Source organism: Vicugna pacos, unplaced genomic scaffold, assembly GCF_048564905.1.
Source record: "Vicugna pacos unplaced genomic scaffold, VicPac4 scaffold_19, whole genome shotgun sequence".
NCBI lineage: Eukaryota > Metazoa > Chordata > Mammalia > Artiodactyla > Camelidae > Vicugna > Vicugna pacos.
The window spans coordinates 35,953,283-36,097,461 of NW_027328740.1; the positions used below are offsets into that span (position 1 = coordinate 35,953,283).

Consider the following 144,179-nt stretch of genomic DNA (forward strand, 5'->3'; position numbering starts at 1 on the left):
GGTGGAAGCAACCCAGCCTTGGAAATTGGCATGCCATCAATTTCTCGATTTCTCCAAAATTCCCTGATTTCCCCTTTCCATCTGAGCCTTTATCCCTGAGACTCACATCACATTCTTTTCCTTTCATTCATCTTGCTTTCACATTCATACATATGTTCTACTATGAAATTACTTTTCCAAATTTTGAATCAGTACATATATATCATGTAAAATGCTCAAATATGTATTATTTCCACTAAGATGCTAATTCTACCTTAGAACATTTCTGCACTTCTGTATTTATGTGAATAAAGCGAATAGTATTTCTACAAGCCTCATAGTTAAACACTGTTAGTTTGGGGCTATTATGTAACATGAAATAATGGTACATCAACATAGTCGTTTTTCATTTATTTTTATGTAACACCGAGATGAGGTTTTTGCCCTGAAGACTGGTTTTATTGAAGTTTTACCTACGTTACGGACAGTCAGTTTATGTGAAAGCCCTCATTTCTCCCCTTTTTGATATATGCTCCATTTGGCTATATATAACATATAACTTGGCATGAAACAAAATTCCCAAATCATTCACATAATACAATTAATATGTTTAATTATATTTTTTAAATGTTAAAAAGAAAAAGAAAACAGATTCCTCTACCTATTAGGCACTTCTGTGGCAATATGTAACACACCCCTTAACCATGACATTGAAGAACTGAGCTGATACCAGCCCCTTTCCACCTGCTCAGCCCCACCTTTTCCCATCCCCTTTCCCATCCGGAGAGGACATCCCTCCCATTGTCCAGGCCCAGATGTTGGAACCATGTCCTTTCTCTCTCTTTCTTTTACACTCACAGACAGCAAATCCAGCTTGTTAGAAAATTCTGGATATTCTGTCTTAATTAAATACCTGCTCTCTGCTCCCCGCCCTCCTAAGAGCCACCTTCAGCCTTTCCTGGATACCAATAGCCTTCTGTTTCCATCTTTGCTTTCCTACAATCTCTCATCCACACAGAGTCAGAGGGAGCCTGTAAAAACATACATTGGGGGTGGTGGGTGTTGCTCAGTGGTAGGGCGCATGCTTAGCATGCTTGAGATCCTGGGTTCAATCACCAGCACATTCATTAAAATAAATAAATTACTTCCCCCCAAAAAACACAAACACAAAAGCATAAGTTGGACTACATCACCCCTCCCCTCAAAACTCACTAAACGGGTCACCATGTCATTAGGAGCCAAAGTCGTCACAAAGGCCTCAGGACCCGGCGTGCTCTGCCTCTCTGCCCACACTCTCCCCCTCACTCTGGGGGCCTCTGGCTCCGGCTCTTCCTTCTTCCTCCGGATCTATTCTGCTTCAAGTTCATTACTCCGTGAGATCTGCCAGGATTGCCTTATTCTCTCCTGCCTGCCTCCCACCCCACCGCCATCACCCGAGTTTGCTCATATCACTCTTTTTTAAAAATTTTTCCAAACTCTTGCTACCCCAACATGCTGCCTGTTTCCTCTGCTAAAATTCTGAGCCCCCAGTGATGGGGAGTCATGTCTATTTTGTTGACTGATAAAGCTCGAGAGCCTTGGGAACGGTCTAGTTAGGAGATTCCCGTATGTAGTAGGAGCTTATACACATTTGCTGAATGAATGTAGATGCCCTGGTCCAATCCGATGGAGCACTTCTGTGACGTGCTCAAAGAATAACTCACCACCTGAGAGGGGGTGACAACTTCCCTGCTGATTAAAGGCAAGAACTTTTTGCTTTATGCTGTTAACCTTAGGCGGGGAGACTGGGGGATCTTCATATATATTTTTAAATTTGGTTCACTCTGCAGTTGGTCTTTGGTCTCTGTATAATTTTGAGAAACTCTTTATAAGTGATCATTCTTTGATCAGATTGAACAGGTTCCAGGGGGAAGGACCAAGCCTGTCCCATCAGCCATCCTATGTGTCTTGTCCTGGGACCCAGTGGATGCTCAGCATGTAAGTGAACCGACAGGAGTGAGTGAAGAGATGGGAGCATCTCATTATTGTGGCGGATCTCTGTCCAATGCCTTGAGATTTGGGGAAGGGTTTACGAGTGCAGAAGGGAGAGGTCAGGTCCTCTGTGCTTTTCCTGAGTGCCCTGGCCTTACCCATTCCCCCAGCCCCCTCTGGGCAGCCAAGCCAAGGAGCTGGGCCACCAGGGGTTGTGCTGATCAATAATCCACCTTCACCCCAATTCCGGGGGTAGGTACACATGGTTGTAGACACTGGAGTCAGGTCCTTGGAGGAATTCCTCACCGAACTATGTTTTGGACCTTTTATTTTTCTCTAGAACCTCCAGCTGAAGATTGTCTTAGACACATGAAAGTTGAGGACACCTTCTGTCCCCTCGCAACCCAGGTGGGCCTGGGAGTCTGCTTTTTCTATAGCCGATGGGCTCGTGTTGATTTGGGCATCCCTGTGCCTGAATTCCTGCAGTACACTCGGTGGTAAGGATGGGGGTGCCTGGCAGGGAGGGAAGCGGGTTGGGAGACTGTACAGCTGGGCTGATGTTAACCTGGGGTGAGCGGGAGCTTGCTGATGCATGGCATCTCGGGGCAGGGAACTCTCCACACTCAAGAGGGGTTCCCACTCCCGCAGGGTCCCTTTGATCAGGGTGCTGGGCTGTCAGGGGACCACAGGGGTCCCAGTGAGGATTAGGGTGCCTTCAGGTAATGGGAAGTGTGGGGTCCAGTGGCAATTGAATTAACTGTGCACCCAAACCCAGCCCCCACCTCTTTCAGCCTGTTTCCTAATCTGCAAAACTGGAATGTTATTAAACATCTCGCGGGGTCATTGATGGGCTGGGACAGACTACACAGTCAGGAGCTGGAATTCTTCTGTCCCCTGATTGTTTGCCTTCTTTCTGACTATTTGCTCTCACAAGCTCAGTCTCTCTGTCTCTCGCTCTTTCACTTCTAAGTTTCTCTCATGCTCTGGTTTCATTTGATTTCCAACCACCGCCCCTCCCCTCCGCCAAACTCCAGATGAGTGAACTTGATTTCTATGTGTCAGTTCCAAATTCCCAGGAAAGATGCTCTGTCACCCTCTGGATCTTCTGTCCAACCCATGAGTTGTGGCCAGATGAGCGAGTCCCTCTGGGACCAGCAGAGTGTCTCTGCCCAGCCCCCAGCCACCACTGTGGGAGCACATAGCTCTCCGTGGAGGAAGTACTGGCTGTGACCTTGTGTCACTAAGTGTGAATTTATGTCTTCTCTTGAACCACCTTCATCCTCCTAAACAAAGATGAAAATTAAACACTCCCGGGATTTGTGTCATGGAACACTCAGGGTGGGGGCTAATGGGGCTGGAATTTCTGCTGTATTTAAGGGGCTACAGTGAATCCCCAACGAGAGCCTGCAAAGGGAACAGCACCAGCCCCACCCGGCACTTAGGGCGCTGAGTCTGCGTGACGTTGAGCCAGGCTTCTGACCACAGCTCAGGGGTCTGGTCTGACCAATTAGCCTTTGAAACCAACCAGCTTTGGATTCCTCAATCCCACCCTGAGGTTTTACCTGAACCATCAGCTTCTGTATCTCTGAAGACAGATGCTGAGGACCCTTCACGTAAGCCGTTCGCACAGCCCTGTTCAGGCCTTTGTGCTGCACGGTCTGCCCGGCGAGCTGACCGAGGTTGGTATTTTACTGATGTTAGAAGTAGTCTGGTTTCCCGATGTACTGTTTCACTGAACAAGCAACAGAAGCCACTTCTCGCTGATAAAAGCAGAAAAGGGACATAATGAAAAGATACTGGGAGGGTGTGTGGAGTGGCCAGGACCGGAGCCAACCCAGGAGCTGTAGGAGGTGTTAGGGAGCCCCAGGCACCAGGCTGGGAGGGGTGCTACCGGGCCCCCTGCCACCCCAGAAGGGACCCCCCTCCACCCGACCCTCCACCTCACTCACTGCAGGTTCATGTCCCGGCAGGGCCAGGTCACACTGAAGCCACCAGCACACACCTCAGTTGGGGAGCTGGCCCCGTCTGAGCTGCGGGCGTGCCTGGTGTGGGGAGAGGCCCAGTTAGAGGAAGGCAGTTCCCCTACTGTTCCGAGTTAAGGTGCAAGTCAGTGCCCATCACTCAGGAGAGCCAGGCTGGACGGACCTCATTGTGGTGACTAGGCTGTCTGAGTTCACTTATTACTTTCTACGTTTGAAGGCCCTGGAGGGAGAAAAAGTGAAGGTTCTAGTACTTATTTTGTGTTTCCCACGTACCAGGTGTGGTAAACAAGCCACTTCAGACAAGGCCCGGAGCAACCACGTAAATAGGCCACGGAGCAAGTCGTGCAGTCAGGCCTCTGTGGTCCCGAAACCCGTGTCCCCATCGGCTCCATAGTTACCAGTGGAAACTAGGGGGATTTATGGGACTGTGTGCTCCTGTGAGGGCTGGGATATGTGTGTTTAAGTCCACATCTTCAGAAACTCGGCTAGAACCACAGCCACTGATTGCACGGTGGCAGAGGAAGGGAGGATTCCAGCCTCTGGTCCAGCTCGTGTGGAGCTCAGAAGTTCTTCCTCCTGTCCTGAAAATAACACCAGATCTGAGGGAGCTGCAAACCCACTGCTCTTCTTAGATCCCAGAAGACTGAGAGGGAAAGCTGCTCCCAACTCAGAGAGGTTGCAAAGGGAACAGCGGGCAGGCTTGGAGAGTCACAGCTCCCAAGGCAGAACCTGCTTTTGTAAGAACCCTGGGGGCAGGCAGATTTAACAGGTCCCTGAGGCCAGCAGGAGGCTCAGTGTGGGGAAATCAGAGTGTGACAAGTCCAGGGGGCCAGTCAGAGGGGCCCCATGCTCTTTTTCATGTATTTTACATCCAGGACCATGTCCTGTTCTCAGAATGAAGGTCAGAGGATAACTCCTCATGCTTCCTGCCTGGAGAGGAGAAAATAACTGTATTGAAATACACCCAGAACATTCTGTTTCATTGGGGGAAGTTGTTTTTTGTTTGTTTTTTTAATGAGAAATTATTTTACCAGAGCCTAACCAACCTGGGAGAAGGGAAATCCCTTCTGTGTCACCCAAATTGGGGTGGGGGGAAAGAGACACACTTGTGGAGGTCACAGCTCAGGGCACAGGCTCAATGAGAACTTATCACAGGACTGCAGATGCCCTGCTCTGTCCTGCTCCCCCAACACCTTACCTCCATGTCAGTAGGGCCCGTGTGTAATAACAGGAATAATACTAACAGAAGTAAATGTCTCAGGAGTGTCTAGGGAAAACCCAAAGACAGCGGGGAGATGAAAACAAGGACACACAGGCTGTTTTAGCCTCTCACACCAATAGCTGTAGCAAACTACACACAGCCCAGCCCCAGTAGATAAACAGACAACCTCACAGAAGAAATTATTTATTTTGGTTCTCTTACCCAGTGCATTCCATGGTGCATCCTCGCCTAGAATTGAGTGGAAGCAAGTCCATCTCAGAAGGGACATAACTGAAGAGGGATGGCTTCCCAGACTCTGAGGGGCAGAGAGAGCACCAGCCTGGGTTAGAGAAAGGTGAGGGGTGGGGTAGGGTGTGGGCTGCCTTCTTCCCCATATAAGGAACCTTCCTGAGGCCAGCACAGTAGGAGGGAGGGCCATGGGGTGGAAGCAGCCAGACTTCATCCTGAGAACTGTTGGGATGCCTCAAAGGGACCATTCAGGTGCCCAAACTGGGCCCTGATTGAGGGAGCCAGTCGGTCTGACTCAGAGCCCAGGACTGAGGTGGGCTCACAGCAGGCCGGTATTACTTGGCCGGATCCATTTCACTTCTCCGAAGCCCTGTGTAAAACATGAAGCGTGGACGGCCTGGTGAGCACAGCTCTGCCCTCAAGACCGGTTTCAACTCCTCTCTTCCCAGAGAACAGCATCTCTGAACCCGTCCTGGGTGACCTCACAGAGATCACCCTAGTGGCCCAGGCTAGTGACCGGGAACATGTACCTTCCTGCAGGCAACCCCTGACGTCCACTGATGCATCATATACTGGCAAAGAGTGAGTCACTGTGCATTGGTCTAACAGCAGAGACTCTGCCAAAGGCCCAAGAGGTGGTGTGTGGGACATGCAGGGGTGCAGGAGTGTAAGCAGTGCAAAAGTGTAACTGGTGACAGGGGTGCAGGGGCTGTGGAGGGCGCAGGCATTTCAGGGGATGTGGGGGTGGAGGGATGCAGAATTGCAGAGAGTAGCAGGGGTGCAGAGGTGCAGGGAGTGTAGGGATGCAGGGAGGTGCTCAGGGACCTGGCCAGGATAAGAAGGCAAGTGCACATCCTTGCAGTCAGCCTGACCCCGGTGGGCTATTGCAATGCTTTTGGGCGGCGGCTGCTGCGGTGGCGGTTGGGAGGCTCCCCGGGCAAGCCGATCGATTTCTTCTCTTCCCTGCAGCCTGGCCTGGGGTGGGGCTTGGCCACCGGAGATTCGCCAGATGTTGCACTCCAGGTAACCTTGCTCCTGGGAGGTGGGGCGGTTAGGTCAGAGGGCGGTGGCAGCGGCAGAGGGGCGGAGCGGGCCTACCCCTGGCGAACGGGTGGAATAGCTGCCTTGTCCTTGCTGCTGGGCCTGGGAGCGGCCTCTTCTTCCCCAGGTCGCCGGACACTCCTGTCCCACTCAGCTTGCTGAGTGCGGAGTAGGGGCGGGGCCGTTAAGGTGCGGGACCCACGGGGGGAGGGAGGCTGCCGCGGGGGAGCCGATCAATTCGCTCCGCTCTCCCCGGAGGCGGAGCCAGGGGCGGCTTCTGCTGCCCTAGAGGCGGGACGCGGGTCTCCAGATGAGCTTGCTCCTGGGAGGCGGCGGCGGAGGCAGCAGGGGCAGGGGATGTGTTCCAGGGAGTTGCTCCATTTCTTCTCTCCCCCACGGCCTGGCTTGGGGGCGACGTCTGCCGCCGGAGATTTGCCTGAGGTCCGACTCCAGGTGAGCTTGCTCCTGGGAGATGGGTGCGGTGCGGTCAGGGGGCTGGTAAGGTGGTGGCTGCAGGCATAGGGAGGCTGCCCCGGAGGAGATTGTGGATTAGCTCCATGTCTGCACCGCGTGGCCTGAAGGCGGCCTCTGCTGCTCCAGGTCCCGGGACACCCCTGTCCCACTTTGCCTGCTGGGGGCGGGAGGCAGGGTAGTCAGGGTACAGGGGTGGCGGTGGTCGGGGGCCTGCAGCGGGGGAGCGGCCCATTTGCTCCCATCTTCCCCGCGTCTTGTCCTGGGCGCGGTCGCTGTTGCCCTGTGTTACGAGACGCGTGTATCCTAGTCGGCCTGACCCCGGGAGTTGGACTTGGTACTTTGGGGGTGGTGGCAGCAGCGGCAGGTTTTCCCATGGAACTTGTCCATTTGCTCCCACTTCCCCCCATGGTTTGCCCTGGGGGCGGTCCCTGTTGTCCCAAGTTCGTCGGACGTCCTTCTCCAGGTCAGCCTGCTCCCTAGAGAAGGCCACTGTGAGGTCATGGGCAAGAGTGGTGGCTGCTGCGGGGGTAGGGGCTGCCTTGGGGAGCTGGTGGATTGGCTCCCGTCTCCCCGATGGCCTGGTGTGGGAGTGGCCTCTCCTGCCCCAGGTCACCAGACTCACGTGTCCTACTCAGCCTGCTGGGGGAGGGGCGCCCTGGGCGGTGCCTTTAAGGTGCGGGGGTGGCGATGGCGGGGGTAGAAGACCTGCAGCGCGGAGCCTGTCAATTTGCTCTCCTTTTCCCCGCGAACAATCCTGGGGGCGTCCTCTGCTGCCCAAGAAGCCGGATGCCCGTCTCCAGGTCAGCTTGCTCCTGGGAGACGGGCCCGATGCGGTCAAGGGGCAGAGGCAGTTGCGATGGCTGGCTGCCCCGCCTAATGGGGCCACTTCTTCTCCTCTCCCCTGACCTGGCCTGGGGACGTCCTCTCTGGCGCAAGATTCGCCTGACACCCCACACCTGGTCTGATTGCTCCTGGAAGGTGGGCGCGGTGAGATCAGGAGGTGGAGAGGACAGGGGCTGCCCCTGGAGAGCTGGAGGATAAGCTCCAATCTCTCTGCAGGCCTGACGTGGGGGCGGCCTCTGCTGCCCCTCGTTCCCAGGTCATACTTCTTCGGGTCATATTTCCCCGGGGTTGCGGTAGGGTGCGGGGGCGTCGGGGTGTTGGCGGGGGTATGGAGCCTGTCACTCGGGAGCTGGGGGTTTAGCGCCCATCTTTTCCGCAGATTGGCCTGTGGGCAGCCTCTGTTGCTCCAGATCGCAAAGCAATTTCCCTGACAGCTTAGCCACCAGAGGTGGGCAGGATGGGCTGAGAGGGCTGAGGCAGCCGCCAAGGCAGCGACGGAGGGGGCTGTCCCTGGCCAGCTGGTCAATTTGTTCCCATCTCAACCTTTGCTGCCGCAGTTTCGCAGAACGCCCTTCTCCAGTTTATTCTTCTCCAGGGAGGTGGGCGCAGTGCATGCAGCCCGAGGTCTGGGCTCTCCCTTGGGAGGGGCAGAACTCTCTTGTTCTCCTTTGTCTTTATTCTTCAGCGAAGTGGTTACTGGACGCAATTCTTAATTCTGAGAAAGTGTAGCCTGTGTTATGGAAGAGCTGCTGGACAGTGAGGTTTCTGGGTGGATTTTCACATCAGCTGATGCCCCAGGCCGGCAGGAAAGCTATTACTCAGAGCTTCTTAGTCTGGGGTTGGGGATGGCCCCGCCATCCTCGCCATGCTTTTTAAAAATGTGTTACTCCCCTCTTTTTCCTAGGTGACATTTTAGGTTATTGGGTCTCAGATTGCTGGCACACTCATCCCTGTTCTCAGACATCTTTTAAACTTGGGTGAAGTGATAAGTAGGGGAAGATGATTTACTGAAAGGTAAGAATACTTAAATTCGCATTAAAGCTACATTCTGTCAATCTTTCTAAAATGATTTTCCTCTGATTCTAAATCCACGACCTAGTGAATGTTGTACTCCTGTGTAAAATCATTGATCTTCACATCACATTTGTTGAGTGGTCAACGAGATTTGTTAATTAGATTATTCCTGAAAGGAAAAGTTCAGGCTTTTCAGAATTCCTTGTCTGATGTCACCCAGGCAGTCACAGTAGAAGGCAGAGCTGATATAAAAATCCCTCAGCTGCCTGAACTGCAAAGCTTCTGGGATTACTGATCCCTGAAATGCAGGTGACTCTTGATGATAATCTGGGGGATGGTTTAAATGATCAGATTCTTCCAGTCCTATAAATGGGTTCCGTAGCCCCAGCCCCGGGAGAACTGGACATAAGGGCCATATCGTGTGTGGTGGGATGGGAAGGCAAGGTGTAAGAGCTGGAATCACTGAGATTCCACACTCGCTAAACACAGACTCCAGAGCCTAATTGTTGTCAGGTTCTGTTCTGGATTTGAGAGTGTGTTCATACATGATTCTTGCCCTTCTGGAGTCACTGCCTGGGTGGAAGTAACCTTTACATAGATCTGTGGAGGATGACATTTAAGTAGATGGGCTGTTATGGTTCTCAATGTGCCCAGGCTTGCTCTTCCAGGCACTCGTGGGACTAACGCGAGTCATGTTATTCACTCATTCACTGATTTATTACCCTTGAATTGATCACTCGTCCCACAGTAAGTGAAACAAGGTAACAGGAAGCTGAGTTTTGTCCCCTCTCCTATCACTGATTGTTTTTCAGTCGGGCGCCCTGCGTATGCATTGTGAAACGGTGGTATTTCGTGCCCAATGGGGCAGCACTGTCAGTTCTGAGAATCAGGGGAGACACATGGGTAGGACAGCACCCTGACACACATGGCACCCCCCATCCCGTGAGACAGAATTGTCGATGCTCAGGTGACCCGATGTAGACTGCGGTGCTAAACCTGAGCATGTTTAGTTATCCTGGTGGCTATGAAAATACAGACTACCAGTCGCTACCTCTGGAGACTCTGAGGGTGTGCACCCCAGGATTCTGCATTTTAAGAAGCACTTTAACGAATCCTGATGAAGAGATCTGAGTGTCCCACGGAGAAACACTGGTGTGCGAGGCACCAATATTGAGGATTCTCAGGGAACGATGTCTTTTTAGGATGGTCCATGGGCCCTCACTTTAGACTTTTGCCTTGAGTTTAATTGTATGTGTTCAGAAGTGATGTCTTTCAATTCCAGTGCATGTCAGCATGCTCTGTGCAGGGATTTACTCTCAGTAGATGGCAAAAACTATGATTCTTCAGGTCACCGAGCTACACTGTGAACGATATTTTATTTTGGTTTTCTTTGTAGCAATGCAGAGTCTCCCGAGAAGAGATTTAGACTCAACAGCTTTGTGTCAGACTTTGGAAGACCGCTGCTGCCCAAGGTGTTCTCTGGCAGTGCAATGATGAATCTAGGTCCCTCTTTCACTGCTACATCAATGAAGTGGACCACTTGGACAAGGCCAAAGCTGGTATCCCTACCATAGCCCTTTACAGTGTTATTCGGCTCCAGGAAGCCATCAGATGCAGCAGGTGGCCAGAGGAGGAGCCGAACAGACTCATGAAATGTGACATCCCCAACTTTATCAACACGGACCAGAACTCTGCCTTTGTGGAAGATGATTTCCTGATTTTGTAACTACCGATTGTTCTAGAAAATAAGCCAGTTGCCCAGAACTCACACAAAGACTTGAATTGAGAAACGTGCTTTCTCAGGTATCTTTCTGAAGATGTGAAGTCTGTCTTTGTATGGAAGGAAGTCCCCTTTCACAAAACTGAATGTGTTTGTGTCTGAGAGAGGGAAATGGAGACAGAAAGACGAAGAAGCAGAAGAGAGCCCCCTCAGAAGAGATCTAGTTAAGGTGAGTTTTTGTGCCTTTAAAAAACATTTGGGGTTTTAGGGGGAACAAAGTATTTACACTGTCTTATTCTCCTCATTGGAAACCTTGGCCCCGTCGTCAGAGTCAGCGGCCTTGAACGGGGGTTGCACGCTGCGTTTCATCTGGCACTGCGACTTCCACGCTCTGCCTTTAGCACGTTGCTTTGCCTGTCAGGGTTGCCACCCTTTTAACTGTAAGGTGAGGAGTCTGGAGTAGATGACCCACCCCAGCTCTGCTGTTTTGCAAATTTCTGATTTCGTATTCGGATGAGTCTGGGATACACCCAGAGCAGTATAAACCAGGCCCTACCTCCTGCCTATTGCTGGGGCATCCCTCAGGTCTGTGCCTTCTACTCAACCCTTTACTGAGCCCAGCTTTTGTCAGGAGCCCAAGTGCCTACCGGGATGGCAGGGGACTTGTCTTTCGTGGTCACGGTGGCCAAGAATTCTATTGGTGTGCTGAAACAACTCTTCTGAGATCCTCCACCCACCCCTGCTCAAACCTAATGACAGCACTACGGTTCCTTTCCTAGGAGGAGGATCAATCCATGGTGCATTTTATGACAATCCTGTCCCCAGGGATGCACGGAAGTTTATCAGCTGAGTGAGGGGAGGTGCCTCTGTGTCCCTGTATCTCTGTCTGCTGACAGTTTGCTGCCACCGGCTACTGAACAAGAAAAGTGCTATTCACCATGTTGTGTGTTTTCCAAATGTGTAGGTGATGGTCTTGTGGCTCGTGCGTGGGCTTTGATTTGGGATGGTGAAGGGCTTATAAATACCTCATCAACATGTATTCGAGGTGGCCTGGTGCCACACAGATTTGATTCATGAAGGCATCAAGCCTGCACACTGGTTTGGAAACAACTTGGTTTTGATCATTCACACTGCGTGCATGACTCGCTGCTAATCTCTGGGTGGTTTTTTCATTTCAGATTTATTCACCCCATGTCTTGCTTAAGCTGAAAAATACATTTATTTCACCAGAATATTCTCTGATTCTTTGTTTACACACATCCAGTTTTTTTAATTCCTTTAAAAATGATTCTGTGTTTATAATGCCTCCTAATTTCTATCATCTCTATGTTGCCAGTGGCCTGAGACATCCACCAGATTTGATGCCGGAACAGTTCCACCAAAAGAAATCCCTTTGCCATAATATCTTTTGAGGAAAATATTATTCTTTAAGGCTCTAACAGTAAATCGTAGAAGAAAGCATGGAACATTTCTTGTAGTTAATACATGTTCATGCGAAAAGAAATGATATTTTCATTAAACAATGTTGATTTTAATAACTTTTACAAATGTGAACATTATTATTCATAATTTAAGTAACCATATAAAACCACAGTTATTTATTATGAAGATTGAAAACTATTGACATGGTCTCTTAATTAGAAGTAGCTTTATTAGAAGACTGAAGGGTATTTAAAAGATGGAAAAATACCCATGATGACACCATCATTTTTATTAACTAAATATCAAGAACTGTGCAGGGATAAGATTTAACCCTCTGCAAACTGCCAAGTTAGCATGAGGTAGTTTGTGGATGCTGCCAGAGGACAGGACACTCCCCCAGGATCAGAGACAAAGGACTCCCTGCCAGCACAGCAGGCAGCCTGTGGTTCAAGTTCATATTGGTTCCTGAGTTCCTTTCCTATTGCTGTTGTAACAAAGGACCACAGACTCAGTGGCTTAAAGCAATACACATTCATCTTCTCACTGTTCTAGGGTGCAGTAGTGCAAAGTCAATGTCAGTGGTCTAAAACCAACGAGTGGCCAAGGCTAAGTTCCACACCTAGGCTCTTGGGAGGGATTCATCATCCTACCTTTCCCAGCTTGCAGAGGTGCTCACACTCCTTGGCCCAGGGCCCTGTGTCACTGTGACCTCTGCTGCCACTTTACATCTCTGTCTCTGACTATATAGATATAGAGGAAGAGTCTTCTACATCTGGTATGGACCCTTTTTCCTACATGGACATTGTATCCTTATTTATGTGCAGATGAAAACCCCTTCCCTCCAGGGTGCGGTGGCATCAGCTCACAAGATGACCACTCTGGGCTTTAAGTGTCCTCTTTGTATTGTCATCAGGGAACTTCTCTTTCCATAGTTAGCTCTGTGTTACTTTGTTGTTATATTTTACCCAGAATTACTGAAAGTTTTACTTAAAAGGGATCCTAATTAGCTCTGTTTACCTGTTTCCAGAGCTGAAAGCTTCAGTTCTAGAGTATCAGTTTGATTTTTCCTAAAAATACATTCCAGTATATTTCTCTGGTGAAAGTCTCTACCCTGTTATCTATTCTCCCATCATTTCCTTATTTTCTTGAATATATTGAAAGTATTTTATAGCCTTTATTGGTAACTCTGATGCCTACATCACCTGGGGTTTGCATCCTTTGTCTAATGCTCCTTATTCTCATGTTATCTGTCATATAGTCTGGACATGTTGCATGTCTAGAAATTCTTTATTACATGGCAGACATTGCAAATGAAAAATCCATGTTATCTTCTGTGAGAGCTTTTCTACCTTCCCGTTAGGCAGACAGTGTGAGGGACTGATCATGTCACTCCAATCAGGCGCTGAGGTGGATAAGGACTAAAGTGCCTTTTTTCTTAAAACAGCTTTGAGGTATACTTGGCAAAATAATTTTCACACGTTTAAAGTGTACAGCTTAATATGTTTTGACGTAAGAATATCCCCAAGGAACCATGACCACACTCAAGACAGTGAACATACCCATCACCCACAAAGCTTCTCTCCTGACTTTTGTTGTCCCTCCCTCCCTCCCCGTCTCTTCCCCTGGGAACCATTGATCTGCTTTCTATCACAACATATTGGTTTGCATTTTCAAGATCCTTATATGAATGGATTCATGCAGTATCTACTCTATGTTGTCTGACTTCTTTCATTCAGTGTAATTATTTTGAGAATCATCTGTGTTGCTGTATTAATAGCTTATTTGTCTTATAGTAGAATATTGTTTAGTGCTGAGTTTTTACTGAAGAGTTTATTGTGAGCAGTGTTTGTATAGACCATCATTTCTTTCTGCATTTACTTCTTGATGGATGCATGGGTTATTTACAACTTGTGCTATTATAAATAAAATAGCAGTGAATATTTGGTTATAAGTCTTTGTATGGACATATGCTTTTCCTTTCTAAAGCACCAGATGAGGAATGTCTGGATTATATGGTACATAGGTGTTTACCTTTTTAAAAGAATCTGTTAAAGACTTTTCCAAAATGGTTGTACTATTGTAAATTCCTCGTGGTGTGTATCAGTTCTGGTTGCTCTACTTCCTTGCCAGCACCTTGTAAGGACAGTCTTTCTAACTGTATTCATTCTAGTATGTATGTGAACTAGTATCTCACTGTGGTTTTTAAAAGTATTTCTCTAATCATTAATGACACCTTTAATCAGCATCTTTTCATATGCTTATTATCCATCTGGATATCTTTACTGAAGTGTATTTTCTGGCCTCATTCATTCAGGTGTTTGAATTATTATTGAATTTTGAGACCTCTTTATTCTGGATCAGATACAAAGAGAGACCATTATCAGATATATGATCTGCAAATAGCTTCTGTCTATGGCTTGTCTTTTCATTTGCTTAGCAGTGTTTAGAAGAGCATTGAAGAGTCTTCATGTTCATAAAGTTCACTCTATCAGTTTCTTTTTAAAATAGATGATACTTTTGGTGTCATAGCAAAGAAAAATTTGCCAAACCCAAGGCCATAAAGCTTAAGCCTATGCTTGTTCTCCTAGCTGTTTTATAGTTTTAGATTTCCTATTAAGATCTATGATCCATTTTGAGGTAAATTTTGTATATTTTGTGAGGTGTGAATCAAAGTTCATTTTTTTTTTTTTGCGTATCACTATCTAATTGTTCCAGCACTACATGCTGAAAAGATCCTTTCTCCACAGCATCCTTTTTGAGAATCAATTGTCTGTATAAGTCTTGGTTTAGTTCTGAACATTCTATTGTGTTCCATTATTCTATTTTCCTGTTTTACACCAACACCATAATTTCTGATTACTGTAGCTTTATAAAAAAAAAGTTTGAAAATCAGATAGTGCAAGTCTTCCAACATTGTTTTTCTTGTTCAAAGTTGTTTTGGATTTTTGGGATCCTTTGAATTTTTATATGAATTATAGAATAAGTTTTTAAATTTCTTACATCCTGTTCTGCCAAAATTCCACCCATGTCTTTGGCCGTCTCCAGAGCCACATTTTCTGAAGAAGTCTCTCTAGATCCCAGGTGAAAGGAATTTCTCTTTCGTCTGTGCTCAAATCACATTTGATATTATTTGATTCCATTTAATCATATTTGCCTGTATGTACTTGTCTGATCTTTCCAGCCATTTAGTAAATCTCAAAAGATTAGGAATCTTGACTTGCTTCCCTCTGTGTGCTGAGAAACTAGTTCTATGCTTTGCAGGAGTGAGCCCTGCAGTAAGAGGTATCTGCAGCACACATCTAGCTCATTGCTTGAATATTGTCAAGGAATTCTGCAGATTTAGAATTGTTTATTGATTGTTGTCTCCAAGACGGCTCAGTCTTTTTTATTTCTATTGCTACTGCTGCAGTTTCAAAGAACAATGGGCTAGTTATTTTGCAAATATCAAATCATACTCTAATTGTGTTGTCACGCAAATTATGTGCTGCTGTGTCTTAACAACCTGCTTAGTGTTCACAGGCTCCTTCACTCATGGAAAATTTGGGAGAATGTCATATCCTTAGAGATAGCAATGCTGTCTTTGGCGACCTGAGCAGCAGTATCTGAATTCACTCCTGCTATTTTTCCAGTGTCCCCTCTAGACCTCCTCCAGCCCTCCATGGGGGGCCCTGCAGTTCTGCCCTAGAAAAGCCTGTTGCTTCTCAGGAAGACATCCCTATGAAACATAATCATGTCCTTCTTGTGGGGACATTCAGTCCAGAGACCTGAAAGCAGGGGAAAATGTTCAGCCTGCTTTTGGTAGAACCTAAATTCTTCCATACTTGTTAGAAGCAATTTCAATGAGGAAACTGTTTTGGCATCTAACAAATCAGCATAAATGACTGATGAGGAAGATCAGCTTCCCCATCCCACTCAGTCGTCATGTTGATGTGACACACACATTGGCAAACATTTTCCCCTGTGAGCAACGTAAAGTTCAAGACGTTATGAATGGCTTTTTATTTTTATTTCTTAGTCTTTCCACATTCACTGTGTCTCGTGAGATTATATGAATCCTGCTTATTTTCAGCCCAACACTAAACTTTTTAAAAGGATCACGTGTTTAAAAGGCTAGTGGACAATTTTTTAGAAGACAGAAATCCTTAGATTTTGGTCCCAGAGTTGAATCTTGGTTAGTGGTGAATGAAAATTCCCGTTAAAATTTTAAATTCAGTGATATAAAGTCTTAAAAATAGTTAAATATTAGTCAATTTCATTAAACACTATAAGAGTTATTTACCTTTAAGCCTGTTTCTGGGGCAATTTTGCAATGATTCCCTCCCTTTATCGATTCCCTCTTTATCAGAATCCTTGAGAGGCCCCTGTCATCATTGTCAGTATCATCATTATCATCATGGAACTGATTCTTCTGGAAGATTCTAGGAAAATAAAGAGATGGACGGGATTATGTGTAGGTCAGTGTGTGCATGTACAATAAGAACAGCTGTCAGGCATTTGATGCAAGATACCCATTTCATTTAGGGGAGAATGTGGTCATGAAATCCTGATGTGGTGAATGAAGGAAGCGGTGGGAACAGGATAGTCAATGCAAAGGAGGAGGAAGTGAGTGAGTTGGAGAGCATAGATCCTTGGTTAGTTGATCAGCACATTGGTAAGAATGAGGGGAGTGTGATGGCAGAATCATGTCCCTCCCCGGCCACAGGGTAGCCACCTGTGACATGTTACTGTACATGGCAAAAGGGATGACAGATATTTTAGGATTAAAAATCTTAGAGGATTTCTGTCTCCTAAATTGTCTATTAGTTAGCCTTTAAACCCATGATACATTATTATAGATTAGTGCAGGGGCACAAATAAAAAGGATTCATATAATCTCACCAGACAAACTGAATGTAGAAAGGATAAGGAAGAAAAACAAAAAGTCACTTATAAGTGCCTTGAACCATAAATTGCTCATGAGGAAATGTTACACAAGGTGAATGTCACAGCCACATACATACTGCCTGAGTGGGATGGGACAAGGGGATCCTGAGATGAGACAATAGGGTGAGTAGTCTGGATTGTCCAGGTGGGCTGAATGTAATCACAGGGGTCCTTAAAATGGAGGATATTTCCCAGCTGAGTTTAAAATCAGAGGGAGGTGTAGCGATGGAGCAATGTTCAGAAAGGCTGCTGACCATGAAAATGGAGGAAGTTGAGGGGCACAAGCTAAGGAAGGTGGGTGACCTCTGTAAACTGGAAAAAAAAAAAAGGAAACATTCTCTTCTAGACCCTCTAGAAGGAAGGAACCCTGCTGGTATCTTGAATTTATCCCAATGAGAACTGTGTTGGATCTCTGACATCCACAGCCATAAGCTGATAAGTCTGTGCTGGTTTAAGCTATTAAGCTTATGGGAATTTGTTACAGTGGTAATAGGAAAATAACATAGTGAGCGGTAGTGTAAGGGATTAAAGGTCTAGGATGGGGTGTGGAGAGAATTCTGACATTTACACCTAAAAAACAACCAGGTGAAGTGGGAAGGTGTTTTAAGGAAGACCTACCTGGCAGGGCTGTCAAGCAGACTGGAGTGAGCGAATCCTTGGAGTTAGAGGAATCAATTAAACCTCTACAAGGAAAATAAGAAATACAATGTAGCAGGGCTTCAGTGTTAGTAGATGTAGGAATGGAAATGGGCAGAGAGATATAAACATTATTTTGAAATTAGCTACAGGTTTGATGACTGCATGTTTGGGAGAGTTAGCCGATGTGTGGACTGAATGCATCCCCTCAAAATCCATATGTCGAAACCTCATCTCCCAGGTTGATGATATAAGGATGCGGGGCCTTTGGGAGGTGATTAGTAGGATAAAATGAGGTCATGAGAGTATTGCCCTCATGAATGGTATTAGTGTTCTTATACAGGGCCCCAAAGTGCTTGCTTCTCTCTCCTCTCTGGGCCATGAAGATAGTGGGAAGACAGCCATCTTCGAGCTGGCAATCCTCTCCCAGATACATTGACCTTGAAAGCCTCAGCCTCCAAACCATAAGGAATATGCTGGTTGTTTAAGCCACCCGACACATGGTAATTTGTTACAGAATCCCAGACTGACGAAGACAGTGGAGAATGCCACTGCGTTTGGCACTGATTGCCTGGAGAATGCTGAAACCCAGGGAAGTGGGCAGCACAGACGTTTACTCATTTAATCCTGCCAACACTGTAGGGGATAGAGTCTACATTTTCCTCGCTATTTAAAAGGTAAGGAAAAAGAGGCACAAATAATAACAATGACAATGACAACAACAACAACAACAGCAACAATAATTTGTCCAAGATTCACACAGAACTCCCTGGAGGGAGAGTGAGAATTAATACTTATGCAGGCTGGCCCCAGAGCCCCTGCTCATAACTACTAAGTCAGATCACCTTGCTTATTTAGATCAGTTTTTTTTCAACTGTGATATGAGTGTACTGTGTCCAGTAACTTATAATTTCAAAATACCTCACTGTAAGGGAAACATTAGTTGCAGGCATTACAACCCACAGAAAGCTAGACATACAAAAATAACTTGTTAGGGCAAGATAACCAATAATGTTTTTAAATATTATACCTGCTGACCCTTTGCAATAAAGTGTTTATTTATAATTCTGTCTGGCTACAGAATAACATCATAATCCTGCATGTGGCTGGTGGCTCCCGTGTTGGACAGCACGGGTCTAGAGAATTTAAATGACTTGCCCAGCCTTGCCCAGGAAGCTCGTGGTGGGATCAGAGCTATAGTCTGGGACTGTTCCTTCCTATCCAACAATTCCCTCATGGAAGTTTAGAAGCTTCTCCTTTGGTGCCCAGCTGTCTATCCGTACTTATGACATCTTGTCAGGTGCCCCGGCCTGCTCCTGAACATCAGCCAGAACCCACTTCTGCTCTTTTTTGGCCAGGTAATACCTTCTAGCAACTTCCATTGCCTTCTTGGCATCAGTTTTTACATGGAAGGGTAGTGGCTAGAGAAGGAAATGTGTCCACATGACAGGTTTTTCATAAATATAGTAGGAGTGGTCAAGAGAAGAAAACCTCAGGAATACGAGTGGAAGCAGGTCATTTAATATACCAAATGCGTACTTTCAATGTATGTTTGTGTTTCCGAGTCCACGCTTGTTCTACTCGTGCATTATAGGCCAACACATCAGGAGACAAGGATTTGGGGCAAGAAATAGCGGCTTTAATTTGTAAAGCCAGCGGAGAAGATGGTAGACCAATGTCCTGGAGAACCATCATCCCAAGTCAGAATTCAGGCTCTTCTTATATTAAAAAGGGGAAGCGGGAATGCTTGGTTGTTGCAAACTTGGTGTATGAATTCTTTGTTGTTAGAATCCTTTGTTTTTGCAGCTCTTCACCTGGGTCAGATCCGTGTAAACCTCCAACAAGCAAATGTTATTTTCTATTCTGTATCTTGTTATCTTTATACGAATGGAAAAGTGATAATATCCTTCAAAGTCAGAGCCTTGAGAATAGGGTCTCCTGTATATTTCAGGATCTAGGCAACATTGTTTCACAAAAGGTGCAGAAACAGCAAGACTAAGCCTAGGAAACAGGGCACATGTTTAAAGTCAAAGGAACAGATCTAATATGGAGTCAGATTTGTTCTTTCCTATTTCAGTAGTGCCATGGAGAAGGCACTGTGGGCAGCTTTCTGTAGGGTCCTGGAGGCTTTCTCTCTCAGCCTCTGTGCGCCTCTATTGAAAACCCGTCATCGCTATCTGGCCTGCTGGAAAACCAGTCCGCCTGTTTTGCCCTGAAGTTGTGTTCTGTTTATAACTCATCTCTACTCCTTGGAAAACAACTCAATAAAACTCAGTTGGTTTCCCACCAGCCCTGAGCAGGGGTGAGGGATAGCATGTTATTATTTTATTAAAAAAATATATAAAAGAGTTTTAAAACAGCACTGGGCACATAGGAGAGAGACAATCAATGCTTCCTGGCTTAAATCGAAAATGATGACTCAGTGAGTCTATGGCTGCTGTATTTGCTGAGCTAGTTACTCCTTTGCTCCATTACACATTTATTTTAACTGAAAAAGAAATATATGCATATGGTTAAAAAAATTCAAACAGAGCAAAAAATACTCAAGTGAAAGAAGTTTTCCCTCATCCTCTGTTCTTACATGCCTCCCTGGAGATGCCAATGTTTACAATCCTTTGTGTGCTTTTCCAGATATGCTATGCAAGTTCCCACCAATGTATGTAAATTCCTTTAAAGTTTTACTTATTTTTAACTTTAAGGGATTTAAATCCTCAAGTGGCTTCTGCCACAGTAATAGAAAAGAAGAAATCTGACTCCATATTAGATCTGTTCCTTTGACTTTAACCCTGTGCTCTGTCTCCTAGGCTTCTTCTTGCTTGTAAAACAATGTTGCCTAGAGCCTAAAATATACAGGAGAGCCTATTCTGAAGGCTCTGACCTTTAAGGGTATTTAACACTTTTCCAATCATATAAAGATAACACGTTGCAGAATAGAAAATAACGTTTGTTTTGTTGGAGGTTTACAGGGATCTGACCCAGGGAGATAGCTGCAAGAACAAAGGATTCTAACAAGAAGGAATTCCTACACCAAGAAGTTTGCAAAAACCAAGCACATAGGAAAGCAGCCTGAATTCTGACTTGAGGAGATGGTTTTCCAGGACATTAGTTTGCCATCTAGGTCTACAGAAACTTGCTATTCCATGCCCCAACACTTGGTCTCCCAACTTACTGGCCTGTCCTGCACTGAGGAGAATGAATTTGGACTCAATAACACTTCTACCTACCTAGCAAGTTGGACACTGGGACTGAGGGCAGCTCTCCCACACACAGGGGCCTACGGTGAGCCCTTGATTATTCCCCGAGGTTGGGGTGTGGTTTACCCAGGAGGGATGGGGACTCTACACCAACACTCAGGCAGTCTGCTCCTTCTGGGGCTCTGACATTTTACCTCCCGCTCCCTGCCAGCCCAACATTTGGGACAGTGGAGCTAAGGCAGAGATCATGCCTGCCTGTTTCCCAGCGTGTAAAAGGGGAATATGTACTCTTCCCAAGGTAGTTCTGAGAAACAACACCTGCGGGTGCTTGGTTCCCTGAGCAACAGTAAACCTAGCTCCTTGTGGGGGCAACGGGTATGATACCCGTAGGGTTTCTGCAGAGACCTTAGCTGGAGGGCTGGGCCAGGGACGTAAAATATGAGCTGTGGGCAATGACGGGTAAGAGAAGGGTGTATAGGCAGGACTGCTGCCTCCTTCGGGGTGCCACAAGAGGTAAAACGCTTTCTCCCCATCTCTGTTACTCCCCTCCCAATTCCAGATAACTGCCTTCCCTCTGCTCCTCCTGTCCATGTGTCTCCCTCCACTTTTCCCCGCCTCCCCTCCTCCTCCCCTATTCTCCCTCCCTCGGTTCCCCTTCTCTCTCAGGACCCAGAGCGGATCGCTGGCCCTCCTGCGCATGCGCAGTTGCTGCCAGCTGGACCGCGGGTTGGAAGCTCCAGCTCCGAGCTGGGGATCGGCCCCAATGGCTTCTCAGCTCTGTCGCCCTGTAGGCCTTTGGCTACTGCCTGGGGCCGGGGCCTCTGGCTGTGGAAGTGCAAGGTGAGGGGATATCGGGAAAGGGGTGAGGCGGCTGCGGGAGGGCGGTCGGCGTGTCACAGCCCCCCAGGGCGCCAGTCAGCGTGTGTTCAGCTGGATTGCTTGGGCCAGACCCCTCTGCCCGCGCCACCTGCCCCGGCGCACCGGCCACAGCTGCCCAGGGCCAGGTGTGCCCCTGCCGCCTCTTGACCCAGCCGGGCTCCCCTCAGTCCGCGGCTGGCATCCGCTTCCCCTCTCCCGCCCGCGAGTCCTCCCCTCCCGGGCTTCCTCTCCTAGGCCGCCGACCCGTCCCCACCACTGGGCGGGCTGTGTCCCGGGCGGGCGGGGTCTGCACACCCGGACGGGGCGGGCGGCTTGGGCTGGGGCTGGGGCTGGCCTCCGAGCGGGGCTGCAGCCCGCGTCCCCCACCCCGCTCTCCCTGCCCCGCGACCCCGGGGCTGCCTTCCTCTCCCTTTCCCGATCCCTGAGGTCCAGATTAGCGGCGTGGGCGCTGCTCCCCAGGCTGAGAGCCCGCGGCTGTAACTCCCAGCTTCTCCTGGTGGAGTCGGGAAAAGGGAGCGGCAGTGCTGAGGGAGCTTCTGTCTCCTTGATCAGGATTTCTGCCCCAGATAAGTACCTTGAACACTTTCAGGTGTTATGATGGCGGTGCTTGTTGATGTCACATGTTTTTATACTGAGAGGGATTACAGTGGTGAAAGCAGGGCTTGGTTCAGTTAAAAATGAGCTGAAGGCATGAGGCTGTCTCATCCTCCATCATTCACTCTCCCAGGGTGAAACGTGAGACCGTCGATCTTAAAAAGATACTTATAGTCCGTAACTAGTCCAGCCCAGCTACTGTGTGTTAACAGGAACAGCACAACCTGAGGCGTTGGAGACCCAGGGACATTGCACTCCTAAAGAGCTCCTGGCAAAATCTGGTTTGTTTTGTTTTTTTTTGTTTGTTTGTTTTACTTAAATTGTGGGACAGACTAGTAGTATAGAGGGAAAAATAATTGGCAAGAAGGATTTTTTCATATAACAGCTTTATTGTGATATTGTTCACACACCATGAAGTCCACCCACTTGAATGTTACAATTCAGCAGCTTTTAGCATATTCACATTTGTGCAACCATTATTATTCCAGAACGTTTTCATCACATCAGAAAGACCAGTTGAAATGCATGACCTATCCACCCCTTCCCAGTGGTGGTTCTAAAGAAGTTTCTTGGCTGTTCCTGACCATAAATTAACTTGTTACATTCCATGAAATATCTGGGAGGAATTCTAATCAGAATTGCAATGAATCTGTCTATCAAAGCAGGAAGAATTAATGTCTTTATGGCATAAACTTCTTCTACACATGAATATATCTGGGACCCTATCTTTTCATCTGTCCAGAGCCAGGCCTATGGGAAATCCTCATTAATTCTTGGGTTTGTGAATGATGAGATTCAATACATCATTAGATGGAACTGTAGCCTTTCACTGAAGAGAAAAGTAACCTCGTAGAAGCCAAGTGATTCTCTGATGGTTAGAATGAGAGACCGCCAGTGCTGGAGTATTCGAGTGGACTTGGTGCTTGCAGAGTTCTCCATCACCTACAGCTAAGGGGATTACCGTGTTCTTTTACTTTCTTTTTTATGGCGTTGCTTTTATTTTTACTTATTATATAAAATTATTTTTTATTGAAGTGTTGTAAATTTACCATGTTAGCTTCAGATGTACAGCAGAGATTCAGTTATAAGCTTATGCATATGTATATAAATGTTTTTCAGATTGTTTCTAGTACAACTCATTACAAGAAATTGAAAATAGTACCCTGTGCTATATAGTAGGTCCTTGTCATTTAGTTTATATTTATTAATGTGTATCTGTTAATCCTCCCTTTCCTGCCTGCTAACAACAGTTTGCTTTCTATGTCCATGAGTCTATTTCTAGCAGCACCGTTTTTGCTAGCAATATATGCTGGTTGGCTCTTTTCTGTTTCAGTAGTTCCATCTTATGTGTGGGCGTTTTTCTTCTGGTGGGCCTGTGTGTGGTTTGCACACGTGATAATAGAGATCTGTATTTGGGAGAACTCCAGGCCTCGTGTAGTCCCTCGTATGGAGCGCCCACTGAACTGATGCTTGAACTTGGAAAAAAACAGTAAATGTTGGAATTTCCACTATGGTTGAGACTTCCAGGTTTCTATAACCTCTTTAGCCCACCTAAATTTTGGCTGCACCCAATACTGGATAATTTGGTGGAACTTCATGGTATGGTGGTGTAGAGACAGGGCCTTGTATGCTTCTTCTCTTTCCTTTTTCTAACAATCATTTTCCTGGGCCTTCCAGGTACTCCCCCAGAAGGGCCCAGGGCTGGCTTGGTGCTGCACTGAGGCAATATTTGTTAATAAGTCCCTTTCCTCATCTCTTCTGAGCCTCCATTTCCTTCTCTACACAATGAGGGCTTAGACTAGATAAGTGCTTTTCAGTTTCTTTTAAAGCCATATTTCCTTTGAGAAACAGAAAATTCAAATCTCTCCTCCCATCACAACCCTTTAGATTTTGACACGTCCTCCAAGGAGTCACATAGCTCTTTGTGGTAAATTGACGTGATTGTGATTCCACGTGGCACAGAAAAGACTCTTCAGAGATTTATTGCAGGGAGAGGGCAGGAAAGGGGCAGTATGTCACACTTTCTTGTGTGAGCACTGGAGCAAAGGCTTGGGTTTAAATACAGTGTCTGATGTGGCATCTCTCTAATCTTGCACAATGTGATAAACCTCTATCCCTAGTTTCTTAATGTGTCAAGTTGGGGTGGTAATATTTTAAGGCTTTTGTGAAACATTATACACATAAGCCATTTGTGTCTCGGTAGATACAAGACCTGCTAGAGAGTCGGAATTTCTTTAAAAATACATATATATTGTCCACATCACTCTGTCTGTGTGTATTTTGAAGTTCCTGGAGGGTGAGGGTTGAGTGTAATGTCCATCGTGGGACAGGTGGCCCATGGGTCTGTGTGCCTCAGATTGCCCCCTCCTCCCCAGTCCTCTTCCTCTCAGTCCAGGATGAAGTTCCCTAGTAGATTTACACACAGGTCTTGTGGAAATGGCTTTTCATTTTATTGTTTCACCAAGGAGGGTTGCCATCATGATCTCTGTGGTCAGGTTTTGATGACCTGAAGGCTATGCAATTGGGGATTTCTATTTTATAAAAAGAAAAAAATTACAAATACAAAATTAGACCTAGGTTGGTGGCAGGGGCTTTTGAAAGTGGGGACCATTAGCTTTTTTAGCTTCAGGTGCAGTGGCCTCTGGCCACGAGGACACATCCTCATGCTCTGAATTTGGAGGGACCAGTGGGTTCAGTGGGAATATTTACTGAGTGCATCTCATGGGCTGCGCATTCTCTTATTTGTACTGTGTGTTCCTTATTTGAGACGGTGAGCTGATTTAAACTCAATAGCCTCTTTAAAATAATAGACTTTTTATTTTTAGATGTAATGTAGATTCCCATGTAGTTGTAAGAGATAATATGGAGAGGGCCTATGGACTCTTTGCCCAATTTTCTTTAATAGTTCCATCTTGCAAAGTTGGGGTACTATTCATTCGTGACTCACTAACCCTTTTAGGTTTGTGTTATTGCCCTCATTTCTATTTATGAATAAACTGGTGTTGAGAGAAGCACACAGGTCTGCCCAGGTCACCCACGTGGTTAGTGAAGATTTGGGTGGAACGTGGGCTTGGCATTTCCAAGCAGTACCATTATGATGGTCTGTGGCAGGGAGCAGCATTCACTTTGCTTGTTTATTCATTCATTCAACAAACATTTATTGAATAAACTCTGTGGGTCAGATGCTTTCATAGGGTTATCTGATTCTTCAGCAGTATGGAGAATCAGGTAATGTTTTCTTTTTTTTTTTTTTAATATGAGAAAAATATCTCTGAGAGGTTATAATCTCCCCAAAGGAAAAATAGCTCATAAATGAGGGATAGTACATTTGTACAGTTCCTTCTTCTTATGCAAATGGTACCCTAGGCATTTTACATTTGCAAACTTCCATAATCCAGATATATTCTTGTAAGGCAAGTAGTTTTTTTTTAATTGAAGTATAGTCAAGTTTACAATGTTGTGTCAATTGCAAGGTGGTTTTTTTTTGAATTTTGAATGGAGAAAATATTTTTTGAGGGGGTTAATTAAGTTTATTTATTTGTTTCATTTTTCTAAAATGAGGTACTGAGGATTGAGCCTAGGTCCTTGAACATGCTAAGCACGTGCTCTACCACTGAACTGTACCCTCCTCCCCAAAGCAAGTTTTCTTACCCATTATTCTGCACCTTAGGAGTTCAAATAAATTGGCATTGAAATCCAGATATTTTGATCCTACTATGGTTCTTTGCATTATATCCTGCTGAGGGGTGGGGAAGCAGTTCCTTTATTCATTCATTTATTCAGCAGTTTTGAGCACCGACTTTGCATCAGGGCCTGCCTAGGTGCTTGGAAACAGAAAACAAGAAATGATCCTTTTCTGCAGGGGATGGAAGCCTAGACCAAAAGCTGGGTAATGTGATCTGAGCTTCAGTAGCCATGTGCAGACGCTGAGGACAAACTTATCCCCGATTTGCTTGGACTTCCCTTGCCTTCTGGCTGGTGCACACCAGGTCGCCACATCCCAGTGAGGCCCGCAGCCCACAGCACAGTATGTACATCGATTTACCCTCCCTTCTCGGCAGCGCCTGCAACATGAACGCCCCTGACTACATGCAGTGCGCTGAGGACCGCCAGACTCTCCCGATTGTGGTCCAACCTGTGGGGATCATCTTAGAGAATTTCTTTTGCATCTATAATGGAATCTCCTTGGTGAGCCAGATCAGAGCGTGCGGCTCCCAGTGGGCACTCTGTATCTACTATAGCTATCTCTATGCGCCCGAGAATGGATGGAGTGACTTCCAGACCCACCGCAATGTCATGGGCCTTGTCACCATTACTGACTGCCTCTTGGCCAAGACCTTCTAGAAGCTCCACGCACAGAGGAGCTGTATGGCACCACGCTCTACGACTCTCAGCTCTTTGTCTTTGTGCTGTATGGGGAGGTGGCCGAGCAGCCGCACACCGACGTGGCCTTCAATCTACGAGGACTGCAGGGTGGTAGAGAAGAGGATCGACGACTTCACTGAGTCACTCTTCATCTTGCCCAAGTCCAAGTGGCTGGATGGGGACCCCGAAAATTCTGGGGAGAAGACCCCCCTCCTCTACATCCTATTTGAGAAGGAGGACTTCGTGGGACTGGACACAGACAGCAGGCAAGTCAACCTGAAGGCCGGGCCACCCTGGCTGTGTGACAGATTGCTTCCCTACATCCAGAATGGGATCATCAAGGAGGAGGGCTTTCTTGTAGCCAAGGCGGGAAGGAGGTGTAGCCCGCCGGTTTTCAGACGTTTAAAACTAAATCCGCCTTTGTTTCAGAGAGATCCTTTTAGGGTTAGTGTGGACACTTACTCCCCTCTTTCAGCCAGGACACTTGGGGGGACCCCTGGAGTTGCTGTCCAATAGAGTAGCCACAGCTACTGTTGTTAGTAGTGCTGGGGAGGAGGCCGGTCTGAGCTGAGATGTGCTGTAGGTCAAATGCACATCAGACGCTGAAACTTGTCTAGTAAAAAGAATATAAACTATCTTGTTACTTTCTATATTGATTACACGTCAAAATGATAGTATTTTACATACAGTAGAATAAGTAAGGTCTGTTCTTAAAATCAGTTACTTGGTTTTTTTTGTTGTTGTTACATTTTAAACGTGGCAACTGAGAAACATTATTTACATGACTCTCATTTCATTCCTGTTGGACAGCCTGTCCTGGGACAGTTTCATCCCTTTGCTTATAAATGAGACTCTGAATCCCGAGACGCAGAACGAGGTGCTGGTTGAGCTCAGGGTGGAGCCGATGTCTCCTGCCTCCCAGGCCCAGCACCAGCACGGCTCAGGCCCTCTCCCCTGCCTGACAGCCACCATGCCAAGTTAGGGCATCAGAAACACTGCCAGGGGCTTCCGAATTAGCTCCTTACGCAGGGAAAGGCATGTCACGGTGTATGGGACCCAGCAGGGAAAAATTCGTCCTCACTTTGTCCCTGTGATTAGGTCAAAGACCCCACTCTGCCTTGGAAGTGCAGATGATCTCTTCTGGGCTGCCTAACCCCTCACCCTCTACTATGTTTCCCTGTGTATCTTTCAAGCTGTCCCTCGGGCAGAAGAGGGTGAGACGTCTTTGCCGAGAGGTGGTCCCCCTTTACTGGGGAGAGTGAGGTGAGTTGTGTCCCCCCGGCCTACGGCCTCTGGCCTTGAGTCTGGAGAGCGCTCATGGCGGTCCCACAGGTGACGGTCGGAGGACATGGCACGTGCTGCCGGGCCCGCTGTGCAGGAGGGGCTCTGTGATTCTCTGTGATTCTAAGGTCAGATTCTACTTTCTTGTTGTTGGTAAGATGGAGGAGAAGATGCCAGAGAATTGATAAAAAGAAAATCCACACCAGTCCTGTGAATGACAGACACAGGGGATCCGTGTCCCACCTGCGTGTGGTGCCTGGCAGGCTCTGGAATAATTTTCACTTCCTCCCCGGACATTCCTCTATGGCTTAAGGGGAGAGGCATGTCGTGGCCATGATCTGTACTTGTCCTCACAGGGCCCTGTGATCTACATGCCCACACTACACTTCTGCTCCTTGGAGATGAGGTGTCAGGTTTAGGAAACTGGGCACTGCTGAGGGCATAGCTGCCAGAACCGTGCTACACCAAGGCTGGCTCCGTTCACCTCACCTGTCACCTCCTGTTGAGTCCTAAGGCGTCATTCAAGGTAGGTGCATCGGTGCAATGAAAGCAGGGACCTCCTTCACCCCCTGGACAGACTGGTGGGTGATCAGTGGAAGCCTGGAGCCCTGCCCCAGCCCCACGCCAGTGCCTCCTATTTTGTCATAGGAGGCACTGGTGACATTTTTGCTCAGCAACTGCTTGGCTCTGATTCTGCAGAGCCAACAGAGAATGCCAGCTTGTTTTTGCCTTTTGAAGTCTGCCCTTGGGATTTGGCGGAGTAGCTGGATGTGTGCTTAGCCCATAGTGGTTGACCCTGTCACCATTGTTTACCCAGAACCTCGTGTACCAGGCATGGCTACCGGCATCAAAATACAGCAGCACATTAAACCTCCCTCCTGGTGGGTCTGTCTGTTCTGGTACCATAAGGGCTCAGCCAGCATCTGAACGTCAGTGAGATAACGTGGCCAGTGAGCTCGGGTCAAGCACGTTCTCCTCCAGTGACTTTTACTCCATTGTTGCTTTTACTATTACACAGTCATTAATTTTTTAAACAATGCTTTGGTTCAGGAGCAGAACCTAATTCTCCCCTGTTCCTCTTGGTGGGAGTGAGTAAAGTTGTCCAGCTTGAAATGCGACCACATTTTCTAGCTCAAAAGCTGTCTACACGCATCTAGGTGAAGTTTTGGTTTGGGGCGCTGACCACGTTGGGGTCCCCCGGCAGCATCGCTCCCCTCAGGCCCCTGCCTTCCCTGGATCAGGAGGTGAGGGTGGGTCTCACCGTCCCTGCGTCCCTGTCCTCATCACACTGACGTAATTTCTTGTAAATGCTGTCAAAGTCATTTTTGTTCTCGTGTGTTTCTAGTTTTGGCTGTTCCTCTATTCCTTTTTCTATTTTCCTTTTCCCTTATACCACCCCGTGAGCATGTTGTTGGGTCTGAAAATGTGGGCTGTGCACACCCTGCATTGGAATAGCCAGATCGCCCTCTGTGCCGTCTCCATCGCTATAAAAAGCAAAAACTTAACAGTTGCCATGATTCGTATATTATCCTAGTCATCTTATTTTCTACTTTTTTGGAATTTTTGCTATGTTAGCACATCACCCACTGGAGTTTGATATCTGTTAAAGTCCTTGCTTTGAGGAACCTGTTAATTCGTCCTTATATTTGGTAACAAATGCTCTCTTACTAATTTTGTTTATTTGTTTTGAAGAAGTGAGATGCGAATTGATTTAGGCGGCTGCTGAGGGATTTTTTTCATGGAGTATTTAAACTTGGAAAGTCAAAATCTGCAGCACCTTGCTTGATTCTGGCTTTTACACAAACGTGCTCGGCACACGGTTCCTGGCTGTCGCTGTGTGACCTGCGTGACGGCGCTTCCTGGCCGGCGGTCACTGGTGAGGAAGTGGCCGGCTCGGGGGTGAGCAGCTGCAGGGGACGCTGTTGGAGGAAGCAGTCACCGGTTTTTTGTTTTTTGGTTTTTTTTTTTGCATTCACCTTCCCAGTGCCATTTACTTTACTTTGCATTCATAGAGGGGCAGGAGCGGGCCTAAAACCATGCCACTCTTTTGTTCCCTTTATGAGGCTGGTTTTTCTAAGTATCAGGAAAACATTGCCTTGTCCTAAGTAACTGGTTCACTTGGATCTGGTGGACACAGGGACCGCTAAAGGGGACCGTAGCTTCCTCTCTGCTTCAGCCAGTGGGCATTCAGAGCCAGGTCTGTGGTTTGCCTCAGCAGCCGTGCAGGCCTCCCTGCACCGGCCTTTACTTTTACCCCTTTTTGGCAGTAAATAGCTGACTCTGTGTCTGTTGCAGCTGATGTCCACCACTGACGGCCGTGTGGTTATTTTGCGGTAGTGAGTCTCCAACACCCCTGTCAGCCGTGAAGGGACCTTGCATTCTCACCCCGACCCTGGTTCATCTCACCCAGGGAAAGGGCTTGGCCACCACCGTCATGCTGGACATGAGGCCTTGTTTCTCCTTTCATGCTCTGGTCCAAATGTGGACACTTCATCCTTCACTGACTTGGTCTCGCTTGAGACAGTCCAGACTTTCTGAAAGAGTCCATCACATTCTGGGGGGGAACAGAACAGAAGTAAGAGTCGCAAGTAGGAGTCTAGGCTGTCTGGGTTGGCAAATGCAGGCTGGGATCTGTGATGGCCGGTCTGTGCCCTGGAAACTGGCCTTTCCCGTGGCTCCCGAGAGAAAAGGGGTCGGAGCGAGAACAGACTTGCCTGGGTTCCTACCATCCTCATCTGCTCACTGACAGGAGTGTCAGCTAACTAGGAGCTCCCCCAGACCTCGGGCCCTTCAAACCTCAGATCACGGGAGATCCTTGAGTCCCTTCTTCTGGTCCTTCTTTGTGAGAATCCAGTGCCTTCTGAGGTGACTGGCAGCAGGAGATGCCTCCCCCTCCAGGGAACTCCCTTCGGAGGACTGTGACTCAGTGCACCTTGCTGTGAGCTTGTGGGTTTCCATCGTGCTCCCTGCAGAACCAGACTTGAGACTGGCTTAGCGACAGAAATAACAAGACTGATTCCAGGGCAGGGCCAGGTGGAGGGAACAGTGGAAATTGAATGTGACCTCAAACACCTAGGTGGGTGCTGGGGCTGTTACTAAAATGGGGAGCCTGGGAGGTACCTGCCAGGAATCGAAGTCTGGAGTAAATGGTGGACATAAGGCCTTTTTTTTGACATATGGCATTTTTAAGATGCCATTTGTCATCCAAGTTAGGACTTCCAAGAGGCACTCGTGTCTATGAGCCTGGGGCTCAGGTGAAGGAGCCGGACTAGAGATCCACATTGGGATTCGTCATTCTTAGCTGGTGTTCACAGCCGTGCAAGTGGATCAGCTCATCTCAAGAGGTGCAGACTGTGTCTGAGGGGGGGCAGGGCTGTGCCTGGTTTGGAGGAAAGCCCGGACCATGCAGCTTTGGTGTGTCAGTCAGCGGCGTTTGTGATTTTCAGAGCAATGGCATTTATCCTTAAGGTTCTGGGGGGTGGGCAGGGCCACACAGGAAGAAATCTGAAGAGAGGGTTTTGGCCACGTGTGCGCGTCTTGGGACGATCCAGAGGCTGCAAGGTCCAGAAGGGGAAACTCCTCAGAAGCTGGAGTCGGAGTGGGGAGTTGGGAGAATGTAGTCACACTCTCCTGTGATGAAGGGAGGGAGGCCTAGGGAGTCCGCACCCTAGCGGACTCTCTTTCCCACGAACAAAAGGCAATCAGACAGAAGATTTGAGGTAAGAAGGGATGGGCGTTGGGAGAGGAGCCAACCTGGAGAACGGTGGTTGAACAATTCTTGAATAGTCTCCCTGAAACATAGAGTTAAAAAAACCCAGACTCTTAAGAATATTGATAGTGACTGGGGAGGAGGCAGTTGTTTTTCTGACCTCCTAAGGGTAAGGTATGTATCCGGGGATATACAGAAGAATCGGGCAGTCTGTTCCTGGGGCTTCACCCTTACCAGGGGGAACAGTGCAAGTTTAAAGGGGGAGAAGGGCAGCGGAGGGAAACTAGCCAGGCCCCGTGTCACGTACCAGTCGGCCGCCCTACTTGCGTGTTGCATTCACATCCATGCCTCCCAAGTGGGCGGTGGCAGCCCCGTTTTGAAGATTGGGAAGCCTCCTCAGAGGTTTAAGGAATTGGTTCATTTAGCAGCTAGTAAATGCTGTAGCAGGATTCCAGCAGGGCCTTGTCAGACTTCAAGGGCATGTTCTCTCTACTAATTCCGGTTGTACCTGAAATGGTGAAGTGAGTCAGTTTCGGAGCCTTTCAGAGAAAGTACGCTTTAAGTGCCTCAGGACTGTTGCACAAAGCTCAGTGTTCTTTCATGGTTCAGAACCACCGCAGTGCTTTTTGCCCCACAGATGTAAGGTCTTACTCCTTTGACGATGGCGTGGTTGTAAATGACATACAGGTGCAAAACCACACTTAGCAGCTTCTGAAGGGAAACTCTCCTGTTCTCCCTTGATCGGCTTTCTTCCACGGGATGTAACTGTGCTGCAGCTAAGGCCTGAGCTTTCCGTATGGAGTGAGGGTTTGATATCCAAATTTAGCATAAAACAGTCAGATGGAGAAAATCGAAGATGACAATATATTTTGGGGTTTCATTAGACAAGACATACTATCTGTTAATGGCTCATAAAGCTAATGAGATTGAATACAGAACATTTCATTTCTTACTTTCTACTGAGAGCTGTCTTCCAACATAAGGTTCTCTGCTTTGGAACTTCAGCTCAGCCACTAGGGCGCCTGTCATTGTGTTGGTGTGATTGCATTTACACAGTGCATGTAATCTGGGCTTCCTTAGCCCCAAACACTCCAGTGCAGAATCATAGGCTGTAGCCATCACTTAGTTATACAAATACTTCTAAAACTATATGATACCAAAAAAATAAATAAATAAAAATAAAGAGAGAGAGGGAGATTGCCTTTATCAAAGTTCCTTTGGATTTTAACTGCAAAGTGTTGTTGAGCAGCTCTGGTTTCCTTTGGATATGAATATATACATTTCTTTGCATGTAACTTGGATTTCAGGCTTGAACACCAAGCTCTTGTTTTCCATGAGCCACAAAAATCATAGCCAAATGACACACGTATGAAACAGTTTATTCTTTTTATCTGAGACAGAATCCTTGAATTTGGGACTTGAGCTGCGACTTTCCTGTTTGCTCTTCCCACCCCTCTTGTCACCTCACTCCTTTTTCCCACGTGGCCTCCAAGAGGTCATGGTCTCATAGGAGCAGGTGGACAAATACCAGTTGGTCGCCAAGCAGTGCTGCTGTAGATGGAGCCAGCCAAGAGCTAAAGGACATCATCAGGGAGGACTTCCTGGAAGAAATTGGCTCTACATTCAGTTCTGAGGACAGAGTAAGAGTCAGACAGGGGAAGGAATCAAGAGGGTGACTCAGGTGGCAGGAGCAGCCTGGGTAGAGGCCTGGAGGCTTGTGGGGTGAGGACTCGGGGAGACTGCCCTGTGTGGTCCAGGGTGGTGGGTGACCCTGCTTTGAAGGACACTGGAGAGGGCCTAGGGTTGGAGGGCTTTGGAGGAGCTTGGTTTTTACTAGAACTGACACAGAAGAGGCAGTGAAGGGTGTCAGCAGGAAGTGACCCTTAGGAGAGCAGCTCTGCCTGTCCTTTTGAGTCCCACCCCTTCATTCTTTTATTCACAACACACGCAATTCTGAGTGTCTAGGGGAGAGGGGGTGGACCTACAGTAGTAAGCAAAATGTACTTGCTTCTTGAGAGCTTAGCAGTGTCAGAAGTTGACTTAGATTAAAATGTTTTATTAACACAGCAGGGCACCTAATCCAAAGTGCGGAGGTTGGAGGGAAGGAAGACTTCCTTGACAAACAGTTAAAATGAGCCTGGAGGCTAGTGGGAAGTAGCAGCAGGTCACGGGGCCCCTGAGGTCACTGGGGACCTGGTACTGAGGTGAGGATGGACAAGCAGGGTCGGGGGTGGGGCTAGAACTCTACCAGGGAGCCTGTGATGGGTTTGAAGTGGGGGAGATGTAATCAAATTTGTGCTTTGGGAAGGCTGCCTTGGCTGTGTGTGTGTGTGTGTAGCGGGGAAGAGGGGGAGGGTGTCACCAACTGGGAGGGTCATTAGAAGACCATTCACAGGCTCGGAGGCCACCAGTGGGAGAGGGGCGTCGGGACTGCTTGGGGACCGCAGGGGCAGAGTGGATGCCGGGTTTCCTTGTGTGGAGGGCTTGTTAGCGGGGTCGCTCTAGCGACACCTTGTGGCTGGAAGTAAACAGATGGAGGCCGCCAGGTGGACTTACCTGTTCTCTCCTTCCCTGCCTTGTGTGATGATCTTAGCTCTGCCAACATATGGAACAGAAGAGCTAAGTTCCAGAGTAGCCCAGGACTTTGCTGGGCTCGTTCAAGTGAGAGCAGATAGGATTTAGGCTTGTGTTGAGATCTGTAAGTTAACTTAGCTAGAAACGTCCTGTCTTTTGGATTTTCATAGGGGTAGTAATTCTTGATAAAGATTGCTTTCTTGGTGAGAGGAAATTTAATACAACTGATGTCTTTCTCAAAAAATATCTTATCTTTTAAGAAATTTAATATTCAAAATAATAGGAATATTTTAAAATGATAAACTAAGGCTTTCGTGTAGTTTCTTTGGTTTCTGAGTTGATGTGTAGGTAGACCCTTTGCATTACATAATAGCACATCTTTGACAGTATTTAAAGAGCTGTTAGTGAGCGCCCCCAATTTGAAAGCATCATTAAAGCTTGCTCTGAAATAGTGAAGTCATATAGGTCTTGTTTGCAGAAGCCAGATATTTGGTTTATAATCTGCAGCATAGCTCCCTTTATAAAATAATAATAGATTCAAAATTAACAAAGTGGAAAATAATTGATTTTTTTAAAAAAATGAGACATAAACTTTCTTGTGCTATTGTTGCAACTGGAAATTTTGAAAAGAAAAATCCTATTGTAATATCATCTAAGTGAAATACATATATGTCTGTCACATTTGAATAGTAACTGCACAGTGGTTTTTGAAGTCAGGATCATTCCAGCTCAGATACTGGCAGTGATGGTTGCTGGTTTTCAATGGAAGAGCCTAAATTTGCTTTCTTAGCTTTATTCTTTTCTTTTCTTATATTTTCTTTTCTTTTCTTTTCTTCTCTTTTCTTTTCTTTTCTCTCTCTCTCTTTTTTTTTTTTTTTTGGGTAGTGCGAGGGTTGAGTAGTGCTGTGCCAGCATGATTTGGGGGCAATTTGTGGGCAGATGTCGTGCAGCAGCAGTGAGATATTTCCATGCATTTTACTTTCCGGACATCACCAGGGAACATGTGTGGTTTATGCCTGCAGGATGGGATGCTGCAGGACTCCCTGGTCCATCAATGTTATGTCTTGGAGCTGCTCCGGTCAGTGAATGATTTTCTGTGGCTTGGAGCTAATGTGGTCTGATGCAGATGATCAGATGTGTAACTAAAGTACTGTTACTTGAAATAAGAGAAAAGCTAGCAAAAATGTCTCTAAAATACAGGATGAGGGAGGAGAATTGGCTGAGCTGCTTGCAGTGGGGATATTCTTAGGTGACTCCCTCACTGTGTCTCCTGTCACTATCCCCCACAGCCCTGCATGGCAGTCCTACTGAAGCAACCATGCACTTTCTCAGAAACGCGCTGAATTTCCTTGTGCCTCTGATTGTTCACTTTTTTTTTTGAAAGCACATCTTGCCCTTTGCTTAAATGCCATCCCTGCTAGCCACCACTTACACTCATTCTTCTGGACCTCATCCATATATAGCTGCTGAATGAAAGAACAAAATGTAGTATCTCCATTTAGTGGAATATTATTCAGACATAAGAGTGAATAAAAAAGAAAAAATAAATAAAGGGGAATATGAAAAAAGCCATCTGCTCTGGGTAGTCCACCCTGACTGCTCAACCCGGCCTTTTCCCTTTGAAACCCCATCCCTTATACCCCACTCTACTATTTTTGATAGTATTTACCACCTTCTAATAAAGTTTAACATTTTCAAAAAAAAAGAGACATGCTGATACCACTTCAACATGGGAAAGCCTTGATAACAGCACGTTAACTGAAAGGAACCAGACACAAACAGCCACATATTGTTGATTTCAGTGATCTTAGAAATGCCCAGAATTGGCTCATGCAGTGGCAGAGAGCAGATGATGGTTGCAAGGGGCTGGGTGGAGGGGGGTTGTGGAGTGACTGCTAGTGACAGGGGTGTTCTATTGGGGTGATGAAGTGTTCTGGAAATAGATGGTGGTGAGGGCTGCACAACCGTGAGTGTGCAGAAGACTGCTGAGCGCTGTCTCTGGGAGTGCTTGTTGTTGGGGCGGCTTTATTTTGTTCTCATCCTGTAATGTGAAGGGTCATCTTGTGCTGAGACCATTCAACTCCTGTGAGTGGTAAGGCTAAGAGACTTTGCAGAGTCATGTTTCTTTTTTCCCCCTTGCTGAGTGTAGGCAAAAATGGTTTAAGCCTGAGAAAGTGCTCCATATGCAGAAATGTCTTTCAGTTTTGGCTGGTGTAAAAATCTTGTGAGCTTTTTAATCATTTAGGACAGTCTGTAGGGGGAAACAGCCTGTGAAGCCTGGGTGAGACTTGGAAGAGCCGCGCTACCCTCCCAGACACGGGTGGGGATTTCACCCCCATTCAGGCAGTGAAGGGCCAAGACCCGTGAGAGGAGTTGACAGTCATGAATATTTATGTGTATCCGCTGCTTCATCTTGGATATTAATTTCTAGCTGAGTCATTTTGTGGCGGCAGCCTCATCCTACATCAGGAATTTATAGTATCTGCTCTTTGAGGTGAAGAGCTGACAGACTTGATTATTTAACAGTCTATCTTGTATTGATATCTCAGATTCCTTTGTCAATCGCAAAACAGCAGAAATACAGACGTCCTTTAATGCCGATGTGACCTGGAGCAGGTTTAGTTTCTGTACCTCAGTGACCTTATCTGCGTGTGGGGAAGATGATAACAGTGCTTCCCTCAGAGGGGCTGGTGAGAGGAGACTGAGAAGCATAAATGGAAGACTTACACGAGATGCTCATGAATGACAAAATTTAGTGCTCTCAGCCTGGTGAGGCCTCAGGGGCAGAGATGTCAGAACAGAGCAGTCCTAGCCAGAGTTCGATCCGCATTGTCAGGTTTTATGATCACTATCACCACTGTGGGTTATCAGGTAGTTTTAAGACTTGGTAATATGAATTCATGAATAATGTTAAAGACTAGACAACTCAGATCCGGTTTACATAGTTCTCAAGATTTCCTGTGAGAAATGGATATTTTTTCCCCATCTTAAATCTGAGTGGATTCTCTAAAAAAATTCTGTAGTCCTCCATCTTTTTCCTTTAATTCTCCTTTTCTTTAAATAAAAGTTTTTAAATGGAGTTACTGGGGACTGAACTGAGGGCCTCATGCGTGCTGAGCACATACTCTCTCAACTGAGGTATACTCTCCCCCATAATTTTTTTAAACTTTACTTTCTTAGTATTCAGAGGTTAGAGGCCTCTAATTCTTTTTTTGGAGACTTGTCCATAAACCGGTAAATCTAAAATTAATGGACAAAATTTGGTTTATTAAAAAAATCATTAGAACTTTTATCAATCCATTCAAAAGGAAATGCTTATTGAGTTAAAATGTTTCTCCTTTATGGTGATTTCTAATTTTTGGTCTAGCTTAACTTATTAAAAGTAATCCTCATCATCATAATGACCAAGCTTGCTGTGAGTGGACACCTACCAAAGGCTAAACTGTTTTTCTCATGTTTTACTTCAAAGCAGGTGTTTGACGGTAGGTATCAATGTCTCCTTTTTGCAGCTGAGGGATTGAGAGGTGGGCAGCTTGTCCCAAATCAAACGCAGCTGTCGGTGCCTAGCTCGGTGCTGGAACCCAGGCTGCACAGGATGCATTCTCAATTTCTCCTCTGATCAGCCTCCCGTTGAGTGGTTTCCCGAACTCCTGTGAGTCCATAAATGACCGATTTTGGCGATCTCAGCCTGATGAGGCCTTCAAAGGAGAGACACCAGTGAGAATGTGAGACAGAGTGGCATAAATTAAAATTGTACATTTTCACAAATGTTGCATTCTCAGGTAATGACTTAAATAGTTTATGTTTTCTTTATATTAGTGCTATGTAAGCACTAAAAACAAAACATTAAAAATGATTATAGTGCAAAATAGGAGTGGGCTTTGAAAGTCCAATCATTGCTAATGATGTTGCTTGTTTTTCTCTAGTGGTGCTTATTGACAGAATAATTTACAATGACTGAATTTGTTTTATGTATGTAGTCTTAGTATGGAGGAAAAGTTTGTCAGTGCATATTGAAAGTAAAATCTTTACTCTTTTCTTTCCTGATGATAAATATGTACGTTGTTTCCATGGCTTAAGTATATTTCCTCATTTGTGAAATTTGAGTGATGCCGTTTACCATGTCTGACTGTGAGAGGTAGACGCCTTGTATACAAAGCATCCAAGAGCTGCTTAGTAAAAATGTGCTGTCACAATGACAGATAGTTTAGAAGGATCAACTGTGAATACTAAAGAGGGTGGCTTGTTTCTGATGCATATTCAATATGGATATATATGAATGTGGCTTAAAGTAACAAGGATTCAGGGTTTTGTGTGTGTGTGTGCGTGCAGTATGAAGTTTTAATGAAATCTGTATCATTCTATTGAGACAGGGACTAGTTAAATTGACTTAAGCAGACGACCTTGAAGATTATTTACACAGAATGTGTATTGTTACAACTCAGTGTTCATGCTGCCGTGTAACTATACACTCAGACATTTAAATTCGTAGGACTCTGACCAGAAGCATTAAGTTTAGAAAAATCCACATTGATCATTTTCAGGGAATAAGCTTCTCTCTTTTGTGATTAAAGAAAATTTTGATTTATTTTTCTGCACTCTTAATAGGTTTTAAAATATCAAAACATTGATTTGACATGTCAGCTTTTTTAATAGAAAAAAGCTCATGCTGTTTTAATATGTAAATAAATGTTTTTGTATTTCAATACACTTCTATGATTTCCTGGCTCTTTGAGAAGTATTTTGCAAGATACTTAGATTACCTCCTGTTGGAAAAATACAGACATGACTTTTATGAATATAGCCCTAGTACAGGTCTGTTGGTTTTTGCTACAGTGCAAGACATGAAGACTAGGAGAGCAGTATGTACTATATAAGCTTTTAGTTATCTGATTCTTGTTTCTGATCCACAGGCAATTTTTGTGTTGCACCTTTCCAGGCAACCAGGAAGGCCTTTTAAGCCATAGGTGGCGCTGTTGCACCTTCTTACAGTCTTAACTTTCCTGTTTGTAAAGGAAGTCTTAAACGTTTTTTTTTTTTTTGATTCCTTTGCTTAATGCTTCAGGGTAGCACAATGTCCATTATGTCTGACTACCTGGAAATATTATTCTGCTTATGTCTTAGTTTTATTCTATCATCTCGCTGTGAACATTTCAGACTTCCTGTGCAAACAGTTGCAACATCGGACTTTTCTTGCAGTGTTAGAAACCAGTGAGCCGGGATTTTATAAAAGAGCTAGAAGCGGCCTCTGGAGCACCTTAAAGCTGAAAAGTGTACTGAGTTCCCTAAGTATTATCCCCACCGCTGTGTGTCAATGGGTGGTAGGAGATTTGGTACATATACAAAGGGGTGTGGTGTTTTGACTTGGGTTTGCGTGCATGCGCTGCCACTGAGCTACGTGATCCTGAGTCAGTTCTTTCTGAGTTTTTCCCTCGTCTGTGAGATGGGGACACTCATTTCTGCTTTGTAGAATTGTGAGAATTAGAAATTATGTAAAGTGTTTAGCACAGTGTGTATGACAAGAGGGCTCATAATCTTAACTGCTGTTTGGTGTGAAGCCATCATTTGATAGTCTTTGGCAATTACTGAGAAACAGGAAAATAAGAAAAGCTGGTTTTATGATGAAAGATATTTGAGGAGGTTCCATAGTTCCTATACACATAATTTAGCATCAGCAGAGTCAGGACAGTTACACAGTCGCCCTGAACCAATGTTAAGCCACAGAATTTTTGTTACTTCATATATGTTGGGGCTTAAGGGGACCCAATACTTATACACATGTTGTGTCCAGCAGCCAACTGAGAGATGACAAAGAAGAACAGGCAGGCGATAAATGTCTCCTTTATTACTGATGAAGCCACGTTCTCCATGAAATTCAGGGCTGTGGGAGAGTGAGTGTCATGACACTATGTCCCAGAATTAGAGACTTACGCAGTCCCAGGTAACTCTGGTCCACAGCGAGCATTCCCTTGAGAGATTCTGACCCATAATGCACAGGACTGTCTTGCCATGGAACTGAGCATCCCGGCTGCTTCCTAAGGGTGGCCAACACTGGAGGGGAAGGAAAGCTTTCATATGCCCTGCTTGTCTCCCCGGACTCATACCTCAATCTGTTAGTGTGAGGAGGGCTAGCCGTGGGCCAGTTGTCAGGGGTGTGAAGGGAGAAGCAGTCTCCCATGGACCAGAGGAGTGGGGAGGAGGGAATCCCCCCTCAGATTAAACAGGTGGTGGCTTGAAACAGAAGGGTGCTCCTCAAGAGTTTATAAGAGGGGAAATAAGGATTTCCTTTGGGACTCAGAATAGTCATGAAACACAGAAGATGATTAGATGGGAGACTTGTAAATCACTTTCTTATTAAATTGAAATTTGTTGGGCACCAAAAATGTGCTACATTCTTTTCTGAGAGTTTTACAGAAATGAATCCTCCAATTTTCACAACAAGTGAGTAAGAAAGATTTGATTGTTATCCCAGGTTTACAGTGTGGAAATTGAGGCACACAGAGGGTAAGTAATTTGGCCAAGGTAACAGAGCTAGTAAGTGGCAGAGCTGGGATTTAAATCCTGGCTATCTGGTTTCCAGGCTCCCAGGGATGGGCTTTGGGTGTTTACAGGTATCTGCGTCCCTGGATCTCTGTACCTCTGCATCAGTTAGACCAGAAAGGACAGGGAAAGTGGAGTTATACAGGTACTCACAGTCGTGTTTCAGCCACTGTCCATGGAGTGTGTCCCGTGATTGGCATTAATTGTTTTCCAGGCAGTAGATCTGTTCTTATAACAGAAATTTAGTCCATTGAGTTAATCTAGAAACCCTTCCTGCTCTGCTTCTGTCCACGCTTGCCATGTGACTGCCTGCCCGAGATTGGGCCGTGGAGGAGAATCTGTACTCATGGTTGAACTCTGATATTTCAATCTGGTTTGTAGTTTCACATCTCCTGTTACATTAATAAATTGAATTTCTGGTTTTCTTGCATCAGTGTGTCATAAGTTTGCTTAATGTGAAACCAGTCCATGGGAGCCGAGGGGTGCTGACGGTATAATTTCTGAGAATGTGGCATTTCTACCCGTGCAGAAATGGCTGGAGGATGTCCACCTTCCTCACTGATTTCTCCCAGCAGCAGGGTCCTCTCCCACCCCCGGATGTGAGGATGGGATCTCTCTGAGTAGGCCATTCAGAGGCCGAGTCCACCAATCAGATGAAGTACCTGGAAGTGGGTTTAATAGAAGAAAAGGGCTTCCAGGTAGTCCGATGGGCTGTTTGAGTCCGTTTGGTGAAAAGATGTCCACTGTCTGTGGTTGAGCTGCTTCTTTGCTGTTTAAAAGTCTGTATTACATGAAGGGATTTTAAAAAGCAGAAAGGTGTGATTTCAGGTGGTACATCCGCACCGGTGAGTAGTGCTGGATGACCGCCTGTGTGAGGAATAGACAGAGTCTTACAAACTTCATAAAACAGCTTTTAAAGCTCTTCCATCTGAGTGCACTTCGTATGGGGTCCAGTTCATGACTGGTCGCGCTGAGAGGGCACGTAACTGATGATGGCAGAAAGGACACGGAGGCATCAAAAAGGTCCCAGACATGTTCTGTGTTTAGAGGATGGGGCACAGAGTAACATATTTGAGCTGGTTTTTCATTGAACACTTTTGAGTATTTTCTAGGACTCCCCAATCCCCCATGGTTCCATGCAGCTGGGTGTCCCCTCAGTGCAGCTCTGTCAGCGCTTGCCCTGGGCTGACGCGGTGTCACGGGGAGCAGGACGGTCAGTGTCCCCGGCTCCTCCGAGCTCCGTCTCCTCATCCGCAGAGCCGGGTTTCTCATCCGTGTCTACTTAGTAGGATTGCTGAGAATCACACGTGATGGTTGTCAGGTGTGACTTTTGGTTGTCTCTGTGATTGGCGTATAGTCAATATTTGATAGAAACACTTGTTTTTTATTATAATTGTGGCTCCTAGATTGCAGTGGTTTTTAGTCTGCATTTATTTTTTTATATAAATTTATTCTTATTTTTAAGTAAGCACTTGTATTTATTTATTTTCATGAAGGTACAGGGGATTGAAGCCAGGAACATGTGCGTGCACAACAGGTGCTCTACAATGGAGTAATACCCACCCTCCTTGTCTGCACTTAAAAATAAATATTTCAATACACAAAATATTTCTTAAACACCATCATGGGTCCTATTTTCTGCATAGACAATTGAATACATATGCCATCTCAATAAGAATAAATGTCATAGGGACATACCTTTCTAAATCTGTTTACGTGTTTTAAAACGATCATAGCTAGTGAAAATCACGAGTCTTGGATCCACTACTTCTTAGGGTCTGCTTTGCCATCATGGGGAATTACATTCTACAGAGAAGGCTAATTGGATCTCATTGATATTTGGATGATTTTGCAATGTTCAAGGCTTTCAAAAGCTGACCGTTTTGTATTTTAAACTAACTACAAAGTTATCTTCTAGAAGTTGTAAGTCCTTAGCTTGTGAAGTGCCCAGTAATTCAGTTTGTATATGTCTGTGTCTCTGTGAACGTGTATGTGTGTGATTTCAGGAATGTAGCAATAAGTTCCATATAGCCTTCTGAAATCTTTCTCCTCCAGTTCAAGGTGTAGGTATATATTTACACAAATAAATTGATACTCTTTTGTGATTTGGCATATTGGTGGGAATAAGAGGTTCTCATAATTGTTTCAGAAGGGTTGGGGAGCATGAGCTTAGAAAATGGGAGGAGATAGAGGCAGGGAGGTTCTTTAAACTTTGTGCAAGATGAGAAACAGTAGCTTTTCTTTTTTCTTCTAAAGCAAACTGGCACTGAATTGTAACATACTAATACTCAGAATTGCTTTTCTGATCAGAGACAAGTGCCTCAGATTTTTCAAGGCAACATGAATGATGAAATGTGTTTTAGCAGTTATCTTTAAAAGTAGTTTTATTTTTCAAGTATAAGTCTATAGACTGTTCTTTTTTTCCAGCTGTACAAGAATTTCTCATTGATCCAGGTACGTGATCAATGTGTTTAGTTTCTTTGGGTTATTTATTTTTTTTAAGTGCTTGATTCATTCTGGTGTGAATGAATGTTTAAAATTTCTGGATTTTGATCTTTAAAACTTGCTGATTTATCAGAACTGCAAAAAACCTGATGTTTGTTCCTTGTTTGGTGGGGCAACCTATTGATTTATGTTGTCTGTTATAGAGGGAAATTCTTCCTCTAGCCTGTAGATAATTAAGTGAATGGTTTGCAGTGTGCCTTAAAAATTATTTGAATGCATTGAGCATGTTTGTCCAGTGAATTTTGGATTGAGTCATAATAATGACTTTGCTTTGATTCTGTGGCTTTTGTCCTCTCCACAAGAATTTGAATTCTGTTGCATTTTGTATTCGTGTTCTTAACAGGGGAAGGAATTTTGCATTTTTTACAGAGGTGGGTTTTCCTATCCCCTCTGAATTCCTTCTGTAATTGATACAGCGAAAATCTGTTATTGCAGTGCTTAATTATTTCATAAAAAATTTTTTGGCTTAATCAGAAACAATGACAAAGAATGATAATAAAAAATACGAAAACCTTCCTTCCTTTGAAGAATAGAAATGAGGTGGTCAGGCTCACGCATGCTTTGTACCTGACACACTTACTCTCATGTCATTGTGTATCATGAGTCGGAGATGGAGTTGCTTCAGGTTTATAGATTTTTGTTTTAACATTTGTGTTGAATTCATTCTCTAGGCATGATGATTCCTGTTGCCTTTGTGGAAAGTGTAGATGAAGGGAAACAAATGCTTTGTTTTGTTTTCAGGAGGCCTGAGATGCTGATGAGAAAAGAGTAGAGGGTGGGCTGAGGAAAATAGTGATAGACCCTCACCTCCAGGCTGAAATTGATGAACAAAGAAATCAATTAAGTGTATTGCTATTTGACTAATAGAAGTCAGACAGCCCAGACTGTCTAGTTATGCCCAAAGGAAAGTACTGAATTCACCTGCAGAATTAGGTGCTTTACCATGTAGAAGCAGCTTAGAGCAATCAGAAAAATCAGTCTTATGATGAGATATAAAAAGAATATAATATCTTTTATTTCTGAAACTTTTCTACATTAAGTTGTGTAGAGCTAAAATTAAGTTTCAAGCACCAGGAGTTAAGAGTTTAGGTTGTTCTGTGGGATCGTTATTCAGGGATGTGTCTAGACCCTGCTGGAGTGGCCGAAGCTGGCAGGAAAAGATCCAGAGCCAGGATTTGTCATCCTAGGATGTCCTCCATAATGGTTCCATGTGGGAGCCCATGATTGAGTTAACAAGTTGTAACACATCGCAGCCGCCTGTCAACTTTAAGAAAAAAAATGTGCTTATTAACTGCTTTAAAGCAAACACCTGTGCATCCTCACTCCTGTCTCCTTGCCATAAAAAGCAGAGACAATGCCTTGCTTGCATATTTGAGGTTATAGATAGCACACTGCTTATTGCAGAGCAATGACCCAGGCCCTCAGCTATAAACGCCAGGCCTGCGTGGTGTTAGATAGTCTATTATCCCCAAAACAGGGACCAGGCTGGTCTGGTGGTCTGCTTTGTAATGAACATGTCTAAAAAATGTATCTTGTTCCCCTCAGCCCATGACTTCCCTAAAGGTAAACTAAGCCTTAGTACTCATGGTGGAGTCTACAATCTCTGTCTCATCCCTTCTTTCCCCAAGTTCCTGCCTACTATCTCACAACTGTTATTGACTTTTTACTTTGATTATACACAATAAATATGGGAGCATTTGAGAGACTCGTGGATTTGGCTCCCTAATCCCTCTCGCTTTCTTTCCTTTTTCCGCAGTCTTGAGAAATTCATTCCGTGTCGGTAAGACTTCCGCCAGCCAGAACCCACAGTTCCAGGTGAGAAGGATGCAGGCTTTATCCCTCCTACCCGAGGGAGAGAGAGGAGATAATTGAGATATGCTCCCCTGTGGTCCCTTCCTGCCCCAGGGCCACTCCAGTTCACCTGCAGCCTTCTGGCCTCTGCTCACAGGGCCTCTGTCCCAGGATTGACCGCAGCCTTTTATTCCCTTGTCAACATTCCCTGTGCCTTTCAGAGGTTGCTCTCTTCTCTGCAATTCAACCCTGGCAGATGTGATGGTGGTCAGCGTGCTGATGGGCAGTTACTTGGGGACTCCCAGGAGCCATGCTGATTCTCCTGAGTCATTCGGGGTTACAGAACTGTCAAGCACTGCAGGAAGCCCATTCACGTGAGTTCAACACAGCATTACATCACTTTCATTTTATTTTTGAATTTTCAGTGGAGAAATTATTTGTAGCACACTGTTCCAGATTTTAGGCCGCCTGCTTTCCTCACCACCATTTCCTTGTTGGCTCTGGTGCTTGTTTTAAGAACCAGGTTTCTTCTCTGGTCATTTGTAGCAGCTGGGCTTGCCGAATCCTTGATTTGCATTTGAAGCAGAATGCTTCTTCGTGATGTCAAACTGATTTTCCTTGTCATGTCTGAATATTTCTTGTACACTCAGCAACAGTTTCAAGTGAAATGCTCTTGTCCAATTTCGGTTAACTAATATTTGCTGATCTCCTGCTTTCATGCTGAGGGCAGTTTCTTCTTCCTGTAATAAATGTTAGCAATTTGCATTTACTATGGAAGGTACTAATCCGAGGTGCTTTTGTTCTTAACAGTTTTAATACAAATCACCCATTAAAATGTACAGCGGATTTTACTCTATGCCCAGAAATGTGCATCCCAGTCAATCTTAGAATATTTTCTTCCCCCCAACAGGAAACCCAGTACGCATAAGCAGACATTATCAACTTCCCCATCCTCCCCAAGCCCCAGGGAGCCACTCTTCTGTCTCTGTGGATTTGCCTGTGCTGAACATTTCATGCAAATCGAGTCACTTCATGTAAGTGGAACCGTCTATTTTGACTGACTTCTTTCACACTGAGTAACGTTTTCAATGTTTGTCCATGTTGTGGCCTGAGTCAGTACTCTATGCTTTGCTATTGCTGAATAATATTTCACTGTATGGCTGGGCCCCTTTATTTACCCATTCATCACGTGATAGTCATTTGGGTTGTTTCTGTTTTTTGGCTCTGAAAATTAATGGCGAAAAGTAATGGTGAATATTCCTGTAGGAGTTTTTATGTTAACATTTGTTTTCAGTTCTCTTACTTGTGTGCCCAGGAAGCAGAATTGCTGGATCATTCAGAAGCCAAATGTTCAACTCTCTGAGGACGTGCCAGGATGTTTTCCAAAGTGGTCACGCTGTGTTACATCCTCACCAGCAATGGCTGCGGGCTCTGCTTCCTCTGTGTCCTCATTAGTGCTTGTTAATCTTTTTTTGATTTTAACCTATTGTAGTGAATGTGAAGCGGTTTCTCCTAGTTGTTTTGACTTGATTTCCTTTAGAGCTAATGTTATTGAACACCGTTTCATTGTGCTTATTGGCCATTTGTATATTTTCCTTGAAAAATATCTTTTCAGATTATTTTTTCATTTTTTAATTGAGTTGCCTTTTTATTGTTGAGCTGTGGAATTTTTTTTTTGATACACAAATTCCTTATCAGATAAATGATTTGAAAAAATTTTCTCCTGAGTGTTGTTTTTTCACTTTCTGGATGGTGTTTTTTGAAGCAAAGTTTTAAAGTTTAATGAACTCCAATTTATCTCTGTTTTCATTTTTCCTTGTGCTTTTGGGGTAATATTTAATATCTGATGTATTTTATTAAAACTTGTATATATAAAATAACTTAATTCTTAGGACCGTTCTAGGAGATGGGTGCGGTTGTTGTCCCCAGTCTATGCATCGGAGACTGAGATGCAGAGAATTTGACTGACATATTAGTGTCAAAGCTACCCAGTGCTGTGGGAATTCATACCCTCATGTTTTTCCCTAGCATCTGAGCTCAACACCACCATGCTCCAATCTTTCCAGGAAACGTTAATGAAACAATCTTTACTTTTTTGATTTCTTGTTAGATTTTTTTCTTATTGGGGACCTCAAATTCTCATTTTCTTTTCGGATATCAGTGTCGATTTATTTTAGGTCTCATGTAGGGAGAAGCATTGCTATCAGTTAACTTCTTTATTACTCACTCTCCAGTGATGATTGTTGCTAGTTGATCTAATCAAGTCATGCTCAAGTCTTTCCTGCTCATGACACTAACAGCAGAGTCATGACTTATAGAATGCTCAAAGAAGAAAGTACTTGATTGATTTTATTTTGCCAACCAATCAAACCAATCAAATAAAACCCTGGTGTTGACACAGACTATAAGCCCTCCAGAATAGGGTCACTGTCTTCATTGTGTTTCATTTGTTGGGTCACAGTGTCTGGATAGTGCCTTGCTGTCCAGCAGTTTTGTGAGGATACGGTGCTCGTGAATCATTGTAAGGACAGAATTTTGACAACAGACTGTGTTGTTCATTTCACGACGGGAAAGGTAATATAGAATTACTGTTCAGATCTGTTTTAAAATTAAGCTTTGAATTTTGAGAATAGTTCAAGAAGCCATACAAAGCTCTTTTTCAATAATTTTACATCTATCTTAGACACATTATGTTTACATAGCAGAGTAACTTATCAAGTAGATTTGACAAAAGGAGTGTTATATTGATTATTTGTTTTAGTTGAAATATTCTACCAGGGATAAAGTCATAAGTGCCCATAAATGAACAAATATATTTGTATTTAAATGGAACATGGGAGCAGACTACATATGTTTCTATATAATATATATGACTGTGTGTTTTAATCTTTCTGTCAGTGTTTTAATAGTTTTTCAGCAATTTTGTAACTTTAGAATTCTTCTATGGAAATCACCCCCAATTCTAGTGCAGTTTGTACTGTGTATCCTGTCTTATGCATGGGATTCCACTGTCCCCTCAGTGAGGAATTTCCTCTCCTATTGTGTTAGGAGCAGAGTTAAAGGAACTGTGATTTCTAGGCCTTTGCTCTCCATGTGTTTGCAGTTGGCTCTCAGTCACGATTTTCCCTTTCCAGAGTTTTTATTGTTAAATTAGAATTTCTGAAAATAACTATTAATATGTTGCATTGGTCTCCCTAGAAACTTGACGTCTTTGTGCTTTTCAGTTTTCAATTTATGAAAAATGCAAATGCACTCTTGTTTTTAAGTTGTCCTTTTTCAATAGATATTTATCTCTTAATTGATAGAATAATTTTTTCCCAATGAATGAATCGGTGTGCATGTTTTAAAGGATAACTTACTTTTTATTTTTCTTATTGTAACAGTAATATTCATTGTAGAGAATTTAGTAAATAAGGATTAACACAGTAATAACTTCACAATGGCCTCTAATCTCACCTGGAGATACAGTTGTAAGGTTTGAAATTGAGAATTATAAGTCCTCTCAAATTTTTCTTTTTCAAGTACGTATTGGTTACTGAGATCCTCGAATTCCCATATGAATTGTAGCAGCAGATAGTCAGTTTCTGCAGAGGAGCCCGCTGGGATTGTGATCGAGACCACGTTGAATATACGGATCGCTCTGGGGAGCACTGCCATTCCAAGAGCACTTTCTTTTGATAGGGGAATGTGTGTGGAGTGTCTGTCCTGGTATTTAGGTCTTCTTTAACTTTTTTTTTTTCAACAATGCTTTGAGTTTACAGAGTATTATTTTACTTTAATTATCTTTGCCTTTATATTGAGGACAAGTGTGCAAGGTACCGGGATCAGAAGTGTATTTGAGCCCCGCAACTTGCTGCCACCATGGACGCTGCGCTCTTGCTTCACCCGCTGTACAATCTTGCACAGAATACGACCTCAGTAACTCTCTCTTGAATGAATGATTATATGATTGTTGGATGATGCTTGAGAGTCCTTGTGATGATTTTTTTCCCCAGCCTTTCCCCAGTTCTTAACTATGCCCTTTCTCTTCCTAAACTCCAGCCTGGGTTTCAGCCTGCCTGTGGCATTGATTTTCCTTGTCTGTGGACTCTTCCTTTCACTGGTTCCCGATAATGTTACATGTGGGCTGTGGAAACTTGCTAGATGTCAAGAAAGAGCTAATCCATTGTAGGCCAGTATTTTTAGAGTTTGTTATTGTTTTATTGATTGAAATTAAATGAGGCTGCCCCCTGAGCCCTCCCGTGAGCACTTTTGACCTTCCTACAGCTGATACTGCTCTAGTTGCTGCATGTGCCCTTTCCCCAGCCTTGATTTTGTAATTGAATAAGTCACCATCACTGGAGCCCTCTCTTTAAAAGATAAAGAGAACATTTGCTCCTTTTCCCTGTTTGGAGACTTCGATGAGATGAGATCCCAGATAAAGAATGGAGCCCCACCTCTTTCTGACCCCCGCTGTTTCCGTTCCTTTCTTCAGGGGAAAAGAGTACAATTCAACAGTATAAAGATTGATTGTGAGCTAATGAGATAGACAAGACAACCGATCATTTATTAAGTAACCTTTCATGATAGAAACAAATGTATTATACACACAAACAGCACACAAAGCACTGTAGTACCATGGTTACAATCGTGGGTCCGAGTTCGTGTCCTGCTCTGGAGAGACCAGTCCTGTGAGATGGAGAACTGGTAAGTCGGCTTAGCCTCTCCAGAACTGGTTTTCTGTCCTGCAGAGACGGGGCTCGCTAGGCGTCCCCCCCGTAGAGGTGCTGTGGGGTGTAAATGATGCGCATGGGCAGCCTGAGCACAGCTGCTCATTCCTCGTAAGTGCAGGGTAGCATAGCTTTTGCGGTGATGGCTTTATGACCGCCCCATGTAGACTGTCAGTGCTCTGAAGGGATGCCTTGTGGTTTGGAGATGGGATTCTCACTTCTGTAAATACCCAAGTGTAGTGTTATTGGGACCTGCTGATTTCAGTCTATTCTTTAGAAAGTACATATTGTAGATATATTTTTCAAGCATGCGTGCTTTTTTTCTTTTACTATTTAAAGTTCTACCCTCTCATCTCTTGGTATTACTTTTCATGGAATCCAGGAAACAGTCCTAAGCTACCTGCCTCTTCACACTTTTCCGTGGTGGTTTCCTTCCCTGATTAGAAGAGGGTTTTGCATCGGAAATTTTATTTGTTCCCCTTTTCTTGGAGTCTCTCTCTCTGTCTGCCCATCTCTCACCTCTCAATCTGTCCATTTCTCAACCCACTGCTTCTTCTGACATGTTCCAAAACGCATTTCAGGTAGCTTACAGAAGAACAGATACCAAATAAACAGGTGAGAAAATGGGGCCCAGTTCAGACAGTGAGGCTAGGAGGCGAGCCTGTGTGAGGATTGCAGGCGTGAGACACATGTCTCTGCCATGTGACTTATAAGATCGACAGCAGCAGTGTGCTTCAAGCTCCCAGCAGACACAGGGAAGCAGGATTTGAGGGAGATGCTTACTGGCTGTGAAATAAATAAGTGACTTAAGAGAAGCCCAGCCTTTCCAGCTACTAAGGTTTAGGAGAATATTTTGAGTGTCTTCCAAAATCAGAGTATGGCATCTTTTCTTTTTCAGAGTTCTATGTATAGTTGGTTACATTCTATACCTGGAAATTTCTCCAAAACTGCTTCCCACGTGAGTCCCATGGCTCGGGGATTGGGTGGTTCTGCTCATTGATGGGGGTTGGCCAGAAACAGAAAATGAGAGCCTCAAAGGGGCCTGGGATTTGTCAGTTATGTTTTGTCAGTGCTGTAGGGTTCAAGAAATGCTTTCACCGTTTCTCTCCATCTGAGGCGGCAGCGTAATCTCTTACCAGCATCAGGAGCTCAGGGCCACGGGATGGTGGGGGCTGACTGCACTGCCGTCAAGACAGCTGAGCTAGTCACTGCAGGTGTGGTTCTTTTACATACTGCATTTCATGTTCTTTACTAGAATGTTTCAACAGGGAGTTAATTAACTGAGTTAATTAACATTTAATAAATATGATCTTTGTTGAAAAGACAGTTATAGGCAGAATATAAGCTGTGAAGTCTTTAAAAACGGTTTCATTACTGAAATTTCATTTGGGGAGATACACGGTTTATCTTATATATGGCTCTCTTTTAAAGTAACAAAGAAACAAGACAGAAAAGGCAGAGGATGATTTCTGTTCTTCCTCTCGGCTTGCAGGTGCCCTCACCCCCAGTAGCATCAATCAAGACACCAGCACTGACACTGGCCGTGCTCAGAACTGCCTCAGCCCTGAAGACACTGCTGACAAATAGAAGGGGGCCACGCCCTGTTACAGCAGGTGCTCTCACTTTGTGGGTCCTTATGTAACTTCGTGGTGTTAATCAGGATCGCCCGTCCTACATTGTGTGATGCTGCTGCTTTGTCTCCTAGTTACTTGTTTCTCTAAGTATTCTTGTATTATTCTCCAATGCATAGTACTACACACCCAAAAATGCTTTTTTCAGATGAAAAAGAATGTGCATTTAAAATAATAACTCTGAAAAAGGGGGCAAAAGAGGCTATCCTTGTCCCGCTATTCAAAGATAATAATTAAGACGTTAACGTATATTTTCATCAGTGTGGATCACCTCTGTCATAAAAAACCAGAGAGCACTCTGTGACTGTTTACTGTGTGGACACCTCCATTTTCCATTTGGCTTTTTATATGTTTTTCTACAATATTCTATCTCCTCTGGCATGATTTTTGATGACCAGTATAGCATTCTGTCTTGTGGAGGCATTGTCCATTTTACTTCGGACTTAAATAAACTTTTAAATTCCAAGTATACTTAACTGAAATACTGAAAAGAGAACTGTGGTGGTACAGGAAGGCCCTACCTCCCTTCCCCTTATTTCCGAAGAGTAAAAACTGTTGAAAATTTGATATATATGTTTCATGACCTTTATGCCTATGACATACATATATACACACATATGAGAATTCCATGTATACGTGTGTGTATATATGCTTTATTTAAAAATGAGACCATACTATATGTTTTTCTGCAGCTCGCTTTAATCACTCAGGTGTATATCATAGACGTCCTCCCACTCCAGACTCACCCGGTCCTTTCAGATAGAGTGGAGGGGTCTCCTGATTTGCGGGTGTGATCTCTTTCCCACGCACACCTTTGGTGAGAGAATGCTGTGGACAAGGCCCTGGACCACGGCGAAACGCTGGCTCCCTCATTGCTCGCAGCTCGTCGTGATTTACCGCATCATTGTCTTGATGGTGGACAGTTAAATTTTCTCCATTTTCCACTGTCAGAAAGGATATTTGACTGGCATCCTTCTTGTACAGACATTCCTGTGATCTTTTATGAGTATTCCCTTAGTTAAGGCTTCTGGAAATTTAGTCCCTGGATGTGACATTTACATTCATCACAGACTCCATTCAAGTAACTCTAGAAATTCCTTCCATAGGGGAATGAAAAGATGCACAATTACTTATGTAACCAATTCTCTATTGCTGGATATGATTTCACTTCAGTTTTTCTTCCCACCATTGTAAACAGTGCTGTGTAAATGCCCTGATGGGTACATCTTTTTGGACCTAATTTGTTTTTTCCTAAAGGAAACGATTCGTAGAAGTGGTGTTGAGTCATTGTGTACGTACTTTTTCAGAGTTTACATATCCATTGACATGTCGTCCTCTGAAAATGTCGCTCATGGTTTCTTCTCCCACAGATGGACACTAGATAGAATATCTTTTAAAAATATTTGCCAATGTGATGAGCAAAAGTGCTTTTTCATTGTTTTAGTTTGCATTTGATGACCAGTGAGGTATTGAGCATTTTTCACTCATTAGCCATTTGACTTTTTTAAAATGAATGATTCCTTTTATCCTTTGCACACATTTAAGTGGGGGAGCTTCTTGTTGCTTTGTGACAGCTCTTTGTATGTTATGAACATTAACTTCTTGTCTTCAACAACATGTATCACAGAGCTTTTTCTTGTCATTTCTTTCCTTTCATTTTGTTTAGGAGGATTTTTATTTTGGTAGTGTCTCAAAATATTCTTATGATAATAAATGTATTCCTTATGTGTTTTATCTTTGAAATTATTCTTAAAAATAATTTCTTATACTGGAATAAATCTCCTCTGTAGGTTTTTTTTAATCTCTAAGATGGAGATGATAATAGTACTTGTTAATGTAAGGGTAAGTTGAGTTAATAAGAACAAAGTGTTGTATTTGCTGTTATTAGTACTTTTTTATATTTACATCACTGTCTGTAAATTATCTTGTGGTCCTTATGAGAGGAATAGTATTTATTCTTTCTAGGTGATTGTCTGATTGTCTCAGGACAATTACTGAAGTCATACTTTTCTCTTTGATTTGAAATCCCACCTTTACAAAATACTTGTGTACACTAGAGTCTCTTTTTGAGCTCATGGTTCCCTTCTGTCAATCTGCCTTTCTTACTCCAGCACCATAACTTACATATTGTAAAAATTTATTTAATAATTGGCAGTCTGAATTTTTTTCATTCTTTTCTTCCATCCCAAATTTTCTTGTCTAGTATTATGATTTTATTATTCCTGAAGAATTCCAAAATATTTTGTTCAAGTTAAAAAAAATCAGATTGGAGTTGTCATGGGAGTTTTCAGTAAGTTTTGAATTATTCTGATGAGAACTTACATCTTTACAAAACTGCTTTCCTCCATGCAATTTGTTGATGTCTCTACATTCTCACCTCTTACTTTACCCCTCAGTACAGCCCTGAAGTTTCTCCATTTAGAACATGGGCATTATTTTTTAACTTATTCCAGATTATTGTTTATGTTTTTGTCAATTTTGTAAGTGAAAATTTTTTGCTATTATATTTTTAAACGCTTAAAACTGAAATTTAGAAAGGAAGATTCGGTTTGTAAATACTCACTTTGTATTTTGTCATTTAAAATTGTAAGTATTAAGTAGTTGTTTCAGAATCCTTTCTTTTTTGTTTTTAAAAATTTGTGTCGAAGATTCTCAAAATGTTCATAGCTAAGTAGTATAGGTGGGGAGACAGATGGAGAGAGGTAGTGTGGCTCATGTACAAACTGTGAGCAGTTTCATGGCTGCCTTTAGGCTGGAGAAACCACAGAAGAGCCCAGGTTAGACAAGGAATGGCTTTGTATGCACTTGAAAGCCAGCTTTCCTGCCTGTATGGTGAAGCCTGGTGGGCGTGGCAGGTAGATGATCAAGGTCTGATCAAGGTCATTTGCTGCACAGAGCGCTGTGTCTGTGAGAAATGGTGACCATTGCCATGGCAAATGCTTGGTGCCAGGAACAATGCAGGGGAGCTGGGGAGCCTGTGTTAAGGATTTTCCAGTCCTGGGAGTGGGAAGATCAGACTCTGCATTCAGATCTGAGTTTGAATTAATCCTCTTTAGTTTACTGGACCTCTGACTTTTGTCAAGTTATGCATCCTGTTTGAACTCCTGCTTTGTTGTCTCTCAAAACAGAAGAATTACAGCCTGCTGCTAGAGTGTTTGATCAGGGTAAATGATTTGTGTCTATAAGATGCCACGTACAGTCTCAAGCTCAGTGAGCAATGAGCTGTCCCCTCTTCTCCTGCAAATCAGTGCTCTATAAGTCATCAGCAGAAAGCGAGTCCCTAATTTGTATGTGGTGCAAGGAAGAACAAAACTAACGTCTTGCCTTTCCCTGGCAGTATTCTTAGTTCTTTGCTTCATGTACCTCTTTCCTCCTTCACTCTCCCCTTTCACCTCCTACACCAAGAGCCTGAGACTCTCTCAGAACACTAGATTCAAATTATTTAAATGGTGGCTCATTCCCATGAAATGACAGTGACTTAAAAAAACTGTACACATCCCAGAATTCATTGTATTTGATTTACACACACACACACACGTGCACACACACACACACACACACATCAGGCTACCTCCCATTTGCTGAGGGAGAAGGGCCACTTTTTCTGAGTTTTCATTTACTCAGCGTGAGAGCAGTCTCTTAAGCAGAATTTCACCTGGCTTCGTGCATGGTTTTTTAAATTGGATTTCTGCTTTTTGTCCATAAAAATATTCTCCTATTAGAAGACAGGAAGTGGAGACATAGATATTCTGCTGAGATATTGGTGTTATCATATTTGAGTTTTAATGGACATAAGGCGGCATAGAGTCAGACATTATTATGGATGAGAATCCATGATGATGTAACTTAGACAAGAATCTGGGTCTCCTGCCATCGTGTCCACGCGGGTGAAGAGGCAACTGGGTGGGGGATGGCAGGGAACCTTCTTGCTTGAGTTCCAGGTTCTTGTTAGTTTTCATTGCTCAGCTGCCTTTAGTTTATGTCCATGAGGCCTCTCATGGGAAGGTCACTATGTCCTGAGAGACTGAGTTACTAATCAGCAGAAAGCTCTGGACCCACTCATATTTTCCAGAGTTTTTCTGCTGACCTGCTGACACTTTATATAAATGAGACCTAACAAACTACTGGATATAAAATCCTTATTGTTATCATTTGCCCTCGAGTTCCATAGGAATGGGGTGCTGTCTCAGGCTGTCTAAGGCTAGATCTGAACAAAGATAGGGTGATAGGCTCTGCTGCTGGACCCTCCCCAGTCAAATGGGATTTCCACCTTAGTTTTTAGAATCAGGTAGATGAGTTCAAATCTTGTCTTTACCAGTTATTAGCTTTGTGACCTTGGGGAAATAACTACTTTTTTGGTTCCAATTTTCTTTATCTGTAAATAAGTTCAGTATTTATTTTAGGGTTTTTGTTTTAGAATTGAATGTGCTAATTCCCTAATTTATTCCTAAAATACTGATCACATGGTTCTATGCTGGTGCCTTAGTAGTTGATTGCTAAGGGACTCAACAGTGAGAATGGGGGTGGAGCCCCCTGGATCATACAGCTTATATTCCAGGATATGCTTGTAAAAGACAAGATTGCAGTGGATTTTTAGTAAATGTCCATTCCTTTCCTAATCCCCATTGATTGTGTATATATCTTTATACTAATATATGAACAATTTTTTGCAGTTTAAATCTCTTTGTAGTATTTAAAGAATGTAGCTATAACAAAAATACGTGAAATAAAATGACTTGACTTTTATTTTCCTTTCAATAAGCAAAACAAAATAAAATAGAAAAGAAAAGAAAAAGTATTGAAGGAGTAGAAATAATTTTATTTCCGTGGAATCAACTCCCTATGTTAGGTTTTTCCATTGTGTTGTTCAACATCATATAAAATTGACAGGTTGTGACTTCAGTGTTGATAGCTAGGTGAGTATAGTTTCTTTTTGTGGTTGTCTTTGATGAATTATTTGCACTAGATCATAAATGATGTGCATGTTACATATTGGAAATGAGGAAACATTGGAGACATACTACCTCCAATGCAGTCATATTGTTACTGAGTCCAAACTCGTTCTGCTCGCCACATGACAGGCCAATAAACCAGGAGATGAGGTGTTGGAGCAAGGAATAGTGACTTCACTTGCAATTCTGGCAGACCCAGAAAACGGCAGACTGATGTCCTGGAGAACTATCTTCCCCAAGTAAGAATTCAGTCTCCTTTTATACTAAAAAGGGGCGGGGTTGTGGTTGGTTGTTGCATACTTCTTGCTTTATGAATTGTTTGTCCTTTGAATCCGCTGTTCTTGCAGCTGTCCATGTGGATCAAATCATGGTACCCCTGTAAAACCTCCAAAAAAACAAAGGCTATTCTCTATTATGCAACTTGCCATCTCTACAGAAGTGCAGATGAGCTAACATTTTTAAAGATCAGGGCCAGGAGAATAGGCTTTCCTGCAGATTTCAGGCTAAAGGCAACTTTCTTTTTGAAATGGTGCAGAGCTACCAAGTCTGAGCCTAGGAAACAGGGCACAGGTTTAAACTCAAAGGAACAGATTTAACATAGGGTAAAAACTGTACATTTTATTACAATTCCGTTTCCAGCTTCATAGATAATATTAGTAAGAAATACGAGCAATTTTGTATTTTTGCTTCTTAATAACCGATAAGTGTACCAACTATATTTTGTGAGCAGGGATGCTGTGCAGGCATTGGGGTGACAGCAAACTCTTGTAGGGGGTGGCCGACCCTGCAACATCTCTGATGCCCCGTGAGTGTTGGTGAGGGTCCCCGTAGCCAGGGGCTCTCTTCAGGAACCAGCATATGGGCATTGACCTCTGGAGACCTCTTTTTCGGCTGCAGGAATTTTTTTCAGATATTGAGATTGAAAAATCATTCCAGCTGGGAATAATTAGGGAAAAAAACAAAAGGAAAAGGGTTTGGAGTAGAGTAGAAGAGTAGGACATAAGATCACGGAGCCTGAGTGCTTGACAGCGGGGCCTTGGGAGAGAGGGGAGCAGAGGTGGGGAGGGGCCTGGCTCCAGAACCAGCTCCTGTAATTGCCCCCGCACGCAAGCCACATAGCTTTAAATTGGCCTGGGCCACCTCTCTGGGCTGGATATCACCCTGGGCAGAACCGTGGTATCTGTAAAGTAAAATGACTTCACAACTATTGCACAGAGCTGCAGGTGTAAGAGAGCCTAAGCCTGTCTCAGAGTGCAGGGGACAAGCGGAAAGGAATGGCAAAATTTCCACTGACAATTGAAATTTTGTTAAATAGCCTGCTACAGTTGTTTGCATCACTTGAATGAATGCAGGCATATTTCTGTGGGCATTTATAGGTTCACTGAACCCCACCAGCCCCTCTTGCCCCCATCGGAGATGGGCTTTCTCAAGCACAGTGCCCCTCCTGCTTGGGTGGAAAACGCTGCTGGTCCTTGCCTGGGGCCGGGCTGCTGCAGGGCACTGAATCCCCGAGGCACGGCCTGTGAGACACGACAGGAACATCTCTGCTCTTGACTGGGTGCCTCCGTTTCCCCTGCAGTGTAAAAATGCCGGTGACTGAGTTAGAAGCATGCTTCCAAGCTGTCCATGTCCTTGGCATCCAGAAGCGGAGCCTGGAAGCTTTCGAATTTATCCAGAATGCGGTTTACATTCACCTTCAGCAGGTGAGTGTATGTCCTTACACAAGTGGAGGAATTACTGCAGTTTTCCTGGAACTTTCTCACTACAAGTCCATTTGATTTTTCTGTGCTAGGATTCAGTATGGCCTGCTAAAAACTCTGGAGTGAGATCTTGAAACCCTGATGAAGAGCATTATTTATTTCATTTCTCTATATGATACTCTTTTACTTTTAAAATTCAGAATTTTTGGTTGTTTCAAAAATTTTTGGGGGGGTTGGAGAATCATGTTTGCTCTTACCATCTTTGCAACCTGTTGCTTTGTGCCTCTCACCTGTCTTCTGTCACTTGTGAGGCGGTTCCATTTGTGACCCTGTCCGGGTTGTTCATGTTATAAAACATAAAGCCTGTAAAAGTACAGTCCCTTTTCCTCCGAAGACATTCCACAAATACTCCTTTAACCTGGGTGTGGTTTTAAGAAGACAGAATCTTTAGAACATGTCCTTGCAGGTTGCTAGTGCAAAATCCCAAAATCAATAGTCTAGCTCAACATCTAAAATCTTTCTAATTTACCTTGGAATTGTATGGATAATTGAAGCAGTTTGCTAAGAACTCAGACCAGGTTTAGAATACAGGCTGGTGTAGCTCAGCAGGTCCTCCCAAGCTGATGCTCTGCCAGAGGGCGGGGCCGAGGGGAGAGGGCGGGGCCGAGGGGAGAGGGCGGGTCCTGCCCTCCCTGAGGTGACAATTTCATGGCAAAGACTTTCACCTGGTGAAGAACTTGGAGTTTCTTCTAAGAAGAGTGGGTCTGAAAAGAGTCCAAAAAGCGCGGGAGTGACAAAGTCCCATTTGTCTCAAGTAGGGGAGAGTGGCTGTGGGGCCACGTAGGAGACTCGTGAGTCCAGGTGGGCAGTGTTGGTGGCTTCCACTTGAGCGGTGGGACGGTCAGTGTTTAAAAGCGAACATATTGAAGGCATGTTTAGATGGTAAAAAGGAAAGGATGAAGGCTGTCTGTGAATGTAGGATGGAGTAAGGCCCAGGTTTCTGGGTGGATTAATGAGGTAAATGATGGTCCTTCTGTGCTCTGAGGAGGGAAAGCTGCAGAGGGAGTTCTGCGGAAAACTGATGAGTTCAGCTGTGGGTAAAGTGAAAGGTTGTTAGATGTGTGTTCTGGGAGCTCAGGTGAGAGCCAGTAGTGAGTAGGGGGAGGTGAGAGGGACTTTCAAATAATTTTGTATTGTGAACATACAAATAAGTATGAGTAATGACACATTTAAAACCTCTATATTCTGGATTTAAAGCCCAGTAACATTTTGCTATACTGACTGCAGAGGTTCTTAATATTTTTTAATAGAAATAAGTAGAAACAAAATAGTGGAGTTAGTGAGCATCTTAGAGTAGATGTGTGTCCTTGTATGTATTTTTATACCTCATCTGTTTATAACCATAATCTACAAAAAGTTATCTTGCTTAGCATAAGAGTTAAACACAGGGACGTGACACACATTGTTGGGGGTTGAAGCTGATCTTCTCGGGCAAATTATGGACCCTCTCTTTGCCTTAGTTGCATCGTCTGTGACTGCCCCAGGGCCCCTCATCACAGCTGATTTCCTAGAGTAGATGTTGGGAGGGAGGCTGCTGAAGGGAGTAAGAGGTGGCAACTGCTAGGGATATTGAAGAGAGACAAAAACAGATTAAAGCCGATAAGCTGAGTACAAATACCCTCTAAATAGAAGGAATCCCGCAGTGTTTTGAGCCGCTTATCATAAGGGAAAGAAAATCACGTGGATCCAAAGCTCTTGAGCATATGAATATTGTGGGTGGGAGGGTGTCATTATAAAAGTGTTGAGAAAAGGCCTCTTTGTTTTCCTTGACATTACCAGTAAGGATGGGGAGCAGAAGCGAAACCCTCTGCTTCACAGTTGAAGGTGCTGTTTTGTGCGAAACTGACCAAAGTTTGGAAACCAGTCATCAGCGATGCTGGCAAATGAAGATGCTTCTGGATTGGGTGGGGCACTTGCTGTGACTTCCAGGTGACCTGCTGGCTGGGGGCTGTGTGGCGGGCAGTAGTTTTGCAGGGTAGCCCGGGCATAATCCCTGGCTCTGATGCTGCTGGTCTGATTAACAGACCTGGGCGCACACTGTCCTAATGGGGCAGCTCGGGATGTGGCCCTGCCGTGCTGAGAGCGAGAAGAGGGCTCCCCTGAGGAGGTGTCCCTGCGGAGAGTGGAAATGTACTCCTGCAGGGGAGGAAGAGCCTCTGAGCAGCGGGCCGGATGCACAGGCAAGACCAGCATGAGCACTGATGTTTCCGGGAGCCGGAAGTCATACAGTGGCCCAAACGGCCTTGTTCCTGAGAGACTGGAGGGAATAGATGCTGAAAAGGCAGGCTAGGGTCAGACCCTGTGGTGGGTTATGAGTGACAGGAGAGGATTGTTCAGGCAGGCATGAGACAACCCTGTGGGCGTCCCAGCTGGGGCGTCACGCCGAAGGGAAGAGCAGAGTTATAGACTTTGCCACTTATTAGCTGTGTGACTTTAAGCAATATCACCCCACCTCTCTCTATATATATCTTCATCTGTAAAGTGACACAGTGACAAGGTCGTGTCATCAGAAGTATTAGCTTAGCTCTGATCCTCTTTGTCGACTCCTGTCAGTGCTTCCCTGCAAGGTTCTGCAACGGCTGCTTTTACTCTGAGACAGGAGGGCGTAGAGGGACACTGTAATACCCGAGGGCAGGAAGGGGTTGCTTTAAAAGCAGACATGTAACAGCCTGCAGCTGCAGACCTGCAGGCAGTTTGGTTGACGGTCCTTGAGAGGACATTGGAGGCCTTAGCGTCGTCTTAAGTCTTGTTTCCCCTTGGGGACCGGATTTGCCTTTGGGGATTGATGTTGAAGATTTGAGCTTCTGCAAAGCTGTTTTCAGAGATGGGTATATACGTAAAATATCATATAAAATAAAATGATTTATTTAACGAGTGCGAATTTGTAGCTGTTAGGAACAGCTCTGTTGGCCTGGTCTCCACGGGGGACACCAAGGGTCAGCAGAGCGTGCAGGAGGGCAGGCAGCCTGCAGTGCTTCTGCGGGGTGTTCTCCCCAGCAGGGCGCTCTGCTGAGTTGAGTCTTCTACGAGTTTTGTTGCCAGAGGAGCAGACAGCAAATTAATGAGTTCTAGAGGGATTGTATAATGACAGGAAGAAATAGGAACCCGGAGATTTACCGGACTAAAACACGCTTTGGTTCCTGATTCAGTGTGTTCCATTACAGAATTGATGAGTTGTGTCTATTCTGGAACGTCATTGAAATAAACGTTCAGCCTATATGATAAGGGCTTTGTTTTATTTGGCTGGAGGACTCGAGCCGGGATGACAGCCTCTCAGATCACTCTGAGGGACTGCTCCCAAGAGGTAGGGGAGGAGCTAGGATATATAGAAGCTTACAACAAAGACCAGGTAATTGGAACAATAAAACATTGCTTGTTATCTAAAGAAAACCAGATATCTCAAGTTCAAGTATTTACTGCTTTTCTATGTATGGTGAGAAGCAAACATTTGGGTCATTGAATTCATTCCTTTGGCAAGCCCCTGGCTATCTAGGGCCAGTATCCTGTCCTTTCTTACTCTGAGTCTGCTCAGAGGGCACCACTGTGAGTGGCTGAGAGGCCGGGCTGTTGGCATGTACTCGCTGGGGGTTGGCAGCAGCCGCTGATGACTCGGATTCAGCATTCTTTGTTTACTGACATGGTTGCAGTATTTTCATGCACATTGTAGTATTTTCATTCACAGTGCTCCCACTTGGTCCTAAATTCGACCAATATTTTGAGAGAAATTTCATGACCAATTTTGTCCCACGGTGCTAGGATGGCTCATTCCTAGTTCAGGTGAAGAATCTTCTGAGTTGCCATTCAAGGTGTTAGTTTTTTTTGTCAGGCCCTGTTGATACTAAAAGTTCTCTGGATCACCTGTCTTACTAGTCTATTATGATACAGAAAGTGTTTACCCATCTTTGCTCATTCCCATACCTAGAATCACACTATTATATTTATTTTATTCAGGGTTATAAATTTTATCTGTTTCTTCAAGATGTTTAGCCATCATCAATCTTGTGGGCCTAGTTACACATTGGGAATTGTAACAGACAACAATTTTATAAAATAGACAGGATATAAGTAATACAGCTAGTAACGTTAATAAAGTCACGAGTAAGAATTTAATAGTCGAGAAGTTGTATTTTTGGGTTAAAATTTTGCTTGTGTTTCTGAGTTTGATCCTATGAGAAAGTTCATATTTATGGTCAGGGTCAGAGCAGGTATTAATTGGCCAGTTGAAATCTCCCACCTTGTAAGATCAACAGTGGCCTAAACAGAACTATAAATTCTTTTTAGAATAACGTTTCTGAGGGCTATCTAGTTAGAGCCTTGGAGTAGGGAAACCCACCAAGGTAACACAGAAGTACTAGACATAGGTAATTTATCATAAACTTAACAAGTGGAGTAGTTCATAATCAAAGGTTGGAGAAATTATCAAAGTAATTGGTATACAGTCCTGGTCCGGTGTCTTGGGTCAGCAGTCTAGCTCAGATGTCGTCTTCTTCTCATCCTGGTCTGGTAGATTTTTCTCCATTTGGGCATTGTTTTCAGGGGAGCAGCACTCGATAGGCCAGTGCAGTGCAGGGGATGTTTCAGATAGGAAATGAATCCGAGACTCCGTTTCCTTCAGCTTTGGTGTGTATGGTCTGGTAAAGAGTACCTGAAAAAGGGTCCTTCCATTCAGGTTGGAGACAGTTCTTTAAGTCATGCCTGTTGCAGTATGTATAACCCCTGGCTGCAGGTCATGGGGCATTGGAACTTTACCCAAGGATAGATTTCTGAGCTTCAGAAACAAACCTAGAGTATCTTTTTCATAATTCAATTAAACCGTACAGTAATGTGACATAACAGCAAGGAATGATCTGGGAAGTGTCTTAGTAAATATGGACCTCAATTAACAAAACTAGAATTTAATATCCACTAAAATATAATTTATTTTCTCTCTTAAGTTACCCTCAGTTTTCTCAAATATAGCCAAATCAAGATTAATTTTTTACAACTTAAGTCTGATTATTTGGTCATATAGGCTTTTTTAAATTGGCTGTGTTGGAAGTTTTAATACGGAGTCTCAGGGTAGAATGTTAAGGTTTGCTAAGGCCAAGAAAGCCACGTCAAGGCTTTTCATGGGTTTCTGCCTTACAGATTTAGATAAATTCTTTTCTCTTTAAAATCCTTAAAATATCTTTATACTTCTATATCTGTTAGGAGATGATCTCCCTAATTTGTTTGATAGAGCCACTGGGGACCTAAGTGTTTTTAGTCTCTTGAGGGATCAGATAGAGAGAAAAGATAAGTGTTCCAAGTGTGATTACATAGGTATAATTTATCAAATTGCTGTGAACCATAACTAGCTTAAGGAGAAGAGATTCTTTACGTCTGGGAAACAGGTTAAAAGCCAGTAGTATTTCAAACAATATCAAAAATTATAACCATATTCAACAGGTTAATCAGTCCCATGTAACTAATTCTTTTAATGAGAGTTTTCATTAGAACTTTGAAATTTCTTACCCAGTTTAGTTCAGTGCTGTAGTTTGAAATTTATTAGAAATCAGTAAATCTCCTTGAAGAGAAAGCATTTTGCAAAACCATCAGAAGAAAACAATTAACTGTCTATAAATGACAAAAGATTTAAGAGCATGGTTAAACACCGTTACACTATAATCAATAAAGAAACCTGTTCACTATACCCATAATTATCACTGGTAACATTTCAGATATGCCAGAATTTTAGGGAGTCCATGTAATTTCTACAATACCTATATTAATAATATTTCTCATTCAATATAACCTTAGAAGTTTTATGATTCATTTGACAATTCCATGTTATTTAAAATGCCAAATGAAACTTTATAGTTAAAAATCTCTCTTTGGGATGTTTCAGGGGCCTTCTGTAGCATCCCAAACTTAACTGGAGATTAAAAGAATTTTAATTAATTAAATTAATTTTTATTTAATTAATTAGAATTTTATATTTGGGGAGCTTTTTGAAAGATTTCAGAACACTTGATCAGATAAACATATAGATCACTGTAAAGTAGTACTAATTCATTAACAAGAAAATACGTCAAAGGTAAAGGCAGAACAGATCAGCTAAGTGGTATAAGAAGTTTTACAATCTGTTACTGAAGGTGGATTAATATTTTAAGAAAATTTTTTCCTCTTAACAGAGAGAAAACCAAATCTAATCTTGTTCCAGCTAACTTCTAAGATTCATTTACGTTGCCCAATTTGATTCTAAACTTAGCCAATTCTGACCACGTACCAAACTTTCCTCAGGGTTCCTTTTCCACAAGCCTTCCACAGCTTTCTATACTTATATTAGTGTGTCCCTTATTTTGTCTTCCATTCAGAGGTAACCAGCTTCAGGAGAAAGTCACTATTTTTCATTAACAAAGTATTATTCCATTCTTACATCTTCCTTTACGCATTTATATTACTTTCCTAGGATACTGAGATCATTCCCTTACTAATAGAGACTATTTCAGTGTGGCACCAACCATTTATTAATATTTCTATATACCTTTAGTTTCACTGTAAGAGGAAGTCAAATGTTAAGTAATTCGTATTTCAATGTTATTTTATCTGAAAATGGCATAGCTATTTAATAAAATCTTGTCATTTAACTTAATTTAGCACACCACTAGAATTTAAAGATACCAAACACTTAGAGATTATCTTAAACATACATTTTAAAAATATATTTTAAATATTTACCCAAAGCTCTCATCTCATTTGCATTTAATTTAATTAAAATTTTACCACAGCACATTACTTTTATTTTTTTTTTTGACAAATCTGCAACAGATATAACAGGATCTTATTTGACTTTCATTAAACCTAGGTACAGTAAAGGTATTATACATAATATTGATGACTTTAAAGATGTCTATATTAATTAGAACATACTTAAACTAAACAATATCAAATATTATCTTAATATTGAATATTTTCCATTTCACATGACGCTGAAAGTCAATTTGTTCAGTTGTTATTTTAAAAATACTTAATGTTTAAGCTCTTATATTTTTACGTCAATTAAGCAGAGCTCTATGACTTTGAATTTTTTTTCTTTAGCAGTAGAAATATCTCACTTCTATAATGTGTACACAGGCTTATAATCAGAAAAATGCTAGAGATCTCATAGCTTCACTTTAAAACTTACTTATAAGATAGGTATAATAATAGTTGGAGTAAGCTGAATTTGCTTGCTCAAATCACTAAGGCTTACTATTTATGAAACAGACAGTTAAAATTTCTTCACAAAGGCTGAAGGACCCTTCAGAGTTCTGAGTTCTAATATGCCAAAAATTTCTTGGCCTTAAGGTTTATTTCGTTGAGCTAATTAGACTCAGTCCTAGGTCACTGTTTGTTGTATTTATATTTCTGATGTGCAAGACAAAGACACTGTCTTCCAGGTCCCCAGAGAACTGCTCTCTCACCCATGCCGTATTTTATCTCCTTAAATGGCATTTTTGTATCAGTGAGAAGAGCTGTAAACAAAGAATTCCATGTTTTAAAACATTAAGGCTTACTTAAATATGTCTTCCAAAACTTGCATAAGGCATTTAGTAAGATCTCTTTTCCTTGTGTTATAAGTTAAACCCAGGGTAAACCTGTATTTTTTTATTAGCCACTCAAATTAGTTTTTAGTTTTACATTATATTGGACGGCTTATGTAACTATATTGGTTTATTTTAATTTGTTCAATTAATATTTTCAGAGGGACAGATATGTGCCTAGCCTTATAGTACCAAGAAGGGGAAGTGTTTTTCCTCTTAAACATATGTATCCCACAACATAAGCAAAAGTTTTGTATAAAGACCATCTAAATATACCAATTTCACAAACTTTTATCTCAATTTTATTAAATCTTATACCTTTAATTTTTATATTTATTAAGTTTAATCAATAATTCTTATTTCTAGAAGGAGTGCCAGAAACCTTTTTTTGTGTGTGTGTGCATTGTATATAATTTTATAGAAGTCTCTAGGATGCCCAAGTTTCAGCCAAAGAGCTTAGGCACTTCTCAGTTTTTAATTTCATTAATTGGTCTGTTATCCCAATTATTGATCAAGTATTTCAGTCTATATATACATATATTTCAAACTGTGGTAAGTAAAATGGGCTTGTTTGAACTTTAGTCTTGGGGGGGAGTAGGTGAACTCTTTGGCCCTTTTTTTTTTAACTTTACGTTGTGTAGTATCAAAACCCTGTATGTAAATCCAAAAATGTCCATTTTATGTATTTGATTCAAAATAACCATATAAAAATATTTATCCTTTTGGGATAAGCCACTTAATTTTTTTTCGACATTTTTACAATCATTTTTCCAGTTATTCAACCTAATTAACATTAATAATTCTAAGTTTTTATTAGCATACCTAGAAACAGTTATTAGAAAGGAAAAACACAAACGTAGCTTTTCAAACCAGTTTTATTTTTTTAACTAAGTTCTTAGGTTAACCATTAGATATATTTTTCTACATTTAAACTTGATTTTAATAGAAACCATAAAACAACTGTTTATAATGAGATCTCTTTAAACTTTCACCAATTAAAAAGTTTTCCAAATTAAAAAATCCATCATATGGCCGTCAATTTATATACAAATATAATATATATATAGTGATTTTAAACCAATAAGATGAAGAGGCCCTTCTACATGAGAGTCGGGGTGTTGCCTAAATAAAATTCAAAGGTTTACTCTCCAAAAGCTAAATGCCTTTGTGGTCCAGGCTGATGCAACAAAGTTTAAGATGGCAAAATATCTGAAAATTGGTACAATCAAAGAATTTCTTAGAATCCCAATTTATTTGCGTGGCCACCATATGTACACAATACTTGAAACTTTTGTATGGTGGAGTCCAAGGTTTCCTTTAAAAAATAAACTAAACATACATATACATACATACACACACTTAAAACACCCAGAGAAAGATAAAACATTTACATTTCAAGGACACAGGAAGAGAAATCCAAGTTACCCCTAAAGGGGATTTTGTTTTTATAAGTTCAGAATGCGAAAAAATGTTTTTATCAGGCTTGGTTAGTTATTTTCAGAGTGAGCTTTTTTTTTCTTATTCCCAATTAATGTTGTAAATTTTGTATGTACATAAACCTGGCTGGGGTAATAGTTGGAGACTGGCAATCTGTCATTTCTTTTTCTTTTCTTTTCTGTTCTTTATTTTTTTTTTGAAAGTTCTATTCCCCATTGTAAGGTCGGGTTCTCAGAATAAATCTGCTAGTAAGATTTCCCACAGGGACAACTCTGTGTCATGAAGTCTTTGTGTCTACCACTCCTGGAAGATTCTCTGTCACCCGAGAAAGCTGTTACCAGCCAGGAGGATGGTCCGAATTTTGGAGTTGAAAGTTTCCTCATAAGAGTTTTACTTTTATCCTGAAAAATTCAATGTAGGTAACCAAATTGAGGAAAATATTAGACCAGCCTCTTACCTAACCACTCAGTCCTGAACCCAGTGTCTTTCAACTTGGACTCACTCAGGATGTCTCCACTGGGTGAGTATTTTCCTCATATGTTTCCACCAGCCCCACTTTGGACATATCCTCAAGGTGGATATTTCCTGTTATCTTTCAACCAGGCCCCACCCAATATGTCTCCACTGGGTGGGTAATTCACCTCAGGTTCTTTCAACTGGAGGGCCACGTACCTGGATACACCGCCAGATAAACTTAGGATCATCAACAAATATGTGAGATCCGAGAACCAAGAGAGACTCACCCAAATTCATCTGGACTCCCTGAGGAGGTGGATGGGCACAAAGGGCCACTGCTGGTACCAAGGCTCCGGTTACTTGGAGAGTTCAGGTGGAGAGAAATCTGCTCTGGTGCTTCATGGTGTCCAAAACTGTTGACTGAAATACATGTGCAGCCTAAAAGTTAAGAGTTATGTTTCATTTGGCGGGAGGACTCGAGCCGGGATGACAGCCTGTCAGAACTCTCTGAGGGACTGCTCCCAAGAGGTTGAGGCAGAGCTAGGATATATTACAACAAAGACCAGGTTGTTGGAACAATAAAAGATTGCTTGTTATCTAAAGAAAGCCAGGTATCTCAAGTTCAAGAATTTAGTAAAATAGACAGGATATAAATAATACAGCTAGTAACGTTAATAAAGTCACGAGTAAGAATTTAATAGTCGAGAAGTTGTATTTTTGGGTTAAAATTTTGCTTGTGTTTCTGAGTTTGATCCTATGAGAAAGTTCATATTTATGGTCAGGGTCAGAGCAGGTATTAATTGGCCAGTTGAAATCTCCCACCTTGTAAGATCAACAGTGGCCTAAACAGAACTATAAATTCTTTTTAGAATAACGTTTCTGAGGGCTATCTAGTTAGAGCCTTGGAGTAGGGAAACCCACCAAGGTAACACAGAAGTACTAGACATAGGTAATTTATCATAAACTTAACAAGTGGAGTAGTTCATAATCAAAGGTTGGAGAAATTATCAAAGTAATTGGTATACAGTCCTGGTCCGGTGTCTTGGGTCAGCAGTCTAGCTCAGATGTCGTCTTCTTCTCATCCTGGTATGGAAGCTTTTTCTCCATTTGGGCATTGTTTTAAGGTGAGCAGCGCTCTATAGGCCAGTGCACTGCAGGGGCTGTTTCAGATAGGAAATGAATCCGAGACTCCGTTTCCGTCAGCTTTGGTGTGTATGGTCTAGTTAAGAGTATCTGAAAAAGGGTCTTTCCATTCAGGTTGGAGACAGTTCTTTAAGTCATGCCTGTTGCAGTATGTACAATCCCCTGGCTGCAGGTCATGGGGCATTGGAATTTTACCCAAGGATAGATTACTGAGCTTCAGAATCAAACCTAGAGTATTCTTTTCATAATTCAATTAAACTGTACAGCAGTGTGACATAACAGCAAGGAATGATCTGGGAAGTGTCTTAGTAAATATGGACCTCAATTAACAAAACTAGAATTTAATATCGACTAAAATATAATTTTTTTCTCTCTAAAGTTACCCTCAGTTTTCTCAAATATAGCCAAATCAAGATTAATTTCTTTACAAATTAAATCTGATTATTTGATCATATAGGCTTTTTAAATTGACTGTGTTGGAAGTTTTAATACGGAGTCTCAGGGTAGAATGTTAATAAGGTATTCTAAGGCCAAGAAAGCCACGTCAAGGCTTTTCATGGATTTTTGCCATACAGATTTAGGTAAATTCTTTTCTCTTTAAAATCCTTAAAATACCTTTATACTCCTATATCTCTTAGGAGATGATCTACCTAATTTGTCTGATAGAGCCACTGGGGACCTAAGTATTTTTAGTCTTTTGAGGGATCAGACAGAGAGAAAAGATTAGTGTTCCAAGTGTGATTACATAGGCATAATTTATCAAATTGCTGTGAACCATAACTAGCTTAAGGAGAAGAGATTCTTTACGTCTGGGAAACAGGTTAAAAGGCAGTAGTATTTCAAACAATATCAAAAATTATAACCATATTCAGCAGGTTAATCAGTCCCATGTAACTAATTCTTTTAATGAGAGTTTTCATTAGAACTTTAAAATTTCTTACCCAGTTTAGTTCAGTGCTGTAGTTTGAAATTTATTAGAAATCAGTAAATCTCCTTGAAGAGAAAGCATTTTGCAAAACCATCAGAAGAAAACAATTAACTGTCTATAAATGACAAAAGATTTAAGAGCATGGTTAAACACCGTTACACTATAATCAATAAAGAAACCTGTTCACTATACCCATAATTATCACTGGTAACATTTCAGATAAACCAGAATTTTAGGGAGTCCATATAATTTCTACAATACCTATATTAATAATATTTCTCATTCAATATAACCTTAGAAGTTTTATGATTCATTTGACAATTCCATGTTATTTAAAATGCCAAATGAAACTTTATAGTTAAAAATCTCTCTTTGGGATGTTTCAGGGGCCTTCTGTAGCATCCCAAACTTAACTGGAGATTAAAAGAATTTTAATTAATTAAATTAATTTTTATTTAATTAATTAGAATTTTATATTTGGGGAGCTTTTTGAAAGATTTCAGAACACTTGATCAGATAAACATATAGATCACTGTAAAGTAGTACTAATTCATTAACAAGAAAATACGTCAAAGGTAAAGGCAGAACAGATCAGCTAAGTGGTATAAGAAGTTTTACAATCTGTTACTGAAGGTGGATTAATATTTTAAGAAAATTTTTTCCTCTTAACAGAGAGAAAACCAAATCTAATCTTGTTCCAGCTAACTTCTAAGATTCATTTACGTTGCCCAATTTGATTCTAAACTTAGCCAATTCTGACCACGTACCAAACTTTCCTCAGGGTTCCTTTTCCACAAGCCTTCCACAGCTTTCTATACTTATATTAGTGTGTCCCTTATTTTGTCTTCCATTCAGAGGTAACCAGCTTCAGGAGAAAGTCACTATTTTTCATTAACAAAGTATTATTCCATTCTTACATCTTCCTTTACGCATTTATATTACTTTCCTAGGATACTGAGATCATTCCCTTACTAATAGAGACTATTTCAGTGTGACACCAACCATTTATTAATATTTCTAAACACCTTTAGTTTCACTGTAAGAGGAAGTTAAATGTTAAGTAATTCATATTTCAATCATTTTATCTGAAAATGGCATAGATATTTAATAAAATCTTGTCATTTAACTTAATTTAGCACAACTCTAGAATTTAAAGATATCAAACATTTAGAGATTATTTTAAGCATACATTTTAAAAATATATTTTAAATATTTACCCAAAGCTCTCATCTCATTTGCATTTAATTTACTTAAAATTTTACCACAGCACATTACTGTTATTTTTTTTTGACAAATCTGCAACAGATATAACAGGATCTTATTTGACTTTCATTAAACCTAGGTACAGTAAAGGTATTATAGTTAAGATGGATGATTTTAAAGATGTCTATATTAATTAGAACATACTTAAACTAAACAATATCAAATATTACCTTAATATTGAATATTTTCCAATTCACATGACACTGAAAGTCAATTTGTTAAGTTTTTATTTTAAAAATACTTAATTTTTAAGCTCTTATATTTTTACATCAATTAAGCAGAGCTCTTTGACTTCGAAATTTTTTTTTTTTAGCAGTAGAAATATCTCACTTCTATAATCTGTATGCAGGCTTATAAACAGACAAAAGCTAGAGATCTCATAGCTTCACTTTAAAACTTACTTATATTTATAATAATAGTTGGAGTAAGCTGAATTTGCTTGCTCAAATCACTAAGGCTTACTATTTATGAAACAGATAATTAAGATTTCCTCACAAAGTCTGAAGGACCCGTCAGAGTTCTGAGTTCTAAAATGCCAAAAATTTCATGGCCTCAAGTTTTATTTCGTTGAGCTAATTAGGCTCAGTCCTAGGTCACTGTTTGTTGTATTTATATTTCTGATCTGCAAGAGAAAGACACTCTCTTCCAGGTCCCCAGATAACTGCTCTGTCACCCAGACCCAATTTTATCTCCTTAATTGGCATTTTTCTATCAGTGAGAAGAGCTGTAAACAAAGAATTCCATGTTTTAAAACTAAGGTTTTCTTTATTTTGTCTTCCAAAGCTTGCATAAGACATTTATTAAGGTCTCTTTTCCTTGAGTTATAAGTTAAACCCAGGGTAAACCTATATTTTTTTTTAGCTACTCAAATTACTTTTTAGATTTACGTTATATTGGACGTCTCAAGTAACTATATTGGTTTCCTTTAATTTGTTCAATTAATATTTTCAGAGGGATAGACATGTGCCCAGCCTTATAATACCAAGAAGGGGAAGCGTTTTTCCACTGAAACATATCTATCCCAAAACATAAGCAAAAGGTTTATATAAAGACCATCTAAATATACCAATTTCACAAACTTTTATCTCAATTTTATTAAATCTTATACCTTTAATTTTTATATTTATTAAGTTTAATCAATAATTCTTATTTCTAGAAGGAGTGACAGAAACCTTTTTTTTGTGGGTGTACATTGTATATAATTTTATAGAAGTCTCTAGGATGCCCAAGTTTCAGCCAAAGAGCTTAGGCCCTTCTCGATTTTTAATTTCATTAATTGGTCTGTTGTCCCAATCCTTGATCAAGTATTTCAGTCTACATATAAATATATTTTAAACTGTGGTAAATAAAACGGACTTGTTTGAACTTTAATGTTGGGGGGGAGTAGGTGAACTCTTTGGCCCTTTTTTTTTAACTTTACGTAGTGTAGTATCAAAACCCTGTATGTAAATCCAAAAATGTCCATTTTATTTATCTCATTCAAAATAACCATACAAAAATATTTATCCTTTTGGGATAAGCCACTTATCTGTTTTTTTGACATTTTTACAATCCTTTTTCCAGTTATTCAACCTAATTAACATTAATTATACTAAGTTTTTATTAGCATCTCTAGAAACATTTATCAGAAAGGAAAAACAAAAATGTAGCTTTTCAAACCAGTTATATTTTTATATCTGAGTTCTTAGGTTAACCATTAGATATATTTTTCTGCATTTAAACTTTATTTTAATAGGTACCAATAAAACAGCCGTTTATAATGAGATCTCTTTAAACTTTCACCAATTAAAAAGTTTTTCCAAATTAAAAAATCCATCATATGGCCATCAATTTATATGTATATAAATATATATATATATATATATATATAGTGATTTTAAATCAATAAGATGAAGAGGCCCTTCCACATGAGAGTCGGGGTGTTGCCTAAATAAAATTCAAAGGTTTACTCTCCAAAAGCTTAAAGCCTTCGTGGTCCAGGCTGATGCAACAAAGTTTAAGATGGCAAAATATCTGAAAATTGGTACAATCAAAGAATTGCTTAGAATCCCAATTTATTTGCGTGGCCACCGTATGTACACAATACTTGAAACTTTTGTATGGCAGAGTCCAAGGTTTCCTTTAAAAACTTAACTAAACATATATATACTTACATGCACACACTTAAAACATCCAGAGAAAGATAAAACGTTTACATTTCAAGGACACAGGAAGAGAAATCCAAGTTCCCACAAAAGGGGATTTTGTTTTTATAAGTTCAGAATGCCAAAAAATGTTTTTATCAGGCCTGGTTATTTCCAGAGTGAGTTTTTTTTTTTTTCTTATTCCCGATTAATGTTGTAAGTTTTGTATGTACATAAATCTGGCTGGGGTTTTACTTGGAGACTGGCAATCTGTCATTTCTTTTTCTTTTCTTTTCTGTTCTTTATTTTTTCTTTTGAAAGTTCTATTCCCCATTGTAAGGTCGGGTTCTCAGAATAAATTTGCTAGTAAGATTTCCCACAGGGACAACTCTGTGGCATGAAGTCTTTGTGTCTACCACTCCTGGAAGATTCCCTGTCACCCGAGAATGCTGTTACCAGCCAGGAGGATGGTCCAAAATTTGGAGTTGAAAGTTTCCTCATAAGAGTTTTACTTTTATCCTGAAAAATTCAATGGAGGTAACCAAATTGAGGAAAACATTAGACCAGCCTCTTACCTAACCACTCAGTCCTGAACCCAGTGTCTTTCAACTTGGACCCACTCGGGATGTCTCCACTGGGTGGGTAATTCACCTCAGTTTCTTTCAACTGGAGGGCCACGTGCCTGGATACACCGCCAGATAAAACTTAGGATCATCAACCAATATGTGAGATCTGAGAACCAGGAGAGACTCAGCCAAATTCATCTGGACCCCCCGAGGAGGTGGATGAGCACAAAGGGCCACTGCTGGTACCAAGGCTCTGGTTACTTGGAGAGTTCAGGTGGAGAGAAATCTGCTGTGGTGCTTCATGGTGTCCAAAACTGTTGACTGAAATAAACGTGCAGCCTAAAAGTTAAGAGTTATGTTTTATTTGGCGGGAGGACTCGAGCCAGGATGACCGTCTCTCAGAACTCTCTGAGGGACTGCTCCCAAGAGGTTGAGGAAGAGCTAGGATATATAGGAGCTTTACAACAAAGACCAGGTTTTTGGAACAATAAAAGATTACTTGTTATCTAAAGAAAGCCAGGTATCTCAAGTTCAAGAATTTAGTGATTTTGTATTAATGGGAGGAAGCAAATATTAGGACTCACTGAATTCATTTTTTAGACAAGCACCTAGCTATCTTGGGCCAGTAGCCCGTCCTTTCTTATTCTGAGTCTGCTCAGAGGGCACCATTGTGAGTTGCTGCAGTGGCTGGGCTGCAGGCCTGTCCTCGCCGGGGAGTGGCGGAAGCCTTTAATGACTTGGTATCAGTATTCTTTGTTTACTGACATGGTTGCAGTATTCTCATTCACATTGTAGTATTTTCGTTCACAGACCGAATATGGATAATCTGCAAACTTGGAAAGCAACCGAGATGGAATTACTGCAGATACCTTCTGCTTTAATAAGCCGTGTGCAAACATAAACATGGAGGAAGCATACACTTGGATTTGGAGGTGTAGGAAAGGGATCCTGCACATTGCAGGAGAACGCAATGCAGAATTCCTTAAGTCCAACTTTCTTTACTGTAGTGGTTTCTGAGAACAGTTTATGGTAATTAAACAACATTGACAAACGGTGGCACACATTGCTTTTAAGAGATGGCCGGCTGCAAACTTTTATATTGGACAGGTGGAATTCATAGGCAAGTGGTCAGGTGGATGGGAGAGAGATGGAGCCAAGGCCTGGGCCCAGATTCCGGTTTAAATTGCCATTTCTTCACCATAGGGCCTTGGAATAGAATGCATACTCTCAACCTGTTGGTGAATCTGTGAAATGGGCATGATAATATTCATTTCTTCCTGGGATTGTTGTAAGATCTAAAGAGTATTATAGCACACATGAAGCATTTAACACCCTGGCACTTAGCAGTGTTCACTGTGTGGGGCCGCCCCGCTTAGCGTGCGTCAGAGCCGTAAAGGCAGCATTTGTCTGTTGAGGATGCACTTGTAGCCCCTTGGCTAGGTTGTGAATTTGTTGATTTCCTTTAATACTTGTAACTCTGTGTGACATGGGCAGTTATTTTCATGGACAGATGAGGAATCTCAGGGTAAAGAAGACTGTGTAATTTGCCCAAGGTCAGACCATAATTTTGGGTGCAGGGGCCTCAGTTCAGCATGGGCCCCTGGGCCTTCTGCTCTTTCCGTTCAGCACCAGAGCCAGATATGGAGTCGGCTGTTTCCCTGCCCAGAATATCCGGCAGGACCCAAGACACACCTGGCCCTGTGCTGCTTGAGCAAAAACTCCGGAGGAGAGGGAGTTACAAAAGGGATAAACATAAAAACATACGACAGCAAACTGTGATCAGCTCTGAGAAGGAAAGGAACACGTCTCGCCGTGCAGAGCTGGGAGCTTTCCCGTCTGGGCTGCTCTGGGGGTGTTCATCTCAGCTAAACAAGTTCTGCTGTTGCAGCAAGGCAGGAAGGCAGGGCGCGTGTGGGCAGGTAGACAGGGCCTCATTGCTCGTACTCATTCCCCATTAAGCGGCAGCTTTCACGGGCACTTACCTAGTAAACATTGGCCATAATCTTCACGCAATTTGCTTGGTAGTTTTATTGACCCCAGCTTTGAGATGAGGTCATTGAAGCTGGGGAGTTTGCTGCATGCCCGTGATTACCTTGCAAATACCCCCACTGGTCTTTCAACCTAGACAGGTGTGGCTGTCATGCCCCATCCCTGTGAATGGCATTGTGTAGCTTCTCCCAAGTGGCCCAAATGACTGACATTGATATGCTTAATTCGTAGGAAATGGTATGTGGCAATAAGAGAAAAAGGTAGTAAGAAATTGTTTGGAAAACAAGAAAAAAACCTATTCTTCCCCAGCTGGGGGAGCGTAACCTGTATCACCCACCCTAATCACTGCCTGTCACCTCCTCCCTGAGGATTCTGTGTTCAGAAGCCACTCTGAGCCTTGGGAGAACATTTTTCCTCATGACACTTTTGACTAGGACCCGCGACATCTCTGTCCCTGGTTAACACTCTCTTGAAAGCCGTTTAAATTTTTTGCAGGTTCCTCCACTCTGATGTAAGAATACCCTGTATAACTTCTTGATGCAGCTCCTTAATGAAGATCTTGTGATGGAAACCTAGCCAAAACTGGGATGTATGCACATAGTGACTGCAACTTCAGCACATTGTGAGTTCATAATCAGAGGGGTGGGTGACTCAGGAAAGGCTTTTATAAGGTAACAAGGGGAAAGTGAAAGGACTCTTGCTGTGTGAGAAAGAAACATCTCGGTCACAGCCAGCAAGACACCTGTGTTCATGATGGGGTGTGGCGAGTGCAGAGTTCTCACAAAGAAAGAAGTGATGTGATGGGAGGGAGGACAGTTGGGTAATTTATTGGGGAGGAAAAAAGTGGGCTGAACATTTCCTGGTTGAACAAGAGGATTGTGACATGACGTGCTTGTATTTTGGAGAGAAGGGTTTTGTGGGGACAGGCCTAGGAGTACGCTGTATGGCTGGGGAGTCAGCACAACAGAGAAACACAGAGAACCGGGCAGACCCCAAGGCCCAAGCTGGGGGAGAGGCTGCCCGCAAATTGGAACCCTGGAAGCTGGTTCTGTCCCTTAGCTGGGGCCTCAGACCTCACTTCACAGCCCAGTCCTGTTGATACAAGAATAAAAAACGTTTGGCATGAGAAGGGCTGTGTCCCAGGCTTTCGTTGAGCCCCTGGGATGTGCCCCACCAGATTTTGTTCTTTGACTTCATGCAGTAAAGAATTCAAGAGCAAGCCAGTGTTGAGTAAAGGTATATATATTCAGACAGATACATTGAAATGCAAGAGAAACGTCACGAGGTGTGGGGGTTTCATGCACAGATTAGAAGTAGGTACACACCCCACAGACAGAAGGTCTGTCTTCTCCAAAGAGGGACAGAGAGTGGTGACCGCGAGGTGGCGCTGTGTTGCTTGTTTTCTTGGGCTTGGTGGTTTCATATGCTAATAAGTAGAAGGACCAGCCTTAGGGCAAGGGGCTAGGATTCCCAGGGAGTTGGCCATTTCCCACCCTTTGACCTTTTGTGGCTATCATTGGGACTGCCATGGTGCCTGGGGCATGTTATTCACCAGGTTACTATTACAATGGATGTTTACTGAATCTCAAGATCTGCTAGAAGTTAAATCTCTTCATCCTGAGCCTCAAGGCCTATTGGGGGTTGAATCCTTCACCATTTTGATGTCAATTGCTGCGGCCTTCCTTGAATGGCTGTGCTCTTCCCCCTTCCATCCTGTCTCACTGTGATGACACAAAGACAGCAAAGGCCGGGCCCTAACCGTGCTCCTGCATTTAACGGCAGGAGGTGTGGTGTGGGCTTATGATGACTCTGAGTGGTGAGAAGGATGTTTCAGATTTTCCCACGTGAGACATGGGGATTTACCAGCAGCCTCCCCAGATTTATCTCACGGGCATTATCGCTTGTGTTGTTATGGAAACAAAAGGCCAGCCAAGAAATAAGAATCACACAGAGGGTTGGAGTACTGAGATTTATTACGCTGGCGGGCTCAGAGGGGTTTCTTTTCCAAAGCTCTGAGCACCTCCAAGACGTGCACATGAGGTTTTATAGGGTTAATTACAAGTATGGGGCTATTACCCAATAAGGCTCAAACAACAAAAAGCAAGGAATCAGTACACTGAAGCTTATCAATTTGGAACAGTTCACGTTACTGACAACTGTTGACCTTGGATTTCCGGGTTAGCTTAATTAGCCCAGTAAACTGACACTAAACTTCAGATTTACCAGGTAGCCCAGCAAAACTTAGATCAGGAAACCGACACTTATCACTCTTTGATTTGTGACTTAGCTTGTTAGCCCAGCTGTGGTTTTCCTTCAGTGTCACTTATCTTTTGAATTTTTCTTTTTTTCTTTTTTTTAATATTTAATCCAAATTTAATATCAGGGTTTTTTGGGAAAGAAATTTCTCTTTTTCTTTTCTTTGGTGATCTTTTAGGGGGGCAGTTAATTAGATGTATTTACCTGTTAGTGGAAGCCCTGGGGCTTCAACCCAGGACCCCGTGCACGCTAAGCACACGCTCTACCACCCGCCCCATCATCTTTTCTTTTTGGTTTCGCTGCCAAGAATCCTACAGCTGAATTTCTAGTCAGCCTTAACACTTGCCCTGACTTCATGGAATCCATTTTTATGAGTTTACTTCCCCCTGGTTTCATTTAAGTATTGAATCTTCATTTTCTCTTCACTCTCAGTTTTGCCTTTTTGTTGTTATGGTTGTTAAGCTGTGTTTAACAGAATTGTTTAAATTCTCTTTTAGCAAGAGGCTGAATGTAAATAAATATGTAAGCAAACAGCACAATTAAATGCTTTTATACATTCTGAGCTGTTCAGTAGTAACTTAAAAGCCGAATTGAATATTAAAGTGATAGCATTTTAAAAATATTTTTTAATTTTTCATAAAAATATAGCTGATTTAAAATATGATATTAGTTTCAGGTGTACAATAGATGCTCCATTTATAGTTACTGTAAAACATTGTCTGTATTCCCTGTGTTGTAAGATACATCCCTCTAGCGTGTTTACATTACATGTTGCAGTTTGTATAAGAAAGTTGGGTAACGCAGAGTCTGGAACGTGGCTGTGTATGACTCAGGTTCACGCTCACCCTGCCTGTCAGAGCTCAGGCCTTCACTCCTTTCTACAGGGGAGCGAGTGGAAGCAGCTCTCATCAGCGCTGTCACCACCCTCTGAGTGGCAGTGACAGCAGTGACTGTGTGTGGACGTGCAAATTGTTTTTCCAAGAGCTTTATATGCGTTTCTGCATTTAATAATTAAAGCCCTCCTGTGAGGAAGCGTTTTAAGTTTTTAATGCATAATACATTTTATTTTGATATTGATAGATTTCAAACCTCCGGAAAATTTACAGGAGTAGTACAATAAACGCTTAGATACAGTTCACTTTAAAGGGCACTATTTGGCTTTTTGTGTCTGGCTTATTTTAGCATAAAATTTCAAGGTTCATCCATAATTGTAGCCTGAATCAGTACTTTATTCTTTTTGCTTGATAATATCCTTTTCTTTTTTTTTTCGTTTTTGGTCTATTTAAAAATATTTTCATTGAAGTCTTGTTAGTTTATAATTTTGTGTTAGTTTCTTGTGTACAGCACAACACTTCCGCTAAATAGGAACCTACCTGTATTCATTTTCATCCTCTTTTTAAACATAAGTTACTATAAGATATTAAATATATTCTCCTGTGCTATACAGTATAAACTTGCTGTTTATTCTTTACATACTCAGTATCTGCAAATCTTGAACTCCCAGTTTATTCCTTTCCACACCCTCTCCCCACTGGTAACCATAGTTTGGTTTCTATGTCTCTGTGTCTGTTTCTATTCTGTAGATAAGTTTATTTTTTTGTTTCTTTCTATATTTTTTATTAGAGTCCACATGTGAGCAATCTCATATGGTATTTTCCTTTCTCTTTCTGGCTTACTTCACTTAGAATGACATTCTCCAGTTCCATTGATGTTGCTGCCAATGTCATTATTTTATTATTATTTTATGGCTGAATAGTAGTCTATTGGACAAATATGCTACAACCTCTTTATCCAGTCATCTCTCAGTGGACATTTCGGTTGCTTCCATGTCTTGATATTGTAAATAGTGCTGCTGTGTACATTGGGGTGTAGGTGTCTTTTTCAATTAGGGTTCCTTCTGGATATATGCCCAGGAGTGGGATTGCTGGGTCATCTGGGAGGTCAATTTTATGTCTTTAGAGGAACATCTATACACTTTTCCACAATGGCTCCACCAAACTGTATCCCCACCACAGTGTAGGTGTGTTCCCAATTCTCCGCAGACTTTCCAGTATTTATTGTCAGTGAACTTCTGAATGATGGCTATTCTGACTGGTGAGAGGTGATACTTGATTGCAGTTTTGATTTGCATTTCTCTGACAATGATATTGAATATTTTTTCATGTGGCTACTGGCCATTTGTACGTCTTCATTGGAGAAATGTTTCTTTAGGACTTCTGCCAATTTTTGAATTGAATTGTTTGTTTTTCTTTCTTATTAAGTGTAAAAGCTGTTTACATATTCTGGGAATTAAGCCCCTAGCAGTTTCATTTATTGTAAATATTTTCTCCCATTCCATAGGTTGGTTGTCTTTTTGTTTTGCTTACTGTTTCCATAGCTGTGCAAAAGCTTGTAAGTTTAATTAGATCCCTCTTGTATATTTTTGGTTGTTTTTCTATTGCTTGACTAGACTGCTCTAGGAAAACATTGCTGAGATGTATGTCAGATGTTTTGCCTATGGTTGCTTCTAAGAGGTTTATAGTGTCTTGTCTACATGTTTAAGTCTTTAACACATTTTGTATTCATTTTTGTATATTCTGTGAGGGAGTAGTCTAACTTCAATGATTTACATGCAGCTGTTAAGTTTTCCCTACACCATTTGCTGAAGAGGCTGTCTTTACTCCATTGTATGTTCTCACCTCCTTTGTCAAAGTTTCAATGACCAAAATTTTGTGGGCCTATTCTTGGTAATTTTGTTTATCCGTTCATTGATGGATGGATATTGTTAGTAACTTTTGGCTACTCTGAATGATACTGCTATGAATATTGATGTGAAATTTTTTATGAGAATATGTTTTCATTCTGTTGGCTGTACATTTGCCCCGCCATATCTGTAGTTTCCACTACATGAATCCAGATGGTTGATTGTAAAGGGACTCGAACATCCTTGGATTATGGTATCCAGGGTGTGGGGTTCCTGAAACCAACCCCCCAAGGATATTGAGAGATGACTCTATATGTAGGAGTGGAATTGCTGAGACATATAACTCTAAGCTTTTGAGGAAATACCAGACTTCTCCAAAGAAGCTGCAACATTGTTCCTTTCCCCTGGCCACATATGAGGTTTCTCTGCCTCCTGAACGACATTTGTTATTGTCCATGTTTTGGTTATAACCATCCTAGTGGGTGTAAAATGAGATCTCATTTTGTTTTTGACTTCCCTAGTGATGCTGAGCATCTTTTCATATGATTATTGGCCATTTGTATATCTATTTAAATTCGTGGTAAATTTAAAAATTGGGTGTATTTTTTTGTATTGTTCAGTTGTAAGCATTTGTTATATATCCTGGATACTACTCTCTTATTAGATACATGCTTTGCAAAATTTTTCTTCTATTCTGCACATTGTCCTTTAACTATATTTTTTTAAACATTAAAACAATTTCTTTACAAGGGAGGTAGTTAGATGTAAAGATTTATTTTATTTTTTTGCAAAGCACGCCCTCTCTGACTTGAGATAACCATTTCCCCTGTCATTTCACTTTCTTGATGATGTCCTTTATAAGAAAAAGGTTTTAGTTTTGATGAAGTCCAGTTTATCTGCTTTTTCCTTCTATCACTTGTGCTCTTGGTTTTGTATCTAGGAAACCAAAGCCTATCCTAGGCCCACAAAGATTTATACTGTTTCTTCTTTTAGAAAGTTTATAGGTTTAAGTTTTACATTTCTGTCTGTGATCTATTTTCAATTAATTTTATTTGTTATATAAAATATGGGTGTTCAGATTCCAGATTGATTCTTTTGCCTGCAGATACCCAGCTGTCCCTGAACCATTAGTTGAATAGACTATTCTTTCAATGGAGTGTTTTTGGCCCCCTAGTGGAAAAGTGTCTGTAAATGTAAGTTTTTCCCCGTGGGTTTTTATTGTGTCTTTTAGATTTATTTATCCAAACTTATGCCAGTATCATACTGACTTAGTACTATAGCATTTTAGTACACTTTAAAGTGAGTCCTCCAACTTTACTCTTCTTTTTCAAGGTTGTTTTTGCTGTCCTGGGCCCCTTGCACGTCCATGTGAATTTTGGGATCAGTTTTTCAATTTTGCATAGAAGTCAGCTGGAATTTTGATAGGGATTCCACTGAATATATAGATCACTTTGAGGATTTTTAACATTTTTAATAATATTGTCAATCATTCCATGAAAATGGGATGTCTTCCATATATGTAGATCTTTTAAAATTTATTCTGGTGATACTTCAAAAAGTTCAATGTACAAATCTTGTAAATTTTTGTTAAATGTATCTCTCACTTTATTTTTAATGCTGTTGTAAATGGAAAGGCTGAATTTCTTATGGGTGGGACTATGTATCAATCTTCTTATTTGTAGAATTCCTTCACAACAAATACCCTTGGTATATATTTGCTACATAAATCTATCCACAACTATTCCCCGCCCCGTGTTATAAGAAACCAAGACCCAAGGTAAGCTACTTGAAAACTCCTATGTGGAAGTGAGAAATGAGACCCTTGGGTGGGTCTTTGTGCAGATGATACTGAGAGCTTATTCTGAATGGCTTCTTCTTAATTACTTTTAAACAACCCTTTCAGTGTATTTAGTCAGATACATTAAGATTATGCCCTTTTGATGTGCGGAGTAGCTAAGACTATAATTTTCAAATAAATTCTAGTGAGAGTGTTGTACTTGAAACCTAATTTGCATCAATCTTTGAAGATTTATGTTTCAGAAGCTTTGACTAAAGAACAACTGTCTTTATTCTATAATGAGAACTAAATGCTCAAGCAACATGTAAGAGTTTGAGCAAACTGCCCCCGCCCCGTAGTGCTGGGTGGCTGCAGCTGTAACTGGAGTCAGCACTTACCTCTCCCAGTATGCTTGTGCTGATCTGCTCAAAGTGGTTCGTCCAACAGTTTGTCAGTAGTCTGTTGGACAAAGTCATAAAACATTGATTGAAGGTTGCTAGAATGCAATATATTCTTATTAATATTAAGTAAGCACATATTGAATGCTTACTGTATGATGGAATTGTCCCTCAGCCTCACATCAATATTATTTCTCTTGAAACCTCACATATTTCCTTGTTATTCTCACTTTACAGATAAGGAGACAGACAATTAGGTCTTCTCTCTTTTGGGGGGAGCTCATTATTAATGATGCGCAGTTGTAAGGAAAAAGATATTGATTCATCATGAGAAAACATTTTTGTGAGAGTCAGCAATGAAGAAGATGAACACTGAAGAAGGTGATCATTGTTCGAGTGAGACAAGCCCTGGGTTGTGCGGAGTCAGCATCCCTGTCCTAGACATGGCACGTGTAGAGCTGCGTGGTGGGTGAGGCGGCGCGGCCGTGCAGGGAAAGCGGATGCTGGGGCCTTAGGCTGTGCTCAGGCCTGGTTGGGCTTTCTCCTAAGGGGAGTGAACCATCATTGACAGATTTTAAGTAGGAGAGTGGGGTGCTCTCATAGTTCATATTTGTCTTCTAGAATGTTTGGAAACATTTAGAAGGCTTGGCAGGAGATGATGTGATGAGTCAGAGTAGGGTGGCTGCGAGGTGTAGCAGTGTCCAATTTTCAAGTGGTTTTCAGGCCCAGGCTTGTGGCTTAGTAGCCGTGTCAGTTTGAATGACGCACGCAAGGAAGTGAAACAATTTATCTAATCAATTGAAGCAGTGATGTACCCAATTCCCAGGACTATTGTGGAGATCCAGTGAGATACACTGTGCAGTGTGCAGCGTGGTCTCCAGCAGAGAGTCAGTGCTGAGTGAGTGCCAGTGAGTATCTGGTAGGTCAGTTGAGGGTGGTGGTACTCTGTGACTGAGGATATCTGGTCCCTGAAGGAGGGGTCCATTCACATCTGTGAGTGATGGGCCTGAGTTGGGAGACGCAGGGAGACCTTACCCCCCGACCAGGGGCCCTGGTAAGGACGGCTATGGGAGGAACACCGTGAAGTCAGCTCTTTGCATGTGGAGTTGGAGCTGCCTTTGAGACAACTAACTGCAGTGTCACGAGCTTAAAGAGGAGATCTGGGCCCAGGTTGTGCATTTTCCTAAAATCTCAACTCCTAAGGACGCCGAAGTATTGATCACTGAACGTGAAGTCATACTTTAAAGGACAAACGAATAGTAGTGTTATCTCTGTCATCAAAGCTCACGTCTATTTATTCATCACTCACTTTGCTAATTGGGTACTTACAGAGCTCACTTCACCGTCCTCCCGTGGGCTCAGGCTCCACAGAAAAGAGCTGGTGAGACTCCCTCTTTTCTAGAATAAGACACATTTAGCTTGTAGACTTCTGTACCTCGCCAGACTTAGGAAATTAGTTTGTTGGTTTAATTGTATTTTCTGTTGGCCATGTCCTGACAGGAGAGAAATTTTACCTCATGGTCATGTTTCAATTAGCTGTTACTGAGAATTGCTGATCTGATACATAGTGTATGTATTACATTAACTTTGTAGAGTAGTTATCATTTTTCTGTCTTTGCCCTTTAATTTTGTTTGCCCCTTCAGTGTTCTATTCTTTTTGGGGCCTTATTTTTTTTTAATTAAAAAATGTCTGTTAGCAGTTAAGAAAACAAAAAGCAAAGAAAAAATGCACATGAGAACTAAATTTAGAAAATGTCTAGTGTGTTTTCTGTCTCGGCAATGGAGGGTACTAGAAACTCCTGAAAACCTTCATTACACAAGTTCCTTAAAATGCTGATTGAGAAATAAAACCTTCCTTCCTCATCTTTCAAGCTGCACAACTCATTGTCAAGAAAGTGAGGGAAAATTCTCAGAAGCCAAGACAAACGAGAAAGCAGGGTTTCTGAGAGATACGTGAGCGTTAGAAGCCGTGGTGTGCTGGTTGGCTCCTGAACTGATTTTCAGTTGCCTTGACAGGAGGGAAGGATGTGAGCCTCAGACCTCTCACACTAGGAGTTGGATGGGTGATCATATAATGGGCCTTGCCCATCCTGAGAATCTTGCTTTACTAAAGGGTGAAATAGGAAAAAAAAATTCCTCAAGACAAGAAAGTAAGAAAAGTCAATTTTGGTGGAAGAGGGGAAAAATAACAAATCCAAAGTAAGGATATAGTTTAAAGCTGTTCTGGCATGAGAGTGACCACAAACTCCTGGCAGAAAAGCACAGCTACTCCTTGATTGATAAGTTGTATTTTGAATGAATCAGTGAACAGCTATTCCGAAAAAGGCCTCCAGAGTCTTGTGGATCAAGATACTGGACAGCAAACACCTCTCTTCCAAGGTCTCATTCAAATAACCAGAAAGGTTTTAAAGGAAACTAACAATAATCTGAGTTGTATTTATTGACATTACTATATGCTAAGAATTCAGAGGTGACTATGGAGTTGTCTCCTATTTTATGGACCTTATTTTCTCTTTGGGGAGAAAAATGACATAGTTGGGTATCTTGGTGGAGGGAGGTGTTAGTCTGTTGCAATTAGCCAGGAGAGGAGATTAAGGAAACAGTGAAAGATGGGTGAACTTTTTAGCTGAGGACAGTCTTGTTCACTTGGTTTTTAATTGCAGGCTCAATGAGCTGTCACTGGAGGGACTAGATCTTACGGAGGATGGACTTAGCTCAGGCCTCTTTTGAATGGACAAGTAAACCTGGAGAAAGACAGTCAAATCTGTGCAGACATTAAAGTTCACTTGAACGTGCTGCATCCCTGAGCCAAAGATAGGACAAATATGCAGCAATTCTTGAGGACAGAAGAGTGGTTTTTAAGGTTCTCCAAGAATGAATCCCATGGAACCGAGATGGCCAGTTGTCAAACTGAGACTTTGTTCTTTGGACGGTGTACCCAGCAAGGGTATTGGCCTTTTATATGTTTCCATTTGTCTTTAATACATGTCTGTTGATGAGGACATGGGCACAAATGTTTGACACCTTGTCGAGGCGATTTTGGATACCTGCCTAGAAGCACGGGCACAGTTGTGGCTGCTTCATACATCTTGCAGCCCATCCCTTTCCCCGGCTCCGTGATCACGGCAGAGTGGTTCCTTGTTGACCTGTCCGTTTCCTCTGTGACATCATAACCCATGAAAAGACCGGAGCATATTAACTTGGCTTTGTTAAAGTCAAAGAAACAGATCAAATATGGAGTCAGATTTGTTCTTTCCTATTTCAGTAGTACCATGGAGATGGCAGTTTGGGCAGCTTTTTGTAGTGTCCTGGAGGCTTTCTCTCTCAGCTTCTGGGTGCCTCTATTGAAAACCCTTCATTGCTGTCTGGCCTGCTGGTAATGCACACTGCCTGTTTTGCCCTGAAGATGTGTTCTGTTTATAAACTCATCTCTACTCATTGGAAAACAACTCAAGAAAAACTCAGTTGGTTTTCCACCAGCCATGGGCAGGCGTGAGGTAAACCGTGTTATTATTTCATAAAATAATAGTAATAATAGTAATAGTCATAGTAGTAGTACTTGTAGTAATAGTAATAATAATAATAATAATAATAATAATAATAATAATAATAATAATAATAATAATAATAATAATAATAATAGAAGTCTTAAAAAAGGACAGAGCACATTGGAGAGAGTCAAAAAATGCTTTCTGGCTTAAATCAAAAGTGATGACTAGTGATTCCATGGCTGCTGTATTTGCTAAGCTAATTACTCCTTTGCTCCATTACACATTTCTTTTATCTGAAAAAGAAATACAAGGAAATGGTTTAAAAAAAACTCAAAAAGAGCACAAAAATACACAAGTGAAAGAAGTTTTCCCTCATCCTCTGTTCTTTCAGCCCTCTCTGGAGATGCCTCTGTTTACTCTCCTTTGGGTGCTTTTCCAGATATGCTTTGCACATTCCCACCTATGTATGTAAATTCTTTTAAAATTTTAGTTATTTTTAACTTAAAGGGATTTAAATCCTCAAGTGGCTTCTGGCCGGGTAATAGAACAAATCTGACTCCATATTAGATTTGTTCCTTTGAATTTAACCCTGTGCTCTGTCACCTAGGCTTCATCTTGCTCGTAAAACAATGTTGCCTAGAGCCTGAAATAAACAGGAGACCCTATTCTGAAGGCTCTGACCTTTAAGGATATTTAACACTTTTTCATTCATTAGAAGATAGCACATTGCAGAATAGAAAATAACGTTTCTTTTGTTGGAGGTTTACAGGGATCTGACCCACGCAGATAGCTGCAAGAACAAAGGATTCTAACAAGAAGGAATTCCTACACTAAGAAGTTTGAACTAACCAAGCACATAGGAAAGGAGCCTGAATTGTGACTTGGTTAGATGGTTTTCCAGGACATTAGTTTGCCATCTAGGTCTACAGAAACTTGCTATTCCATGCCCCAACATCTGGTCTCCCAACTTATTGGCCTGTCCTGCACTGAGGAGAATTAATTTGGACTTGGTAACACTCCTATCTACCTAGAAAGCTGGGCACTGGAGCTGAGTGTTATGGAAACAGGCCAGCCAAGAAAAAAGCACCAATCGGAGTGTTGGAGTACTCAGAATTATTATGCCGGTGGGCTCAGAGGGGCTTCGGCTCCGAAGTTTTGAGTACCTCCAAGACGTGCACATGAGGTTTTAAAGGCTTAATTACAAGTAAGGGGGGATTAACCAATAAGGCTCAAAGAACAAAAAGCAAGGAATAAGTACACTGGAGCTTATCAATTTGTAACAGATCACATTACTGACACTTGTTGAGCTTGGAATTACGAGTTAGGTTGTTAGGCCAATAAACTGACACTAAACTTCAGATTTACGAGATAGCCCAGCAGAATTTAGATCAGTAAACTGACACTTATCACACTTAGATTTGTGACTTAGCTTGTTAGCCCAGCTGGACTTTTCCTTCACATGAGGACAGCTCTCCCACACCCAGGGAACTACTGTGAGCCCTTGATGTTTCCACTAGGGTTGGGTATGGTTTACCCAGGAGGGATGGGGACTATGCACCAACACTCAGGCAGTCTGCTCTGTCTGGGGCTCTGATCTTGTACCATCCCGCTCCCCGCCAGCCCAACACCTGGGACAGTGGAGCTAAGGCAGAGATCCTGCCTGCCTGTTTCCCAGCGTGTAAAAGGGGAATATGTGCTCTTCCCAAGGTAGTTCTGAGCGACAACACCTGCGGGTGCTTGGTTCTCAGAGCAACAGAAAACCCAGCTCCGTGTGGGGGCAACGGGTGTGATCTCCCTAGGGTTTCTGCAGAAGCATCGGACGGAGGGTTGGATCACGGTGGTAAAATTGAGCTGTGGGGCTTGAAGGGTAACAGAAGGGTACAGAGGCAGGTCTGCCGCCTAGGGGTGCCCCAGAGGTAAAGCTTTTTTTCTCCAACTCCGCTAAGACCCTCCCTTCTCCAGAGCCCTTCCTTCTCTCTGCTCATCCTGTCCATCTGTATCTCTCCAATTTTCCCGTCCTCTTCACCCGCTCCCATCTTCTCCCTCCCTCCCTCCCTGTCCCACCTTCTCTCACAGATCCCAGAGAGGATCGCTGGCCCTCCTGCGCATGCGCAGTCAGTGCCAAGTGGTCCGCTGGTTGGGAGCTCCATATCCGAGCCGGGGATCGGGCCCAAAGGCTTCTCAACTACGTCGCCCGGTAGGCCTTTGGTTCCTGCCTGGGGCCGGGGCCTCTGACTGTGGAAGTGCAAGGTGGGGGGCTCCCAGGAAAGGGGTCAGGCGGCTGCGGGAGGGCGGTCCGCCTGTCACAGACCCCAAGGGCGCTAGTCAGCCCGTGTTCAGATGAATTGCTCAGGCCAGACCCCTCTGCCAGCGCCACCTGCCCCGGCGTCCCGGCCGCAGTGTCCAGGGCCTGGTGTGCACCTGCCACCTCTCACCCAGCCGGGATCCCCTCAGTCCGCGGCTGGCGTCCCATTCCCCTCTCCCTCCCGCTAGTCCTCTCCTCCCGGGCTTCCTCTCCTCGTCCGCCGGCCCGTCCCTGCCCCTGGGCGGGCTGTGTCCCGGGCGGGCGGGGTCTGCGGACCCGGACGGGGGCGGGCGCCTGGGACTGGGGCTGGGGCTGTCCTCCGAGCGAGGCTGCAGCCCGCGTCCCCCTCCCCGCTTTCCCTGCCCCGCGACCCCGGGGCTGCCCTGCTCTCCCTTTCCCGCTCCCTGAGGACCAGCTCTGTGGCGTGGGCGCTGCTACCTGGGCTGAAAGCCTCCGGCTCTAACGCCCAGCTTCTCCGGGTGGAGTTGGGAAAAGGGAGCGTCACTGCTAAGCGAGGTTCTGTCTCCCCCCTCCATGTTTCTGCAGCAGGTAAGTACCTTGAACGCTTTCAGGTGTTATGATGGAGGTGCTTGTTGATGTCACGTGTTTTTATAGTGAGAGGGATTGCAGTGGTGAAAGCAGGGCTTGGTTCTGTTAAAAATGTGCTGAAGGCATGAGGCTGTGACAACCTCCTTCCTTCCCTCTCCCAGGGTGAAAGGAGTGATCCTCGATTTTCAAAAGATAGTTACAGTCCCTAACTAGCCCAGCCCAGCTAGTGTGTGTTAACAGGAACAGCACCACCAGAGGCCTTGGAGACCCAGTGATATTGCAGTCCTAAAGTGCTCCTGGCATAGTTTGGCTTGTTTAGGTTTTTTGTTTTTCTTAAATTGTGGGACAGACTAGTGTATAAACTGAAAAATAATTGTCAAGAAATAATTTTCATAGGACAGTTTTATTGTGATATAGTTCACAAACCATGAATTCCATCCATTTAAATGGTACAATTCAGCAGCTTTTTGCATATTCACAGTGGTGCATGCATTATTATTCCAGAACGTTTTCATCACTTCAGAAAGAGCAGTGGAAATGAATGACCTATCCACCCCTCCCAAGTGGTGGTTCTAAAGAAATTTCTTGGCTATTCCTGACCATAAATTAACTTGTTATATTCCAAGAAAAATCTGGTAGGAATTCTAACCAGAATTGAAATGAATCTGTCTATCAAAACAGGAAGAATTTATACCTTTATGGCATAAACTTCTTCTACCCATGAATATATCTGGGACCCTATCTTTTCATCTGACCAGAGCCTGGCCCATGTGAAGTCCTCACTACTTTTTGGGCTTGTGGATGATGAGATTCTATACATCGTTAGTTGCAACTGTAGCCTTTCGCAGAAGAGAAAAGTAACCTCAGTGAAGCAAGTGACTCTCTGATGATCAGAAAGAGTGACAGCCAGTGCTGGAGTGATCCAGTGGACTTGGTGTTTGCAGCTAGATTTCTCGACCACCTACAGTTAAGGGGATTAGAGAGTTCTTTTATTTTTTCTTAACGGCATTGCATTTATTTTTACTTATTTTTTAAAATTATTTTTTATTTAAGTGTAGTCAATTTACAATGTTAGTTTCAAGTGTACAGCAGAGATTCAGTTATAAACATATGCATATGTATATATATATATGTTTTAGATTGTTTTTAGTATAAATCACTACAAGAAATTGAATATAGTTCCCTGTGTTATGTAGCAGGTCCTTGTCATTTATTTTATATTTACTAATTTGTATCTGTTAATCCCCCCTTTCCTGCCTGCTAAACACAGTTTGCTTTCTATGTCCATGAGTCCATTACTAGGAGCACCGTTTTTCCTAGTAATATATGCTCTTTTGCTGCTTTCAGTTTCAGTAATTCCATCTTATCTGTGGGCGCTTTTCTTCTGGTGGCCTTAATGTGGTTTGCACACGTGGTAATAGAGATCTGTATTTGGGAGAACCCCAGGCCTCGTGTAGTCCCTGGTACAGAGTGCCCACTGAATTGATGCTTGAACTGGGAAAAAAGCACAGTAAATGTTGGAATTTCCACTATGGTTGAGAATTCTATAACCTCTTTTGACAAACTTAATATTGGCTGCACCCATTCTGGGTAATTTGGTGGAAATTCATGTTATGGTGGTGAAGAGACGGGGCCTTGTATGCTTCTTCTCTTTCTGTTTTCTAACACTCATTCTCCTGGGCCTTCCAGATCCTCCCCTAGAAGTGCCAGGTCTGGCTTGGTGCTGCGCTGAGGCAATATTTGTTAATAAGGCCCTTTCCTCATCTCTTCTGAGCCTCCGGTTCTTTCTCTGCACAATGAGGGCTTAGACTAGATAACTACTTTTCAGTTTCTTTTAAAGCCATGTTTCCTTTGAGAAACAGAAAATGCAAATCTCTCCTCTCAAACCAACCCTTTAGATTTTGAAAAGTCCTCCAAGGAGTGACATAGCTCTTTGTGGAAAATGAATGTGATTGTGATTCCAGGTGACACAGAAAAGACTCTTCAGAGATTGATTGCAGGCAGAGGGCAGGAAAGGGGCAGTATGTCACACTTTCTAGTGTGAGCACTGGAGCAGGGGCTTGGATTTAAATACGGTGTCTGACGTGGCCTCTCTCTAATCTTGTAGAATATGATAAACTACTCTACCTCAGTTTCTTGATGTGTCAAGTTGGGGTGATAATATTTTAAGGCTTTTGTGAAACATTATGCACATAAGCCATTTGTGTATGGGTAGAAACAAGACCTGCTAGGGATTCAGGGATTTGTTTAAAAAAAAAAATCTTGTCCATAGCACTCTGTCTGTGTGTATTTAGTAGTTCCTGAAGGGTGAGGGTGAGTCTAAAGTCCATCGTGGGACAGGTGGCCCATGATTCTCTGTGCCCCTGAATGCCCCCTCCTCCCCAGTCCTCTTCCTCAGTCCAGGATGAAGTTCCCTAGTAGATTTACTCAGAGGTCTTGTGAAAATGGCTATTCATTTTATTGTTTCACCAAGAAGGGCTGCCATCATGATCTCTGTGGTCAGGTTTTGAAGGGCTGCCATCATGATATCTGGTAAGAATTCTATGGAATTGGGTGTTTCTATTTAATGAAAAGAAAAAAATTACAAATAGAAAATTAGAACAAGGATGGTCACATGGGCTCTTGGAAGTGGACACCATTAGAAGTTGGAGGGACTAGTGGGCTCAGTGGGAATGTTAACTGAGTGTATCTCATGGGCTGGGCATTGTCCTATTTGTACTGTGTGTTCCTTATTTGAGACAGTGAGCTCACCTAACCTCGAAAACCTCTTTAAAAAATTAGACTTTTTATTTTGAGATGTAATGTAGATTCCCATGTGGTAGTAAGAGATAATATGGAGAGAGCCTATGGACTCTTTGCCCAGTTTTCCTTAATGGTTCCATCTTGCAATATTGGGGTACAATTCATTACTGACTCACTAACAATTTGAGGTTTGTGTTATTGCCCTTATTTCTATTCACGATTAAACTGGGGCTTCGAGAAGCACACAGGCCTGCCCAGGTCACCCACATTGTTAATGCAGAGTCTGGTGAACGTGGGCTTGGGATTTCCAGGAAGTATCATTATGATGGTCTTTGGCAGGGAGCAGCATTCACTTTGCTTGTTTATTCATTCATTCAAAAAACATTTATTGAGTAAATTCTGTGGGTCAGATGCTTTCTTAGGGTTATCTGATTCTTCAGCAGTACTGAGAACCAGGTAATGTTTATATTTTTTAAACTGAGAAAATTAGCTCTGAGAGGTTATAACTCCCCCAAAGGAAGAATAGCTCATAAAGGGGGGATAGTACATTTGTACAGTCACCACTTTTTATGCAGGTGGTACCCTAGGCATTTTACATTTGCAAACATCCGTAATCCAGATATATTCTTGCAAGGCAAGGATTTTTTTTAATTGATGTATAGTCAAGTTTACAATGTTGTGTCAATTGCAAGGTGTTTTTTGACTTTTGAATTAAAAAATACTTTTTCAGGAGGGAAATTAGGTGTATTTATTTGTTTGATTTTTTAAAATGAGGTACTGGGGTTTGAACCCAGGATCTCGTACATGCTAAGCATGTGCTCCACCAATGAACAGTACCCTCTACCCCAAGGCAAGTTTTCTTATCCATTATTATGAAGCTTAGGAGTTCAAATAAATTGAATAGGAATCCAGATCTTTTGATCCTACTGTGGTCCTTCTCTTTATATTCTGCTGAAGGGGGTTGGGGAAGCATTTCCTTTGTTCATTTCTTTATTCAGCATTTTTGAGTAGTGACTTTATATCAGAGCCTTGCTAGGTGCTTGGAAATATAAAATAAGAAATGACACTTCTCTGCAGGGGCAGGAAGCCTAGACCAAAAACTGGGTAATGTGATCCGAGCTACAGTAGCCATGTGCAGACTATGAGGACAAACTGTACCCGCGGATTTGCTTTGGCTTCCCTTGCCTTCTGTCTGGTACACACCAGGTCACCGCAACCCAGATGGGCCCATAGCACACAGCAGAGTATGTACCTCGATCTCCTCTCCTGTCTCGGCAGGGCCTGCAACATGAGCATCCCTGACTACGTGCAGTGTGCTGAGGACCACCAGACTCTTCCCGTTGTAGTCCAAACCATGGAGATCATCTCAGAGGAGAATTTCTTTTGCATCTATCAGCTACTCACCTCGGTGAGCCATATCAGCCCATGTGGCTCCCAGTGGACACTCTGTATCCACTACAGGCACCGCTATGTGCCCGAGAATGGGTGGAGCGTCTTCCAGAAACACTGCAAGGTCGTGGGCCTTGTCACCATTACCGACTGTCTCTCTGCCAAGGCCTTGGAGAAGCTCCACGTGCAGAGGAGCTGTATGGCACCTCGATAATGACTCTCAGCTCTTTGCCTTTGTACTGCATGTGGAGGAAGTCGAGCAGCCGCGCACCGACGTTGCCTTCAAATTTAGAGGACTGCAGGGTGGTGGAGAAGAGGATCGAGGACTTCACTGAGTCACTCTTCATCTTGCTCAAGTCCAAGTGGCTGGATGGTGGCCCCAAGAATTCTGGGGACAAGATCCCCCTCCCCTGCATCCCGTTTGAGAAGGAGGACTTCATGGGACTGGACACAGACAGCAGGTAAGTTTACCTGGAGGCCAGTCCACCCTGGCTTTGTGCCGGATTGCTTCCCTACATCCACAAAGGGATCAGCAAGGAAGAAGTCTGTCTTGTAGCCAAGGGGGGATAGAGATGCAGCCCGCCGGTTTCCAGACATTTCAAAGTGAATCCGCCTTTGTTTCAGAGAGATCCTTTTAGGGTTAGTGTGGACACTTAGTCCCGCTTTACAGCCATGACCATGGTGGGACCCCTGGGGTTGCTGTCCAATAAAGTAGCCAAAGCCACTGATGCTAGGAGCACTGGGGAGGAGGCTGGACTGAGCTGAGATGTGCTGTAGGTCAAATGTACATCAGACACTGAGGCTTGTCTAGTAAAAGTACATAAACTATCTCTTTACTTCCTATATTGATTACATGTCAAAATGATAGTATTTTACATACAGTAGATTAAGTACGATCTGTTCTTAAAATCAGTTTCTAGTATTTGTTTTTTGTTTGTTGGTTTGTTTCTTTGTTTACCATTTTAAACGTGACAAATGGGAAACGTTATTTACATGGCTCTCATTTCATTTCTGTTGGGCAGCCTGTCCTGGGACAGTCTCATCCCTTTGCTTATAGATGAGATGCTGAACCCCGAGAGGCGGAACGAGGAGCTGGTTGAGCTGGGGCTGGAGCCGGTGTCTCCTGCCTCCCAGGCCCAGCACCTATTCTGCTCAGGCCCTCTCTTCTTGCCCGACAGCCTCCATGCCAAGTTAGGACATCAGAAACACCGCCGGGGACTTCCGAATGAACTCCTTATGCAGGGAAAGGCGTATCACGGTGTATGGGACAGAGCAGGGAAATGTTCATTCTCACTTTTTCCCTGTGATTAAGTCAACGGCCCCACTTTGCCTCGGAAGTACAGACGAGCTCTTCTGGGCTGCCTACCCCCCCAACTTCAGCTCTGTTTCCCGGTGTATCTGTTGTGCTGTCCCTCAGGCAGAAGAGGGTGAGATGCCTTTGCCGAGACGTGGAAACCTTTGCTGGGGAGAGTGAGGGAAGCTGTGTTCCCCCGGCCTACGGCCTCTGTCCTTGAGTCTGGAGAGGGCTCATGGTGGTCCCACAGGTGACGGTCGGAGAACCTGGCACATGTTTCTGGGCCCGCTGTGAAGGAAGTGCTCTGTGACTCTTGAACTTAGCTAAGATCAGATCCTACTCTCTGGTTGTTGGTAAGTTGGAGGAGAAGATGCTAGAGAATTGATAAAAAGAATGTCTAGACCAGCCCTGTGAGTGAGAAGCACAGGGGACACGAGTCCCACCTGCGAGAGACAATGTAGCGGGCTCTGGATGAATTTTCTGTTCCTCCCAGACATACCTCTATGACTTAAGGAAGGGGAGAGGCATGCTGTAGCCATGATCTGTACTTGTCCTCTCAGGGCCCTGTGATCTACATGCCCGCACTCCCCATCTGCTTCTTAAGATGAGCTGGCATGTATAGGAGCCTGGGCACTGCTGAGGGCATAACTGCCAGCACCGTGCTACACCAAGTCTGGCTCCGTTCACCTCTCCTGTCAACACCTGCTGAGGCCCCAGGCATTAGTCAAGGTAGGTGCATCGGTGCAACATAAGCAGGGAACACTTCTCCCCCTGGACAGACTGGTGAGTGAGCAGTGGAAGCCTGGAGCCCTGCCCCAGCCCCCACGCCAGTGCCTCCTCTTTTGTCATAGGAGGCACTGGTGATATTTTTGCTCAACAAATGCTTGTCTCTGAGTCTGCAGCCCCACCAGAGAATGCCAGATTGTTTTTGTCTTTTGAAGTCTGCCCTTGGGACTTGGCGGAGTATCCGGATGTGTAATTAGCATACAGTGCTTGACACTGTCCCCATTGTTTTCCCAGAACCTCGTGTACCAGGCATGGCTCCCAGTATCGAAATACAGCAGCGCATTAAACCTCCCTCCTTTTGGGTCTGTCTGTTCTGGTACCATAAGGGCTCAGCCAGCTTCTGAACGTCAGTGAGATAACGCGGCCAGTGAGCTCGGGTCAAGCACATTCTCCTCCAGTCACTTTTACCCCATTGTTGCTTTTAGTATTCCACAGTCATTAATTATTTAAACAATTCTTTGGTACAGGAGCAGAGCCTAATTCTCTCCTGCTACTCTTGGTGGAAGTGAGTAAAACGGTCCAGACTGAAATGCGACCACAATTTGTAGCTCAAAAGCTGCCTTGAAGCTTGTAGGTGGAATTTTGGTTAGGGGCGCTGACCACGTTGGGGTCCCCCGGCAGCGCTGCTCCCCTCAGTTCCCTGCTTTCCCTGGAGCAGGGGGTGAGGGTGGGTCTCACCATCCCCTCGTCCCTGGCCTCACACACTCACGTAAATTCTTGTACATGCTGTCAAAATCATTTTTGTTCTTGTGTGTTTCTAATTTTCTCTTGTTCCTCTTTTCCTTTTTCTTTATTCCTTTTTCATTTGTACTGCCCAGTGAGCATGTTGTTGCATCTGAAAATGTGGGCTGTGCACACCCTGCATTGGAAATAGCCAGATTGCCCTCCATACTGTCTCCATCGCTTTAAAAAGCAAAATCTTAATATCTGTCTTGATCCATGTATTATCCTAGTCATTTTGTATTTTCTAATGTTTTGGAATATTTGCTTTGTTAGCACATTACCCACTGGTGTTAGATACCTGTTAAAATCCTTGCTTTGAGGGACCTGTTTGGTCCTCCTTTTATTTGGTGACAAATGCGCCCTTATTAAATTTGTTTGATTGTTTTGAAGAAGTAAGATGCGAATTGATTTAGTCGGCTGCTCAGGGATTCTTTTCATGGAGTATTTAAACTTGTAAGGTCAAACCCTGCAGCATTTTGCTCGATTCCTGCTTTTACACAAACGTGCTCGGCACGCGGTTCCTGGCTGTCGCTGTGTGACGTGCGTGACGGCGCTTCCTGGCCGGCGGTCACTGGTGAGGAAGTGGCCGCCACGGAGGTGACAGCTGCAGGGGACGCTGTTGGAGGAAGCGGTCACCGTTTGGTTCTTTAATTTTTTTTTTTTTTGCATTCAACTTCCCCGTGCCATTTACTTTACTTTGCCTTCATAAAGGGGCAGAATTGGGTCTAAAATCCATGACACTATTTGTTCCCTTTACGAGGCTGGTTTTTCTGGGTATCAGGACAACATGACCTTCTCCTAAGTAGCTGGCTCACCTGGATCTGTTGGACACAGGGACAGCTAAAAGGGCCGTAGCTTCCTCTCTGCTCCAGCCAGTGGGCATTCAGAGCTGGGTCTGTGGTTTGCCTCAGCAGCCGTGCAGACCTCCCTGCCCCGGCCTTTACTTTTAACCCATGTTGGCAGTAAAGAGTTGAATCCGTTTCTGTTGCAGCTGACATCCACCACTGACAGCCGTGTCGTTAGTTTGTGGTAGTCAGTCTCCAACACCCCAGACAACCGTGAAGGAAGATGATTTGGCCGACCTAGGACCCTGGATTCTCACCCTCACCATGGTTCATCTCACCCGGTGGAAGGGTGTGGCCACCACCATCATGCTGACCATGAGGCCTTGTTTCTCCTTTCATGCTCTGGTCCAAATGTGGACACTTCATTTTTCACTGAATTTGTCTCGCTTGAGACAGGCCAGAATATCTGAATGAGTCCATCACATTCTGGGTGGGGAACAGAACAGAAGTAAGTGTCGCAAGTAGATGGAGTCTAGGCTGTCCGGGTTGGCAAATGCAGGCTGGGATCTGTGATGGCTGGGCTGTACACTGGACACAGGTCTTTCCCGTGGCTCCCGAGAGCCCAGGAGTTGGAGTGATAACAGCCTTCCGTGGGTTCCCCCATCCTCATCTGCTCACTGGCAAGTGTGTCTACTAATTAGGAGCTCCCCCAGACCTCGGGCCCTTCAAAGCTCAGACCATGGGAAAATCTTGAGTCCCTTCTCCTGGGCCTCCTGTGTGAGAATGCAGTGCCTTCTGAGGTGACCAGCGGCAGGAGATGCCTCCCCCTCCAGGGAGCACCCTACGGCGGACTGTTCGTGAACCATGCTGTGAGCTTGTGTGTTTCCGGCCATGGTCCCTGCAAAACCACACTTGAGATCAGCTTATTGGTGAAAATAACAGGACTGATTCCAGGGCAGGGCCTGGGGGAGGGAACAGTGGAAATTGAATGTGACCTGAGACAACTAGGTGGGTGCTGAGGCTGTTACTAAAATGGGGAGTCTGGGAGGTACCTGCCAGGAATCGAATTCCAGAGTAAATGGTGGACATGAGGCATTTTTAAGATGCCATTTTTCATCCAAGTTAGGACTTCAAAGAGGCACTCGGCTCTATGAGACTGGGGCTCAGGTGAAGGAGCTGGACTAGAGATACAAGTTGGGAGTCGTCATTCTTAGCTGGTGTTCACAGCCTTGCATGTGAATTAGATCATCTCGAGAGCTGCAGACTGAGGCTGAGGGAGGGGAGGGCTGTGCCTCGGTTGGAGGAAAGCCCAGACCATGCAGCTTTGGTGTGTCAGCCAGCGGCGTTTGTCATTTTCAGAGCAATGCCATTTATCCTTAAGGGGCCTGGGGGTCAGCAGGGCCAGCCAGAAAGAAATCCAAAGGGAGAGTCTTGGCCACGTGTGCGTCTTAGGAAGGTGCAGAGGCTGCAGGATACGGAAGGTTAGAATCCTCAGAAGCTGGAGTTGGAGTGGGGAGAAGGTATTCACAGTCACCTGTGAGGGAGGGAGGGAGGCCTAGGGAGTCCCCACCCTACCGGACTCGCTTTCCCATGAACAGGAGGCAGTCAGACAGAGGATCTGAGGTAAGAAGGATGGGCACTGGGAGGGGAGCCAACCTGGAGAATGGTGCTTGGAAAGTTCTGGAATAGTCTCCCTGAAAAATAGAGTTAAAAATACCCAGACTCTTAAGAATATTGTTAGTGACTTGGGAGGAGGCAGTTGTTTTTCTGGCCTCCTAAGTGTAAGTCATGTATCCAGGGATACACAGAAGATACGGGCAGTCTGTTCCGGGGACTTGATCCTTACCAGGGGGATCAGTGCAAGTTTAAAGGGGCAGAAGGGCAGCGGAGCGAAACTAGCCAGGCCCCGTGTCAGGTAGCAGTCGGCCGCCCTACTTGCGTGTTTCATTCACATCCATGCCTCCCAGGTGGGCGCTGACAGCCCCCTTTTGGGGATTGGGAAGCCTTCTCAGAGGGGTTAAGGAATTGGTTTGTTTAGCGGTTGATAAATGCTGTAGCAGGATTCAAGCAGAGCCTTGTCAGACTTCAAGGGCATGTTCTCTGTACTGTTTCCAGTACTTCCCTGTTATACCTGGAATGGTGAAGTGGGTCAGATTTGGAGCCTTTCAGAAAAAGTATGATTTAAGAGCCTCAGGACTGTTTCACAAAGCTCAGCATTCTTTGATGGTTCTGAAGCATGCAGTGCTTTTCGCCCCACAGAGGTAACGTCTAACTCCATTGTCGATGATGTGCTTGCAAATGATATACAGGTGTAAAACCACACTTCGCAGCTTCTAAAGGGAAACTCTCCAATTCTCCCTTGGTCGGCTTTCTTCCACGGGGTGTAACTGTGCTGCAGCATAGGCCTGAGCTTCCGTATGGAGTGAGGATTTAATATCCGATGTTAGCATAAAATGGTCAGATGAAGAAAACCGACATTGACAATTTATTTTTGGGTTTCATTAGTCAAGATATACTATCAGTTAATGGCCCATATAGCAAATGAAATTCAGTATAGGACATTGCATTTCTTCCTTTCTATTTAGAGTTCTCTTACCGAATAAGGTTGCCTGCTTTGGAACATCAGATTCACCACCACGGCACCTATCAGTGTGTTGGTGTGATTGCATTTACAGAGTGAATCTAATCTGGTCTTCCTCAGCCCCAAACACTCCAGTGCAGAATCACGGGCTGTAGCCATCTGTTAGTCACGCAAATACTTCTAAAATTATATGATGCCAGAAAAGAAAGAAGAGAGAGAGAGAGAGATTGCCTTTATCAAAGTTCCTTTCAGTTCTAACTGCAAACTGTTGTTGAGCAGCTATTGTTTCCTTTGGATATGAATATATACATTTCTTTGCATGTAACCTAGGTTTTGGACTAGAACACCAAGTTCTTGCTGTCCCCAAGCCACAAAAATAGTAGCCAAATTGGACCCGTGTGAAATAGTTTATACTTTTTTCTGAGAAAGTATCCTTGAATTTGGGACTTGGACTGTGATTTCTGCTTTTTGCTTCCCTCAACCGTCTTGTAATCTCCCACTCCTTCCCACGTGGTTCCCAAGTGTTCGTGGTCTCAAAGGAGCGGGCAAACACCCAGTTGGTCACCATGTACTGCTGCTATAGATAGAGACCAGACAAGACCTAAAGGACATTATCGGAGAGGAATTCCTGGAAGAAATGGGCTCTACATTCAGTTGTGAGGACAGAGTAAGAGTCAGCCAGGAGAAGGAGTCAAGAATGTGTCTCAGATCGCAGGTGCAGCCCGGGCAGAGGCCTGGAGGCTTTTGGCGTGGGGACCCGTGGAGAGTGCCCTGTGCGGTCCAGGGTGGAGGGAGCCCCTGCTGGGGAGGACACTGGAGAGAGTCCGGGATGTAGGGCTTTGGAAGAAGTTGAGTTTTACTAGAACTGACACAGTAGGCAGTGAAGGGTGTCAACAGAAGTGACCCTCAGGAAAGGTACTTCTGGTTTTGCTTCTGATATTCTACAGACCGAAGGATCGGTACGGGCGAGAGCAGGTATGTCTGTCCCTTTGAGACCCAACCGGTCATTCATTTATACATTACACGTGCACTTCTGTGAGTCTAGGGGAGAGAGCATGTAGCCACATTAGTAAGCAAAATGTATTTGCTTCTTGAGAGCTTAGCATTGTCAGAAGTTGACTTAGCCTAGAAAGCTCTAGGAAGAGAGGAACAAATTGTGGAGGTTGGAGGGAGGGAAGGCTTCCTTGGGAAACAGTCAAAATGAGACTGGAGCAAGTGGGAAGTAGGAGCAGGTCAGGGGCCCCTGTGGTCACTGGGGACCTGTGTACTTAGGTGAGGATGGGCTAGCAGGGTCTGGGGTGGGGCTAGAACTCTAACAGGGAGCCTCTAAAGGGTTTGAAGTGGGGGTTGATGTAATCAAATTTGTGATTTGGGAAGGCTGCCGTGGCTCTCTGTGTTTGTATAGCGGGGAAGAGGGGGTGGGTGCCACCAACTGGGGGATCATTAGAAGACCATTCACAGGCTGGGATATGGGCATCGGGGCTACTTAGGGATGGCAGGGGCAGTGTGGATGCCGGCTTTCCTTATTGGGGGAGTTGTTAGCGGGCCGACCTAGAGGCATTTTGTGGCTGGAAGAAAACTGATGGAGGCCGCCAGGTGGATTTTCCTCTTCTCTCCTTCCCTGCCTAGTGTGATGATCTTAGCTCAGCCAACATTTGGAACAAAAGAGCTAATTTCCAGGGTTGCCCAGGACTTTGTAGAGCTCCTTCGAGTGAGATCTGATAGGATTTAGGTTTGTGTTCAGATCTGGATGTTCACTTAGCTAGAAACGTCCTGTCATTTCGATTTCCATAGGGGTTTTTTACTTCATAAAGATTGCTTTCTTGGTGAGAGGAAATTTAATACAGCTGTTGTCTTTTTCAAAAAAATCATATCATTTAAGAACTTTAATATTCAAAAGAATAGAAATATATAAAATATTTAAGGAAGTCTTTGGTGTAGTTTCTTTGCTTTCTGAGCTAATGTGGAGTTAGAGCCTTTGCATTACTTAATAGCACATCCTTGTCAGTATTTAAAGAGCTGATAGTGGGCGCCCCAGGCCCCACCTCTCAAAGAATCGTTAAAGTTTTCTCTGAAATAGTGAGGTCATAAAGGTCTTGTTTTCAGAAATCAAACGGTTTATAATACGCAGCATAGCCACATTTATAAAATAATAATTAGTTCAAAATTAAGAAAGTGGAGGATAATTGATTTTTTTAAAGCCTATACGTAAACTTTCTTGTGCTAATGTTGCAACTGGAAATTTTGAAAAGAAAAATCCTACTGCAATATCATCTACATGGAATACATATATGAGTTTTACGCTTGAAAAGTAACTGCGCAGTGGTTTTCAAAGTCAGGAGCATTCCAGCTCAGATACTGGCAGTGATGGTTGCTGGTTTTCAATGAAAGAGCCTAAATTTGCCTTCTTAGCTTTTTTATTTTTGTATTGAGAGGGTTGATTAGTGCTTTGCGAGCATGATTTTGGGGCAAATTGAGGGCAGATGTCGTGTAAAAACAGTGAGATATTTCCATGCATTTTATTTTCTGGACATCACCAGGGCACATGTGGGGTTTGTGCCTGCAGGCTGGAATGCTGCAGGACTCCCTAATCCATCACCATTATGTCCTGGAGCTGCTCAGGTCATTGAATGCTTTTCTGTTGCTTGGAGGAAAGGTGGTCTGATGGAGATGATCAGATGTGCAGTTAAAGTGCTATTACTTGAAATAAGAGTAACCTAGAAACATTGCTCTAACAATACAGGATGAGGGAGGAGAATTGTCTGAGCTACTTGCAGTGGGGAGTCTTCTCATGTTTCTCCCACACCGTGACTCCTGCCAATATCCGCCACAGTCCTGCACGGTAGTCCTGCCGAAGCAAGCAAGCACTTTGCTCAGAAACGCACTGAATTTCCTTGTGCCTCTGTTTGTTGGCTTTTTTTTGAACGCACATTTTGCCCTTTGCTTAAATGCCATCCATGCTAGTCAACTCTTACACTCATTTTTCTGGAACTCGTCCATAAATAGCTGCTGAATGGATGAACAGAATGTAGTATCTCCATGTAGTGGAAGATTATTCACACGTAAGAGTGAATTAAAAAGAAAAAAAAAAGAGGAAAATGAAAAAGGCCACCTGTTTTTGGAAGTCCACCCTGACTGTTCAACCCACACTTTTCCCTTTGAAACCCAATCACTTATGCTCCACTCTACTCTTTTTGATAGTGCTTACCACCTTCTAATAATCTTTAACGATTTCAAAAAAAAAAAAAAAAAGAAAGAGATGCTGATACCACTTCAAAATATACAAGCCTTGATAACAGCTTGTTAATTGAAAGGAAGCAGACACAAACGGTCAAATATTGTTGATTTCAGTGATCTGAAATGCCCAGAAAAGGCACATGCAGAGGCAGAGAGCAGGTGATGGCTGGAAGGGGCTGGTTGGAGGGGGATTAGGGAGTGACTGCTAGTGATAGGCGGATTCTTTAGGGGTGATGAAGTGTTCTGGAAATAGAAGGTGATGGGTGCTACACAACCGTGAGTTTGCAGAAGACTGCTGAGCGCTGTGTCTGGGAGTGCCTGTTGTTGGGGCATCTTTATTTTGTTCTCATCCTGCAATGTGAAGAGCCATCTTCTGCTGTGGCTGTTCTACTCCTGTGAGTGGTGAGGGTCAGAGACTTTGCAGAGTCATGTTTCTTTTTTCCCCCTGGGTGAGTGTAGGCAAAAAAAGATTTAAGCCTAAGAAAGTGCTCCATCTGCAGAAATGTCTTTTTGTTTTGCATGGTGTAAAAACCTTGAGAGCTTTTAATCGTTGAGGCCAGTCTGTGGGAGGAAATAGCCCGTGAAGCCTGTTTGAGCCCGGGAAGCACCGTGCATCTCTCCCAGACACGGGTGGGGATTTCACCCCCGTTCAGGCAGTGAAGGGCCCAGACCCGTGAGCAGACTTGACAATCGTGAATATTTACGTGTATCCGCTGCTTCATCTTGGATATTAATTTCAAGCTGAGTCAGTTTGTGGCGGCAGCCTCATCCTACATCAGGAATTTATAGTATCTGCTCTTTGAGGTGAAGACCTGACAGACTTGATTATTTAACAGTCTGCCTTGAATTGATATCTCAGATTCCTTTGTCAAAAGCAAAACAGCAGAAATACAGACGTCCTTTAATGCCAATGTGACCTGGAACGGGATTAGCCTCTGTGCCTCAGTCGCCTTATCTGTGAGTGGGTAAGATGATAACAGTGCTTCCCTCAGAGGAGCTGGTGAGGGGAGAGTCAGAAGCACAAATGGAGGACTTACACGAGGTGCTCATGAATGACCTAGTTTAGTGCTGTCAGTCTGGTGAGGCCTGAGGGGCAGAGATGTCAGAACAGAGCAGTCCTAGCCGGAGCTCGAACCGTGATGGCAGCTGTTATGATCAGTATCACCACTGTTGATTATCAGGTAGTTTATGACTTGGTAATATGAATTCATGAATAATGTTAAAGAACTAGATATCTCAGATCCAGTTTACATAGTCCTCAAAATTTCCTCTGAGAAATAGATGGTATCTTCCCCATCTTAAATCTGAGATGAGTCTCTAAAAAAGTCTGTATTCCTCCATCTTTTTGCTTTAATTCCCCATTTCTTAAAAAACAAAGTTTTTAAATGGAGTTACTGGGGACTGAACTGAGTGCCTCATGCATGCTAAGCACATACTCTCCCACATGAGGTATAACCTCCTCCCTGATTTTTTTTTAATTTACTTTCTTAATTTACGGAGTTTAGAGGCCTCTAATTCTTTTTCTGGAGACTTGTCCATGAACCTGTAAATCTATAATTAATGGACAAAATTTGGTTTATTAAAAAAAATCAATAGAATATTGTGCAATCCATCCAAAAAGAAATGCTCATTGACTTAAAATGTTTCTCCTTTAAGGGGATTTCTCCTTTGTGGTCTAGCTTAATTTATTAACAGGCATCCTCATCATCATAATGACCAAACTCGCTGTGAGTGGACACCTACCTAAGGCTAAAATGCTTTCCTCATGTTTTAGTTCATAGCAGGTGTTTGATTGTAGGTATCAGTGTCTCCTTTTTTGCAGCTGAGGGATTGAGAGATGGAGCAGCTTGTCCCAAATTACACGCAGCAGGCTGTGGCTAGCTCGGTGCTGGAACCCAGGCTGCACAGGATGCTTTCTTAATTGCTCCTCTAATCAGCCTCCCGTTAAGTGGTTACCCAAACACCTGTGACTCCATAAATGGCCGAGTTTAGTGATCTCAGCTTGATGATGCCTTCAAAGGAGAGACACCATTGAGAAGGTGAGACAGAGTGGCAGAAATTACAATTGTTTAGTTTCACAAATTTATAATTCTCAGGTAATTACTTAAAAAGTTAATTTTATATTTTAGTGCTCTGTAAGCACTAAAAACATAACATTAAAAATAATTATAGTGCAAAAGAGAAGTGGGCTGAAAGTCCAACCACTGCTATTGATGTTACTTGTTTTTCTCTAGTGGCCCTTATTGACAGAAATACTTACAAAGACTGAATTGGTTTTATGTAGTCTTAATATGGAAGAAAAGGTTGTCAGTGAATATTGTAAGTAAAGTCTTTACTCTTTTCTTTCCTGTTGATGAATATGTAAGTTGTTTTCATGGCTTAAGTACATTTCCTCATTTGTGAAATTTTAGTAATATTGTTTAATTTGTCTGACTGTGAGAGTTAGACGCCTTGTATACAAAGAACACAAGAGGTGCTTAATAAAAGTGCTGTCACAATGACAGATATTTTAGATTGATCAACTCTGAATACTAAAGAGTGTCGCTTATTTCTGATGCATATTTAATATGTATATGTATGATATATTTGAATATGGTTTAAAGTAACAAGGATTCATTTTTTTTTTGGTGTAGTATGAAGTTTTAATGAAATCTGTATCATTCTAGTGAGACAGGGACTAGTTAAATTGCCTTAATCAGATGACCTTGAAGATTATTTACACAGAATATGTATTGTTACAAATCAGAATTTATGTTGCCGTGTAACCATCCACTCAGATATTTAAATTCGTGGGATTCTGACCAGATCAATTAAGTTTAGTAAAATCCACATTGATCATTTTCAGGGAATAAGCTCCTCTCTTTTGTGATTAAAGAAAATTTTGATTTTTTTCTACACTCTTAACAGGTTTAAAATATCAAAACATTGATTTGACACATTACTTTTTTAATAGAGAGAATAAAGCTCATGCTGTTTTATTATGTAAATAAATATTTTTGTATGTCGACAAACTTGTATGATATCCTGGATCTTTGAGAAGTATTTTGCAAGATATTAGATAACCTACTGTTGGAAAAATACAAACGTGACTTTTATGAACATAGGCGTAGTACAGATCTGTTGGTTTTTGCTACAGTGCAAGACATGAGGCCTAGGATGCCTTTGCTGCCGATTGCCAGGAGGACACATTCCATGCCTCAGTTTCCCCTCCTGTAAAATGAAGTGGCTGAACTGGATTCTTTCCTCTTCTAAGATGAGTTTCCATGAGCCTATGTCTTCTGTTTATATTCAGGAGTATTAGCAGTATCAAATTAAATACTGAATATCCCTCCCTTCCCCCGAATCAAAGTGCAGTATATGCTACATAAGCTTTTAGTTATCTGATTCTCCTTTCTGATCCTACAGGCAATTTTTGTGTTGCATCTTTCCCGGCAACCTGGAAGGTCATTTTAGCCATAGGTGGCACTGTTGCACCTTCTTACAGTCTTAACATTCCTGTTTGTAAAAGAAGGCTTAAATAACTTTATTTTATTTTGATTTCTTTACTTAATGCTTCAGAAGAGCCCAATGTCTTTTATGTGTGTCTACCTGGAAAAGTTATTCTGCTTATATCTTAGATTTATTCTGTCATCTCACTGTGAACATTTCAGACTTGCTGTGCAAGCAATGGGAAAATCGGGCTTTTCTTCTAGTGTTAGAAACCAGTGAGCCGGGATTTTATAAAACAGCTAGAAGCGGCATCTGGACGACCTTAAAGGTGAAAAGTGTATTGAGTTCCCTGAGTTTTGACCCCGCCGCTGTGTGTTAATTGGTGGTAGGAGATTTGGTACATATACGAAGGGGTGTAGTTTTTTGACTTGGGTTTGGTTGCACGTGCTGCCACTGAGCCACGTGAGCCTGAGACAGTTCGTTTTGAGTTTTTCCCTCGTCTGTGAGATGGGGACATTCATATATGAATTGTAGAATTGTGAGAATTAGAAATTATGTGCAGTGTTTACCACAGTGAGTATGTCAAGAGGGCTCTTAAACTTTAGCTGCTGTTTTGTGTGAAGCCATCATTTGGGAGTCTTTGGCAATTACTAAGAAACAGGAAAATAAGAAGAGCTGTTTTTATGATGAAAGATATTTGAGGAGGTTCCATAGTTCCTATACCCATAATTTAGCATCAGCAGAGTCAGGACAGTTACACAGTCGCCCTGAACCAATGTTAAGCCACAGAATTATTTGTTGCTTCATATATTTTGGGGCTTAAGGAGATCCAATACTTATACACATGTTGTCTCCAGCAGCCAACTGAGAGATGACACAAAAGAGTAGACAGGCGATAAATGTCTTCTTTGTTACTGATGAAGCCACGTTCTTCATGAACTTCAAGGCTGTGGGAAAATGCGTGTCATGATACTGTGTCCCAGAAATACAGACTCACCCTGTCCCATGTAGCTCTGGTCCACAGCGAGCCTTCCCTTGAGAGGACCTGCCCCTTCATGCACAGGGCTTTCCTGCCATGGAGCTGAGCATCCCAGGTGCTTCCCAATGGTGACCAACACTGGAGTGAAAGGAAGGGTTTCACATGCCCCGCTTGTCTCCCCGGACTCACACCTCACTCTGTTAGTGTGATGAGTGCTAGCTGTGGGCCAGGGGCCAGGGGTGTGAAGGGAGAAGCACTCTCCATGGCCCAAAAGAGTGGTTAGGAGGCATCCCCTCCCTCAGTTTAAACAGGTGGTGGGGTGGAACATAAGGGTACTCCCCAATTGTTTATAAAAGGAGAAATAAGGATGTTCTTTGGGACTTAGGCTAGCCAGGAAACACATAAGATGATTAGAGGGGAGACTTGTAAATCACTTTGATATTAAGTTGACATTTGTTGAACACCCAAAATGTGCTACATTCTTTTCTGAGCATTTTACAGAAATGAATCCTTCAATCTTCTCAACAAGCGAGTAAGGAAGGTTTGATTGTTATCCCAGTTTTACAGTGTGGAAATTGAGGCACACAGAGGGTAATTAAGTTGGCAAAATCACAGAACTATTAATTGGCAGAGCTGGTATTTAAACCCTGGCTGTCTGGTTTTGAGGCTCCCAGAGATGGGCTTTTTGTGTTTAGCGTTATCAGCATCCCTGAATCTTTGTACCTCTGTGCATCAGTTAGCCTATAAAGGACAGGGAAAGGAGAGTTACATGGGTGCTCATAGTCATGTCTTGCCACTGTCCACGGAGAGTGCACCGTGATTGGCGTTAATTGTCTTCTGGGCAGTAGATCTGTTCGTATAATAGAAATTTAGTTCATTGAGTTAATCTAGAAACCCTTCCTGCTCCGTTTCTGTCCATGCTTGCCATGTGACTGCCTGCCCGTTATCGGGCAGTGGAGGAGAAAATGTACTCATTGTTGAACTCTGATATTTCAGTCTGGTTCATAGATTCACGTCTTCTGTTACATTAATAAGCTAAGTTTCTGGTTTTCTTGCATCAGTGTCTCATGACTTTGGTTAATGTGAAACCAGTCCATGGGAGCCCAGGGGTGATGACGGTATAATTTCTGAGCACGCTGTGGCACTTCTACCCATGCAGACGTGGCTGAAGGATGTCCACCTTCCTCACTGATTTCCCCCAACAGCAGGGTCCTCTCCCACCCCTGGATGTGAGGTTGGGAGCTCTCTGAGTAGGCCAGTCAGAGGCCCAGTTAACCAATCAGAAAATGATGAAGTACCTGGAAGTGGGTTTAATAGAAGAAAAGGGCTTCCAGGTAGTCAGATGGGCTGTTCGAGTCCATTTGGTGAAAAGCTGTCCACTGTCTGTGGTTTAGCTGCTTCTTTGCTATTGAAAAGTCTGGAGTAGATGAAGGGATTTTAAAAAGCAGAAAGGAATGATTTCAGGTGGTACGTCCACACTGGTGAGAAGTGATGGATGACCACCAGTGTGAGGCATAGACAGAGTCTTACAAACTTCATAAAACAGCATTAAAAGCTCTGCCATCTGAGTGCACTTCATATGGGGTCCAGATCATCACTGGTGACGCAGTGAGGGCAAGTAACTGATGATGGCAGAAAGAACATGGACGCATCAAAAAGGTCTCGTTCACGTTCCCTGTTTAAGGGATGCGGCACAGTGTAATATATTTGAGCTGGTTTTTCACTGAAAAATTTTTAGTGTTTTCTGGGACTCCCCAGTACCCCAAGGGTCCATGCAGCTGGGTGTCCCCTCAGTGCAGCACTGTCAGCGCTTGCCCTGGGCTGACGCGGTGTCACACGGAGTAGGACGGTCAGCGTCCCCGGCTCCTCTGAGCTCCGTCTCCTCATCCGCAGAGCCGGGTTTCTCATCCGTGTCTACTTAGTAGGGTTGTTGAGAATCACACGTGAAGCTTCAGGGGTGACTTGTGGTTGTCTCTGTGATTGGCATATAGTGAATATTTGATAGAAACACTTGTTTTTTTAGTATAATTGTAGTACCTAGGTTGCAGTGGTTTTTAGTCTGCGTTTTTTTATAACTTTATTCTTATTTTTTTTGTTTTGCAACTTTGTTTATTTACTTTTATTTTTATTTTTTAACATTTTTTATTGATTTATAATCATTTTACAGTGTTGTGTCAAATTCCAGTGTTCAGCACAATTTTTCAGTCATTCATGGAAATATACACACTCATTGTCACATTTTTTTCTCTGTGATTTATCATAACATTTTGTGTATATTTCCCTGTGTTTATTCTTTTTTTTACATTTTTTATTGATTCATAATCATTTTACAGTGCTGTGTCAAATTCCAGTGTTCAGCACAATTTTTCAGTCATTCATGGACATATACACACTCATTGTCACATTTTTTTCTCTGTGATTTATCATAACATTTTGTGTATATTTCCCAGTGCTATACAGTGTAATCTTGTTTATTTATTCTACAATTTTGAAATCCCAGTCTATCCCTTCCCACCCTCTCCCCCCCCCCCGGTAACCACAAGTCTGTATTCTCGGTCCATGAGTCTATTTCTGTCCTGTATTTATGCTTTGTTTTTGTTTGTTTTTGTTTTTTAGATTCCGCATATGAGCGATCTCATATGGTATTTTTATTTCTCTTTCTGGCTTACTTCACTTAGAATGACATTCTCTAGGAGCATTCATGTTGCTGCAAATGGCATTATGTTGTCGGTTTTTATGGCTGAGAAGTATTCCATTGTATAAATATACCACATCTTCTTTATCCAGTCACCTGTTGATGGACATTTAGGTAGTTTCCATGTTTTGGCTATTGTAAATAGTGCTGCTATGAACATTGGGGTGCAGGTGTCATCCTGAAGTAGTTTTCCTTCTGGGTACAAGCCCAGGAGTGGGATTCCTGGGTCATATGGTAAGTCTATTCCTAGTCTTTTGAGGAATCTCCACACTGTCTTCCATAGTGGCTGCACTATTCTTATTTTTAAATATGCACTTAGTTTATTTATTTTTTTGGAGGTACTGGGGACTGAAGCCAGGACATTGTGCATGCTAATCAGGTGCTCTACAACTGAGTAAAACACACCCTCCTTTTCTGCACTTGAATATAAATATTGCTATACACAAAATAGCTCTTAAACACCATCATGGGACCTAGTCACTGTATAGACAATTGAACACGTATGCTATTTCAATAGGAATAAATGTTGATGAGACATACATTTCTGAATCTGTTAATGTGCTTAAAAACGATCATAGGTAGTGATAAACACGAATCTTTGATCCAGTACTTCTTAGGGTCTGTTTTGCCATCAAGGGAAATTACATTCTACAGAGAAGGCTAACTGGGTCTCTTTGATATTTGGATGGTTTAGCAGATGATGAAGACTTTCAAAAGCTGACAGTTTTGTATTTTAAATTAACTACAAAGTTATCTTCTACAAGTTGTAAGTACTAAGCTTGTGAAGTGCTCAGTAATCCAGGGGGTATGTGTCTGTGTCTGTGTGAACGTTTGTGTGTGTGATATCAGGAAGATAGAAAGAAGTTCCATATAGACTTCTGATAACTTTCTCCTCCATTTCAAGGTGTAGGCATATATTTACATAAATAAATTGATATTCTTTTGTCATTTGGCATGTTGGGAATAAGACTTTCTCATACTTGTTTCAGAAGGGTTAGGGAGGTTGAGCTTAGGAAATGGGAGGATATAGAGACAGGGAGGTTCTTTAAACTGTGCAGAATGAGAAATAGTAACTTTTCTCTTTTCTTCTAGAGCAAACTGGCACTGAATTGTAACATAATATGACTCAGAATTGCTTTTCTGATCAGATACAAGTACCTCAGATTTTTTAAGGCAACATGAAAGATGAAATATGTTTTAGCATTTATCATTAAAAGAAGTTTTATTTTTCAAGTAAAAGGTTATAGCCTGTTCTTTCTTCCAGCGGTACAAGAAATTCTCATTGATCTATCTAAATGACCTCTGTGCTTAGATTCTTTGTGTTTTTTTTTTCTTTAAGTGCTTGTTTCATTGTGGTTTGAATGAATGTTTAAAATTTCTGGATTTTGATCTTTAGAACATGCTGATTTATCAAAACTGTTAAAAACCTGATTGTTCTCTGCTCCTGGTTTGGTGGGACAACCTACTGATTTCTGTTGTCTGTTCAAGAGGGAAATTCTTCCTCTAGCCTGCAGATCATTAAGTGAATGGTTTGCAGTGTGCCTTTAAAATTATTTGTATGCATTGAGCATGTTTGTCCAGTGAAATTTAAATTGACTCATTGTAATGACTTTGCTTTGATTCTGTGGTTTTGATCCTCTCCACAAGAATTTGAATTCTCTGTTGCATTTTGTATACGTGTTCTTAACAGGGGAAGAAATTTTACATTTTTTACAGAGGTGGGTTTTCCTATCCCCTCTGAATGCCTTCTAAAATTGATACATTAAAAAATCTGTTATTGCAGTGCATAATTATTTCATAAACTATTTTTTGGCATAATCAGAAACAATGACCAAGAATGATAATAAAAAATACGAAAATCTTCCTTCCTTTGAAGAATAGAAATCAGGTAGTCAGGCTCCCTCATGCTTTGTGCCTGACACAATTACTCTCATGTCATTGTGTATCATGATTCGGAGATGGAGTTGCTTCAGGTTTATAGATTTTTGTTTTAAAATTTGTGTTGAATACTTTCTCCAGACTGATGTTTCCTGTTGGGTTTGTGGAAAGAGTAGAAGGGAAAAAAATACTTTGTTTTGTTTTCAGGAGGCCTGAGTTGATGGGAAAAGAGTTGAGGGTGGGCTGAGGAAAAGAGTGACACTCCCTCTCCTCCTGGCTGAAATTGATGAACAAAGAAATCAATTAAGTATATCGATATTTGACCAATAGAATTTAGCGAGCCCAAACTGGCTAGAAATGCACAACGGAAATTACTGAATTCAGCTGCAGAATGAGGTGCTTTACCAAGTAGAAGCAGCAGAGAGCAATCAGAAAAATCAGTAATATGATGAGATATAAAAGGAATATTATATCTTTTATTTCTGAAACTTTTCTACGGAAAGTTGTGTAGAGCTAAAATTAAGTTTCAAACATCAGGACTTAAGAGAGTGGGTGGTTCCGTAGGATCGTTATTCTCGGATGTGCGTAGACCCTGCTAGAGTGGCTGAAGATGGCAGGAAGAGACCCACATCCAGGATTAGTCATCCTAGGGTGTCCTCCATAATGGTTCCATGTGGGGGCCCATGATTGGGTTAACAAATTATAACACAGCACAGTCGCCTCTGAACTTTAAGAAGAAAAAATATGCTTTGGTACTGCTTTGCAAGCAAGTTCCTGTGCATCTTCACTCCAGTCTCCTTTCCTTAAAAAGCAGAGACAATGCTTTGCTTGTGTAGTTGAGGTTTTAGGTAGCACTCTGCTGGTTGCAAAGCAAGGACTGAGACCCTCAGCTATAAACGCTGGGCTTGTGTGTTGTTAGTCTATTATCCCCAAAACAAAGACCTGGCTGGTCTGGTGGTGTGCTTTGTAATGAACATATCTAAAAGTGTATCTAGTTCCCCTCACCCCATGACTTCCCTAAACATACACTAATCCTTTGTACTCATTGTATATTCTACAATCCCTGCCTCATCCTGTCTTTCCCGAATTTCCTCCTTACTATCTCACAACTGTTAACGAATTTTTCCTTTGATTATACACAATAAATATGGGAACATTTGAGAGGCTCATGGAGATGGCTCCCTACTCCCTCTCGATTTCTTGACTTTTTCCACAGAGTCTTGAATAATCATTCCGTGTCGGTAAGACTTCTGCCAGCCAGAACCCACAGTTCCAGGTGAGAAGGATGCAGGCTTTATCTCTCCTACCGGAGGGAGAGACAGAAGAGAATTGAGATATGCTCCCCCGTGATCCCTTCCTGCCCCAGGTCTACTGCAGTTCACCTGCAGCCTTCTGGCCTCTGCTCACACTGCCTCTGTCCCAGGACTAAACTCATCCTTTTCTTCCCTTGTCAACATTTCCGGTACCTTTCAGAACTTGGTCTCTTCCCTGCAATTCAACCCTGGCAGATGTGATGGTGGTCAGCGTGCTGGTGGGCAGTCCTTTGGGGACCCCCAGGAGCCATGCTGATTCTCCTGAGTCTATCAATCTGGGTTACAGAACAGTCGAGCACTGAAGGAAGCCCATTCACGTGATGTCAACACAGCATTTCATCAGTTTCACTTTATTTTTAAATTTTCGGTGGAGAAAATATTTGTAGCAAACTCTTCCAGATATTCGCCGCCTGCTTTCCTCACCACCATTTCCTTGTTGGCTCTGGTGCTAGTTTTATGAATCAGGATTCTTCTCTGCTTATTTCTGGCAGCAGGGCTTGCCGAATCCTTGATCTGCATTTGAAGCAGAATGCTTCTTCGTGATGTCAAGGTGATTCTCCTATTTCTGAATATTTCGTGTACACTCAGCAACTGTTTCAAGTGAAATGCTCTTGTCCAATTTCGGTTAACTCACATTTGCTGATCTCCTGCTTTCATGCTGAGGGCAGTTTCTTTTTCCTCTAATAAAAGTTAGCAATTTGCATTTACTCTGGAAGGTACTGCCCCGAGATGCTTTTGTTCTTAACAGTTTTAATACAATTCACCCATTAAAATGTACATCGGTTTTTACTCTATGCCCAGAATTGTGCATCCCATTCAATCTTAGAATATTTTCATCCCCCCAACAGGAAGCCCTGTATGCATAAACAGACATTCCCATCTTCCCCATCCTCCCCCAGCCCCAAGGAGCCACTTTTCTCTCTGTGGATTTGCCTGTGCTGGACATTTAATGTAAATCGAGTCACTTCATGTAAGTGGAACCGTCTATTGTGACCGACTACTTTCACACTGAGTAACGTTTTCAATGTTTGTCCATGTTGTGGCCTGAGTCACTATTCTATGCTTTGCTATTGCTGAATAACATTCCACTGTATGGCTGGGCCCCTCTGTTTACCCATTCACCAGGTGATAGGCATTTGGGTTGTTTCTGCTTTTTGGCTGTGATGAGTAATGTCGCCGTGGACACTCATGTGGGATTTTTTATGTGGATATCTGTTTTCACTTCTCTTTCGTGTGTGCCCAGAGAGCAGAATTGCTGGGTAAGTCAGAAACGAAATGTTCAACTCTCTGAGGCCCTGCCAGGCTGTTTTCCAAAGTGGCCACGCTGTGTTACGTCCTCACCAGCAAGGGCTGTGCGCTCCACTTCCTCTGTGTCCTCATTAGTGCTTGTTACCATTTTTTTTTATTATAACCTATTGTTGTGAGTGTGAAGCGGCTTCTCCTAGTGGTTTTCACTAGATTTTCCTTACAGCTAATGCTATTGAACATCATTTCATTGTGCTTATTGGACATTTCTATGTTTTTCTTGAAAAATACCTTTTCAGAACATTTATTAATTTTTTAATTGAGTTGCCTTTTTATTGTTGAGTTGTAGGGGGTTTTTTTCTTCATTTGGAGATACAAATTCCTTATGAGATAAATGATTTGAAAAAATTTTCTCTAGTGTGTTGTTTTTTCACTTTCTGAATGGTGCCCTTTGAAGCAAAGTTTTAAATTTTGATGAACTCCAATTTATCTCTGTTTTCTTTGTTCCATGTGTTTTGGGGTATTATTTTAAATCTGAAGTATTTTATTTAAGCTTTTATGTATAAAATATCTAAATTTGTAGAAACAGTCTAGGAGATGGGTGCGGTTGTTTTCCCCCGTCTTTGGATAGGAGACTGAGGTGCAGAAAATTTCACTGAAATATCAGTGTCACAGCTACCCAGTGCTGTGGGAGTTCAGACCCCTCATGTTTTTCCCCAGAATATGTGATCTTCACCACCATGCTCCACTACTGCCTGGAATCATTAATGAAAACATCTTTCCTTTTTTGATTTCTTGTTAGTTTGTTTTCTCATTGGGGACCTCATCTCCTTATTTTCCTTTCGGATGTCAGTGTAGATTTATTATAGGGCTCATGTAGGCAGAAGCATTGCTATCAGTTAACTTCTATATTACTCACTCTCCAGTGATGATTGTTGCTAGTTGACCTAATCAAGTCATGCTTAAGTCTTTCCTGCTCATGACACTAAAAACAGTCATGACTTACAGAACGCTCAAAGAAGAAAGTACTTGATTGATTTTATTTTGCTACCCAATCAAACCAATCAAGTAAAAACCCCAGTGTTGACACAGACTATAAGCCCTCCAGAATAGGGTCACTGTCTTCCTTGTGTTTCATTTATTTGGTCACAGTGTCTGGATAGTGCTTTGCTGTCCAGCAGTTTTGTGAGGATACTGTGCTCGTGAATATTTGTAAGCACAGAATTTTGACAACAGACTGTGTTGTTCATTTCACAAGGGAAAAGATAATATAGAAATACTGCTCAGATCTATTTTAAAATTAAGCTTGGAATTTTGAGAAGAATTCAAGAAGCCATACAAAGCTCTTTTTCACTAATTTTAGATCTATCTTAGACACTTTATGGTTACATAGCAGAGTAACTTATCAAGTAGATTTGACAAGAGGAGTGTTATATTGATTATTTGATTTAGTGGAAATATTCTACCAGGGATAAAGTCATAAGTGCCCATAAATGAACAAATATGTTTGTATTTCTATGCAACATGGGAGCAGACTACATATGTTTCTATATAATATATATGACTGTGTGTTTTAATCTGCCTGTCAGTGTTTTTTATAGTTTTTCAGCAATGTTATAACTTCAGAATTCTTCTAAGTTATTCACTCCCGATATTACTGCAGTTTGTACTGTGTATTCTATCTTATGGATGGGATTCCACTGTCCCCTCAGTGAGGAATTTCCTCTCCTATTCCGTTAGTAGCAGAGTTAAAGGAACTGTGATTTCTAGGCCTTTGCTTTTCATGTGTTTGCAGTTGGCTGTAAATCACGAATTTCCCTTTCTTGAGTTTTCATTTTTCAATAAGAATTTTTAAAATAATTGTTAATATGTTTCACCAGTCTCCCTAGAAACTTGATGTGTTTGTGCTTTTCAGTTTTCAATTTATGAAAATTGTAAATGCACACTTGTTTTTAAGTAGTCCTTTTTCACTAGATATTTGTTTACTTCTTTAGAGTTAAAATAATTTTTTCCCAATGAATGAATCGGTGTTCATGTTTTAAAAGATAACTTACTTTTTATTTTTCTTATTCTAACAGGTATATTTGTTGTACAGAATTTAGAAAATAAGGATAAACAAAATAATAACTTAAAAATGGCCTCTAATCTCACTTGGAGATACAGATGTAAGGTTTGAAATTGAGAATTACAAGTCCTCTCACGTTGTACTTCTCTTTCAAGTACGTTTTGGTTACTGAGACCCTCGAATTCCCATATGAATTGTAGCAGCAGCTAGTCAGTTACTGCAGAGGAGCCCGCTGGGATTGTGATCGAGACCACGTTGTATGTATGCATCGCTCTGGAGAGCACTGCCATCCCAAGAATGCTGTCATCTGATTCAGGAATCTGCGTGGTGTGTCTTTCCAGGTATTTAGGTATTCTTTAATTTTTTTCAGCAATGTGTATGGTTTACATAGTATTATTTTATTTATTTTTTGCCTTTATACTGAGGACAAGTGTGCAAGGTACCAGGATTAGAATTGTATTATAGCCCCGCAACTTGCTGCCACCATGGACGCTGCGGTCTCTCTTTGCCCTTTGTAAAATCTCGCACAAAATAGGACCTAAGTAACTCTCTCTTGAAAGAATGATTATATGATTGCTGGATGATGCTTGAGAGTCCTTGGGATGATGTCTTTTTCCCAGACTTTCCTCTCTTCTTAACTATGCCCTTTCCCTTCCTTTCTTCCAGCCTGGGTTTCAGCGTGCCTGTGGCATTGATTTTTCTTGTCTGTGGACTCATCCTTTCACTAGTTCATGATAATGTTACATGTGGGCTGTGGAAACTTGCTAGATGTCAAGCAAGAGCAAATCCATTGCATGCTAGATTTTTTAGAGTGTGTTATTGTATTATCGATTGAAATTAAATCAGGCTGACCCATTGAGCCATCCCCTGAGCTCTTTTCGCCTTCCTACAGGTGATACTGCTCTCGTTGCTGCATGTGCCCTTCCCCCAGACTCGGTTTTGGAGTTGAGTAAGTCACCATCACTGGAGCCCTCTCATTAAAAATGAAGAAAACCTTTGCTCCTTCTCCCTGGTTGGGGACTTGGATGAGATGAGGTAACAGATAAAGAATGGAGCCCCACCTCATTCTGACCACCGCTCTTTCCGTTCATTTCTCCAGGGGAAGGGTACAATTCAAAAATATAAAGATTGTGAGCTAATGAGATAGACAAGACAACCGATCATTTATTAAATATCCTTTCATGCCAGAAACAAATGTATTATACACACAAAAAGCACATAAATTACGGTAGTACTGTGGTTACAAACGTGGGTCCGAGTTCGATTCCTGCTCTGGAGTGACAAGTCCTGTGAGATGGAGAAATGGTAGATCGGCTTAGCCTCTCTTGGACTTGTTTTCTGTCCTGCAGAGATGGGGTTCGCTAGGCATCCCTACCCCGTAGAGGTGCTGTGGGGTGTAAATGACGTGAGTGGGCAGCCCGAGCACACCTGCTCGTTCCTCGTAAGTGCAGGATAGCACAGCTTTTGCGGTGATGCCTTTATGACCACACCGTGTAGACTCTCAGTGCTCCGAAGGGATGCCTTGTGGATTGGAGATGGGATTCTCACTTCTGTAAATACCCAAGAATTGGGTTATTGGGCCTGGCTGATTTGAATCTATTCTTTAGAAAGTACATAATGTAGATATATTTTTCAAACATGCATGCTTTTTATCTTTTATTATTTATACTTCTACCCTCTCATCTCTTGGTGTGACATTTCATGGAATCCAGGAAACAGTCCTAAGCCACCTGCCTCTTCACACTTCTTTGTGGTGGTTTTCTTCCCTGACTAGAAGAGGGTTTTGCATAGGAAATTTTGTTTGCTCCCCTTCTCTTGGAGTCTCCCTGTTTGTCTGCCCATCTCTCACCTGTCCATCTGTCCATTTCTCTACCCACTCATTCTTCTGACTTGTTCCAAGAAGCATTTCAGGCAGCTTACAGAAGAACAGATACCAAATAAACAGGTGAGAAAATGGGGCCAATTTCAGACAGTGAGGCTTGCAGTTGAGCCTGTGTGAGATTTGCAGGCGTGAGACACACGCCTCTGCCTTGTGCCTTATAAGATAGACAGCATCAATATGCCTGAGGCTCCCAGCAGACACAGGGAAACAGGGTTTGTGGGAGATGCTTACTGTCTGTGAAATAAATAAGTGGCTTAGGAGAAGCCCAGACTTTCCAACTACTAAGGCTTAGGAGAATATATTGAGTGTCTTCCAAAATCAGATTATTGCATCTTTTCTTTTTCAGAGTTTTATGTATAGTTGGTTTACATTCTATAACTGGAAATTTCTCCAAAACTGCTGCCCACGTGAGTCCCATGACTCGGGAATGGGGTGGTTCTGCTCATTGACGGGTGTTGGCCAGAAACGGAAAATGACAGCCTCAAAGGAGCCTGGGATTAAGCAGTTATGTTTTGTCAGTGCTGTAGATTTCAGAAAATACTTTTACCATTTCTCTCTGCCTGAGGAAGCAGCGTGCTCTCTTCCCAGCATCAGGAGCTCAGGGCCACGTGATGGTGGGGGCTGACTGCACTGCCGTCAAAACAGCTGTGCTAGTCACTGCAGGTGTGGTGCTTTCACGTAGTGCATTTCATGTTCTTTAATAGGTTTCAACAGGTAGTTAATTAACTGAGTTAATTAACATTTAATAAATATAATGCTTTGTTGAAAAGACAGTTATAGGCAGAATATAAGTTGTGAACAATATAAAAACTGTTTCAATACTGAAATTTCAGTAGGGAAGATTCAGTTTATCTTATTTCCGCCTCTCTTTAAAAGAGAAAAGAAACAAGACAGAAAAAGCAGAGGATGATTTCTGTTCTTCCTCTCGGCTTGCAGGTGCCTTCACCTCCAGTGGCATCCATCCAGACACCAGCACTGACACTGGCCGTGCTCAGAACTGCCTCAGCCCTGAAGACACAACTGACAAATGGAAGGGGGACGCGCCCTGTTACAGCGGGTGCTTTCAATTTTTGGGTCCTTATGTAACTGCGCGGTGTTATTCAGGATCACCCATTCTGCACTGTGTGACGGTGCTTCGGTGTCTCCTAGTTATTTGTTTCTGTAAGTACTCATGTATTTTTTCCAATGTGTGTTACTAGACATCTAAAAATGCATTTTTCAGATGAAAAATAATGTGTATTTAATATAAAATTCTGAAGAAAGGGTCAAAAGGGTCTATCCTGTTCCCAGTATTCAGAGATAATAATTAACACTTTAAAATCTATTTTCTGTTCTTTTCATCAGTGTGTATTACCTCTGTCATAAAAACCAGCAAGCACTGTGTGCCTGTTTGCTGTGTGGAGACCTCCATTTTCCATTCAGCTTATGACAATTTTTTTTACAGTATTCTATCTCCGCTGGCATGATTTTTAATGACCATTATAGCATTCTGTCTTGTGGAGTCCTCGTCCATTTTACGTTGGACTTAAGTAAACTTTTATATTCCAAGTAAACTTAACTGGAATACTGAAAAGAGAACTGTGGTGGTACCGAAAGTCCCCTACTTCCCTTCCCCTTTTTTCCTGAGAGTAAAAACTGCTGACAATGTGGAGTATATATTTCATGACCTTTATGCCTATGTCATATATATACACACATACATAAACGTATATGAGAAATCTATGTATATGTGTGTGTATATATGCTTTATTGAAAAATAAGGCCATACTATATGTTTTCTGCAGCTCGGTTTATTCACTCAGGTATATGTCACAGACGTCCTCTCCCTCCAGACTCACCCAGTCCTTTCAGATAGAGTAGAGTGGTCTCCTGATGTGCAGGTTTGGTCTCTTGTGTAAGGACACCTTTCGTGGGAGAGAACTGTGGACAAGGCCTTGGACCACGCCGAAACACCGGAACTTTAGTGGCCACAGCTCACCGTGATTTACCGCATCATTGTCTTGATGGTGGACACTTAAGTTTTCTCCATTTTCCACTGTCAGAAAGGGTGTCTGACTGGCATCCTTGTTGTACAAACATTCCTGTGATCTTGTATAAGTATTCCTTTAGTTAAGGTTTCTGGAAATTTAGTCCTTGGATGTGACAACTACATAAATCACAGGCTCCTTTCAAGTGAATCTAGAAATTCCTTCTCCTGTGGGGAATGAAAAGATGTAGAATAACTTATGTAACCAAATCTCTATCCGTGGGTATGATTCCACTTCAGCTTTTCTTCCCACCAATGTAAACAGTGCTGTGTAAATTCTCTGATGAGTACATCTATTTGAACTGATTCTTTTTGTAAATGAAACGATTCCTAAAAGTGAAGTTCAGCCTGTGTGTACACACGTTTTCCAGGGTTTACATATCCATTGACATGTCGTCCTCCAAAAGATCGCTCACAGTTTGTTGTCTCAAAGATGGACACTAGCTAGAATATCTTTTAAAAATATTTGCCAATATAATGAGCAAAATGATTTTCATTGTTTTAGTTTGCACTTTATGACCAGTGTGGTATTGAGCATTTTTCACTCATTAGCCATCTGACTTTTAAAAAGTGAATGATCCCTTTTGTCCTTTGCAAATATTTAAGTGAGGGAGCTTCTTGTTGCTTTGTGACAGCTCTATGTATATTATGAACATTAGCCCCTTGTCTTCATCAACATGTATCACAGAGCTTTCCCTTGTCATTTTTTGCCTTTCATTTTGTTCAGTAGGTTCATTTTTGTTATGGCCCAAAATAAACTTTAGATAGTAAATGTCTTCTTTTTCGGTTTTATTCTTGATATTATTCTTAGAAATGCTTTCTTATAATGGTATAAATTTCTTCTGTAGGTTTTCTTAATCTCTAAGATGGAGATGATAATAGTGTTGTCATAGTGAGGAGAAGCTGAATTGATATGAGCAAAGAGTTGTATTTGCTCTTATTAGTACTTTCTAATATTTACATCACTTTCTGTAATTTTTCTTGCGGTCATTTTGACCGGAATAGAATTTGATTTTTCAAGGGGATTCTGTGATTGTCCCAAGACAATTATTGAATTCCTACTTTGCTCTTTAATTTGAAATCCCACCTGTAAAAATACTTATGTACACTAGAGTCTCTTTTTGAGCTCATGATTTATTTCTGTCAATCTTACTTTCCTACACTAGCACTATATCTTACATATTGTAAAAATTTATTTAATATCTGACAGTGCAAATTTTTTGATTTGCTTTTCGATCCCTATTTTTCTTTGCTAGTATTATGACTTCATTTTTCCTGAAGAATTCTAATATAATTTTTTCAAGTTAAAAAAAAGGATAAGTGTTGTCATGGGATTTTTTAGTAATTTTGAATTATCTTTAGGAGAACGTACATCTTTACAAAACTGTTTTCCTCCATACAAAGGTTGATGTCTCTACTTTCACACTTCTTACTTTACCCCTCAGTACAGTCCTGTACTTCCTCCATATACAACATGGGCATTGTTTTTGAGTTTATTCCAGATTATTGTTGATGTTTTTGTTAATTTTTTAAGTGAGAAATTTTTGCTATTATATTTTTTAACTGTTAAAACTGACACCTAGGAAGGCAGATTCGGTTTGTAAATACTCACTTTGTAACTTCTCATTTAAAATTGTAAGTATTAAGTACTCGATACACAATCCTTTCTTTTCTGTTTTTAAAAATTTGTTTCCAAGATTCTCAAAATGGTCATAGCTAAGTAGTATAGGTGGGGAGAGAGATGGAGAGAGGTAGTGTGGCTCATGTACAAACTGTGAGCACTTTCATGGCTGCCTTTATGCTGGAAAAGCTGCTGAAGAGTCCAGGTTAGACCAGGGGTGGCTTTGTATGCACTTGAAAGCCAGCTTTCCTGCCTGTATGGTGAAGCCTGGTGGGCGTGGCAGGTAGATGATCAAGGTCGAATGGAGGTTATTGGCTGCACAGAGCGCTGTGCCTGAGAACTGGAGACCATCGCCATGGGAAATGCTTGGTGCCAGGAACAATGCAGAGTAGCTGGGGACCCTGTGTGTTAAGGATTTTCCAGCCCTCGGAGTGGGAAGTTCAGACTCTGCATTCAGATCTGAGTTTGAATTCATCCTCTTTAGTTTACTTGTCCTCTGACTTTGGTCAAGCTATATACCCTCTTTCACTTCCTGTTTCCTTGTCTCTCAAAGTAGGAGAATTACAGCCTGCTGCTAGAGTGTTTGATCAGGTTAAATAATTTGTGTCTATAAGATGTCACGTACAGTCACAAGCTCAGTGAGAAAAGGGCTGTTGCCTGTTCTTCTGCAACTCAGTGCTTGACAAGACATGGGGGAAAGCCAGTCCGTAATTTGTGTGTGATGCAAGTAGGAACAAAAATAATGTCTTGCCTTTCCCTAGCAGTACTCTTACAGCTTTGCTTCATTTACATCTTTCCTCCTTTCCTTTCCTCTTTCCCATCCTCCACCAAAAGAGCCTGAGACTCTCTCAGAATAATAGATTCAAATTAATTTAAAGGTAGGCTCATTCTCACGAAATAATAGTAACATAAAAAAAAATCTGTGCACATCCCAGAATACGTTGTATTTGATTTACACACACACACGTGTGCACACACACACACACACACACACAATCAGGCTACCTCCCACTTGCAGAGGGAGAAGGACCACTTTTTCTGAGTTTTCACTCACTGAGCGTGAGAACAATGTCTCTTACACAGACTTTCACCAGGCTTCGTGCATGGTGTTTTTAATTGAATTTCGGCTTTGTAGCCATAGATATAGTCTCCTAATAGAAGAGAGAAAGTGGAGACATAGACATTCTGCTGAGATATTGGTGTCATCATATTTTAGTTGGAACGGACTTAAGACAGCATAGAGTCATAACATTTCATGGGTGAGAATCCATTATGTTGTCACTTGGACAAGAAACTGGATCTTCTGCCATCTTGTCCACGTGGGTGAAGAGGCAACTGGGCAGGGGATGGCAGGCATCCTTCTTGCTTGAGTTCCATGTTCTTGCTAGTTTTCATTGCTCAGCTGCCTTTAGTTTATGTACATGAGGCCTCACATGGGAAGGTCACTCTGTCCTGATAGAATGAGTTTCTTATCAGCAAAAAGCTCTGGACCCACTCATATTTCCCAGAGTTTTCTGCTGACCTGCTGACACTTTATATAATTGAGACTTAAGAAAATACTGAATATAAAATCCTTATTGTTATTGTTTGCCCTCGAGTTCCATAGGAATGAGGTGCTGTCTCAGGCTGTCTAAAGTTAGATCTGAACAATGATAGGGTGATAGGTTGTGCTGCTTTACCTCCAAAGTCAAAGGGGATTTCCACCTTAGCTTTTAGAATCAGGCAGATTAGTTCAAATCTTGCCTTTACCAATTATTATCTTTGTGTCTTGGGGGAGAAACTGTACTTTTTTGTGTCCAAATTTGTTTATCTGTAAATAAGTTCAGTATTTATTTTAAGGTTTCTGTTTCAGAATTGAATGAGCTAATACTCTCATTTATACCTAAAATAATGATTGCATGGTTCTATGCTGGTGCCTTGGTAGTTGATTACTAAGGGACTCCGCAGTGAGAATGGGGGTGGGGGACTCCGGGGTAATAGAGCTTATATTCCAGGATATGCTTGTAAAAGACTGGATGTGCAGTGGATTTTTAGTAAATATCTACTCCTTTCCTAATCTGCATTGATTGTGTATATATCTTTATACTAATATATGAACAATTTTTATTGCAATTTAAATATCTTTGTAGTACTTACAATATGTAGCTTTAAAAAATACGTGAAATAAAATGATTTGACTTTTATTTTCTTTTCAATAAGCATAACAAAACAAAATAAAAAGAAGAAAATGTTTGAAGGAGTAGAAATAATTTTATTTCTTGGAATCAGTTCCGTATAATAGGTTTTTTGTTCGTGTTGTTAAACAGCATATAAAACTGATAAGTTGTGACATTCTGGAAATGAGGAAACAGTGGAGACATACTACCTCTAATGCAGTCACTTTGTTACCAAGTCCAAACTCGTTCTGCTTGCTGCATGACAGGCCTATAAATCGGGAGATGAGATGTTGGAGTAAGGAATAGTGACTTTATTTGAAAAGACGGCAGACCCAGAAAATGGCATATTGATATCCAGTAGAACTCTCTTCCCCAAGGCAGAATTCAGTCTCCTTTTATACTAAAAAGCGGCGGGGATGTGGCTGGTTGTTGCAAACTTCTTGCTGTACGAATTGTTTCTATTTGAAACCCTTTGTTCCTGCAGCTGTTCATGTGGGTCAAATTATGGTGCCCCCGTATAACCTCCAAAAAAAAGAATTTTTTTGCAACTTGCCATCTGTACATAAGTGTAGAAGAGCTAATATCCTTAAAGATCAGAGCCCGGAGAATAGGCCCTCCTGGGTATTTCAGGCTAAAGGCAACATTCTTTTACAAAAGGTGCAGAAACAGCAAGTCTGAGCCTAGAAAACAAGGTACAGGTTTAAAGTCAGACGAACACATCTAACATGGAGTGAAATTTGTTCTTTTCTATTAGAATTACTTTTTCTACCTCATAAATAATTTTAGTAAGAAACATGAGCAATTTTTTTATTTTTGCTTCTTAATAAAGGACTAAAACTACACTTTAGTGAGCAGGGATGCTGTGCGTGCTTTGGGGTCACAGCAAACTCTTGTTGGGGGTGCTCGACCCTGCAACATGTCTGATGCCCCGTGAGTGTTGGTGAGGGTCCCCCTAACCAGGGGCTCTCTTCAGGAACCACCATATGGGCATTGACCTCTGGAGACCTGTTTTTCAGCTGCAGGAAAATTTTTCAGAATCTGTGATGGGAAAATCACTCCAGCTGGGGATAATCAGGGAATAAAGGAAGAGGAAAAGGGCTTGAATTAGAGTAGAAGAGAAAGACAGAAGATCAGGGAGCCTGGGGGCTTGGCAGCGGGGCCTCGGGGGAGAGAGTAGCAGAGAAATGGAAGTGACCGTCTACGGAACCAGCTCCTGCACCTTTCCCCGCACCCAAGCCACACAGCTCTTAATTGGACCCAGGAATCTCTCCTGTCTGGATGTCACCCTGGGCAGAACCTTGAGAATCGAAGGTAAGGGGTGGGCAGCACTCACCTAGCGAGTCACTGAGGACTTTGATCAAGTCCACATTGACATTCCCAGTCATATGCCTTCACCTGTTCTTTATCTCAGGATCTGAGAAGCAGGAGCAAGGAACACAGGGAGAGATCCAGGAAGACATCTGACTGTGTTAAGAGACGACAGTCACAGCGACACTGGGAGTGAAAACACTTGTAGCAAAATAAAATAAATTCAAAACTATTGCATCAGAGCTGCATGTGTGAGAGAGCCTAAGCCTGTCTCAGAGTGCAGGGGACAAGAGGAAAGGAATGGTAAAATTAACACTGATAATTGAAATTTTGTTAAATAGCCTGCTACAGTTAATTTTATCACGTGAATGCATGCAGGTTTATTTCTATGAGCATTTATAGGTTCACACAACCCCACCAGCCCGTCTTGCCCCCATCGGGGATGGGATTTCTCAAGCACAGTGCCCCTCCTGCTTGCGTGGACCACGCTGCGGGTCCTCGCCTGGGGCCGCACTGCTACAGGACACTGAGTCCCCGAGGCACGGCCTGGGATACATGACAGGAACATCTGTGCTCTTGGCTGAGGGCCTCCGTTTCACCCTGCTGTGTAAGAATGCCGGTGACTCAGTTAGAAGCATGCATCCAAGCCGTCCTTCCGTGTCATCACCATGTAGAAGCAGTGTCTGAATCTTCTGAATTTCTGCAGAATGCGGTTTACAGTCACCTTCAACAAGTGAGTGTGTGTCCTCTTTCAAGTGGAGGAATTACTGCCGTTTTCCTGGAACTTACTCACCACTAGTCCATCTGATTTTTCTGTGCTAGGATTCAGTATGGCCTGCTAATAACTCTGCAGTCAGATCTAGAAACCCTGATGAAGAGGATTATTTATTTTCTTTCCTTATATGATAGAATTTTATTTTCAAAATTCTGAGTTTTCTGTTCTTGGAGGAATTTTTTTGGGCGTTGGATAAACAACTTTGCTCTTACCATCTTTTGACCTGTTGCTATATGCGTCTCGCCTGTCTTCTGTCACTTGTGAGGCGGTTCCATTTGTGACCCTGTCCTGGTTGTTCATGTAATAAAACATAAAATCTGTAAAAGTACAGTCCCTTTTACTCCGAAGACATTCCACAAATACTCCTTTAATCTGGGTGTGGTTTTAACAAGACACAATCATTAGAACATATACTTGCAGGTTGCCAGTGCAAAATCCCCAAATCAATTGTCTAGCTCAACATCTAAAATCTTTCTAATCTACGTTGGATTTGTATGGATAAGTGAAGTTGTTTGCTAAGAACTCAAGACCAGGTTTATAATACAGGCTGATTTAGCTCAGCAGGTCCTCCCAAGCTGAAGCTCTGCCAGAGGGCGGGGCCAAGGGGAGAGGGCGGGTCCTGCCCTCCCTGAGCTGACAGTTTCATGGCAAAGACCTTCATCAGGTGAAGAAATTGAAGTTTCTTCTAAGAAAATTGGGTCTGAAGAGTCCAAAAAGCGCGGGAGTGACACAATCCCATTTGTCTAAAGTAGGGAAGAGTGGCTGTGGGGCCACTTGGGAGACTCATGAGTCCAGGTGCGCAGTGTTGGTGGCTTCCACTTGAGTGGTAGGACAGTCAGTGGGTAAAAGCGAACAGATTGAAGGCATGTTTTGATGGTTAAAATGAAAGGATCAATGCTGTCTGTGAAGGTAGGATGGAGTAAGGCCCAGGTTTCTGGGTGGATTAATGAGTTAAATAATGGTCCTGCTGTGTTCTGAGGACGGAAAGCTGCAGAGAGAGTTCTGGGGGAAAACTGATGAGTTCAGCTGTGGGTAAAGTGAAAAGGTATTAGATGTGTGATCTGGGAGCTCTGGTGAGAGCCAGTAGTGAGTAGGGGGCGGGGAGAGAGACTTTCAAATCATTTTGTCTTCTGAACATACATATAAGAATGAGTAATGACATAACCCCTCTATATTCTGGATTTAAAACCCAGTAACATTTTGCTATATAGGCTGCAGGGGTTCTCAATTTTTTAATAGAAATAAAATAAATTGAAACAAAACAGTGGAGTTAATGAACATCTTAGAGTTGATGTGTGTCCTTGTATGTATTTTGATTTCTCATCTGTTTATAAACATAATCTACAAAAAGTTAACTTGCTTAGCATAACTGTTAAATAGAGGGATGTGACACACTCTGTTGGTGGCTCAAGGTGATTTCTTGGGCAAATTATGTAGCCTCTCTGTGCCTTAGTTGCATCTTCTGTGACTGCCCCCGGGCCCCTCATCACAGCTGATTCCCTAGAATAGATTTTGGGAGGGAGGCTGCTGAAGGGAGTAAGAGGTGGCAACTGCTAGGGACACTGAAGAGAGAGACAAAAACAGATTAAAGCCAAGAAACTGAGTGCTAATACACTCAAAGGAGAAAGAAACCCGCAGTGTTTTGAGCCCCTTAGCATAAGGGAAACAAAATCACGTGGATCCAAACTCTTGAGCATATGAGTATTGTGGGTGGGAGGGTGTTATCAGAAAAGGGTTGAAAGAGGCCTTTTGGTTTCCCTTAACGTTTCCAGTAAGGATGGGGCACAGAAGCGAAAACCACCTGCTTCACAGTAGAAGGTGCTGTTTTGTGCAAAACTGACGAAGGTTGGAGACCAGTGATCAGTTGTGCTGGCAAATGAAGAGACTTCTGGATTGGGACACTTGCTGTGACTTCCAGGTGACCTGCTGGCTGGGGGCTGTGAGGCGGGCAGTAGGTTTGCAGTGTGACCTGGGCATAATCCCTGGCTCTGAGGCCCCTGCAAGTTTCTGCAGCAGCTGCTCTTGCCCTGCGATGGGAGGGCATAAAAGGGCATTGTAGCACACGAGGGCAGGAAGGGGCTGCTTTAAAAGCAGACTTGTAGCCTCCTGCAGCTGCAGACCTGCAGGCAGTTTGGTTCATTGTCGTGGAGTGGACTTTGGAGGCCTTAGTGTCGTCTTAAGACTTGTTTTCCCTTGGGGACCGGGTTTGCCTTTGCATATTAATATTGAAGGTTTGGGCTTCTGGCAAAGCTGTTTTCACAGATGGGTATATACGTAACATATCGTATAAAATAAAACGTTTTTATTTAATATGTGGGACTTTGCAGTTTTTGGGAACAGCTCTTTTGACCTGGTCTCCACGGAGGACACTAGCGGTCGGCAGAGCGTGCGGGAGGGCAGGCAGCCTGCAGTGCTGCTGCGGTGGGTTCTCCCCAGCATGGTGCTCTGCTGAGTTCACTCTTCTATGAGTTTGGTTGCCAGAGGAGCAGACAGCATAGTAATGAGTTCTGGTGGGATTGTATAATGACAGGAAGAAAGAGGGAGCCGTAGTTCTTCGGGACTACTACACTCTTTTGGTTCCTGATCCAGTGTGTCCCATTACAGAATTGATGAGTTGTGTCTATTTTGGGACTTGATTGAAATAAACGTGCAGCCTGAATGTTAAGAGTTATGTTTTATTTGTCAGGAGGACTCGAGCCAGGATGACCGCCTCTCGGAACACTCTGAGGGACTGCTCCCAAGAGTAGGAGAGAAGCTAGGATTATATATGAGCTTTACAACAAAGACCAGGTAGTTAGAACAATAAAACATTGCTTGTTATCTAAAGAAAGCCAGGTATCTCACGTTCAAGAATTTAGTGCTTTTCAATATATGGGAGGAAGCCAACATTTGGGCTCACTGAATATATTCTTTAGACAAGCACCTAGCTATCTAGGGCCAGTAATCTGTCCTTTCTTATTCTGAGTCTGCTCAGAGGGCACCGTTGTGAGTGGCTGCAGGCCTGTTTTCACTGGGGTGCGGCAGCAGTCGCTGATGACTTGTTTTCAGCATTCTTTGTTTAGTGACATGGTTGCAGTATTTTCATTCACATTGTAGTATTTTCGTTCACAGAAAATTATGATATTACCCTGATTATGGATAATCTGGAACCTTGGAATGGAACCGAGATGGAATTACTGCAGGTAACTTCTACTTTAATAAGCCGTGTGCAAACATGAACACGGAGGAAGCATACAAAAGGATTCGGTGGTGAATGGGAAGGGTTTCTGCACGTTACAGGAGAAGGCAAGGCAGAATTCCTCTTCTTTGTGGGCAGGGACGTGAGTCCAACTTTCCTTTCTGAAGTGCTTTCTGAGAACAGTTTATGGTAATTAAGGAACATAGACAAACGGTGGCACACATTGCATTTAAAAGCTGGCCGGATTCAAACTTGGGTATTGGACAGGTGGATTTCATAGGCAAGTGGTCAGGTGGATGGGACAGAGATGGAGCCCAGGCCTGGGGCCATATTCACGTTGAAATCGCCATTACCTCACCATAGCACCTTGGACTAGAATGTAACCACTCTTAACCTGTTGGTGAATCTGTGAAATGGGCATGATAATATTCGTTACTTTCTGGGATCGTTGTAAGTTCTAAAGGGTATTATAGCACACATGAAACACTTAACACACTGGCACTTAGCAGTTTACACTTTGTGCGGCCACCAAGCTTGGCGTGTGTCAGAGCCGTAAAGGCAGTATTTATCTGTTGAGGATGCACTGGTAGCCCCTTGGCTAGGTTGTGAATTTGGTGATTTCCTTTAATACTTGTAACTCTGTGTTCCATGGGCAGTTATTTTCAAAGACAGATGAGGAATCTCAGGGTAAAAAAGACTGTAATTTGCCCAAAGTCAGACCATAATTTTGGGTGCAGGGGCCTCGGTTCAACATGGGCCCCTAGGACTTGTGCCTTCTCCGTTCAGCACCAGAGCCAGATGTGGGCTCGGCTGTTTCCCTGCCCAAAATATCCGGCAGGCCGCAAGACACAACTGGCCCTGTGCTGCTTGAGCAAAATCTCCGGAGGAGAGGCAGTTACAAAAGGGATAAACATAAAAACAGACGACAGCAAACTGTGATCAGCTCTGAGAAGGAAAGGAACACGTCTCGCCGTGCAGAGCTGGGAGCTTTCCCGTCGGGCTGCTCTGGGGGCGTTCATCTCAGCTTAACAAACTCTACTGCTGCACCAAGGCAGGAAGGCAGGGCGCGTGTGGCCAGGTAGACAGGGCCTCATTGATCGTACTCATTCCCCATTAAGCGACAGCTCTCACGGGCACTTAACTAATAAACAGATGTTGGCCATAATCGTCACGCATTTTGACTGGTAGCTTTATTGGCGCCAACTTTGAGAGGAGGTCATTGAAGCTGGGGAGTTTGCTGCATGCCCGTGATTACCATGGAAATATTCCCACTGGTCTTTCAACCTAGACTGGTGTGGCTGTCATGTCCCGGCCCTGTGAATGGCATCGTGTAGCTTCTCCCAATTGCCCCAAATAACTTACATTGATATGCTTAATTCGTAGGAAATGGTATGTGGTAATAAGGGAAAAAAGGCAGTAAGAAATTGTTTGGAAAACTAGAAAAATATCTATTCTTTCCCAGCTGGGGGAGCGTACCCTGTATCACCCACCCTAATCACTGCCTGTCACCTCCTTCCTGCCGACTCCATGTTCAGAAGCCACTCTGAGCCTTGGGAGAACATTTTGCCTCATGAAACTTTTGACTAGGACCCGTGACTTCTCTGTCCCTGGTTAACTCTCTCTTCAAAGCCATGTAAATTTTTTGTAGGCTCGTCCACTCAGATGTAAGAATAGCCTCTTTAAACTTCTTGATGCAGCTCCTTAATGAAGATCTTGCGATGGAAACCTAGCCAAAACCTGGGAGGTATGCACATAGTGACTGCAACCACAGCACTTTGTGAGTTCAGAATCAGTGGGGTGGGTGACTCAGGAAAGGCTTTTTTAAGGTAATAAGGGGAAAGAGAAAGGACGCAGGCTATGTGAGAAAGAAACATCTCGGTCCCAGCCAGCAAGACACCTGTGTTCAGGATGGGGTGTGGCGAGTGCAGAGTTCTCACAAAAAAAGAACTGATGTGATGGGAGGGAGGACAGTTGGGTACTTTATTGGGGAGGAAAAAAGTGGGCTGAACATTTCCTGGTTGAATAAGAGGATTGTGACATGATGTGCTTGTATTTTGGAGAGAAGGGTTTTGTGGGGACAGGCCTAGGAGTATGCTGTCTGGCTGGGGAGTCAGCACAACAGAGAAACACAGAGAACCGGGCAGACCCCAAGACCCATGCTGGGGGAGAGGCTGCCTGCAAGCTGGAGCCCTGGAGGCTGCTTCTGTCCCTTAGCTGGGGTCTCAGACCTCCCTTCACAGACCAGTCCTGTTGATAGAAGAATAAAAAAACGTTGGGCATGAGAAGGGCTGTGTCCCAGGCTTTTGTTGAGTCCCTGGGATGTGCCCCACCAGATTTTGTTCCTTGACTTCATGCAGTAAAGAATTCAAGAGCAAGCCAGTGTTGAGTAAAGGTATATTTATTCAGAGAGATACATTGATAGGCAAGAGAAACTTCACGAGGTGTGGGGGTTTGATGCTCAGATTAGAAGTAGGTACACACTTCACAGACAGAGTGTGGGCCTTCACCAAAGAGGGAAAGAGTGGTGACCGCGAGGTGGCGCTGTGTTGCATGTTTTCTTGGGCTTGGTGGTTTCATATGCTAATAAGTAGAAGGACCAGCCTTAGGGCAAGGGGCTGGGATTTCCAAGGAGTTGGCCATTTCCCACCCTTTGACCTTTTGTGGCTATCATTGGGACTGCCATGGTGCCTGGGGCATGTTATTCACCAAGTTACTATTACAATGGGTGTTTACTGACTCTCAAGATCTGCTAGAAGTTAAATCTCTTCATCCTGAGCCTCAAGACCTTTTGGGGGTTGAATCCTTCACCATTTTGATGTCAATGGCTGCGGCCTTCCTTGAATGGCTGTGCTCTTCCCCCTTCCATCCTGTATCACTGTGATGACACAAAGACAGTAAAGGCTGGGCCCTAACCGTGCTCCTGCATTTAACGGCGGGAAGTGTGGGGTGGGCTTATGATGACTCTGAGTGGTGAGAAGGATGTTTCAGATTTTCCCACGTGAGACATGGGGACCTGCCAGCAGCCACTGCAGATTTATCCCACGGGCATTATCCCTTGTGTTGTTATGGAAACAACAGTCCAGCCAAGAAACAAGAATCACTCAGAGGGTTGGAGTATTGAGATTTATTACGTTGGCGGGCTCTGAGGGGCTTCTTTTCCAAAGCTCTGAGCCCCTCCAAGATGTGCACATGATGTTTTATACGGTTAATTACAAGTATGGGACTATTAGCCAATAAGGCTCAAACAACAAAAAGCAAGGGATCAGTACACTGAAGCTTATCAATTTGGAACAGATCCCGTTACTGACAATTGTTCACCTTGGATTTTCGGGTTAGCTTATTAGCCCAGTAAACTGACACTAAACTTCAGATTTACCAGGTATCCCAGCAAAACTTAGATCAGTAAACCGACACTTATCACATTTAGATTTGTGACTTAGCTTGTTAGACCAGCTGTGGTTTTCCTTCACAGTGTCACTTATCTTTTCTATTTTTCTTTTTTGCTTTTTTTAAGTATTTAATCCAAATTTAATATCAGGGTTTTTTGGGAAAGAAATTTCTCTTTTTCTTTTCTTTGGTGATCTTTTATGGGGGCAGGTAATTAGACGTATTTATCTGTTAGTGGAAGCCCTGGGGCTTGAACCCAGGACCCCGTGCACGCTAAGCACACGCTCTACCACCCGCCCCATCATCTTTTCTTTTTGGTTTAGCTGCCAAGAATCCTACAGCTGAATTTCTAGTCAGCCTTTAACACTTGCTCTGACTTCATGGAATCCATTTTTATGAGTTTATCTCCCCCTGGTTTCATTTAAGTATTGAATCTCCATTTTCTCTTCATTCTCAGGTTTGCCTTTTTGTTGTTAAGGTTGTTAAGCTGTTTTTAAAAGAATTGTTTAAATTCTCTTTAGCAAGAGGCTGAATGTGAATAAATATGTAAACAAACAGCACAATTAAATGCTTTTATACATTCTAAACTATTTAGTAGTTACTTAAAAACCGAATTGAATATTAAAGTGATAACATTTTAGAAATATTTTTTAATTTTTTAGAAAGGTATAGCTGATTTAAAATATGATATTAGTTTCAGGTGTACAATAGATGCTCCATTTATAGTTACTGTAAAACATTGTCTGTATTCCCTGTGTTGTAAGGTACATCCCTCTAGCGTGTTTACATTACATGTTGAAGTTTGTGTAAGAAAGTTGGGTAATGCAGAGTCTGGGACGTGGCTGTGTCTGACCCAGGTTCACGCTCACCCTGCCTGTCAGAGCTCAGGCCTTCACTCCTTTCTGCAGGGGAGCGAGTGGAGGCAGCTCTCATCAGTGCTGGCACCACCCTCTGAGTGGCAGTGACAGCAGTCACTGTGTGTGGACGTGCAAAGTGTTTTTCCAAGAGCTTTATATGCGTTTCTGAATTTAATAATAAAAGCCCTCCTGTGAGGAAGCGTTTTAAGCTTTTAATGTATAATACATCTTATTTTGATATTGATAGATTTCAAACCACCAGAAAATTTAAAGGAGTAGTAAAATAAAACCTTAAATACAGTTCACCTTAAAGGGCACTATTTGAATTTTTGTGTCTGGCTTTTTAGCATAAAGTTTCAAGGTTCATCCATATTGTAGCCAGAATTAGTACTTTATTCTTTTTGTTTGATAATATCATTTTCCTTTTTTTCGTTTTTGGTCTATTTAAAAATATTTTCATTGAAGTCTAGTCAGTTTATAATTTTGTGTCAGTTTCTTGTGTGCAGCACAACATTTCAGTTAATTAGGAACATACCTGTATTCATTTTCATACTCTTTTTAAACACAAGATACTATGAGATATTAAATATATTCTCCTGTGCTATACAGTATAAACTTGCTGTTTATTTGTTACATACTCAGTATCTGCAAATCTTGAACTCCCAATTTATTCCTTCCCACACCCTCTCCCCTCTGGTAACCATAGTTTGGTTTCTATGACTCTGTGTCTGTTTCTGTTCTGTAGATAAGTTTATCTTTTTGTTTCTTTCTTTTTTTTTTAGATTCCACCTGTGAGCAATCTCATATGGTATTTTCCTTTCTCTTTATAGCTTACTTCACTTAGAATGACATTCTCCACGTCCATTGATGTTGCTACAAATTGCATTATTTTATTATTATTTTATGGCTGAATAGTAGTCTATTGGACAAATATGCTACAACCTTTTTATCCAGTCATCTCTCAGTGGACATTTCGGTTGTTTCCATGTCTTGCTATTGTAAATAGTGCTGCTGTGAACATTGGGGTGTAGGTGTCTTTTTGAATTAGGGTTCCTTCTGGATATATGCCCAGGAGTGGCATTGCTAGTTCATATGGGAGGTCAATTTTTTGTCTTTAAAGGAACATCTATACACTTTTCCACAATGGCTCCACCAAACTGAATTCCCTCCACAGTGTAGGAGTGTTCCCAATTCTCCGCAGCCTCTCCAGTATTTATTGTCAGTGAACTTCTGAATGATGCCTATTCTGACTGGTGAGAGGTGATACTTGATTGCAGTTTTGATTTGCATTTCTCTGATAATGATATTGAACATTTTTTCATGTGGCTACTGGCCATTTGTACGTCTTCATTGGAGAAATGTTTCTTTAGGACTTCTGCCAATTTTTGAATTGATTGTTTGTTTTTTTTTCATATTAACTGTAAAAGCTGCTTACATATTCTGGGAATTAAGCCCCTAGCAGTTTCATTTATTGCAAATATTTTCTCCCATTCCATAGGTTGGTTGTCTTTTTGTTTTGCTTACTGTTTCCATAGCTGTGCAAAAGCTTGTAAGTTTAATTAGATCCCTCTTGTATATTTTTGGTTGTTTTTCTATTGCTTGAGTAGACTGATCTAGGAGAACATTGCTGAGATGTATGTCAGATGTTTTGCCTATGGTTGCTTCTAAGAGGTTTATAGTGTCTTGTTTACATGTTTAAGTCTTTAACAGATTTTAATTCTTTTTTGTGTATGCTGTGTGGCAGTAGTCTAGCTTCAATGATTAACATGCAGCTGTTCAGTTTTCCCTACACCATTTGCTGAAGAGGCTGTCTTTACTCCATTGTATGTTGTCACCTCCTTTGTCAAAGTTTCAATGACCAAAATTTTGTGGGCCTATTCTTGGTAATTTTGTTTATCCGTTCATTGATGGATGGATATTGTTAGTAACTTTTGGCTACTCTGAATGATACTGCTATGAATATTGATGTGAAATTTTTTATGAGAATATGTTTTCATTCTTTTGGCTGTACATTTGGCCCGCCATATCTGTAGTTTCCACTACATGGATCTAGATGGCTGATTGTAAAGGGACTCAAACATCCTTGGATTATGGTATCCAGGGTGTGGGGTTCCTGAAACCAACCACCCAAGGGTATTGAGGGATGACTCTACATATAGGAGTGGAATTGCTGAGCCATACAACTCTAAGCTTTTGAGGAAATACCAGACTTCTCCAAAGAAGCTGCAGCATTGTCCCTTTCCCCTGGCCGCATATGAGGTTTCTCTGCCTCCTGAACGACATTTGTTATTGTCCATGTTTTGGTTATAACCATCCTAGTGGGTGTAAAATGAGATCTCATTTTGTTCTTGATTTCGCTAGTGATGCTGAGCATCGTTTCATATGCTTATTGGCCATTTGTATATCTATTTAAATTCATGGTAAATTTAAAAATTGTGTCTATTTTCTTGTATTGCTCAGTTGAAAGCATTCGTTATATATCCTGGATACTACTCTCTTATTAGATACATGCTTTGCAAAATTTTTCTTCTATTCTGCAAACTGTCTTTTCACTATATTTTTTTAAACATTAAAACAATTTCTTTACAGGGGAGGTAGATAGATGAAATGATTTATTTTATTTTTCTTACTAAGCACGCCCTCTCTGACTTGAGATAACCATTTCCCCTGTCATTTCACTTTCTTGATGATGTCCTTTGTAAAAAAAAGATTTTAATTTTGGTGAAGTCCAGTTTATCTGCTTTTTTCTTCTATCACTTGTGCTCTTGGTTTTGTATCTAGGAAACCAAAGCCTGTCCTAGGCCCACAAAGATTTATACTGTGTCTTCTTTTAGAAATTTTATAAGTTTAATTTTTACATTTCTGTCTGTGATCAATTTTGAATTAATTTTATTTGTTATATAAAATATGGGTGTTCAGATTCCAGATTGATTCTTTTGCCTGCAGATACCCAGCTGTCCCTGCACCATTTGTTGAATAGGCTATTCTTTCAATGGAGTGTTTTTGGCCCCCAGGTGGAAAACTGTCTGTAAATGAAAGTTTTCCCCGTGGGTTTTTATTGTGTCTCTTAAATTTATTTATCCAAACTTATGCCAGTTTCATACTGACTTAGTGCTATAGCATTTTAGTACACTTTAAAGTGAGTCCTCCAACTTTACTCTTCTTTTTCAAGGTTGTTTTTGCTGTCCTGGGCCCCTTGCACGTCCATATGAATTTTGGGTTCAGTTTTTCAATTTTTGCAATGAAGTTGGCTGGAATTTTGATAGGGATTCCACTGAATATATAGATCACTTTGAGGAGTCTTAACATTTTTAATAATATTGTCAATCATTCCATGAAAATGGAATGTCTTCCATATATGTAGATCTTTTAAAATTTATTTTGTTGATACTTCAAAAAGTTCAATGTACAAATCTTGTAAATTTTTGTTAAATGTATCTCTCACTTTATTCTTAATGCTGTTGTAAAAGGAAAGGCTGAGTTTCTTATGGGTGGTACTATATATCAATCTTCTTATTTCTAGAATTCCTTCACAGCAAATACCCTTGGTATATATTTGCTACATAAATCTATCCACAACTATTCCCCGCCCCGTGTTATAAGAAACCAAGACCCAAGGTAAGCTACTTGAAAACACCTATGTGGAAGTGAGAAATGAGACCCATGGTTGGGGCTTTGTGCAGATGATACTGAGAGCTTATTCAGAATGGCTTCTTCTTAATTACTTTTAAACAACCCTTTCAGTGTATTTAGTCAGATACATTAAGATTATGCCCTTTTGATGTGCGGAGTAGCTAAGACTATAATTTTCAAATAAATTCTAGTGAGAGTGTTGTACTTGAAACCTAATTTGCATCAATCTTTGAAGATTTATGTTTCAGGAGATTTGACTAAAGAACACCTATCTTTATTCTATTACGAGGACTAAATGCTCAAGCAACATGTAAGAGTTTGAGCAAACTGCCCCCGCCCCGTAGTGCTGGGTGGCTGCAGCTGTAACTGGAGTCAGTGCTTACCTCTCCCAGTACGCTAGTGCTGATCTGCTCAAAGTGGTTCATCCAACAGTTTGTCAGTAGCCTGTTGGACAAAGTCATAAAACATTGATTGAAGATTGCTAGAATGCAATATATTCTTACTAATATTAAGTAAGCACACATTGAGTGCTTACTGTATGATGGAATTGTCCCTCAGCCTCACATGAATATTATTTCTCTTAAAACCTCATATATTTCCTTGTTATTCTCACTTTACAGATAAGGAGACTGAGAATTAGGTCTTCTCTCTTTTGGGGGGAGCTCATTATCAATGATGGGAAGTTGTAAGGAAAAAGATATTGATTCATCATGAGAAAACATTTTTGTGAGAGTCAGCAATGAAGATGAACACTGAAGAATGTGATCATTGTTCGAGTGAGACAAGCCCTGGGTTGTGCGGAGTCAGCATCCCTGTCCTGGACACGGCACGTGTAGAGCTGCGTGCTGGGTGAGGCAGCGCGGCCACGCAGGGAACGCGGATGCTGGGGTCTTAGGCTGTGCTCAAGCCCGGTGGGGCTTTCTCCTAAGGGCAGTGCACCATAATTGACAGATTTTAAGTAGGAGAATAGGCTGCTCTCGTAGTTCACATTTGTCTTGTAGAATGCTTGGAAAAGTTTAGAAGGCTTGGCAGGAGGTGATGTGCTGAGTCAGAGTAGGGTGGCTGCGAGGTGTAGCAGTGTCCAATTTTCAAGTGGTTTTCAGGCCCAGGCTTGTGGCTTAGTAGCCGTGTCAGTTTGAATGACACACACAAGGAAGTGAAACAATTTATCTAATCAATTGAAGCAGTGATGTACCCAATTCCCAGGACTGTTGTGGAGATCCAGTGAGATACACTGTGCAGTGTGCAGCGTGGTCTCCAGCAGAGAGTCAGTGCTGAGTGAGTGCCAGTGAGTATCTGCTAGGTCAGTTGAGGGTGGTGGTACTCTGTGACTGAGGATATCTGGTCCCTGAAGGAGGGGTCCATTCACATCTGTGAGTAATGGGCCTGAGTTGGGAGACGCAGGGAGACCTTACCCTCCGACCAGGAGCCCTGGGCAGGACGGCTATGGGAGGAACACCGTGAAGTCAGCTCTTTGCAGGTTGAGTTGGGAGTGCCCTTGAGATATCTACGCAGAGTCACGAGCTTAAAGAGGAGGTCTGGGCCCAGGCTGTGCATTTTCCTAAAATCTCAACTCCTGAGGACACCGATGTATTGATCACTGAAAGTGAAGTCATACTTTAAAGGACAAATGAATAGTAGTATCATCACTGTCAACAAAGCTCACGTCTATTTATTCATCACTCACTTTGCTAATTGGGTACTTACAGAGCTCACTTCACCGTCCTCCCGTGGGCTCCGGCTCCACAGAGAAGAGCTTGTGTGTCTCCTTCTTTTCCAGAAGAAGACACATTTAGCTTGTAGCCTTCTGTACCTTGCCAGACTTAGGATATTAGTTTGTTGGTTTAATTGTATTTTCTGTTGGCCATGTCCTGACAGGAGAGAAATTTTACCTCATGGTCATGTTTCAATTAGCTGTTACTGAGAATTGCTGATCTGATACATAGTGTATGTATTATATTAACTTTGTAGAGTAGTTATCATTTTTCTGTCTTTGCCCTTTAATTTTGTTTGCCCCTTCAGTGTTCTATCCTTTTTGGGGCCTTATTTTTTTTTAATTAAATAATGTCTGTTAACAGTTAAGAAAACAAAAGCAAAGAAAAAATGCACATGAGAGCTAAATTTAGAAAATGTCTAGTGTGTTTTCTGTCTCGGCAATGGAGGGTTGTATAACCTCTTGGAAACCTTCATTAGACAAGTTTCTTAAAATGCTGATTGAGAAATAAAACCATCCTTCCTCATCTTTCAAGCTGCACAACTCATTGTCAAGAAAGGGGAAATCCTCAGAAGCCAAGACAAACGAGAAAGCAGGGATTCTGGGAGATAAGTGAGCGTTAGAATCCGTGGTGTGCTGGTTGGCTCCTGAACTGATTTTCAGTTGCCTTGACAGGAGGGCAGGAGTTTAGTCCCAGGCCTCTCACACTAGGAGTTGGATGGGTGATCATATAATGGGCCTTGCCCATCCTGAGAATCTTGGTTTACTAAAGGGTGAAAGAGGAAAAAGAAAATTCCTCAAGACAAGAAAGTAAGGAAAGTCAATTTTTTGGAAGAGGGGGAAAATAACAAATCCAAAGTAAGGATATAGTTTAAAGCTGTTCTGGCATGAGAGTGACCACAAACTCCTGGCAGAAAAGCACAGCTACTCCTTGATTGATAAGTTGTGTTTTGAATGAATCAGTGAACAGCTATTCCGAAAAAGGCCTCCAGAGTCTTGTGGATCAAGATACTGGACAGCAAACACCTCTCTTCCTAGGTCTCATTCAAATAACCAGAAAGGTTTTAAAGGAAAGTAGCAATAATCTGAGTTCTATTTATTGACATTACTATATGCTAAGAATTCAGAGGTGACTATGGAGTTGTCTCCTCTTTTATGGACCTTATTTTCTCTTTGGGGAGAAAAATGACATAGTTGGGTATCTTGGTGGAGGGAGGTGTTAGTCTGTTGCAATTAGCCAGGAGAGGAGATTAAGAAAACAGTGAAGGGTGGGTGAACTTTTTAGCTGAGGACAGTCTTGTTCACTTGGCTTTTAATTGCAGGCTCAATGAGCTGTCACTGGAGGGAATAGATCTTACGGAGGATGGGCTTAGCTCAGGCCTCTTTGGAATGGACAAGTGAACCTGGAGAAAGACAGTCAAATCTGTGCAGACATTAAAGTTCACTTGAACGTGTTCCATCCCTGAGCCAAAGATAGGACAAATATGGAGCACTTCTTGAGGGCAGAGGAGTGGTTTTTAAGGTTCTTCAAGAATGAATCCCAGGGAACCGAGATGGCCAGTTGTCAAATTGAGACTTTGTTCTTTGGACGGTGTACCCAGCAAGGGTATTGGCCTTTTATATGGTTCCATTTGTCTTTAATACATGTCTTTTGATGAGGACGTGGGCACAAGTGTTTGACACCTTGTCGAGGCGATTTTGGATACCTGCCTAGAAGCACGGGCACAGTTGCGGCTGCGTCATACATCTTGCAGCCCATCCCTTTCTCCGGCTCTGTAATCACGGCAGAGTGGTTCCTTGTTGACCTGTCCATCTCCTCTGTGACATCATAACCCATGAAAAGACCGGAGCATATTAACTTGGCTTTGTTAAAGTCAAAGGTACAGATCAAATATGGAGTCAGATTTGTTCTTTCCTATTTCAGTAGTGCCATGGAGAAGGCAGTTTGGGCAGCTTTTTGAGGTGTCCTGGAGGCTTTCTCTCTCAGCTTCTGGGCGCCTCTGTTGAAAACCCTTCATAGCTATCTGGCCTGCTGGAAAAGCACTCTGCCTGTTTTACCCTGAAGATGTGTTCTGTTTATAAACTCATCTCTACTCCTTGGAAAACAACACAAGAAAAACTCAGTTGGTTTTTCACCAGCCATGGGCAGGGGTGAGATAAACCATGTTATTATTTCATAAAATAATAGTAATAATAGTAATATTAATAGTAGTAGCAGTAGTAGTAGTAGTAATAATAATAATAGTAATAATTATATTAAAAGAATTCTTAAAACACGACTGCACATTGGAGAGAGTCAATAAATGCTTTCTGGCTTAAATCAAAAGTGATGACTCAGTGATTCCATGGCTGCTGTATTTGCTATGCTAGTTACTCCTTTGTTCCATTACACAGTTTTTTTAACTGAAAAAGAAATACAAGCAAATGGTTAAAAAAAAAACTCAAACAGAGCACAAAAATACACAAGTGAAAGAAGTTTTCCCTCATCTTCTGTTCTTTCAGCCCTCTCTGGAGATGCCACTGTTTGCTATCCTTTGGGTGCTGTTCCAGATATGCTTTGCACATTCCCACCTATGTATGTAAATTCCTTTAAAATTTTAGTTATTTTTAACTTAAAGGGATTTAAATCCTCAAGTGGCTTCTGGCCGGGTAATAGAACAGAACAAATCTGACTCCATATTAGATCTGTTCCTTTGAATTTAACCCTATGCTCTGTCTCCTAGGCTTCATCTTGCTTGTAATCAATGTCGCCTGGAGCCTGAAATATACAGGAGAGCCTATTCTGAAGCCTCTGACCTTTAAGGATATTTAACACTTTTTCATTCATTTAAAGATAGCAAATTGCAGAATAGAAAATAACGTTTGTTTTGTTGGAGGTTTGCAGGGATCTGACCCACGCAGATAGCTGCAAGAAGAAAGGATTCTAACAAGAAGGAATTCCTACACTAAGAAGTTTGCAACAACCAAGCACATAGGAAAGGATCCTGAATTGTGACTTGGGGAGATGGTTTTCCAGGACATTAGTTTGCCATCTAGGTCTACAGAAACTTGCTATTCCATGCCCCAACATCTGGTCTCCCAACTTATTGTCCTGTCCTGCACTGAGGAGAAAGAATTTCGACTTGGTAACACTCCTATCTACCTAGAAAGCTGGGCACTGGAGCTGAGTGTTATGGAAACAGGCCAGCCAAGAAAAGCACCAATCGGGGTGTTGGTGTACTCAGAAGTATTATGCCGGTGGGCTCAGTGGGGCTCCTGCTCTGAAGTTCTGAGCACCTCCAAGACGTGCACATGAGGTTTTAAAGGCTTAATTACAAGTAAGGGGGAATTAGCCAATAAGGCTCAAAGAACAAAAAGCAAGGAATCAGTACACTGGAGCTTATCAATTTGTAGCAGATCACATTACTGACACTTGTTGAGCTTGGAATTACGAGTTAGGTTGTTAGCCCAATAAACTGACACTAAACTTCAGATATATGAGATAGCCCTGCAGAATTTAGATCATTAAACAGACACTTATCACACTTAGATTTGTGACTTAGCTTGTTAGCCCAGCTGGACTTTTCCTTCACATGAGGACAGCTCTCCCACACCCAGGGAACTACTGTGAGCCCTTGAAGTTTCCACTAGGGTTGGGTATGGTTTACCCAGGAGGGATGGGGACTGTGCACCAACACTCAGGCAGTCTGCTCTGTCTGGGGCTCTGATCTTGTACCATCCCGCTCCCCGCCAGCCCAACACCTGGGACAGTGGAGCTAAGGCAGTGATCCTGCCTGCCTGTTTCCCAGCGTGTAAAAGGGGATTATGTACCTTTCCAAGGTAGTTCTGAGCGACAACACCTGCGGGTGCTTGGTTCTCAGAGCAAGAGAAAACCCAGGTCCGCGTGGGGGCAATGGGTGTGATCCCCATAGAGTTTCTGCAGAAGCATCCCATGGAGGGCTGGATCAGGGAGGTAAAATTTGAGCTGCGGAACTTGAAGGGTTACAGAAGGGTACAGAGGCAGGTCTGCCGCCTAGGGGTGCCCCAGAGGTAAAGCTTTTTCTCTCCAACTCCGCTAAGACCCTCCCCTCTCCAGATCCCTCCCTACTCTCTGCTCATCGTGTCCATCTGTATCCCTCCAATTTTCCCGTCCTCTCCACCCGCTCCCATGTTCTCCCTCCCTCCCTCCCTGTCCCACCTTCTCTCACAGAACCCAGAGAGGATCGCTGGCCCTCCTGCGCATGCGCAGTCAGTGCCAAGTGGTCCGCTGGTTGGAAGCTCTATATCCTAGCCGGGGATCGGGCCCAAAGGTTTCTCAACTCTGTCGCCCGGTAGGACTTTGGTTCCTGTCTGGGGCCGGGGCCTCTGGCTGTGGAAGTGCAAGGTGGGGGGCTCCCGGGAAAGTGGTCAGGCGGTTGCGGGAGGGCGGTCCGCCTGTCACAGTCCCCAAGGGCGCCAGGCAGCCCGTGTTCAGATGAATTGCTCAGGCCAGACCCCTCTACCCGCGCCACCTGCCCCGGCGCCCCGGCCACAGCTGCCAAGGGCCAGGTGTGCCCCTACCACCTCTCACCCAGCCGGGATCCCCTCAGTCCGCGGCTGCCGTCCCCTTCCCCTCTCCCGCCCGCGAGTCCTCTCCTCCCTGGCTTCCTCTCCTTGGCCACCGGCCCGTTCACGCCCATGGGAGGGCTGTGTCCGGGCGGGCGGGGACTGCGGACCCGGACGGGGCGGGGGGCTGGGGCTGGGGCTGGGGCTGACCTCACCTCCGAGCAGGGCTGCAGCCCGCGTCCCTCCCCTTTCCCTCCTCCCCGGGGCAGCCCTCCTCTCCCTTTCCCGCTCCCGGAGGACCAGCTCAGTGGCCTGGGCACTGCTCCCTGGGCTGAGAACCTCCGGCTGTAACGCCCTGCTTCTCCAGTTGGAGTCGGAAAAAGGGAGCCTCAGTGCTGAGCGAGCTTCTGTCTCCTCCCTCAGTTTTTCTGCTGCAGGTAAGTACTTTTAACACTTTCAGGTGTTATCATGGCTGTGCTTGTTGATGTCACGTGTTTTTATAGTGAGAGTGATTACAGTGGTGAAAGCAGGGCTTGGTTCTGTTAAAAATGAGCTGAAGGCATGAGGCTGTGACATCCTCCTTCCTTCCCTCTCCCAGGGTGAAAGGAGTGATCCTCGATTTTCAAAAGATAGTTACAGTCCCTAACTAGCCCAGCCCAGCTAGTGTGTGTTAAGAGGAACAGCACCACCAGAGGCCTTGGAGACCCAGGGATATTGCAGTCCTAAAGAGCTCCTGGCACAGTTTGGTTTGTTTTGGTTTTTTGTTTTTCTTAAATTGTGTGATAGACTAGTGGTATAAACAGAAAAATAATTGTCAAGAAATATTTCTTCATGTAACAGTGTTATTGTGATATAGTTCACACACCATGAATTCCATCCATTTAAATGGTACAATTCAGCAGCTTTTAGCATATTCACAGTTGTGCAACCATTATTATTCCAGAACGTTTTCATCACTTCAGAAAGACCAGTGGAAATGAATGACCTATCCACCCCTCTGAAGTGGTGGTTCTAAAGAAATTTCTTGGCTATTCCTGATCATAAATTAACTTGTTACATTCCAAGAAAAATCTGGTAGGAATTCTAATCAGAATTGCAATGAATCTGTCTATCAAAACTGGAAGAATTAA

The 144,179-nt window shown here is 42.7% G+C and overlaps 1 protein-coding gene across 2 annotated transcripts; it reads left to right on the forward strand.

Annotated features, from left to right (window-relative positions):
- Window positions 1-20,332: 20,332 nt before the first annotated feature.
- LOC140692918 (uncharacterized) lies at window positions 20,333-119,031 on the forward strand. 2 transcript variants are annotated; one of them, XM_072957128.1, is made up of 10 exons: window positions 20,333-20,734; window positions 21,209-21,489; window positions 22,335-22,403; window positions 43,019-43,045; window positions 44,853-44,911; window positions 45,144-45,261; window positions 45,798-45,921; window positions 50,495-50,554; window positions 50,653-50,810; window positions 51,089-51,206. In XM_072957128.1, the coding sequence occupies exons 1-5, from the start codon at window positions 20,542-20,544 to the stop codon at window positions 44,856-44,858; spliced, it is 576 nt and encodes a 191-aa protein (XP_072813229.1). In that variant the 5' UTR covers window positions 20,333-20,541; the 3' UTR covers window positions 44,859-44,911; window positions 45,144-45,261; window positions 45,798-45,921; window positions 50,495-50,554; window positions 50,653-50,810; window positions 51,089-51,206. The 2 variants fall into 2 exon arrangements, 1 of the variants encoding a protein (XP_072813229.1); XR_012068529.1 differs by lacking the exons at window positions 20,333-20,734; window positions 21,209-21,489; window positions 22,335-22,403; ... (5 more) ...; window positions 50,653-50,810; window positions 51,089-51,206 and adding exons at window positions 93,173-93,439; window positions 116,144-116,329; window positions 116,881-116,937; window positions 118,807-119,031.
- Window positions 119,032-144,179: the final 25,148 nt, after the last annotated feature.

Excerpts from the sequence above, each read along its gene's own strand:
- LOC140692918 (XM_072957128.1), top strand. The coding sequence starts at position 20,542 with ATGGTTTTCCAGGACATTAGTTTGCCATCTAGGTCTACAGAAACTTGC. Across the intron at positions 20,735-21,208 it reads CCCACACACAGGGGCCTACG|ATAACTGCCTTCCCTCTGCT; the intron begins GTGAGCCCTTGA and ends TCCCAATTCCAG. Across the intron at positions 21,490-22,334 it reads TCTGGCTGTGGAAGTGCAAG|GAACAGCACAACCTGAGGCG; the intron begins GTGAGGGGATAT and ends GTGTGTTAACAG.